The sequence below is a fragment of the Mobula hypostoma genome, chromosome 1 (genome assembly GCF_963921235.1).
Source record: "Mobula hypostoma chromosome 1, sMobHyp1.1, whole genome shotgun sequence".
In the NCBI taxonomy this organism is placed as follows: Eukaryota; Metazoa; Chordata; class Chondrichthyes; order Myliobatiformes; family Myliobatidae; genus Mobula; species Mobula hypostoma.
Genome location: NC_086097.1, coordinates 89882310 through 90026488, shown reverse-complemented (window position 1 = coordinate 90026488; position 144179 = coordinate 89882310). Strand labels below are relative to the sequence as shown.

The 144179-nt window shown below is 43.9% G+C and overlaps 1 protein-coding gene across 3 annotated transcripts; it reads left to right on the top strand.

The window, feature by feature from the left end:
- The first annotated feature begins 34549 nt into the window (after positions 1 to 34549).
- Positions 34550 to 142166, top strand: LOC134348692 (bcl-2-modifying factor-like). Of its 3 annotated transcripts, none has more exons than XM_063052493.1 (4): positions 34550 to 34648; positions 67785 to 68151; positions 92589 to 92773; positions 129875 to 142166. In XM_063052493.1, the coding sequence occupies exons 2-4, from the start codon at positions 67857 to 67859 to the stop codon at positions 129992 to 129994; spliced, it is 600 nt and encodes a 199-aa protein (XP_062908563.1). In that variant the 5' UTR covers positions 34550 to 34648; positions 67785 to 67856; the 3' UTR covers positions 129995 to 142166. The 3 variants fall into 3 exon arrangements, with proteins under 3 accessions (XP_062908563.1, XP_062908572.1, XP_062908552.1); XM_063052502.1 differs by lacking the exon at positions 34550 to 34648 and adding an exon at positions 34812 to 34845; XM_063052482.1 differs by lacking the exon at positions 34550 to 34648 and adding an exon at positions 66076 to 67439.
- The last annotated feature ends 2013 nt before the right edge of the window (positions 142167 to 144179 follow it).

Here is a 144179-nt window from a genome sequence, read left to right as displayed (position 1 = left end):
AGTCTAGTTTTATTCCAGAATGAGGGTTGTTATCACCCACATTTGTCATGAAATTTGTTGTTTTTGTGGTAGCAGTACTATGCAATACATAACACTAAAAACTGTGAATTACAGTAAGTATATGTAATGGTTAAATAAGTAGTGCAAAAAAAGTGGTGAGGTAGTGTTCATGGGCTCAATGTCCATTCAGAAATCGGATGGCAGAGAGGAAGCAGCTAGTCCTGAATCGTTGACTGTGTGCCTTCTGTCTGATGGAAGGAGAACTAAAAGATGGTAGAACACTTACGCTTTCCCTCATACCCTCTCTCTTCAATGAAGTACCTCATGTTGATTCATTCCAACCCTGCTGTACTTTAACTATCTTACTCTGTGTACGTTATAAATTTTCCTACGATGATGAATGGAAAGGTTAATTAAGGTGATGAGTGCATCGCTGATAAAGCTGACTGGGTTGGCTTGTATTACGTTAAACTATTTGGGAGTTACGAGGGGTTAACTCACCCAGCCTAATGGACAATATTTCATCACATATTTAACCTGTACCTCATGGATGTTGGAAAGCTTTTGAGAAGCCTAGAGGTGAGGTATCTACATGTAATCTGATCTTGCAGTTGTAGTGCTTCTGTGGCATTCACTGAAGTTTCTCAACATTGTGGCTAATGTAAGTGTAAATTGTTAACCTTTCCTTCGAAGGCTGTTGTTGCTTTGCACTTGTGTTACTTGCCTCTTATCAATCTAAGCCTGGATATTGTCCACATCCAGCCAAATCTGGTGTGATACCCGAGGACTTGTGAATGGAAGCAACCAGTGTGCATTTGTCAGAACGCACCCCACCTCAGATCCTAAGATGGAGGACGAACAGCTGCACATAATTATATCTGTGGCATTGCCCTGAGGGACCGAAATAGAGATGTCCTGGGATCGAGGGGACTGACCTCCAATAGTCGGAACAATCCTCTTTTGTACGAGGTTTGGTTCAAGTCATTAGAGTTTTCTCTCTGGTCCCAATCAATTTCATTTTTGCTAGGGTTCCTTGAATCATTCTTGATGTCACGGCAAGGATGTACTGGTGAGGCCTCACTTGGAGTATTGTGAGCAGATTTGGGCCTCTTATTTAAGAAAGGATAGGCTGACATTGAAGAGGATTCAGAGAAGGTTGACAAGAATGATTCAAGGAATGAAAGGCTTATCGTAGGAGGAGTGATTGGTGACACAGGGCCTTTACTTGTTGGAATTTAGAAGAATGAGGGGGAAACTCATAAAAACCTATCGAATGTTGAAAGCCTTGGATAGAGTGGATGTGGAAAGGATGTTTCCTATGGCGAGGAGTCTAGGACCAGAGGGCACAGCCTCAGAATAGAGGGATGTCTATTTAAGACGGAGATGAAGAGGAATATCTTTAGCCAGAGGGTGGTAGAATTCATTGCCACAGGCAGCTGTAGAAGCCAGGAGACTGGGTGTATTTAAAGCAGAGGTTGATAGATTCTTGATTAGTCAGGGCATGAAAGGCTACGAGGAGAAGGCAGAAGTATGGGGCTGAGAGGGAAATTGATTAGCCATGAAGAAATGGAGGAGCAGACTTGATGGGCTGAAAGACCTAATTCTGCTCCTATTTCTTATGGTCTTTTGGCCCCTGTCACCTCACCTATGGAATTCAGCCATTTTGTCAGTCTTTGGACCAAGACCCTTTCACCTGTTAAAAAATAGCCTGTTTACTGATAATCATTTTATTGGTGAGTAGGTCCTATTTGTTAGCAGTCTTAAGCACTTTATAAATCTTTAAGACTAAATTATTCATGCATTTAATAGCTGGATAGAATTTGTCTTGCATTTCTGTGGATAGATCTGAACAGGTTGTCAGTGTTTGAGCTCAAAGTGTAGCTAGTGTTAGAACATAGAACATAAAACAGGAACAGGCCTTTCAGCCCTCAATATTTGTACCAAGCATGATGCTGAATTAAACAAATTCTTTTCTGCCTGTAATGTGATCCATATCTCTTCATTGCCTGCATATTCATGCATTAGTCTTAGTTGTTAATGTTGGATTACAGACCTTCAACACAGCAGTTAGAAAGCTGGCTTAGTTCATGATGTATTCAACACACCCAAGTATCTCATGAGATCCTCCAGAATGGATGATAAGAATTCCAGATCAACGTTGAAAGGAATCAACTGCTGGCTGCAAGTGAACGTGCGCTGGGGCCCGTTGCTTACACTCACTGTCTCAAGCACTGTTGCTCAACTCTTTGCGCGCTGTGTTCTTGAAGGGGCTGCAGAGAAAGATGCAAGGTCCTTGTCACGCTGCAAGCTGAGCAGCTCTGTATCTCTCTTCTTTAATCTAAAATAAATTTTATTCGCAATAAAAAGTACTATGCAAAACTCTTTGGCATGTGTATATAGCTCGGGTGCCTGAGACCTTTGCATGCTACTGTAATAATTTTATGCATTGTACTGTAATGTGCTGTAAAATAAAAACAAATTTCATGACATATGTGAGTGATGATAAACCTGATTCTGATATGGGTCTCTACTGTGAGCTGAGAGTGGGAAGGAAACAGGGAGAGGGGAATCATGGTTGGGGAAAGGGGAGGGAGTGGGAAGCACTAGAGAGACATTCTGTAACAATCCATAAGCCAATTGTTTGGAATCAAATGACCTTGCCTGGTGCCTGAAGGCTGGGTGTGTCTGCACCCGCGCCACGCCTCTTTGATATACATTTCCATAGCCGGCATTTCTGGATGAGAGAGGGAGAAGAGCCAGCCCTGTGGAAGACCCTGGGGAGGTAAGAGGCAAATGGCACAGTTGTATGGGCTGGCGTGGCAGCAGGGAGGTAGCCTCCTTCTTACTGAAGGCTTCAGGAAGGTCAGCATACTCAACCAGAACACGAGACAGGTCAACACTAGCAGTTGGCGCAGGAGGAGGTTTGCCAACAGGGGCTTGAGCTGGACCCAGACAGGCAGGCAGACATGACAGTCCCCACTCTTGGAGTGCCTTTAGGGACTGATTGATCTGTGGGTTATGGCAAGATAGCCATGGAAAGCCAAGAATCAGTGGCAGTTCAGGGAAATCAAGCCTATAGAGGGTGAACCATTCCCTATGGTTTCCCTCTAGCACAAGTCGGAGGGGCTGTCTGGAAAGGTGGAAATTGTTGGTGCCCAGAGGCCGACCACCTAAAGCCTCAGCGTTGATATCCTCTCTTAATTGCTAACTCAGAGCTCCCCAACTTTGAGCCAGAAAGATATCCATGAGGTCCCTGAGTCAGTAAGTACCTGAAACTCGTGGGTCTGGGACTCGCACAATAAGGACTTTGGCGTTGTTAGGTGATTAAGGGAAGATGCATGCAGGGAGAATGGACCCGTCAGAATGTTCCTTCCTGCTGATGGGTATCCACTTTTACTGGGAGCTTGGGACATGATTCCTGGAAACGGCCTGGACTGCCACAGTAAAGGCAGGAGCTGGTTTTCCTGGGCTCATCTTCTTTCTCCAGAGACAGGGGCATGCACACCACCTTCACAGGATTCTCTGTGCACTGGGCACTGAGTGTTGTGGGAGAGGGTGAGGGCAGATGGTGGTCTAAAGATTTGGAAGCTGGGGGCATTCGTTCTCTGTGCCATTCAAATGCCCGGCTGTTGAATGGCAAGATTTATCGGATCATCAGCACTGTGATCTCATGCCAAACCCCTGCACTCAGCCCACAATGGAAAGCAGTGATGAGAGATCTCTCATTCCACACCGTCTCAACTGCAAGCATACGGAACTTTACAGAATAATCCCCCTCTGTCCCTTTCTCCTGGCACAGATCCAGGAGTCGCTGGGCTGTCTCCTTACCCTCTACTGGAAGATCAAACACTCTCTTGATTTCAGCCGCGAATTATGAGAACGGCTGGGCTACAGGGGATCCTTACTCTTGTAGAAAGTTGAACCGGCTGTGTGGAGGTCCACCTAAGAAATTCACCATGTAAACCATGTGCATCATCACCAAACTGACCAGGCTGGGCTTGGAAAGTCAGCTAACTTTGGGTAATAAAGTTCCTGCAGCCATCGGGGGTCACTGGAGCGTCTGCCTGCTCAGCTCTGATCTGGAAACCACGAAGGGAATCAATCGGGACACTAATGGAAGACTGCTACATATGAAGATGGGGAGATGCTGGGAGTAAGACTATCCTGGCCAAAGGCAGCTGCTGCTGGATTGCAGCAGTGAGAGTGGTAAAGGCTGCCACCTGATTCTGGCTGTCAGTAGTTAGATGCTGAAGTGTCGCTGCGGATGCTGCCACCTGCTCTTCCCGTTTGGACTGGGCTTGGTGCTCTAAAAGCAACGGCTGCACTGTGCCAGCCACTTCAGCCAACCCAGACTCCACTGACATTAATTTCTCCTCCATCTGACCAATGAACTTCGGAGTGGACAGGGGTTGCCACTGCGCGAGAGCTGTCCCACCGCACAAGCCACAGCTGCCACCCCAGCCGTCCAGCCGTTACCACCTTCAGCCCTTCTCCTACTTACCCCATTAAACTCTGGGCCCAGATCAGCTGTCCCTCTCTACAGGGTCGATTTTAATGGTTGAGACTTGCTGACACAAGCGTGTGGTTACGACCCAAGTGCAGAGAGAGAGACACTAAAACGGATGAACAGTTCACTGACTTTTAGAAAGAGCTGTGCAGAATTAAAGGAGAAACAATGAACACTGGGGCAACAGGCCATTAACTAAAACTCTCAGACTGAAAGATAATGCTGACACTGCAGCTAGGAAGCAGTAACTTAATACTAAATGAATACCGCTGCTTTACAGTGTCAATCTAAACAGTAATCTTCTCTCCCAGAGCAAGGACCGAAGTAAACAGGGAGCATAGATGTTTCTGCGCTTTTGGTCAAGTCTCAACAAGACTGGTATGAGAGGAAGGAAGTTAAGCACCACCTCAGTAAAACACAGATTGGCCGGAGCATGCATACTCACGAGTGTGATTGCTGAATCTGTTCCGCAGCCCGCCTGAGAGGACGTGCAGACACTGCAGCCGCGTCTGTGGCTGCGAGAATTGGAGGTTGGTCAAAAAGTTCAGTCACTTTGCATTCAAAATGAGATAGCAAATTGGATTAGACATTGGCTTCATGGGAGAAGCCAGATAGTAAGAGTAGATGGTTGCCTCTTTGACTGGAGGCCTGTGACTAGTGGTGTGCTGCAGTGATCAGTATTGCATCCCTTATGGCTTGGCATCTATATCAACAATCTGGATGATAACGTGATAAATCAAATTATGTTTTCAAAGGTCCAAGTGACTCCTGACTATCACCCTCTTCAAAATAAAATGATTTAAAAAGTCATGTTGTGTTGGTGTTAATATTCCTTGCAAATCTTACTTCCTGTTTGCAACACTATCTCTTTTGTTACTTTCTTTCTTTACACTTTTAGCTTTATATTGTCTCTTCTTTCTCCAGCATTACAATGCAGGCATAACAATAAGTTACAATGAAAACAAATAAATAGCGCAAAAGAGGAATAGGGAGGTTTTGTTTGTGGGTTCATGTACTATTCAGAAAGCTGATTTACGGAGGTGAAGAAGTTCCTAAGATGCTGAGTGTGCATCTTCAGTCTCCTGTACCTCCTCCTAAGGTGGTAATAAGAAGACGGCAGGTCTCAGATGGTGATGGTCCTCAATGAAGTGCCACATTCTTGAGGCACAGCCTTTGGAAGATGTCCTCGATGTTGGGGAAGCTTCTGCCCATGAGGGAGCTTCCTGAGTCTACAACATTTGAAACCTCTTACAAATCTGTGCATTGACGCTTCCATACCAGACAGTTTTGCAACCAGTTAGAACGATCTCCAGAGTGCATCTGTGCTCCCCCAACTTCCCCCTCCAAGAGTCCTCATTCAATTTCTAGGTTGCCTCAATTCCCTGTTACTCCACTCTTTAAGAAGGGAGGGAGGCCACTTAGCCTGACTTCAGTGTATGGGAAGATGTTGGGCCCCATTATCATGGATGGGCTTTCGGGGTACTTGGAGGTACATGATAAAATAGGCTAAAGTCAGCATGGTTTCCTTTCGGGGAAATCTTGCCTGACAAATCTGTTGGAATTTTTCAAGGAACTAATGGGCAGGATAGACAAAGGAAAGTCACGAATGCTGTTTACTTGGATTTTCAGAAAGCCTTTGACAAAAACTTAATTAAGAAGGTAAGACTCCGTGGTATTACAGGGAAGATATTAGCATGGATAAAAAATTGGCTGACTGGCAAGAGGCAAAGAGTGTGACTAAGGCAGGTCTTTTCTGGTTGGTTCCCATTGACTAGTAGTATTCCATAGGGATTGGTGTTGAGATTGCTTCTTTTCCCATTATTTGTCAAAATTCGGATGATGGAATTGATGGATTTTTGGCCAAGTCTGAGGACAATCTGAAGATAGGTGCAAGGGCAGGTAGAGTTAAGAAAGCAAGGAAACTGCAGAAGTACATAGTCAGATTAGGAGAATCGGCAAAGAAGTGGCAGATGGAATAAAGTGGTAGACATTGTCAAAACAAGGAGAAAATTTAAAAATCAGAGATACAAAGGAACTTGCGGGTCATTTTGCAAGATTCCCTGAAGGCTAACTTGCAGATTGAGTAGGTAGTGAGGAAGGTAAATGAAATATAGGCATTCATTTTGAGAGGACTAGTATATAAAAGCAGTGATGTAATGCTGAGACTTTATAAGGCATTTGTAAAACCATACTTGGAATATGGTGAGCAGTTTTGGGTTCCGTATCTAAGAAAAAATGTAATAGCATTGGGAGGTTCACAAGAATGATTCTGGGAATGAAAGGGTTAATGTATGAGGAGGATTTGATGGCTCCGGGCCCATACTTGCAGGAGTTTAGAAGAATGAGAAGCATCTCACTGAAACCTATCGAATATTGAAAAGCCTAGATAGAGTGGCTGTGGACAGGATGTTTCCTAAAGTGGATGAGTCTAGGATCAGAGGGCACAGTGTCAAAATAGAGGGGCATCCATTTAGAACAGAGATGAGGAGGAATTTCTTGACCTGTGGAGGCCAAGTCATTGAGTATATTTAAAACAGAGGTTGATAGGCTTTTGGATTAGTCAGGAGGTCAAAGATTATGGGGAGCGGGCAAGAGAATGGGGTTGAGGGATAATAAACCATGATGGAATAGTAGAGCAGACTCAGTGGACCAAATGGCCTAATTCTGCTCCTGTGTCTGACTGTCTTATGGTCTTCAGTTGCTCATAGACTTTTTTTGTTAATGTAAGCAAGAGCTCTTCAACTTGCCAGATGTAAAATATTCTGTTCCACACTAAAATGACTTGATGAACAACTCATATTGATCATTTTGTACATGCTCAGATTGGTCAATTTGAAATGACCATTGGCCTGGAAGCAGGATTATATGAGATCCATTTTTTGCCCATTTTTAGAGAACAATTATGCATAGAATGTCACCTGTAACACACCCACATCTCCAGGTGAATTCCCTTCCATCAGGAGATTAGACCAATCACTCCCAGGTGTGATTCACCTTCATCCATGTGGTATTTTCCCATTGTATCTTACATATGTAATGATTTCATAAATGTGTGCAACAGCTTTTTATTGATACAAGGGCAGAATTCAGATGAAAAAGTTGGATTTACCACTTGCTTTATTAGAAAAGAGCTTAAATACTACTGAATTACTCAGATATAATCTTTATTTTGAAAGTCAGTCACTGATTTTAACCTTAATAAAAGCATCAACTGCCCGTGGAATAGCATAAGTCAAAGCTCTCAGCTCATCTCTGGAGAATGATTCTGACGATGGCTTGTCCTAGGGTTAGAGGACTAAGTCTGTGCTTGGGTGGGTTGGAATGAGTAGAGTAGTGGGGCTTGTTTCACTGTTAGCTTTATTGCTTGGTATATTCTGCTTTGCTGTGTTCTGTGTTGTTCTGCTGAGCGTTGCGGAATGCTATGTTGGCGCCGGAGTTCGATAGAATAAATAAACCTGAATCTGAAAGATTGTAACCACACCTCTCCAGCTCATTTACTAGCCCAAATGTCCTGATTATGGTCAACACACAGCTTCCTCTATCTTCAATCATGGCTCTCGACCTCCCTGCCTGATTTTAATGACTTCATAGCATAGGTGATGTTTCCTTGAAAACCTCTCCCTCCCTGTTTCCCTCCCGTTCATTCTGCCTCATTTTCTCCCTCCCTACTTCAGATGTATTCTGTTTCCTATCCTCCACCCTAATTGCCCTTGACAGTCTTTGACTGCCATGATAAATTCTCATTCATCTCATTGGCCTGCTTCCCATCAATCTCTGGAAAATACACCGGTTGGGCTCTAATGTGTCTACAAGTTAGTAAGTCACAGTAATGCTTTTCTAAATCGAGTATATTTCAATTTCATGATTTTTTTGTCAGCTTCAGATATGCCATTGATTCTAATTTTAACCCATGTTTAGAAATTTGTGCAATCCAGTTTCTAGGGAAATAAAACTTATCTAATTCTAAATTCTACTATTCCATTTCAAATGCAAGAATGAAAAGATCAAATTGCTGTTAAATAAATGTTCATGGAGCACTGATGTCAACTAAATATAGCCCATCGTATTAATAATTCTACTTATTGATAATCTGCTTCATTGTTCTACAATATTTTGATGCAAAAACTATTCAGAATCGCTTTGATATTGATAATATCGTTGAACTTACAATATTGTTAGACGAGAGGTCAGTGTGGTGCAGTGAACAAAAAATAGAACATAGACCATAACCTAAATCAGATTTAGCATCAAAGTTCAAAATAAATGCTATTATCAGAGTACAGATATGTCATCACATGCAACTCTGAGATTCTTTTTCCTGTGGGCATACTCAGCAAATCTATAGAACAGTAACTGTAAACAGGATCGATGAAAGAGCAAGGACATAGGAGACAACAAACTGTGCAAGTGCAAATATAAGTAAATAAGGAGAGCATGAAATAACAAGATAAAGAGTAAGTAAAGTGAGATCGCTGGCGAATGTCATGAAATTTGTCGTTATGTGGCAGCAGTACTTTGCAAGACATAATAATAAAAGCTGTAAATTACAGTAAGAAATATATATATAAAACACAAAGATAAATTAAGTAAGTATGCAAAAGAGAAAAGAAGTACTGAGGTAGTGTTCATGGGTTCAATGTTCATTCAGGAATCTGAAGACAGGGAAAGAAGCTGTTCCTGATTCATTGTGTGTGTGCCTTTCGGCTCCTCTACCTTCTCCTTGATGGTGGCAATGAGAAGAGTGTACGTCCTGGGTGGTGGGGGTCCTTAGTGACAGACGCTGCCTTTTTGAGCCATCATTCCTGGAAGATGTCCTGGATGTAGTGGAGTCTGGGGGCCATGGCGGAGCTGACCGAGCTTACAACATTCTGGGATCTCTCTCATACTACCAAGTACCCTTTTGCAAAGGCCATCCTTGAGACCTCCTGACCCGCTGTTCCCCACCCAGTGTAGGACCCCATAATGCCTACAGGTACATCAGCTGCCACTTGCTGATTCTGTGTTAGTAGCCTGACTAGCATTTGAGTGAGTGGGAATAGTTTTTATTTACTATTATTCTGTGCCATATTGGGTGGCTTTCAAAAGTGCCCGCGTTGCTATAAACTCACTGTGACTTCGGTTAAAAACTCTCCATTTGATGAGGTATTTAACTGTCATTAGACTAAAGCGTTTGGTTTTGGCTCCATAGCATCTGAGATAGAAATGGAACACACAGAGAAAAGGCTGGAAACATATTCCGTTGGTCAGGCGGCATCTGTGGAACGAGAAACAATTAACATTTCATCTCAAAGACCCTTCATCAGAAAAGTTAGTTTTAAGTTCTGAGTTGGAAAGGCATAGCTTTGCAACTCATGCGTTGGAACTTCTTCTTGCAAAGGGTGGCAAATTTCTGGAATTCCCTGCTGTGAAGACTTATGTATTTAAAGTAGTCAATTTTTTTTGGAAAGATCATGGAATTAAAGGTGATGGGAAACTGGCGAAGAAGAGGAGCTGAGGTCTGAGTAGAATCATCTATGGCCCATTAAGAGCTAGTGCAGGGTCTCGACCCAAAACATTGACAATTCCTTTCCCCAAATAGATGCTGCTTGACTCAATGAGTTCCTCCAGCAATTTGTTTCTTTTGCTCCAGTTTCCAGCATCTTGCAGGCTCTCGTGCCTCTACATAACTGCCTAGGTTGTCCTAAGGTCATAATGGCATTCTTTTCTTCATTGCTTTTATTGTAAATTAACTGATGCTTTGATGTGCTGCCACTATGAATTATACATGTCAAATGCCCTGCAGCATTCAGTTAAATTTTGCAAATTTGCTGGCACTGTATCTCCTCCTTCAGGTGGTGCATGGTAAGATGGATGACATCACCATGACCAGATTGTCCTCTCAACTGTGCTGTTAAACTCTGGTCATAAACAAATAACAAGAAGTTCTACACTTCATCCTGTTCTCTAGAAGGCTGATATATTTTTAGGAGTAACAGCTGCACATTGATGTCATTCTACTCAAAATGCTCCAGGGTATAACATTTAAAACCCTCTTCATTTATGAATAATTAAAAAAACACACAATATTAGAACCTGTTCTCTGTACAGTTTTGTTTTCTCTTTTTATTCCAAGATGTGGGCTTCACCAGCAAGGAAAGAATTTATAACTTATATCATTAGGAAAGAGGTAGTGCATCATTTCCTTAAACTGTTGCCATCCATGTGGTGAAAATAATTCCTGACAAGAGAGATATTCCAGAATTTTGGCCAAGCAGTGACTAAGGCATGTGCCCTGGTAATTTAGAATCATGGAGTCAAACAGCATGGAAACAATCTCTTTGCCCTACTGACTATGCACCAGTTATCAAGCACCCATTTATTCTAAAACTGCACTAATCCCATTTTATTTCCTCCACATTCCCATCAGATTCTACCACTGATCTACACTCCGGGGGCAATTTTCAGCAGACAATTAACTAATCAATTCATGATATGGGAGGAATCTGAAGCACCTGGTGGAAGCCTATGTGCATCCCTGCAGATAAGGACATCCAAGAGGTGGTCATGGGAGGCAGAGAAGTAACTATGGGACTAGTTCAAACCAGAGACTGGATCATTTTCAAGGACTCATACAATGGTTGTCGTGGTCGAGTGTATCCCCACCAAATCAATCCGAGTCTCCCCAACCAGAAGCCTGGCTGAGGGATAGATTGGTGGTGTTGAGTATTTCTATCTGTCAAAGTACAAGAGGTCCAAGCATTACCCCCAGAAGGCCATCTCACATGCAAAGTGCCACTTCTGGAGAAAGGTAAACTTGAGTCACAGAGGGATGTGTGACAACTGTGGTCCACGAGCCAGTTCTCATTTGGGGATTGGAGGTGGAGAATATCAGTATCTTTAAAATCCTTGGCTTTAACATATTAAAGTATCTGTCCTGTGACCAGAATGTAAGTGCCGTCACAATAAAGGCACGACAGCGCCTCTACTTTCTTAGAAGTTTGCGTGCATTGGGCATGTCACCAAAAACTTTGACAAGCTTCTATAGATGCATAGTGGAAAGTCTTCTGGCCGGTTGTGTCATGGACTGGTATGTAAACACCAATGCCCATGAATGAAAAAGGTCTCAGAAAGTGGTGGATACAACCCAATCCATCATAGGCAAAGCTCTCCCCACTATTGACTATATTTACATGGAGCACTAGCACAAGAAAGCAGCGTCCATCATTAAAAACACCCACCATCCAGGCCATGCTATGCTACTACCAACGGGCAGGAGGTACAGAAGTCTTAGGTTACATAACACCAAGTTCAGGAACGGTTATTATCCTAGAACCATTAGACTCTTGAACCAGTGTGGATAACTTCAATCACTACTACTCTGAACTGATTCTATGACCTACAGATTCACTTTCAAGGACTCTTTACAACTCTTGTTCACAGCATTAGGTTTTTATTTGCATAGTTTTTCTTCTTTTGCATGTTGGTTGTCAGCCTTTATTTATTTAAACAATCAATTGGCTTTATTGGTCACATGTACGTCAAAACATACAGTAAAAAGCTACGGTTCTGTCAACGACCAACACAGTCCGTGGATGTGCTGGGGGCAGCCTGTAAGTACCACCATGCTTCTGGCACCAACATAGCATGCCACACAAGTGACTAGCCCTAATCTGTACATCTTGGGAATGTGGGAGGAAACCGGAGCACCAGGAGGAAACTCACATGGTGACGGGAAGAATGTACAAACTGTTTACAGACAGCAGTGGGAATTGAACCCCGATCGCCGATTGCTGGTCCTGTAGTGTTACACTAACTGCTATGCCACTGTGCTGACCTTACATTACCATGTTGCCCATACACTCCTTGCCACCCATAAAGTTTAGGTATAGATTTTCGGGAAATTCAAATCTATGTCTTTTTATCCCTGTAGATGCCTCCAAGAAATGGATCGCAAGGAAGTATATGGCAACAAGCACGTACTTTGATAATAAATTTACCTTGAGTTTTGTATATATTCTATTTTATTAACTCTTGCTACAAAGTGGGCTACTGATAGAGTTGCCCTTCAGAAGAGAATATATTCTAAGTATCTCCCTCGTTAACTATGTTTATTGATTTTGCTTGGAAAATATTCAGTAAAACCTGGCTCATTGCATTACAAAGCCCAACTCAGTCACTAGTGTTCTTTAGGGAACCCACTGTCCCGACTCAGACTCCAGTTCCACCTCACAATGATTAAATCTCAACTATCTCACGAAGTGCCCTACTTTATTATCTTAAGCCTCTATCAATAGTACTGCATTGAATCATAGTTCAATTAAAAGGCACACCTTTCTCAGAACTAATCTGAGATGTGCACCAAATGTTGATGGCATCAACATTTCAGGAATTAGTGTCGAAGAAAAGTCTTCTTACTAGTGAATAGCTCTTGGTAAGTGACTGCTGTGTGTACCTACAGCCCTGAAAGAAAACCACAATAAGACTACTGAAGGGAAAATGACTAAGCATTTAACTGTCCGGTCCCTCAGAAGTAACCACAGGGACACCATTCTTCATTTGATAATCATAATAGAGTGAAAGTCATCTGTAAGCCTTATTGGTCCAGTTATATTGGTGTGCACTATTACGCCCATCAAACTCAGATCATGGAAAACATTCAAAAATAAATATTTTCTATTAATCTACCTCAGGAAGAATTTTTGTAGCATCCCAGAATTCCTCAAATGTGCTCTGCATTGTTGCTTATTTTATTTAGAGATACAACGTGGAATAGGCCCTTCCGGCCTTTCAAGCCGCCCGACAGCAACCCACCAATTTAACCCTAACCTAATCACAGGACAACTTTACAATGACCAATTAGTGTACTAACCAGCACGTTTTTAGACTGTGGGAGGAAACCGGAGCAGTCGAAGGAAACCCACACATTCCATGGGGAGGATGTACAAACTCCTTACAGAGGGTGCCGGGATTAAACTCAGAACTTCCCACACCTCGTGCTGTAATCGCATTGAGCTAACCGCTATGCTACCATGCTAGGGGGCTGAAGGTGAAAACCTAGCCTACCACACATGTGAGACGTCTATGCTCAAAGTCCAACAATGTGGACCTGAAAATCTGAAGTCTGCTCTGCCTTCTGCATTCAAAGGCCAGCAATGTGGATAGGTGACAAAGGGTATCAGATTATAGGCCTCCGCTCTACTTGAAGGCCTGCAACATGGACAGATGATGAAGAACATTTGTGGATGTCAGGCTGTTCCAGATCAGTGCATCCCAGGGTCGGATGTCTGTGTGAACAGGAGGCACGACCACGGTGAGTCAGCGCGTCTGGAGTTTGAGGTCCCGTCATTGGCTAGTCCCAGGAAAGTTTGGAAGTCAGAGCCCAATGGCCAGAGCCTGGAGACTTGGCCAAGAGGCCTGGCCTAGATTTGGAGCAGTGTTTGTGTGTGGATGGGACAGAGGAAAGGGGCTTGTACTTCTGTGTTGTTTTGTTGCTTGTAGAGTTATGTGTTGTTCTGCTGAACGTTGGGGGAGTGCTATGTTGGTGCTTGGATGTGGGGCAACTCTTGCAGGTTGTCCCAGGAGATCCTTGGATGTGTTGGTTTTTAAAGCAAACAATGCATTTCACTGTATGTTTTGATGTACAGTACTGTGCAAAATTCTCAGGCACATATATATATATATATATATAGCTAGGGCGCTGAAGGCTTTTACACAGTTCCATAATTGTCAACCTGGAGCAGAGAACAGAGTTTGTAAAGTCATAGGACATTGGGAATGGCATGGGTGAAGTGCTGTGGGAGGGGTGGGGACAGGTGGCAGAGTAGGAGTGCCAGTGGCGGGTGCAGACACATCCAGTCGTGAGACACCAGGTAAAGTCATTTCATTCCTAACACTTGGTTTATTGATCATTACAGGATGTCTCTCTGGTGCTTCCCACTCCCTCCCCTCTCCCTGCCCCCTTCCCACTCTCAGTCCACAATAGAGACCCATATCAGAATCAGGTTTATCATCACTCACATATGTAATGAAATTTGTTTATTTTTTGACAGCGGGGGTGGGGGCAGCAGTCCCGGGCTATGCATAAAACTTCTACAGTACTGTACTGATAAAGATCTGAATCTGAAATTTGTCATCTGAAAGCTCTTTCAAACAGTCGTGAGCTAATGAATTGTTTTATTTAGAAAGCAAAATAATCTAAGATATCGCACCTTTCTTTCAGTAGTACCTTGCATAGAATATTGAGTGTATCTTTGACCACTTTGTGCACCAGGTGGTTTGACTTTGGATGGACTGCTGTTGGCTGGATGTTAGCAGCAGCACTAGAAGCTCTGTTCTGGTACTTGTCTTACTAAAACGCAATACAGAGAAGAATCTACTGCCATGACATTGAGGAGAAGTTTGGGATTTTGCAGCTGAGAAAGGACCAAGGCAGTAGCCAAGCATAAGGGCAAAGAGAGCACAGTTCTCAAGGTAAAATATCATCAATGGATGATAGGTGGCAGACATATTGATTCAGTTGTACAGTTTAAGTGGTCACAGTTAGACCATAAGACATAGGAGCAGAATTAGGCCATTCAGCCCATTGAGTCTGCTCTGCTACTCCGTCATGGCTGATCCCCAGATTCCACTCAACCCCATACACTTGCCTTCTCGCCACATTCTTTGATGCCCTGGCAGATCAGGAAACTATCAACTTCCACCTTAAATTTACCCACAGACTTGGTCTCCTCTGCAGTCTGTGGTAGAGCATTCCACAGAAGCACTACTCTCTGGCTAAAAAAAATACTTTTCGCCTCTATTCTAAAAGGTCGCCCCTCAGTTTTAAGGCTGTGCCCTCTACTTCTGGAGACCCCCACCATAGGAAGCATTCTCTCCATATCCACCCTATCTAGTCCTTTCAATATTCAGTAGGTTTCAATGAGATCCCCCCACATTCTTCTATATTCCAGTGAGTACAGGCCCAAAGCTACCAAACACTCCTCATATATTAACACCTTCATTCCCAGAAACATCCTTGTGGACCTCCTCTGGATTCTCTCCAATGGCATCCTTTCTGAGATATGGGGCCCAAAACTGTTGCCAATACTCTAAATGTGGGCTGACTAGTGTCCTATAAAGCCTCAGCATTATCTCCTTGCTTTTATATTCCACACTATACATTGGAAAAAGTGGAAAGTTTCCCCAAGTGTTGTTGAAATCCAAAAGAAGACAGAGAGCAGAACCATGCAGCCAAATGCCGGCACTCTTTTGAAAATCAGGACAGGAGGACTATGAAGTGCAAGTATATTTATTGGTGTCTTCAAGCATGGGCAAGAACTTCCATGAGGAAATGATAAGAATTTTAGTGGAACATTTAATCCAGAGGTTTGTGCAAGATCTGCACTCAGGAGCCAGAAAGGCTAACAACTCCGGCTAAGTGATGCAACTTAGACCTTTTGTGTTAGGCCCCTCATGGAGATAAGATCATCACCAACTAGAACTATAAGTTCTCTGTGATGAAGCAGCAAACAAAATCACAGGCTCACCCTGATAGCAAACTAGTGCACCATGCGTGAGGTCCTATTGAAGGCCTGACATGAGAAGGGGGAGAAGGCTGTTTGTTAGGTTCACTATTGCAGCTACATTTGCTGAATGCATTCACTGTATCAGACGACCTTTCCAATAACTCACTTCCAACTTGCAGGCAAACCACTGACTTTATTTACTTTCAGTAAAACAAAATGCTTTGACCTAGGATTGCCAGGGTTGGAACCATCCCTATAGGTTTGATCACACAATCTGACTCCAAAAGCTGGCTCCTGCACACCACACCCCACCCACAACCATCAAAGTTTTGCCAACAAGCATGCGATGCACTCATCTGAGACAAATGACTGTCATCATTAAAAGACTTGTTCCCCATCTCCATTTTTTTTTAAATCACAGGCAACGGTGCTAAAAAGAACCCTGTAGGATAAAACGTTATACATTTGCAATGTTCTTGTGCTTCATTCAAATAGCATTAATGTCTTGGAAAACACACTTCAATTCTTGAAGTTATCGAGGACAATCCTGGAAGTTTAGCAAATGACAGCCTCTCCTTGACTTGTTCAAACTTTGCAGTTTCTTTAAATAAGTAGAAAATTTTTGTTTACTCGAAGCAGGTTTTGTTTTAAAAGAGAAATCTTTTAAATATATTTCCTTCTCCTGACTATTCGCATGGAACAGTCAGAGTAGTTTGCATTGTCTACCTGATTACTGCAGATAATGAGGGTCAGAGGCTTTGTTACAATGAAAGGACAGCATGACATGACCCCTGACCTGTAACTTGCTTGGTACCGTTGCTTGCAATAAGCCTTTGTTCACCCTGAAGCCATAATAACTGTTATTACTTGGACAGAAGGAAAAGCTTTAACAATCACTGGAATGAGTAAAAGTTAGTCAGTCCATCAAATCCTTTCTATCTTATGTTGAAATGCACAATCACATTGTGCTGGCTTCCCTGAGCTCTGAAAGACTGTTAAATAGCTTGTCTGAAGTCCGGAGTATCTCTGCATCGCAGCAGTGTCACACTCCCATCAACAGACACACAATCTAACCCTAACATTAGTTGCAAAACAATCACTAATTGCCCCTTTCAAAATTGTTTGCGCTTTCATTCTCTTTCCAGCTGTTCTTGTCCTGCCCACTGGGTTCTGAAAACACCCCAGTGACAGAGCTTCACTTTCAGCTACAAGAAGGGATTTAGGAATACTGTAGAAACTAGGAATCTGAAATAAAACATAGCAAGCATTGTGGGAAATAAATTGTTACCTTGGTTTATTATGGTCACATGTACCAAGGTACAGTGAGAAAGGTTTTTTTGCCTGCCATCCATACAGATCATTTCATCAGATCCATGCATTGAGGTAGTACAAGGGGAAATGCAAAATAAAGTGTTACAGTTACGGGGAAATGCAGTGCAGGCAGACAATAAGATAGGGTTTAAAATGGTAGAACGGCTAAAACAGAAGTAATGAGTAGAGAGCAGCTTGCAATGAGTCACCAAACTCTGGCGTCATTGGGTTATTCTAATGAAATCTCATTGACCTTAAATGTTAACTCTCTTTTCCTCAACAGCATTCAAAATTGCATTACTTTTCTTCATTTAATTTCCACTAAAATTAAATTATATAATCGCAAGTGTCACTTTCCCATTAATCTACAAAATTGGGCTGTAGTTTAGAACAGTTTATTCTATTAAGTATTAAAACAAATTTACTTATATCTTTAAGGGTACAAACTTGATACAGGTTTATTAATGCTGGTGAAACTTTATCACAATCAGTAATTTTAAGTGCACGGACTTCAACTATCTTGATTTTTAAACACTAAGAATAAACAGGTAAAATCATTTATTGTGCTGGAGAATATATTTAAAATGAGCACACAAGTGCCTTTGGACCTAATGAATCATTTTAGTTATAAAGATATAGGTGTTGCTTAAAGGAGAAGAATACATGATCAGGCAGAGTTGATGATATTTGCAGCAATTGAATCAACCAGATTTAGCAAACTTTCAGATTAACTTTCCTCAGAAGTGGGATTAGGTGGGTGTATCCACCAAATTAGTGAAACCCACTGGAAATTGGTAAACATAGAAAACGAAGAGGAGATAAAGAAAGGGAAACTGGATTCTCAAGTGTGTTAAATGACCAGCAGGACTACAAGGAGCTCTTTTCCCCCTATGATTATCTGTCTACGACCTCTACTTTGAGCGGGATGATGTTGCCCTTTGTCACTTCGTCAAGTTCTTCAGTAAGTGGAGTCATGAGGAATAGGGGCAGACTGAGAAACTGGTGGAATTCTAGAATTCTCCATGAACCAGAGCCTATGCAGACTCGCCATTCAGCACGCTGACCCCTATTTGTGTGACTTCCAGGACAGCCACCATCTCCAACCTAAAGGAACTAGGAACCCCTTCGAATGGCCTGGCAAAAGACTTGTTTGACATTTGATTTTTTTTTACTGGACTGACTGCCCAGAATTGGCAGTTTTAAATATGCAGAATGTAGCCCGGATTGTAACAGAGGATGATCTAATTGTTCCTGTGCTTTGTGCTTTGAAATATTAGAATCTGCAATTAAACTCTTCTGAACTTTTTTTTAAAAAAGGAAGGACATTTGAGCTCTTATGCTTACTCTACCCTTCAATAAGACAGCCTAATAAAGTGGACATTCCAATAAAAGAATCATGTACATTTTGCCCTGATGTTTCCTTTTGAACTTTAAACTTTACTTGCTTTTTAAAAATAGTTTTGAGGTTATTTCCCTAGCCTCTAATCCATCTTGCTTCAGTGCCAAACATGACTTGAGGAAATTTTGTCTCACTGTCCTCTTAGCTTAAACAAAAAAAAATACTGCCAGCATGGTACATCATGTGTCTGATGGTCTTGAGCAATCCAAAACTGCATGACTGCCATTGAGTGGCTGTTGAGGTGAAGCCAATAATGTAAGGTTGTGTCTCTTACGCCAAATGTCTGCGATGCTGCAGCAAGTGTATTTCTCATTGCACATATGACAATATACTCAACTTGATTTGATGATTTGAAAATCTGGGAGTCAATATTAATATAGCAAGCTCTCACAAACAGCAATATGAAAATCCCCAAGTCAGTTTTATTTATGATTACTTCAGCATGTTAGGCAACATCTGAGGAGAGAGAAGCAGGTTTAATCTTCATTAGAACTTTGCAACCTTTAACCCTCTGGAGCATTGACAGAATCTGCTAATTTTTCTGGGGTGTTGACCTGAGTCTGGTCCACTCTTTGGTTAACGCAAAGGCTTTCACAAAGCTGCTTTGAAGGAAACTATCAGTCATCTCTCCAGATTAGCATTTATCTCTCAGTCATCATCATAACGTGGTCATTATTACTTTGCTATTTGTGAGATTTTCTTCACTCTAAATTAGGTTTTGCAGTTTACTGTACCATAACATTGTCTATTATTTTAAATTATGTCATAGGTTGTAAAGAGTTTTGGTACATCTTGAGAACAGGAGACATCAATGCAGTTTCTTTCCTTCACATTCCAGGAAAGCGACTCATTGTCTATACTTTCATATCCCTTGAAACACATAATGTATTACAACATGAGGGAAGAATCTGATTTTGTTGTGTACTTTTGAGTTACTAACTAACCACGCTAAATGCTTTCTTTCTGAAATGTTTTCCCCCCTGTTCATTTATGTTGTGCTCTTTTGATTGTTTTTCTAACAAGTCAAAAAGTTGTCTGCAGTGAAAGAATGACCTTAATAACCCTTGACCTGGAGTTCACTCTGGCAAGGCTGCTTCGCTGACCCTGTAAATTACAAAAAGTGCTCTTACTTGACTGGAAAAGAAGAACTTACAAATCATGATAACAGGTCGGAGTACGTCAACAGTGTTTGAGCACAGAGGGAGGCTACTGGTTATCTAAGTGAGCTGGGCCAGCAGGAAATGGTGGCACTGAGAAAATTTTAGGTTCATTTTTCATTCCCCATTCCTCTGTGCACCAGATGTCACTGGAGAAATTATTCTTAATACTGAGAGCTATGGATAAGGAGGAAAATGACTGTGCTTCCTGTTGCCAATTATATCCCACCCCAAATAAGACAGACTTTACATGTAATATATATATATATATATATATATATATATATATAAAATGCTGTAATGTACAATGTTTATCATGGGATATGGTTGCCTAGAGAATGAGTTGAGCCATCCTAGACCATAGCAGCAAAGATTGAGTGTTGATTTGGCTCTTTTTCCTATCGTTGGGATGTACTGTTGCTGAAAGAGTGGTTGCTTTAAATGTTCCTGATTACAAAATCAACGTTGGGGGGCTAGGGCGAGGCGGCACATGGAATGGTGAAACAACCCATTGTTATTCACTGCTAATCAATTTTACATTTTGTTTTCATAGCTCCATCATACGTGGAGCAGCTCCACATTAGCACAGTGCAGACTTTGATCTATTCATAAAATAGGGCTTGTGGAATAACTTAGGTCTTTATTGTTTGTGGGAACTTGTTATGCATGAATGACTACACCTCTAAAGTATTTTATTAGCTGTAAATTTCTGGGAGATCTCAAGACCACTTAAGAAAACCTTATCTCTCAGTCTACATCATTGCATCTTATTTGTCTAACTGCACAGCACTTTCTCTGTAACTGTAACACTATATTCTGCATTCTGTTAATGTTTTCTTCCCCTTTTTACTACCTTGGTGTATTTACATTTGGAATGAAACACATTAATGGCATACAGAACAAAGCTTTTCCCTGCATCTTGAATCATATGACAATAACAAACAAATGGCCAAGTACTGCATAAGTTTAGAGTAACAGACACAAAATGCTGGAGGAACTCAGCAGGCCAGGCAGCTTCTATGGAAAGGGATAAAGAGTCACGTTTCAAGCCGAGTCCTGATGAAGGGTCTCCGCCTGAAACGTTGCCTCTGTATTCTTTTCCATAGATGCTGCCCGACCTGCTGAGATGCTGGATTCTCAGCAGCTGCAGAACATCTTGTGTCTATGATTTATTGCATTAGTTCAAGTCCTTTTATCATTGCAGAGATCACAAAGGCTTTTGAGTTGAAAGTCCTGCCCTGTGCCATTAATAGAATTTCATCGCTGTGCCTGGGTTTCAGTGGTTAACGTAACGATGCTTCAAACCAGTAGCTTTCTGGTAGCAGTGACTTGGATCAAGAGAGTGGTTGCTTCAGCATTGACCCCCACATTAAAAACAAAAGTGTTTTTTCAAGAGTGTCCATAATACATGTCAGCATTGACGTCACAAGTGCCCTATTTTTCAAGCTTTGTTACAATTAAGTCCTGTATATACTACAATTTGTACTGCTTTATGATTCACTCTTGCAAACCCTTATGATGAAGCCATAAGTGGTGCACTGTGCTGGAGGTGAATGCAAGTGGGAATATTTTATTCAGTGTACATATGCTGGGGAGAACTACACACAGAATGTATGCCTGCTTGCCAGGAACTCTCAGTAAGCAGAACAACACAAAACAACAGCAGTCTTCAGAGGTTGGGATTAGGCTGAAACAAAAGGAATTGACTCCCTCTCATGGAAGTCTAATTGAACAACTGCCAAACTGAGCTCTATTTAACTTGACCACAAGGTGCTTAAATGATGGTAAATAAGTTGTGTGGATACTAATATTAAATGATTAATAATGCTTTACTAAATGTTACCATTTCACTTTCTCCCCACTCGGTACGATCCTCCTTGTCTCAGAACAAATGCGGATCACAAGGAGGATGAAACCAGCTGGCTTGATATGACTGGAGCAACGCTACAGGGCAATTCCTATACCTTTTGCTCTTTTATAGCAGATAATCTTCCAGGAACATAGGGAGGGAGAGTGGCGATAAATTTAAAATATATCTCTCTCTCTAGAAAAGTAAGGTCACTGGTAGCAAAGTGAAGTGATGAAAATTAAGGACGTTCAAAGGGCCAGGGAAGCATGTATGTTAGAGAGTAGAGGAAGTTACAGGGATAGAGAGTGACAAGGCAGAGGAAAGATTTGACTGTGGGAATGGACAGTTAAAAGATCAAGTGCAGTATCTAGTAAAGCGGCTACCTTGGAAAGAAAGAGAAATGCAGGTTCGACCCTGACCTGGGGTGCTGTCTGTGTCCTCCCTGTGACCGTGTGGGTTTCCTCAAGGTGCTCCGGTTTCTTCCTACATCCAAAAGACATGTGGATTGGTAGGTTAATTGACCACTGCAATTTTCCCCGAGTGTGTGAGTGAGTGGGGAAATCTGAGGGAAGATGATGGCAGTGAGGGGAGAACTGAAACACAATTTATAATCATAACCTTGAGAAATCTGCAGATGCTAGTAATCCAAAGCAACACATATAAAATGCTGGAGGAATTCAGCAGGTCAGGCAGCATCTATGGAATTGAATAAGCAGCTGACCTTTTGGTCCTGAAGAACCGAAACATAGAATGTTTTGTCATTTCCATAGATGATGCCTAACCTGCTGAGTTCCTCCAGTATTTTGTGTGTGTTACAATTTATAATCAAATGTCCAAGGTTTATCTAGTTCATCACCTTGACTACAATAGTGTTTGCTAACTCAACAAACAAATCCTGATTGGTCAGCCATTGCCAAAGGCAAGGAAAACTCCAAGGATGGGGCAAGGCCTTCTTCCCCTTCACTTCCAGTCCTGATGGGTCTTGGCCTGAAGCGTTGACTGTTTATTCCTATCTGTAGATGCCACCTGACCTGCTGAGTTCCGTCAGCACTTGTGTGTGTTGCTGAGGAAAGCTCTAGAAGTCCAGAGTTTTAGTAGTCATAGGTACAAATTCACCAAATCTCCTGTTCCTTATTGCCAGTTCTGCCTCAGATTACTCACAGACACATTTTCTGAGAACTTTTCCTTTCTGAAAGAAATCTGCTAAATCTGCATTTGAATGAATCAATACGAATTGCATTCATCAACTCCTTAAAGAGCCTCCCATAGGTTTCTTGTTAAATTAGGCTGCAAAATTCAGAAAGGAAAAGGTATCCTTTGTTTGGTCAACAATTCCTTCATTGTGTTGGAGAAAGAGTTCAGAATGGCAAAGGGGGGAGGGTGGTTTAAAATTATGAGAGGGTTTAACAGAGTTGAATCTGTTTCCACGAGTGAGTGGGCGGGAAACCAGGATATACACATTTTAGGCTGTATTTTTATTGTTTATCATATCACTAGCAAGGGAAGAATTTATTGACCATCCTTTACTATGTTCCTGAAGGTGGTAATGTGCATTTTCTTGATCTGCTGTGGTTCATGTAGTGAAGGAACTACTTATTGTGTGATCAATTTGCTGTAACCACATTCATGTTTCTTTGCACCTTGAGACATACGTCTGGGCATTAGGAAAACAGATCTTCTAACAGTATATAGGAAGGTTTCACAAGAACACAAGAAACTTGGAGCCAGATTAGATCCCTCAAATTTGTCCTGCCATTCAATATGGTTAATCTCTGATTTATGCTGGTGTCAACTCCTCGTCTGCACCAATTTCCATAACGCCCAAAGTAAATTTATTACCAAAATACACATATGTTACAATATACTACCTTGAGATTCATTTTCTTGCAGGCATTCAAGTAGAACAGAGAAATTCAACAGAATCAATGAAAAACTGCAAAGACTGACAAACAATCAATGTGCAAAAGAAGATAAACTGCAAATGCAAAAACACCAATAATGATGATAATAATAATAAATACAGTAAATAATTAGATAGATAAATAAAACTGAGAATATGAGTCGCAGAGTCCTTGAAAGTGAGTCAATAGGCTGTGGAATCAGTTCAGTGTTGAGGTGAGTGAAGTTATCCACTCTGATTCAGGAGCCTAGTGGCTGAAGGGTAATAACTGTTCCTGAACCTGGTGATATTGGACCTAGTGACCTAGTAGTGCACCCGTGGCTGACAAGGGAAATTAGGGATAGTATCAATTCCAAAGAAGAAGCATACAAATTAGCCAGAAAAAGTGGCTCACCTGAGGACTGGGAGAAATTCAGAGTTCAGCAGAGGAGGACAAAGGGCTTAATTAGGAAGGGGAAAAAAGATTATGAGAGAAAATTGGCAGGGAACATAAAAACTGACTGTAAAAGCTTTTATAGATATGTGAAAAGAAAAAGATTGGTTAAGACAAATGTAGGTCCCCTACAGACAGAAACAGGTGAATTGATTATGGGGAGCAAGGTCATGGCAGACCAATTGAATAACTACTTTGGTTCTGTCTTCACTAAGGAGGACATAAATAATCTTCCAGAAATAGTAGGGGACAGAAGGTCCAGTGAGATGGAGGAACTGAGGGAAATACATGTTCATAGGGAAATGGTGTTAGGTAAATTGAAGAGATTAAAGGCAGATAAATCCCCAGGGCCAGATGGTCTGCATCCCAGAGTGCTTAAGGAAGTAGCCCAAGAAATAGTGGATGCATTAGCGATAATCTTTAAAAACTCTTTAGATTCTGGACTAGTTCCTGAGGATTGGAGGGTGGCTAATATAACCCCACTTTTTAAAAAAGGAAGGAGAGAGAAACCAGGGAATTACAGGCCGGTTAGCCTAACATCGGTGGTGGGGAAACTGCTAGAGTCAGTTATCAAAGATGTGATAACAGCACATTTGGAAAGCAGTGAAATCATCGGACAAAGTCAGCATGGATTTGTGAAAGGAAAATCATGTCTGACATGTGGGCAAATTCATGGCAGATGCAATTTAATGTGGATAAATATGAAGTTATCCACTTTGGTGGCAAAAACAGGAAAACAGATTATTATCTGAATGGTGGCCGATTAGGAAAAGGGGAGGTGCAACAAGACCTGGGTGTCATTATACACCAGTCATTGAAAGTGGGCATGCAGCTACAGCAGGTGGTGAAAAAGGCGAATGGTATGCTGGCATTTATAGCAAGAGGATTCGAGTACAGGAGCAGGGAGGTACTACTGCAGTTGTACAAGGCCTTGGTGAGACCACACCTGGAGTATTGTGTGCAGTTTTGGTCCCCTAATCTGAGGAAAGACATCCTTGCCATAGAGGGAGTACAACGAAGGTTCACCAGATTGATTCCTGGGATGGCAGGACTTTCATATGATGAAAGACTGGATGAACTAGGCTTATACTCGTTGGAATTTAGAAGATTGAGGGGGTATCTGATTGAAACGTATAAAATCCTAAAGGGATTGGACAGGCTAGATGCAGGAAGATTGTTCCCGATGTTGGGGAAGTCCAGAACGAGGGGTCACAGTTTGAGGATAAAGGGGAAGCCTTTTAGGACCAAGATTAGGAAAAACTTCTTCACACAGAGAGTGGTGAATCTGTGGAATTCTCTGCCACAGGAAACAGTTGAGGCCAGTTCATTGGCTATATTTAAGAGGGAGTTAGATATGGCCCTTGTGGCTAAAGGGATCGGGGGTATGGAGGGAAGGCTGGTGCAGGGTTCTGAGTTGGATGATCAGCCATGATCATATTGAATGGCGGTGCAGGCTCGAAGGGCTGAATGGCCTACTCCTGCACCTATTTTCTATGTTTTATGTTTTCTAAGGCTCCTGTACTTCCAGTCCGATGTTAGCAGTGAGAAAAGAGCATGGTCTGGCTGGTGGGAGTCCGCGAAGATGAATGCTGTTTTCTTGTGGCAGTGCTCCATGTAAATATGCTTAGTGGTGGGGAGGGCTGACACTATTGGAGTGAAGAATGGTTGCTTTTGATAACTTTCTGCTTTTGTATAAATAATGCTGGTGTGTTTACCCAAAAGGATAATAAGATTGCTTGCCATATTTCGTATATGGATTTTCATGAAGCACTTATTAGTTATAAGTTGCTTTACCGATCACAAGCAACTTTTTACCCAGCTTCAGGAGTTCTGTTCAGACAGAAGTCTGTATTAGCTCGCATATAAAATCTGGAAGAGTGGTGCTACAAGTCAAAAAGCTTGGTTGTGGAGCATCAACAATGTGACATACATGAGGGCAAGATGAAGAATGACATTAGCAAGTTAGCACAAATGCAGAAAAAAAGAGTAAAACCATGGGAACTGGTCCAACAATAATCAGTAATATCAGATACGCTAATTCTTTTGTTGGTAATACAAAATAATTTTAAGGTTCTATGGGTTTGTTTGCCCCACTTCCTCCCAGCCCGACCTTGCGACCTGCCCGTCACCTCTGATATCTCTCCTATCAGATTCCTTCTTCAGCCCTTTACCTTGTCTACCTATCACCGCGCAGCTTCTCACATTATCGCCCTCCCTTACCCATCCACCGCTTCCCCCTCACCTAGTCTCATCTATCATCCGCAGCTTGTACTCTTCACTTTCCTCCCACCTTCTTATTCTGTCTTGTCCCCTTTTCCAATCTTGATGAAATACCAACTGTTTATTTCCCTCCATCGATGTTGCCTGGCTTGTTGAGTTCCTTCTGCATTTTGAAGGAAGGTAATTGAGATTGTTTAGATGGGAATCTTGCTCAGCATGAACCAGTTTCCATGTTGTACAACTCCATAGAGCACATGATGTCCTGCACGTTCCATTTTCCTGGAAGAAGTGAGTGTGAGTCATTGCTTTCTTCTTCAACTGACTCTGAAAGAAATCAACTCACACAATTTAAAAATGGAAAGCGCAGGAGATCCTGTGTTGTACAACTCGAGTTCTGACCTCTGATTCCAGTCATACAGCACAAAATCAAGCTCTAAGAAATATGGAACAAAACCTGGAGTCGTACAGCAGAGAAGCAGGCCCCTTAGCCCAACTGTTCCAGGCTATCAATTGTCTCTAGTTACTGGCATTTGGCCCATAGCCCTCTGTGGCAATTCAAATACAGTACTAATTTCAGTAACCACCAGACTTTTAGCAAAGGAAACAACAGGAATTCTGCAGATGCTGGAAATTCAAGCAACACACATCAAAGTTGCTGGTGAACGCAGCAGGCCAGGCAGCATCTCTAGGAAGAGGTGCAGTCGACGTTTCAGGTCGAGACCCTTCGTCAGGACTAACTGAAGGAAGAGTGAGTAAGGGATTTGAAAGCTGGAGGGGGAGGGGGAGATGCAAAATGATAGGAGAAGACAGGAGGGGGAGGGATAGAGCCGAGAGCTGGACAGGTGATAGGCAAAAGGGGATACGAGAGGATCATGGGACAGGAGGTCCGGGAAGAAAGACGGGGGGGGGGGTGACCCAGAGGATGGGCAAGAGGTATATTCAGAGGGACAGAGGGAGAAAAAGGAGAGTGAGAGAAAGAATATGTGAATAAAAATGAGTAACAGATGAGGTACGAGGGGGAGGTGGGGCCTAGCGGAAGTTAGAGAAGTCAATGTTCATGCCATCAGGTTGGAGGCTACCCAGACGGAATATAAGGTGTTGTTCCTCCAACCTGAGTGTGGCTTCATCTTTACAGTAGAGGAGGCCGTGGATAGACATGTCAGAATGGGAATGGGATGTGGAATTAAAATGTGTGGCCACTGGGAGATCCTGCTTTCTCTGGCGGACAGAGCGTAGATGTTCAGCAAAGCGGTCTCCCAGTCTGCGTCGGGTCCCTTCCTCCACTATCAACTCTGCTCTTAAACGCATCTCCCCCATTTCACGTACATCTGCTCTCACTCCATCCTCCCACCACCCCACTAGGAATAGGGTTCCCCTGGTCCTCACCTACCACCCCACCAGCCTCCGGGTCCAACATATTATTCTCCGTAACTTCCGCCACCTCCAACGGGATCCCACCACTAAGAACATCTTTCCCTCCCCCCCTCTCTCTGCATTCCGCAGGGATCGCTCCCTACACAACTCCCTTGTCCATTCGTCCCCCCCATCCCTCCCCACTGATCTCCCTCCTGGCACTTATCCGTGTAAGCGGAACAAGTGCTACACATGCCCTTACACTTCCTCCCTTACCACCATTCAGGGCCCCAAACAGTCCTTCCAGGTGAGGCATCACTTCACCTGTGAGTCGACTGGGGTGATATACTGCGTCCGGTGCTCCCGATGTGGCCTTTTATATATTGGTGAGACCCGACGCAGACTGGGAGACCGCTTTGCTGAACATCTACGCTCTGTCCGCCAGAGAAAGCAGGATCTCCCAGTGGCCACACATTTTAATTCCACATCCCATTCCCATTCTGACATGTCTATCCACGGCCTCCTCTACTGTAAAGATGAAGCCACACTCAGGTTGGAGGAACAACACCTTATATTCCGTCTGGGTAGCCTCCAACCTGATGGCATGAACATTGACTTCTCTAACTTCCGCTAGGCCCCACCTGCCCCTCATACCCCATCTGTTACTCATTTTTATGCACACATTCTTTCTCTCACTCTCCTTTTTCTCCCTCTGTCCCTCTGAATATACCTCTTGCCCATCCTCTCGGTCACCCCCCCCGTCTTTCTTCCCGGACCTCCTGTCCCATGATCCTCTCGTATCCCCTTTTGCCTATCACCTGTCCAGCTCTTGGCTCTATCCCTCCCCCTCCTGTCTTCTCCTATCATTTTGCATCTCCCCCTCCCCCTCCAGCTTTCAAATCCCTTACTCACTCTTCCTTCAGTTAGTCCTGACGAAGGGTCTCGGCCTGAAATGTCGACTGCACCTCTTCCTAGAGATGCTGCCTGGCCTGCTGCGTTCACCAGCAACTTTGATGTGTGTTGTTAGCAAAGGAATATGTTTATCTAACAAGCTTCAAGGTAGGAAACCTACCATCCCACCTAGGTTTGAATAACAAAGGTGCCTCTGTCCACCAAGTCCACAGCATTGGCCTCCCCAGCATCCAGGACATTTTCAAGGAGCGCCTCAAAAAGGCGGCATCCATCATTAAAGAACACCCCCCCCCATCACCCAGGATATCGCCTCTTCTGATTACTACCATCAGAGAGGAGGTACAGGGGCCTGAAGGCACACAGTCAATGATTCAAGAACAGTTTCTTCCCCTTTGCCATCGGATTTCTGAAGGGGCATTGAACCCATGAACACCACATCACTAATTCTTTTTTCTCTCTTTGCACTAATTTAACTTATATATAGTGGCCCAAGAAATAGTGGATGCATTAGTGATAATTTTTCAAAACTCGTTAGATTCTGGACTAGTTCCTGAGGATTGGAGGGTGGCTAATGTAACCCCACTTTTTAAAAAAGGAGGGAGAGAGAAACCGGGGAATTATAGGCCGGTTAGCCTAACGTCGGTGGTGGGGAAACTGCTGGAGTCAGTTATCAAGGATGTGATAACAGCACATTTGGAAAGCGGTGAAATGATCGGACAAAGTCAGCATGGATTTGTGAAAGGAAAATCATGTCTGACGAATCTCATAGAATTTTTTGTGGATGTAACTAGTAGAGTGGATAGGGGAGAACCAGTGGATGTGGTATATTTGGATTTTCAAAAGGCTTTTGACAAGGTCCCACATAGGAGATTAGTGTGCAAACTTAAAGCACACGGTATTGGGGGTAAGGTATTGGTGTGGGTGGAGAATTGGTTAGCAGACAGGAAGCAAAGAGTGGGAATAAACGGGACCTTTTCAGAATGGCAGGCGGTGACTAGTGGGGTACCGCAAGGCTCAGTGCTGGGACCCCAGTTGTTTACAATATATATTAATGACTTGGATGAGGGAATTAAATGCAGCATCTCCAAGTTTGCGGATGACACGAAGCTGGGTGGCAGTGTTAGCAGTGAGGAGGATGCTAAGAGGATGCAGGGTGACTTGGATAGGTTGGGTGAGTGGGCAAACTCATGGCAGATGCAATTTAATGTGGATAAATGTGAAGTTATCCACTTTGGTGGCAAAAATAGGAAAACAGATTATTATCTGAATGGTGGCCGATTAGGAAAAGGGGAGGTGCAACGAGACCTGGGTGTCATTATACACCAGTCATTGAAAGTGGGCATGCAGGTACAGCAGGCGGTGAAAAAGGCGAACGGTATGCTGGCATTTATAGCGAGAGGATTCGAGTACAGGAGCAGGGAGGTACTACTGCAGTTGTACAAGGCCTTGGTGAGACCACACCTGGAGTATTGTGTGCAGTTTTGGTCCCCTAATCTGAGGAAAGACATCTTTGCCATAGAGGGAGTACAAAGAAGGTTCACCAGATTGATTCCTGGGATGGCAGGTCTTTCATATGAAGAAAGACTGGATGAACTGGGCTTGTACTCGTTGGAATTTAGAAGATTGAGGGGGGATCTGATTGAAACGTATAAGATCCTAAAGGGATTGGACAGGCTAGATGCAGGAAGATTGTTCCCGATGTTGGGGAGGTCTAGAACGAGGGGTCACAGTTTGAGGATAGAGGGGAAGCCTTTTAGGACCGAGGTTAGGAAAAACTTCTTCACACAGAGAGTGGTGAATCTGTGGAATTCTCTGCCACAGCAAACTGTTGAGGCCAGTTCATTAGCTATGTTTAAAAGGAAGTTAGATATGGCCCTTGTGGCTACAGGGGTCAGGGGGTATGGAGGGAAGGCTGGGTTCTGAGTTGGATGATCAGCCATGATCATAATAAATGGCGGTGCAGGCTCGAAGGGCCGAATGGCCTACTCCTGCACCTATTTTCTATGTTTCTATGTTTCTATACTTCTTACTGTAATTTACAGTTTTAATTATTATTTTATTATTATGTATTGCAAAGCACTGCTGCTGCATACCAACAAATTTCACAACATATGTGGGTGATATTAAACCTGACTCAGAACCATCCATTTGCACCCATTTACACTTGTCCCATTTTATTCTCCCCACATTCCCAATCAACAACGCCCAGAGTCCACCACTCAACAACACAACTGGGGGTAATTTACAGCTGCCAATTAACCTATCAACCCATACTTCTTTGCGATACCTGAAGCACCTGTGGAAAACCAAAAGGGAGAAGGTACAGATGTCACGCCACAGCCAAGGTCAGGACTGAAGCTGGGTCACAGAAGACAAGTGGTTCTACCAGCTGTACCACTGTGCCACATGAAAAACCACACACGCACACACGTATACATGGACTTTACAGGAATAGTGTTTAAAATGTCACAATGAGACAGGGCATCAACCAACAAGTGAGACACAAGGGACAGCAGATGCTGGAATTTGGTCCACGTCTTTTGAATAACTCAGCAAGGCGTCGGGGCGGAGAAGAATTTTGTGTGTTTCAGGACATCGACCAAGAGCTGGGAAATGGGATTACTTCAGCTAGCATTGACACAAAGGGCTGAATACCTTCCTGTCATGAATTTCAGTTAAATGACCGAAAATCAGGGTGGGGGATTTCTGAACTGTTCTACCCCAGAGGCACCCCTCTGATTGCAGCGGGAATCTTCACCATTCCCACCAGCCTTCCCTCTCTGAGGCAGAACGTTCTGCCCTCAGTAAGGGCCTTACCTTTGCCCACCTCTCAGTGAGTTTTGTGCCCACTACGACACCAAGCCCTTCTTCCATCGCCTCCATCTCTGAGCCCACTTCTTTGGCAAAATTTCTCCACCCTGCATTCCCATATTGATGACCTCTTCTCCCATATCCAACCCGTCTCTTCTTCTTGGTTCTGGTTCTCTGCCTGTTCTGGATCTTTTCATTTCCAATGCCAATGAGACATCAACATCTGGACTCCTTTCTCCCCGCTGAACGCACTGCCCTCCACTCTCTCTGCACCAATCCTATCCTCACCATCAAACTTGCAAACAAAGGGGGAGCTGTTTGTGGCAGACTACCCTCTACCTTGCTGAGGCCAGGTGGCAACTCTCAGACATCTCCTCTTACCTACCCCTTGGAGAAGATCCTACTTTGAACCATCAGAAAGCTGTCTCTGATACTTTCACTGACCTCATCATCTCTGTAGAGCGCCCATTCCTTGTCACCAAACTCATAGTTCCCCTTTCCTGCACTGTTCATTTCTACCTCCTTCCCAAGATGCAGAAACCTGACTGTCTGGGTAGATCTATTTTCTTCCTGCTCCTGCCCCATTGAACTTGTGTCCGCATACCTCAACCATTCTAAAACCCCTTGGTTCAGTCCCTTCCCACCTACTTCCGTGACATTTCATATGCTCAAGATCTCCTCAGTAACTTTCAATTCCCTGGCCCTGACCATTTTCACCAAGGATGTTCAGTCCTATACACTTCTATTCCCTATCAAGGTTCCAAAGCTCTCTTTCTTTCTCAATAAAAGAACAAATCAGTTCCCCTCCACCACCACCCTCCTAGTAGATCATGCCCCCACACCCTCAACAATTTCTCCTTCAGCTCCACACACTTTCTCCAGACTCCAGGGGTAGCCATGGGCACCCACATGGACTCTAGCTATGCCTGTCCTTTCCTTGGCCATGTGGAACAGTCCACGTTCGAAGCCTTCCCTGGTAACGCTCCCCACTCAGTGCACCAATGCTGAGCTTGTCAATTTCATCAACTTTACCTCCAACTTCCATCCTGCCCTTAATTTCACTTGGTCCATCTCTGACACCTCCCTCTCCTTTCTCAATCTGTCTATCTCTGGAGACAAACTGTCTACCGGCATCTTTTATACACCTACCAATTCCCACGGCTATTGTGACCATACCTCTTCTCACCCTGTCACATGTAGAAATGCCATTCCCTTTTCTTGGTTTCTTTGTCTCTGCTGCATGTGTTCCCAGGATGATGCTTTCCTTTCCAGGACATCAGAGATGTCCTCCTTCTTCAAAGAACAGTTTCCCTTCTTCCACCATTGGTGCCTCCCTCACCCACATCTCCTCCATTTCCTGGACATTTGCACTCACCCTATCTTCTCGCCTCCTTAACAGGGTTCCTCTTGTCCCCACCTACCATCCCATACCTCTCCATATCCAAATACATCATTCTCTGTAACTTCCATCATTTTCAACAGGATCCTACTACCAAGTGCATTTTATCCCCCCCCCCCCCATACTCTGCTTTCCACAGGGATTGCTAGCTCTGTGATTTCCTTGTACATTTGTCCCTCCCCACTAATCTCCCTCCTGGCACATATCCCTGCAAGCAACAGAAACGTTGTACCTGCCCATTTACTTCTCCCCTCACCTCCATTCAGGGGCCCAAACAGTCCTTCCAGGTGCTGCAACACTTCCCCTATGAATCTTTTGGGGTTGTCTATTGTGTCCAGTGTTCCTGATGTGGCCTCCTCTATATTGGTGAGATGCAACATAAATTAGGGGACCATTTTGTCCAACACCTCCACTCCATCTTCCAAAAGTGGAATTTCCTGGGAGCCAATTATGTTAATTCCTATCCCCATTCCGATATGTCGGTCCATGGCCTCCTCTTTTGCCAGGATGAGGCCACTCTCAGGGTGAAGGAGCAACACCTCTATTCCCTCTAGGTAGCTTCCAACCTGATGGCACTAACACCAATTTCTCCTTCCAGTGTTCCCCCCCCCTTACCACTTCTTCTATTCCCCAAACAAGAGAAAATCTGCAGATGCTGGAAATCCACGAAACACACACAAAAGCTGGGGGACCTCAGCAGGTTAGGCAGCATCTATGAGAAAAGTAGTCAATGTTTTGGGCCTAGAGTCCTGTCGAAGGGTCTCGGCGCGAAATGTCGACTGTACTGTTTTCCCCATAGATGCTGCCTGGTCTGCTGAGTTCCTCCAGCATTTTGTGTGCGTTTCTTCTAGTCCCCACTCTCTGGCCTCTTCTCACCTGCCTAACACCTCCCCCAGCACTCCTCCTTCTTCCCCTTCCTCCACCGTCTACACTACTCTCTTCTCAGATTCCTTCTTCTACAGCCCTTTACCTCTCCCACCCACCTGGCTTGACTTACCTCCTTCTAGCTCTCCTCCATTCCCCTTTCCCCCCACGCCTACATGTTTAATCTGGCCTCTTCCCCCTTCCATTCCAGTCCTGAAGAAGGGTCTCGGCCCGAAATGTCGACTGTTTACTCATTTCCAGTGATGCTGCCTGACACGCTGGGGGCTCAATCATTGTGTTTTCCTTTCCCACAGATCAATAAATATCTGATCAGTTCAGCCATGATTTTGTTTTGACACAGAGCCGAAAAAGTTTACCACCGCTCTTTTGGCCCGGTCCCACCTGAACAATGAGCAATAAACCAATAAATAGCCAGCAAACACATTTGTTTTCATTAGACATTCTTCTTCACGATGCGTGGTCGGATTCCGCGGCGCCGCACCGGTTCCCAAACACGCTGACAGCCCGCCGGAGCAGGCTGCAGCGCCGAAAGGGGCGGGGAGACAAATGGCCGCTTTTGGTTGGCTGACACGACCGTTTTTCGCTTGGAAACCACAGGCTTCCATTTTCTGATTGGTGCGAGGGTTCAGCTGATATGACGTAGGTCGGCCTTGAGACGTTGACGCGTTGCAAAGGATACTAACGCGCAGCCGCAGAGACCTGGTGCTCCGAATGTGGTCAAAGGCGGACTCCTCCGTCTGCCTGCGGGCCTCGCTGCGGTTGGCGACAGCCGCGTAATCAGCGCCGCCTGCGGAGGAAGTCCGACACTACAGGCAGGAGGGGAGAGAGCCGCCCGTGATTGGCCACTAGAGGCGCAGGGGAGCTCGCTGCTGATTGGCCATGTCATTGTTATTAGCTTATGACGAGACCTGATTGACAGTAGAGACAGGAGGTAAACAGCAGGTCGGCGCGCAAATCGCGGTGATTAATCAGATTACTGTAAGGAGTGTGCACCGTTCGATATAACTCCACTCAGTTACCTACGGATAAGTAAGTACACCTTCAAACCACCAAGCTTCTGTCAGGGGCGCTTCTCCTTTATTTCTGCATGAATCAACTGGACTTGCCCTCCTTTTTGTCCAATGAATACTGTAAAACATACTTGATTGTTTCTTTGTAAATATTGCTTCTACATCACTAGCGGATCAGTATTGCATGCGCGTTGTCAAGCCAGCACAGATGATCTGGTATGCTTTTCTTATCGAAAGGGTGCTGTGTCCTTATAACAGTGAAAGGGTCAATATAAACTTTGCGTGTGTGTGTGTGTATTTTCGCTGTCTTGGATGTTAATGTTTGGGCTTTTTCGTTGTACTTCAAGCATTTATTTCACTTGTTCACATTTCCGGAACATGCCTGGGCAACAAACGGATGGCAGAAATACACGAAGTGTTTGGTTGCCAAAGGCTATTTTTGTACGTTCGGGATTTATTTGTTTTACAAGTTAATTGATGCTGTTGTGTTGACTTTGCACTTGCATTTTTTGTTTATCTTGTGCATTTATTATTTATCTCTGATCGAAATCATTGTCCTCTATTGGGCACGGAAATATAAACTTCAGTCCGGTGTTGGCAAACAGGCATAACAGTTTGGAGACTCAGGAGATCGAAGGTGCTGAAAACTGGAGTGAAAGCCTGTTTGTGCTGTTGGAGTTGTTTTGCCCAAGCTGGTTCCAAATCGGGTGTGAAACCGCTTGGGGCTTGAAATTAAGATGCAGGATCCAGGGATTAGAGATTCACTCGAGTGCGAGGTTGTCCCTCGGTAAATGGGAAGAGCGTCTACGTTGTTGTGCTCCGGGAAAGATGTGCCGATAGTATGGAGACATGAGTTCTGGATTGTCTTGGTTTCAGGGAAGGGGGGGGGGTTTAAAAGTTCAAAAAGTACATTATTATCAAAATCATTGTTCTGCCTTATGGGAACATCTTTGTGCGACTTTATCCAAATGTTAGTAATATTTCATTCCATCTCTAAATCAGTACCAACATTCGTAGTAAAACTGGTTTTGATTACGATACGTTCTATACTTGATGAGTATATTCCATGAAGGGTCTCGGCCTGAAACGTCGACTGTACTCTTTTCCATGGATGCTGCCTGGCCTGCTGAGTTCCTTCAGCATTTTGTGTGTGTTGCTCGGATTTCCAGCATCTGCAGATTTTCTCTTGTTTATTAGTCTATCCTTCTTTCCGGCTCGTTCCAATCACGCACTCGCTATAGCTGCAATGTCTAGCGTCAAATTGTAACCCATGCCTCTGGGAAGCCCTATTTACCTGTAATGTAACTCATTTTCAGTGAGTGTCGCGATCTGATGTACTGCGCCTCCCTCGCTGCCCAAGTAACTCGCTGTCACAGTCTCACCTTGTTGTCCTTTGTAACTCCCGATTATCTGTGCCCCCGTTGTAGTCGTGCATTGATATCGACTCCGTCTCACATGGTTCACTCAATGTAGCTAACATAACGCATTACCGTGTGTGCGTGTCAAATGTATCTCGGCAGTCATCTATTTACTTCTGCCTCCGCTCCTGCGCCGAGCGCTTTCCGTTCAATATAACTGTCTGATGCAACTGTCTGTTTATCCTACACAGTTCCTATCCACTGTAACCGAGACCACGGTCCTTTCAAGACATTTACTTCCGTTCTTAACTCATTAACAAACACTTCCTCCATCGTCAGTCTTGTGTGTGTGTGTACCTAACAAGATCAGAACAACAACGTTCTTCTCCGGTGAATCATCTGTTAAAACTTTTCATATAACTCGAATTCCACCTCCCCCCATAACTTCCTGATTGACTCACACCATTCCTGGATTGTCTCATTTAACAAAGACAGCCATGGAGGGGAACTGTATTACAAGCCAGCCCTTTGCAGTGTATGCTCTGTCACACCTTAGCCCCAAACTCCCCCTAATTTGGCCCTGTATTAGCCGATCTGGGCGGGCGTGTATTTGCTGTCGGCTCACATGTGCTGGAAGGCAGAGAGATTGCTTCTGACTGACTGACGGGTCGTCCCCTGGGTCCCGGCTCCTGTCTCGTGTTTACAGCTCCAGTCTACAGCGAAGCAGTTTCGAAGCCAGCGCTCCTGATTCGCTGGCGTAAACAATGAAGTTACTGGGAGGCGATTTCGGAAGTGAAATGCGGCGTGTGGCCGCTAACATTACCCAAGAAGGAGGAGGTTTTCAGCAGTTTCATTAATTATTATTCAGCTTTGCTATCAGTTCTTTTGGAAATCAGCCCCTATTCGGCATCTTATTCAACCTGAACTCAACTTCTGACGTCATGAAGTAAAGCGAAAACTAAATGCTGCATACGTTCAGCGGGCGAGGCGGCATCTGGGGGAGGGAAAGAGTTAAGGGTTCAGGTACAGGGCCCTTAATCGGAGTCTCTACAACCAAACAAAGGCTGTCTGCTTTCAGCTCCACAAACTGTCCCCAGACCAGCCCCATCTGAAGTGAAAACACAGCTTTTGGTACTTTGAGACTCAAGTTTCCAGTGTTCTTTTTGTACAAACTCAAGCATATCTAAGTCCTTTTTAACGATCACCCCTCCCCACCCCGCCCCACCATGACAAGCTTCTTAACCCTCGTGTTTGAGGCACTTTTTAACAATTAACTCCACAATCCAGGGGCTCCCAAGCGTTTTTTTTAATGCCATGGACCCCTACTATTAACTGAAGGTTCTGGACCCCAGATTGGAAACCCCTACCATAATCATAACCTCCTCTGCCCCAACATGGTTTCATTGCTCATCTCTCCCTCTCTACTCCATGCCTGATCAACTATGCCTAATGATCGGATATGGTAGCTCTATCTACTTCAGCATCATTGCAGCCCTCTGGGTAGCAAGTTCCAAATGCTCACAGCCTTTGGAGTAAAGAAATTTCTCCTCAGTTTTTTTTTTCTGAGACTGTGACCTCCTCCCAGGCAAAACATCCTCCCTGCACTCATCCTTTTAAATGGGAAAGTACAATCCCAATCTACTCAATCTCTCCCCACACAGCAAACTCGCTCTCCCAGGGTGAATCCTTGTTGTATACCCTCTATGGCAGGTGCATCCATTTTAGATAAGGAGACCATAACTGTGCACAGCACTTTGAGTGCCACACACTAGGAGACATCTTTAATCATGTACTCAAATCCTTGCATAAAATAGGCTAACAGACCATTTGGCGTTTGATCTTCTGGTTGTACTGGCATTTTGGCTTTCAATGTAACATGTGTACAAGAACATCTATGCCCTTTTCAACACAAATGTTTACTAGAATGTCCCTATTTAAAAAAAACACTGTTATTTGCAAATAATTAGATGACATCATATTCAATCACCTGACATTCAGCCTGCCTGGTTCTCACCCATTCTCTCTATTTGCTTGTATCCCCTGGAAGCCCCTTTACATCTTCTGCCATACCCACGATCCCACCTAGTGCCAGGTCATCGGCAAATTGGAAAACACGACATTTGACAAAGGGTCAAAGGTTCATTTTAATATCGGAGAATGTATACCATATACAACCTGAAATTTGTACTCTTCATGGACACCCACAAAACAAGAAACCCCATAAAGTGAATGATAGAAACATCAAAGACCCAAGCAGCAGCAGAAGCATTGAACCCTCACTCCCCCCCGCACCATGCAAATGACCGCAGAAGCCCCCAAAGAGGCCTTGATTCAGAGTCCATTGATACTATAGTCCGTAACCCTTCAGTATCTCAGACAAGCTCTCCCTCTCTCCATTGAGGGAGAGAGAGAGAGATCGCTCCTGCCACAACGAGAGCAGAGACCAGCAACTCACTGTTCTGATGTTGCAGTCTCTTGTATCTCTTCTCCAAGCACCCCCCCCCCATCTCAAGGACTGACAGGCTCTCATTCTCCATCAAAAGAGAGAGAGGTGGGGGGGGGAGGGATTGCTCGAGCACATGGGCCTTCCTCCAACTACAGCCGGCACACTGATTGCTGCTTTGGTGTTTTATCTCCCACCATCTGAATATGGATCACGAAGAGATCAAGCCTAAATGCCAATCCCTCCTGTACCCCATGAGTTACAATTGTCACCCTGAGAAGAATCCAGTTATTCCCACTCTTGATCTACAGTTTCAGAATTCTACCCCTTTCACTTTTCTCTGTTACAGGAAACATTTATTAGTCTTCAACTATTTCCCAGTTCTTATGAAGGGGAATGAACTTAAAACATTAAACTCTATTTCTCTCTCCACGGATTCCTGCCAAATATTTGCAGCCTTTTCTGTTTTACTTCAGATGTCCAGCATCTGTGGTATTTTTCTTTTGAGTTTTGTGATCTCTTCCTCTCACAGAAAACCCTTTATGTTGGCCCAATTAGTACTTTTCAATCTGAGATGAAATGACGTGTATTTAAATCTCATTCTAGAGACTCTGGCACATAGACTCAGCTGCCAGTCAGTGATTGGTTTATTACAGTCACATGTTCCAAGATCACAACCACATGGAGGCAGTACAAAGGGAAGAGCAGTAACAATGTGGAACATAGTGTCACAGTTTCAGAGAGAGTGCAGCACAGGTGGACAAATAAGATGAAGCAGATTGAAAAGAATATTATTAGTAATTCTTCAAGTCATAGAATTTGGTAGGGTGATTATAATAGATGTTACAAAAAAGACCTGTTGACAGAAGCCTGCAAGGAGACATCAAACTCTAGCATTGTAGGAAGAGTTCCTTCATTGTTGACTGCTGAGTATCTCCAGAATTTTGTGTGTGTTGCTTTCTACATTGTATTTCACGTGTCTTTTTTTGCCAGATGACCATTTCTGCAAGTGATCAACTTTCAACTGTATTCCCTTCCTCATGTAATGGATCATTCTGCAAGATGATCCCAGACAGCCAGTCTCCATAGGTACATCTACACATTATCCAGGCCTCACAATATCAAGGAAGCACTGCCTTGTTAAAGATGCTACCCTTTGACCGGGCTTTCAGATCATTCTCCCATCTTCCCTCTTTAAGTGGTAAGGGTGGAGGTGAAATTTCCCTTTGTGTCTTCACTAACCCACATGCTGACAAACATATTGGCAGGTTGTTCATCTCATTGGCTGTTCATGGAACAGGGCAGCACTAGCAGAGCAGTAAGCGTAATGCCTTACAGCACCAGCAACTAGAAAATTAGGGTTCAATTCCCACCACCATCTGTAAGGAGTTTCTATATTCTCTCCATAATCATGTGGACTTCCTCCAGCGTCCTACCACATTCCGAAGATAGATGGGTTAGTAAGGGTTAATAAGTTGTGTTGGCACTGGAGGCATGGTGATACTTTGGGCTGCCCCAAGCACAGCTTCAGAATGTACTGCTCATTGACACAAACAATGCAACTCACTATGTTTCAATGCTTCAATGTGTATATGGCAAATAAAGCTAATCTTTATCTTTTTCTTTATACTTGCTGAGGTCAAAGTGTTTTCTACATTTTCCTGGAATATAGCAGTATGGTCATATCCATAAACACTTTATTGTAGCCCGTTTCCATATTCTTTTAATCTCCACACAGACTATTCTATTCACCGTTTTTTCTAATCTATGCATGCTCAACATTGCTTGGAAATCCAATCAGAAGTTCCACAGACTCCTCACCCTGTCATCTGTATATGCTACTTACCCAATACATAATTGCTGATTTATAATCTAGAATGACAACCCCTGTCTTGAAATTTCTGTCCTGGAAAATTGGTGAGGCTAAATCATTAGGGGTATTTAAAGAGGATCTGCATACATTTTTGAAGTATTGGATAGTTGAGGGCTATGTGGAGCTGGCACGGAAGAACCGTGGGGCAGATCAGCTATCTACATATTGAATGACAAGGCAGGTTTGAAGAGAGAGGCCTCTTTTCTTGTACTCTCTCTCCAGTCCCTAGGGGTCGCTGTTGTCAGTTGTAAAGGTCCCTGTAAATACTTGCGAATGTGTGGCATCTGGGGACCAAGTGAGGAGCAATCTGCTTGTGTTCACATTGTAAACTCACCTGTGAATACAGGTTGCTTGTTTGAGATAATGTTGTGTTCAAAAGGAGAAGTGAAACCAAGACTTTTATGATTTTAACAGCTCGGTATCAGGCCAGACTTGGCGCTGACGTACCAAAACACAAGATAACTACTTAAATCATAAAGTTGGCAAAAGACAGAACTTGCAGTGGTTGGAAAGAATTCAGTTGTGCTTGCTTCTGTAAGTCTTTGGTCTTTTAGGAGTATAACTGGAGCATGAGGTTTAGCAGAGTAATGAAGGATTTTGATGAGGAGATAGGAGAAAATTGTTTCCACTGACTTCTCAAACTTCCGCTAATGCTCCACCTCCCCCTCGTACCCCATCCGTTATTTACTTATATACACACTTTCTTTTTCTTTTCCTCTCTCTCCTTTTTCTCCCTCTGTCCCTCTCACTATACTCCTTGCCCATCCTCTGGGTTTTTCCCCCCTACCACTTTTCTTTCTCCCTAGGCCTCCTGTCCCCTGATCCTCTCATATCCCCTTTGCCAATCAACTGTCCAGCTCTTGGCTCCATCCCTCCCCTTCCTGTCTTCTCCTATCATTCCGGATCTCCCCCTCCCCCTCCCACTTTCAAATCTCTTACTAGCTCTTCTTTCAGTTAGTCCTGACGAAGGGTCTGGGCCCGAAACGTAGACTGTACCTCTCCTTAGAGTTGCTGCCTGGCCTGCTGTGTTCACCAGCAACTTTGATGTGTGTTGTCAGAGGTAACAGGAGTAGGGATTGAAGGTGTTTGGCAGGCTACCCAGGGGTATCATGAAAATAATTTTGTTTTACTGCAACAAGTTTTGGTAGGACTAGAAGACATCGGAGCAGAGTTAGGACATTTGGCACATCGAGGCTGATTTATTATCCCTCTCAATCCTATTCTCCTGCTTCTCCCTGTAACTTTTGACACCCTTACTAATCAACCTCCATTGGAAATATACCCAGTGACATGGCCTCCACATCCACCCCTGGCAATGAGCTCCACAGATTCACCACGCACCAAGAGGTTCTTCCACGTTTCTGTTCTATAGGAACATAATATTCTGAAGCTGTGCCCTCTGGTCTTAGGTTCCCTTTCTGTAGGAAACATCCTCTTCACGTCCACTCTACCTGGGCCTTTCAATATTCAATAGGCTTTAATAGATCTCCCCTCATTCTTCTAAACTTCAGTGAGTACAGGCCCAGAGCCATCAAACACGTCTCATACATTAATCGTTTTAATACCAGCATGTCCTTTCTCAGATAACGGGCTCAAAACTGTTCACAACACTCCAAGTGTGCTCTGACCAATGCCTTAGCATTACATCCTTACTTCCATATTCTCGTCATCTCGAAATGAATGCTAACATTGCAGTTGCCTTCCTTACCACTGATTCAACCTCCAAGTTAACTTTCTCCCCATTTAGAAAATAGTCTATGCCTTTATTCCTTCTACCAAAGTGCGTAATAACTATACACTTCCCCATACTATATTCCATCTGCTGCTTCTTTGCCCAATGTGTGCAAAACTCTTGTGCTATGCAGTCTTTTGTCCAGTGAGAGCAACATGTGCATACTGAATAATTTCTTCAATGCAAACAGTATAAATAAGCCAGTTTTAAAATCTGCAGATAAGTCATTGCAAACTCCACATTGCAGCATCGTTCGCATCAGAAACTGGAAATGTGATTGATTACGATCGTGAATTATCCTTAACATGCCAACAATTGAGAAACTTCTGTGCGCAATTCAAATTGCTTTGTGAGCTAGTAGCAAAAGATGTGTACATGCACAAACACACACAGCTTAGAGGGAACATTGTCATTGTCCTAATCTATCTAATTCCTTCTGCAGACGCCCATCTTCCTGAATACTCTCTTCCCTCCACCTCTCTCAATATCATCCTCAAACTGGGCCTCAAAGCCATCAATTCCATCATTCGAATCATTGACATATAACGTGAAATGAAGTGGTCTCAACACCAACCCCTGTCAATAACCACTAATCACCGACAGCCAATCAGAAAAGGTCCCCTTTATTCCCAACCTTTGCCTCCTGCCAGTCAGTCAAACTTATATGTATGCTAGTATCTTCCCTGTAGTACCATGATGGGCTCGTATCTTCTACAGCAGCCTCAAGTGTGGCATCTTGTCAAAGGTCTTCTAAAACTGGGAGCCACAGTAGCTCAGCAGTTAACGTGATGCTGTTACAGCTTGGGGTATCAAAGTTCTGAGTTCAATTCTGGCATCCTCTGTAAGAAGGTTTCTAGGTTCTTCCCACCTGCGCATGGATTTCATCCGGGTGCTCTGGTTTCCTCTCACAGTCCAAAGACGTATCAGTTAGCCGTTTAGTTGGTCATTGAACGTTATGTTGTGATTAGGCCAGGGTTAAATCAGTGGGTTGCGTGGCAGTGCGGCTCTGCAGTCTGGAAAAGCCTGTTCAGCACAGTATCTCTAAATAAAAGATAAGTAAAGGCATATAGGCATCCGTTAGTCTCCTGAGACCATGGATTTGTGCCTTGGAAGGTTTCCAGGGCGCAGGCCTGGGAAAGGTTGTATGGAAGGCCGGCAGTTGCCCATGCTGCAAGTCTCCCCTCTCCACGTCACCAAAGTTGTCCAAGGGAAGGGCATTAGGACCCATGCAGCTTGGCATTGGTGTTGTCGCAGAGCAATGTGTGGTTAAGTGCCTTGCTCAAGGACACGACACGCTGCCTCAGCCAAGGCTCGAACTAGCGATCTTCAGATCACTAGACGAACGCCTTAAGCACTTGGCCACGCGCCAACACAAAATAAGAACAGAAGTAATTACCAGCCACTGAATCTCCTTTGTCTATCCTGACTCTTATTTCCTCAAGGAGCTCCAACAGATTTGTCAAGCAAGATTTCCCCCTGTGAAACCATGCTGACTTTGGCCTATTTTATCATGTGCTTCCAACGTACCCCCGAGACCTCATCCTCAATAATAGACTCCAAAATCTTCCCAACCACTGAAGTCCCTTACTTCTTAAAGAGTGAAGTGACATTTGCGATTTTTCCAGCCCTGAGGAACCATTCCAGAATCTAGTGATGTGGATCAGGATCTGGAATGTTCTGCCTGAAGCATGAGCATGTTTCAAAAAGAGAACAGATTTATACTTGGATCGAACAGAGCAGGGGAATGGTAATAATTAGTTCATTCAAAGTCTGGCATTGATATAATGGGTGAAATGTCCTCTTGCTCACTATCTAATTCTGTACCAGTCAGTCTGAAATACTGCAGTGGTGGAGCAATTGAACGACCAGCCAAGAAATCCTTCGACAAACAACCAGGAGCCCAAAGTTCAAATTCCACAGTGGCAGCGGTGCAATTTAAATTCAGTCCAGGTTAAGATCCAATAAGATGGTGACACATCCAATCACAGCGGCTTCTACCGGGTCAACCAAAGGTGTTATTGTCTTTCTTAAACATAGTTTTTAACGATCAAAGGACTCTGCTGGACATTAAGAACTTAAACAAGTACAGGTCTACCCCATTGGTGATTTGCTTGTTGGCAGAGACACTGAAGGAGCTGGACTTGACATGGATCGTGCTGCTGTCCGCGTCAAAGGAGTTGGCGTGCGAAGGCGATGTGCGGTCTAACAGCAAGTGATTTCCTTAAGTTGCTTTTCTTGTGATCGCAAGACCCTGTTGAACACCGTTAATGTGGAATGCTGCCAGTCTGATTCACTGATTTATTGGTGGACGGCGGGGAAACTGCGTGGCCTTGGTCGTAGCAAGGACTAGGCCTCAAGCCTGTTTACAGCCACCCAGGAGAGCTGGAGGGGTCAGAGTTCATGTCTTCCACCAGAGGTGATGTGGCGCAGCATTCAAGCTGGAATCAGTGGTGCCCCTAGTGCTCGCTCGGCAGAAGACACCAGAACTGTGCTCAATTGCACAATGTTCACGGGCTCAGGGTCTTGGACTAAAATTTTTTGTGTGACTGTATTTTCCTGATATATGTGCTGTGTGTGTGACTGTTGGTACTGTATTTTGCTCCTTGGCGCTGGAGGAATGCTGTTTCACTTGGCTTTATTCATGGTTATTCATATATGGTTGAATAACAATTAAATGTAAACTTCAAGTTCAGTCATTGATGTTGGACTGAGGACAATAACCAGTTGGCAGTATATATGACTGGATTGTTGGTTAAAAAAAGGAGGACCCATCTGGTTCATCAGAGCCCTCTGAGACAGGGAATTCATACTTGCTCTGTGCCTCCGGGCATGTAGTTGGCTCGGAAGTGGTCTAGTATGATACTCAGTCAAGAGCAGTGAAAGACAGGCAGCAAGGGATAACTGGCTGCTTTGCTAGTGATAGCTAGATAATCCTATATTTTGTGTCCTTGTGCCCTGTTCATGAGCTGAACAAACAGCAACCACTTACTTTGTTTGTTCCTTATACAGTATGTTGTGTCGTATGATGTGGGCAGTCACGCTCTATCCATGACCATGACTGCTCATGGTAAATTTTTCTACAGAAGTGGTTTGCCATTGCCTTCTTCTGGGCAGTGTCTTCACAAAGTGGATGGCCCCAGCCATTATCAATACTCTTCAACCCAGCCAGGACTTGTGATGCTCATACAGCCATCCACCACCTGTTCCTGTGGCTTCACATAACCTTGATCTGGGGTGGGGTGGGGGGGGGGGCGCTAAGCAGGTGCTATACCTTGCCCAAGGGTGACCTGCAGGCTAGCGCAGGGAAGGGGAGCTTTACACCTCCTTTGATCGAGATGTATCTCCACCCTGCCACCATTTTACTTAGCCACTTACTTAGGCATTTTTTAAATGTTTGTTTTTAAAGGATTGCCATAAACCTTAATCAATAAAGCATTATTTCTTCTTGCTGGAAGACCGTCTATTGATGATGCCTGTCAGTTAGCAGCCAAATTAAAAAAAAAACCCTTTCTTCCTGTTATTTCCATTTTCATGCACCAAGTCAGATTGCAAAGGCTGGTGATGCTAGCAGGAAACCCCACTATACCTCTAGTAAAAGGGAATACAGTCTGCAATAGTTATTTAGAGCTCTGGACAAAGTCAATCAGAGTATTGTCAACCGTACAGGGCACTTGGCTGGGAGAGTATTTGGCGAGCTTCACCAGAATAATAGGCTAATGGAGTTAAATTATGAGGATAGATTGCATAGATTGGACATCTTTTTTTCAGTAGATTAAGGAGTGGCATAATTGAGGTGTTTAAGATGATGAAGGGAATCAAACTTGGCAATTCTATTAGCCCGAGGTATTTGAAACAATTACAGTTATCCAACCTCACTGTTCTCCTTTAATTGCCCTCGAGAATTGAACTTGGATTGAATCGGGGCATGACCAATCTTGGCCATCAGGGGGAGCTCTTGCAGGAATTCTGGGATTATTCCCTCTTGGCCAAAGACCAGTGTCTAACATTGCAGTACATTTAAAAAAGGGAAAAAGGAGAAAGGATAGAGTAGAACACAATGATATAGTGCAGTACATTTTTTTTGGTTGATTTGTCTAAATAACTCACTTTTTAGAAAGAAGGACCAATTGTGACATCCCGTAGACCTAAAGGTAATTCAACATTTAGTAAGCTTGTCAATTAAGCTTCCCAACATCATTCTGCCTGGCTCCTCTGATGCAGCCAGATCACATTGGTCAAAGTTAAAAGTAAATTTATTATCAAAGTACATAAATGTCACGATATACAGCCCTGGGATTCATTTTCTTGCCGGCATTCACAGTGACTTTGAAGAAACACAATAGAATCAATGAAAAGCTGCACACAACAAGACGGACAAACAACCAGTGTGCAAAAGACAACAAAATATGCAAATACAAAAAGATGTAAAAACAAAATAATAATAATAAATAAACAAACAATAAATATGGAGAACATAAAATGAAAAATCCTTGAAAGCGAGTCCATGGGTTGTGGGAACAGTTCAGTGTTGGGGTGAGTGAATATATCCCCTCTGGTTCAAGAGCCTGATGGTTGGGGGATAATAACTGTTCCTGAACCTGGTGGTGCGAGTCCTGAGGCTCCTGTACTTCCTACCTGATAGCAGCAGCAAGAAGAGAGTATGGCCTGGATGGTGGGGTCCCTTGTTGATGGCTGCTGCTTTCCTGTGACAGCACTCCTTGCAGATGTGCTCACCGGTGGGGAGGGCTTTACCTGTGATGGACTAGGCTGTTTCCACTATTTCTTGTGGGCTTTTCCATTCACAGCATTGGTGTTTCCACACCAGGCCATGATGCAACCAGTCAGTATACTCTCCACCACACATCTATAGAAGTTTTTCAAAGTTTTACATAACATGCTGAACCTTCGCAAACTTATAAGAAAATAGTGGTGCTGCCCTGCTTTCTTTGTAATTGCACCCATGCACTGGAACCAGGGCAGGTCCTCTGAGGTGATAACACCAAGGAATTTAAAGTTTCTGTCCCTCGCCACCTCCCATCCCCAGTGAGGACCTCCGTTTTCCCCCTCCAGTCGTCGATAATCAGCTACTTCATCTCAGATTGTTGTTGTGGAACCACTCAGGGAGATTTTCAGTCTCCCTCCTGTATGTTGATTTGTCACCACCTTTGAAATGGCCAACGACGGTATAGGTATCTGACTGGAAACCTCCCCGGGGCGGGGAACTCTGGAGCATCTTTATCCTTCTATAATGTAATAGCGATTAGATAGAGGGAAGTTTTTTTCCATCGTATTGTGTGTGCACATGTGTGTATGTATGCCTGTGCATATGTTAGTGGGGAAGATATTATACAAACATTAAAAAATACACTTTCCTTATCTCCATTCATCACTGTTCTGTGAAGTAATCTCTATATCATTACCACCTTTGGTAAAGACATAAATGCTAATTTATTTACACCTTTTGGTCTTCCTCCTTAAAAGTACCTTTTTACAGCATTTTTATAACCTTGGGATGTTCTAAATTTTTGACAGCCGATGAGGTACCAGTGAAAGGTGGGAAGTGCTAAAGGCAAGTTGCAGACACCGAGGTTCCACTGGAGAGTGGAGTGATCACAATTAGATAACCTGTGAGGGTGACAAACAGCTAAATATGGACAGGAAGGCCTGGGAGAAGTCTCCTGTGCTTCATGAAAGTTTTGCAACATCTTTTATGCCAATGTGAATGGGCAGAGTAATGTAAAAGTGTTACTTATGGCAGTCACATTGGAGCATGGGCGGGCGTGGGTTTTGTAATCCGGTGTAGGATTTGATGCAAAAACTTTTTGATTCACGGTGAGATTGCCATCCGATGAGTCTTGGCAGATGCCTACAGTGTGTGTGGTTTCAAAACATCCTTTATACTCTCGGAACGTGCTAAATAATGAAGCACTTCGTTTCTGTCACTGTTGATGAATCTTCAAGGACATTCTCCTCCTCCAGAGTTGGGAGATCTAATGCTCACTCATGAGGCACCCTCAAGAGGAATATCTACTGTTCTTATGCACCTGGATTCCAAAAGGAAACCTGAACCCACCGACTCCTGGCTCTGAATTGGAGTCAGCTTGCTACTGTCATGCATACCCAGAGCAGAAGCAGAGACAAGCTGGCCAAAGTAAAGTAAAGCTAGCACTGGGCCAGAGAGCATAAATGTACTGTGGATGGTTGGATCATGTGCGCGTGCGCGCGCGCGCACACACACACACACACACACACACACACACACACACCATCCACACACACACGCACACACACACCATCCACACACACCATCCACACTCACACACACATACACACACACACACACACACACACACACACACACACACCATCCACACTCACACACACACACACACACACCATCCACACACACACGCACACACACACCATCCACACTCACACACACACACACACACACACACACACCATCCACACACACACGCACACACATACCATCCACACACACCATCCACACTCACACACACACACACACCATCCACACACACATGCACACACGCATACACACGCACACACACACACATACACACACACACACACTCACACACGAACACGCACACATGCACACACACCCCTTAGTATCACTCCACAGTTCTAAATATCTTAGGATATTCTTCACCCTTTCCCTTCTATTTTTCATAATCGCTTAGGAAATGTGATTCTCTGAATTCAAGAGCATAAAGAAAATCTTTCCCCAGAGTCGAGAAACTGATCAATGTTTGTGCCTGACATGAGACTCCTTTAACCCAGCCTGCTATTGCACCAATCTGATACTTTCTTCTTCATATAGTTATCTAATATTATCCTTATCTAATATCACTTCCTTGATTTAGATCCCCTCCCCCCACCACCTTTAAGTTTGCATCTATACATCCCCAAGCTATAAGGACAAGAGATTCTGCAGATGCTAGAAATCCAGAGCAACACACACAAAATGCCGTAGGAGCTCAGCAGTTCAGGCAGCGTTTACAGAGAGGAGTGAACAGTCGACATCTTGGGCTTGTTACAAACTCAGGTTGTCCAGGAGGTGTTATAATGTACTCTTGAAACTCAGTAATCTATTGACACTGGCTGGCTCCCACAAAGACCGATGTGAAAATAATTGGTGACGAGGTGTAAAGGTTGGGCAGAACTCCGGGGCCACGCAAGGCCAGTTCTCAAGAGGTTAGACTGACCTGAGTTTAACCCACAAAAGATGCACAGAGTAATGTTTCCTCAATACCAGACAGGAGTGCCCGTGGCCAGGGCCCTCGAACCTACTAAGTTTTCAAGATCGTAAATCATAACTATCGAAAAAAACATAACACTAACAGAGGAAGCAGTGCAGTAGGCAGAGAGTTAATCCGTGCCTGTGTCTGCTGAGTTGGAATGTGCCCTTCCTGCTGTGTGCGCCCCTATACTGCATAACATCACGCCTGGTGCTGTCAGTGATTGACTGGTGTGCTGTTGGCCATAAGCTAATTAGCTAGTGGGTGAGGCTGGCCTTTGCGAACCCGGGCTACTTTTCCTTTGGCTCACAAACAGTGGCATCGCCCTGGCAGCACAATGAATGGCAGACCCTCTCTGCTCGGGGTTGGAGGGCAGCTGAGAGGCACAGCTGGTGTCGGTGCTCCGTCACTGCTCTGGCAACTTGGCTTCAGTCCAGATCTTAGGTGCTGCGTGTGTTGAGTCTGAATATTCTCCGATTACATGGGTGGTTTCCTCCGGGCGTTTTGCTTTCCTCCCACATCACAAAGACATGCGTGTCGGTCGGTTAGTTGCCCACTGCAAGTACAGATTAAAGATTTAAAGATTAGCTTTATTTGTCATGTGTATTGAAACAAATGGTTCAATTTAATACCAGAGAATGTATACAGCATGCAGCCTAAAATTCTTACTCTTTGCAGACGTCCACGAAACAGGGAAAAAAAGCCCCGGAGAATGAATGAGAGAAAACGTTAGCAAAACACACAGCAATATGTATTGTTTGTATTAAATCAAATCAGTGAGGATTGCACTGGCAGGCGCGCAAGTGTTGCCATGCTTCCAGTGCCAACGCAGAATGCTCACAACTCACTGACGCTAACGGTACGTCTTTGAAATGTGGGAGGGAAACTGAGGAGGCCCACGTGCTCACTGGGAGAACGTACAAAACATCCTTACAGACAGCAGCGGGAACTGAACGTTGTTCTTGCTGCTGGCACTGTAACAGCATACTGCTAACCGTGACGCTACTGTGCAACACTTCGGTTTGTAGGTAAGTGGTAGAATGTTAGGGGAATTGCTGAGGATGGTGGGGGGGGGGTAGGAGAAAAGAGCGGGAATAGTTCAGGGTGAGTGTAAAAGTGTGGTTGGTGGTCAGCATGGAATCAGTGGGCCAAAGGGTCTGTCTCCAAGGTGATTGACTCCGTGATTGATGCAGCTTCTGGCAAACTGATGCGGATTGTCTTGAATACCTCAAGAATGGAGGCACCTTTGACAACGCACCATGTCTTATCAACCTGGACCTGAACTTTTCAACACTTTTTTTGCAAGTACTAACGTACTGCTAGAAGTTCTGTCCCTATAAGTACTGAAACATTTCTGGCAACTTTCTCTCTCTGCAGGCATTAGTACACATTTAGAAAACAGTGGCTCTGCAAATATTTACAAGGGAGGTTGCCATCAGTATTGACAGATTTATTAATGTGAAGTGGACGAATGGGTTTATTGATATAGTGGATAGGTTAATTGTATAGTTGAATGCAGAATCTAAGGGGCACATTTCCCCCAGGCCATTGTTAGAAAGCTATAAAGTGTCTGTGACGAGCTGACTGAGGTGTGAGAGATGATGTAAATTTGGCTGAAGCCCGGGATTAGCCTGGAGGGTATTCAATGCTGGAAGTAGTCCCTTTTAGAAAGGCGAATCATACAGAGCTGGAGGTGTAGTATGTGTATAACTTGCGTTCTGTCTGAGTCTATGTGCCTGTGATGTTGCTACAAGCAAGCTTTTCATCATACCTGTACCTCACCAAACTCCTGCAGGTGACAGTAAGTTCTAACTGACCAATGGGGGATGTGACTACAGATCTTGATTCCGCAAAGTGACATGGGTAAACCAGGGGCAATTACTTGGCCGGTTAATTTACAGTACGCCTTTAGGGCGCGAGAGGAAATCGGAATACCCGAGGGAGACATGCCTGGCCACAGGAAGAATGTGCAAGCTCCAGGCCAGCAGCACCCAAGGTTAGGATGAATCCTGGATCGCTCAGATGTAAACAAAAAGCCTGCCGTCCAAACTTCAAACTATGCTTATTATCAAAGTATGTATACTATATGCAATGTAGAGATTTGTCTCCTTACAAGCAGCCACAAAACAATGAAACCCAATCGAGCCCATAAAAAAGACTGTCAAACACCCAGTGTACAGAAAAAAAAAACAAATTGTGCAGACAGTAAGCAAATGACATTCCGAACTGAAGTTCACGAAAGTGAGTCCACAGCCACGAAGCCAGTCATCACTGCAGCAGATTTAGGAGTTCATTAGTTGCAGGCCACAGCCTCAGTTCAACACAGAGCTGATTCAACCTCACAGAGTAGTAGGGTTGCCTTCTGTCCCATATTAGCCGGGACATCCCATATATTGGCCTAAATTGGTTTGTCCCATCGGGACCACCCTTGTCCCGTATTTCCCCCGCTAAGGTAGAGCATTCCTATGAAACCTTTTGTGCCGAAATGGCGTAAAGCACAGAAGCAATTACCATTCATTTATATGGGAAAAATTTTTGAGCTTTCCCAGACCCTAAAAATAATCTACCAAATCACGCCAAATAACTCATAAAACCTAAAATAACACTAACATATAGTAAAAGCAGGAATGATATGATAAATACACAGCCTATATAAAGCAGAAATAATGTATGTACAGTGTAGTTTCACGACAGAATCGGGAAGATTAAACCAAAACCGAATTGTAGAAAAAAAATTGGCACATCACGCATGCGCACACAGGTGCCCGCGCAAGGCTTCATGGTTGTGGTAGTCTTTCTCGGGGTAAACACAAGTGTCCCGTATTTGACTGCTACTTTTGTCCCTTATTTGGGAGTGAGAAAGTTGGCAACCCTACCCAGAGCTGCCAGCTGAACCGGCCTGTCCCTCACCTCCAGCCCTGACACCCTGACCTTTGATACATTGATAATACATGTACTTTGAACTTTAAACTTTGAACATTTCACAGGTTGCTGCTCACTGCTTCATTAGTAGTTGCTGCCACCCACTATTCAAGGAGAAAAATAATCCTCTTACTTTTCTTTACATTCTCAAAAATATGCAGAGACAATTTCAGGCGCCCTCGTTGCACTCATGACCTTAATTGAACTATCCATTGCAGCCTCCGGGGTTACTTCCTGTGCAATTTGAGGAGAACCGGTGTACCTCTGTGGTCCCCATGCACAAAGAATGTCATTGGAGCATCTTGGGATGCTTTGCATCTAACTCAATGGGGCAGTTGTGACCTCAGTTTAATACTTTGGCGGAAATTCAGTATCAAAATATTCTTGGTGTTTCAAGGATAATGGGACAAGTTTTAAGAGTAGGTTACATCATAGGCTGATGGTAGGTCTACACAGCTGCAAGTGTAGAATTTATTACCTTGGCAATATTGTGTGGAATTGCAGTCATGGATCCTGTAATGTCAGTGTCACAAAATCTCCAATTTACGGTTATCTGAAACTAGGATTCATGCCCAGCGTAGCCTCTATGGACAGTGAGAAGCTCAGAGAGAGTTTACGCTTGGTGCTGCCCTGTGGTAATGTGGGGAGCTGCAGCCTGCTGACGACACTGTGGGTGGAAACCATGGCATACTGCAGGCAGCATGGAAGGTCACACAGGCACAGTTACTTTGGTTAGAAGTTAAACCAAGCATGAGGGAGTTTTCCTTATTTACCTCCATTAAAACGCACACACAAAGAGTTTCACCAGCTTCATTAAATTTCCCCTGAACCTTCCCTGCTCTGTGGCAGGCAATACCACTAAAATGTCCTCCAGTGAGAACATGGGTTCTCTTTACGCATGCAGATCATTAACAAGAAAGGTCTATGAGCTGGGAGAGTAGGATAAGAAGCAACGTTCTTTAAAGAGCTCAGTGATTCCTTTAGTACTGTTGATCCTGGGCTTCCGTCTTCGATTGTGACACCACCTGGAGATGTAGGCAGCTGTTATAGGAGGCGGTAGCTGGTTCACTCACAATTTAAAAATTATAGTACCAATACATTTTCAAAACTAGCAGTACCTCGTTGAATTCCCAACTTCCTTTCACCATAGATTAAATCTGGCCAGTTTGTGAGAAGATTAGTGTGCTGCTGCTAGTAAGAAAGCTTAAAAGGAGGTCGAATCTTGGCAAAACAGAAGGCAGTCAATTTGGCCCATTGAACCTATGGTAGCTCATGTTAACCACTCATTTTCGCTATTCTCCCCACATTCCCATCAATGTCCGCCATGTTATCACCCACTTTGGAGGAATTTGCATTGGCTATAATCTACTAACCTTGATAGTAAGACATATTGATAAAGGAGGCATGTGGCATACTTTCCTTTATTGGTTGAGGAATTAAGTTTAAATGTCGAGAAGTCATGTAGTAGCTTCAGTTAGGCCACATCTGGGCTACTGCATAAAGTTCTAACTGTCCCATTATAGGAAGGATGCCAAGGCTTTGGACAAAGTGCAGAAGAGGTTTACCAGGATGCTGTCTGGATTAGAGGTTGGACAAACTTGGTTTGTTATCCCCTGGAGCAGCAGAGTCTGAGGGAGATCTGATCGAAGCTTGTAAGATAGAATGGACAGCCAATATCTCTTTCCCAGGGTTGTAATGGCTAATGCCAGAGGGCATGCAGTTAAGGTGAGGGATAAGTTTGAAGGATGATGTTTGGGTTTTTGTTTACACTGAGAGTATTGGGTACCTGGAATGCAGTGGAGATGGAGACCTTTTATGTTTCAGAGCCTTTTGGATAGCAACGGGAATATTCAGGGAGTGGAAGGAAATGGATATTGTGTTGGCAGGAGGGAATAGCTTAGGAGGGAAAGGCGGGAGGAGAAGATGGCGGCGTGCCTGCATGTGCGCAGCCCTCCGGTGAAAAATGATATCGTATCTGTTAAATAGGGGCCGTGGACAATTCTGATTTGATAGAGAATGGACGTGAAAGCACTGAGGAACATCTGGAGAAATTTCTGATATGCCCATTCGCTGCTGTCGTTACTGTGTGGTCGGGAATCTTTCGAAGGGTAGGCCTCAAGATCCCCGGCCTTGCCTGCTTTTGGCGACCAAGAAGGAGGTCGAATCGTTCGAACAGAGATGGCGCTCAGTACTCGGTGTCGGAGAGCTGATCAGAGCTCAAAGTTTTCGGATGACTCCGAGTCGGATTGTGGTCGGCATGGCAGGGAGAGTTTTTCTTCCCTCTCCCGTCTGCGTGAGATGTGGGACATTTGAGAAACTTGGAACTTTACTGTGCTCATGGACTTCTTCATCAAGTTATGGTATTGTGCACTGTTGTAACTATATGTTATAATTATGTAGTTTTGTCAGTTTTTTCAGTCTTGGTCTGTCCTGTGTTTTGTGATATCACACTGGAGGAAATAATGTATCATTTCTTAATGCATGCATTACTAAATGACAATAAAAGAGGACTACGTGTCTTCATAGTCTAGTTAGGCATTTGATTACTAATTTAACACAGAGCCTGTCCCTGTACTATACTGTTCCGTGTTGTGTGTTGATCTCAGAATGGGAAATACTGACCAGATCATATTCATTGTCCCTCGCCTGCTGCCTTGAGAAGTCTGAAAGAATGGGGGCTGGTGATGGACTGTGGTGGAAAGCAATGAGTGAGTGTGCTTGGCAGCTTCATAGTCACTTCTAATACATTTCCTCAAATGCTTCTTTAATCATCTGTGTAACTAAAATAATGTCATAGCCAACAGTAATAACTAGGATCGAATGTCACTGGCCTGTGGACTTGGTGAGATGATATAGACCATCCAGGATCTCGAATATGTTTCATTTTATTGTAGGGACACTTGTCTTCCCTCCCCACCCTGGGACACCCCTGGAACTGGAACTCTTCCTGGCTTAAAGACTCATAGCTGCAGCTTGGCCTTTGATAAATGGTGACGTAGTGGTTAGCACATCAGTTTACAGTGCAGACAGCCCAGGTTCGATTCCCACCACTGTCTGAAAGGAGTTAGTACGTTATCTCCGTGACCGCGTGGATTTGCTCTCATGGTCCAAAGCTGTACCGGTTGGTAGGTTCATTGTCCGTTGTAAGTTGTCCTGTGATTAGGTTCGGATTAACTTGGGGGATCGCTAGGCAGTGTGGCTCGAATGGCTGAAAGGGCCTATTCTGCACTGTATCTCAATAAATAAATAAAAACAAATATCTTTATAATAATGTCCTGATTATCCAGTAATTCAGTGTAATTAAGTTGCCTTAAAGGCTGAAAGTTTAGATCATCAAACAAAAAATACAGTTTTGAATTAAGAATGATTCCATCATTGTACATTCCTGAGGAGAAGCAGACCCTACAAATATTGGTTCTTTGCTCTCTCTGTCCAACCTTTGGAATTGTGACAGTGAATCACAGGGAAAGCCAAACAGTACCTAGACAAGATTTTAAGTATTCTCAGGTGTGACAGCTTATTTATGACTGAGCAAATTATGCTTTAGTCTTACAGGACATTGGTGAGATCACCTCTGGAGTATTGTGTGCAGTAATAGCCTTACATAGTGCCTGTATACAACGATCCTTTGGCTGACATCTTCTGGATGGATCATTAAACCTTTTTTTTTCCACTTCTTTTGTGGCTCTTACGTTTGTTTCCCATCTTGAATGTGACTCGAACTGTTGGATCCTGTGTTTTGCTGTTTGGAGATGGTTTGGGTGCTTCAGAGCTCTGCAGTCTTCGAGAGGATTCCGGGAGGCAGAGGCACCGTGAGCGAACCTCGTGGCGAAAAGGCTGCTGGATGGCGCACGAGTCAATGTATGACCCCATTTCACTGATTAAAGCTTCCATCATCTGCCGATTAAAGCGACAAGGGAGATTGAAACATTGAGGCAAGTGTGGAAGTTTGGAGATCGTATGGGTGCTCCAGCACTCTGCAGTCTCTCAGAGGTTTCTGGGAGTGTGTGGATCTAGTAGTGGGCAGGCTGCAAGCTGATGTTTGACCCCATTTCACCGATTGAAGCATCAAAGTGAGTTCAGTGGGTGAGTGCCGTCTGCTTGCCTTTTGATCGGTTGCTCGGTACTGGAGAGGGGAGAACCTGCCGCCGCACCCAGAGACTGGTGCCCAAGCTTTTTCAGCATTTTGGATGTGGACTTGGACTATAGACTCTTTTTTCAGTCTTATAGTTTTTATATTTTGCGTTTTTCACCTAATCTCTTTTTTTTTGTATGGGGATGGAGATTTGGGGGTCAATGTGTCTGATCTGTTTTGTTTCTTTTTGTGTGGGCGGATGAATTGGGGGACGATGTGCCTGATCCGTTTTGTTTGTTTTTTTTTGCGGGAGGAGGGATTTGTGGGCTGATTTGCCTGTTCCTATTTTGTTCGTCTTATTGGAGAGGGGAGGTGAGATTTGGGGGTTGATGATCGGCTGCCTTTCTTTTCTTTCTTGGTTTCATGGCTACCCGGAGAACTGAAGAATTTCGGAGTAGTATACTTTGATAATAAATGAACCTTTGAACCTACTTATGAAGAATGCTGATATAGTGGAAACAGTTCAGATATACCTGTAATAAGCAGGTAACCTCATGAAGAAAGGTTAGACAGAATAAGCTTATATCCACTGGCATTTAGGAGACTTGATTGAAGGAGAATCTAATTCCGAAGTCACTGTTTAAAGATGAGTATATCACCCACAGTTCCATGGGCTCCAACCTTGTTTACCAGCCTGCTATGAATTATGGGACTCAACAAATCCAAAAACATTACATCCACCAGTTTCCCCTTCATTTACTCTAGTACATATATCCAATAAATCTCCAGGTGATTAGACAAACTATTTCCTTTCATAAATCCACGCTGCTCATTCATATAATTATTTTCCAAAAGACTTGATGCTGCATGCTTTGTTGAACATTGCCGCACGTTTCTTCTACCATACAGTAGGAGGGCAGGAGGTCCCTGTTTCCATCCCTCGTTTTTTAGTGTAGCATTCACTGTTCAACAATTGCAGGAAACATTCTAGGATTTGGGAAGAAAACAGCCAGAGTGCCTGTTACAATGGTCTATAGAAAGGTGGATCGCTAAGCCCTTCAAGCCTACCCTACTATTCCATATGACTGTGGCTGATCTGGCCTAGTTCCCTATAGTCCTCAATTCCCAGATGTTGCACAACCATATTACATGCTTCTCTCTCGAAATACCCCCCCCCCCCAGTGCTCCCGCCTCCACAATGCTGAAGGGTTGAGAATTCCCGAGATTTGACAAACTGTTTAAGAAGAAGTCACTACACCCTCCCTCCCCCAGCTGTAATTGACCATCCCCTAATCTTATAACCTCTGCTATAGTTCCCATTTTAAATTGGTGGGATTTGGAGCTGACGTGTAAGACGAGAGAGAAAAACGCAAAACTGGGACTGGTTCAAAGTTCAAAGTAAACTTATTATCAAAAAACATATATATCACAAACATATATAACCCTCAGATTCATTTTCTTGTGGGCATACTCAATAAGTCTATAGAATAATAACCATAACTAAAACAGTGAAAGATTGCACAACTTGGGCGTTCAGCCAATGTGCAAAAGAAACAAACTGCACAAGTACATATTAGGAAAATAATGATAATAATTAATAAGCAATTAATATCAAGAACATGAGATGAAGAGTCCTTGAAAGTGAATCTGCCATGTACAGAACTTTGGCATTGTTCACCAGTGCCACCGTGATGTGTTTCTGCCACCCCTCCCCCACCCCCATCAGTGGACTGGTTGATATAGAACACAGCACTTGCTGAAAAAGTGAAATAAAAAAGCAGTTGGAAATAGCAAGTCAGATCACATCTGTGGACAGAGAAGAGTTGATGACTGAGGCTACGTCCACACTACGCTGGATAATTTTGAAAACGAAGCTTTTTCTCTTCGTTTTGACCCTCCGTCCACATTGAAACGGCGTTTTCATCCCCCGAAAACAGAGCTTTTCTAAAACACTCACCAGAGTGTGTAAATTTGAAAACGATTGTTGCGTGTTCTAGTGTGGACGGGGTAAACGGAGATATTTAAAAGCTCTGTCATGAGAACACCATAACAACAATGCTTTTTCTGCTTCTGCTTGGTACTGCGCAAGCACTGCCGGACGGCTGTTATAACGCGCAGTCGGTGTGAACGGTGTGAGAGTTAAATTGTAAAGTGAGCTTTTTTGACTATTTAAAAATATTGTCATGACGTGCTGGAACAGATGGCCGCAGCGCGGCATTTCGTTGTTTTCTTGAACGCAACCCCCCACACAACCTAACAATTTCAGAACAGATGGCAACGAGACTGAAGCCAGAAGAGTTAGAAATGTACTCACCAAATACTTTGACCCATAGCTTACTGAATAAATAAGTATACTCACTTTGCCCTGTTTTCTGTCCTTGCTTGTATGAAGGTGCTTTACCTACTTATGCAAGTACTTCTCTGACAATAGATCTGTAACAGCCTAATGTAACATTGTATGGAAATACAAGATAACGCTGATGCAGACATGTTTTATACATTTACCAAGGTGCTTTATTAATGCAACAGAGTTCGTCAGTTTTTCAATGTTCGTCGTCAGCCGGGTCATACTATCCGTGAACTCCATACGCTGCAGTATTTGTTGCTTTTTAGTTTTAAGTCCTCCTGTGCGAGAGCCAACACGATTCCTTTAAAGTTTTTCTCGTCTGTAACTGGACAAACGCGCACCAAGTATACCGTTTTCTCTTCGCTTGTTTTCTGTGTCCTGCGCATGCCCAGTAGGAGGAGATTTGCCCAAATATCCGTTCTAATGCGGACGGAGATATTTTGAAAAACACTTGGTGTGGACGTCTGTCGTTTTTACTTGAAACCGGCGTTTTCAAAATTGTCTGGTCTAGTGTGGACGTAGCCTCAGTGTCAGAACAGATCAGTCCTGACATAAAGTCATAAAGGCTAGTTACAATGCCTATAAAAAGTATACACCCCCTTCGGAATTTTCATGTTTTATTGAATCACAATGGATTTAATTAGGCTTTTTTGACACTGATCAACAGAAAAAGACTTTTTCATATCAAAGTGAAAACCAGATCTCTACAAAGTGATCCAAATTAATTGCAATTATAAAACACAAAATAATTGATTGCATAAGTAACACACATAAAAGTTGCTGGTGAACGCAGCAGGCCAGGCAGCATCTATAGGAAGAGGTGCAGTCGACGTTTCAGGCCGAGACCCTTCGTCAGGACTAACTGAAGGAAGAGTTGATTGCATAAGTATTCACCTCCTTCAAGTCAGTATTTAATAGGTGCAATTATAGCCTTGGTCTGTGAGGATAGGTCTCTATCAGCTTTGCACATCTGGACACTGCAGATTTTCTCCATTCTTTTTTATAAAACTGCTCAAACTCTGTCAGGCTGCATGGGGATCGTGAGTGAGCAACCCTTTTTAAGTCCGGGCCCAAATTCTCAATTGGATTGAGGTCTGGACTCTGACTTGGCCACTCGATGACATTATCTTTGCTGTTTTTTAGTCATTCACTGTACACAGGTCTCCAAAAACGTATCTCCATTTAACTCATTATGTGACTTCTGAAACCAATTGGCTGCACCAGTGATGATTTGGTGTGCAACCAATTATTTTGTGTTTTATACTCAGAATTAATTTGGATCACTTTGTAGAGATCTGTTTTCACTTTGGCATGACAGAGTCTCTTTCTGTTGATCAGTGTCAAAAAAGCCAAATTAAATACTCTATACTTTATTGTCGCCAAACAATTGATACTAGAACGTACAATCATCACAGCGATATTTGATTCTGCGCTTCCTGCTCCCTGGATTACAAATCGATAGTAAATATTAAAAATTTAAATTATAAATCATAAATAGAAAATAAAAAAGGGAAAGTAAGGTAGTGCAAAAAAAACCGAGAGGCAGGTCCGGATATTTGGAGGGTACGACCCAGATCCGGGTCAGGATCCTTTCAGTAGTCTTATCACAGTTGGAAAGAAGCTGTTCCCAAGTCTGGCCGTATGAGTCTTCAAGCTCCCAAGCCTTCTCCCGGAGGGAAGAGGGACGAAAAGTGTGTTGGCTGGGTGGGTCGTGTCCTTGATTATCCTGGCAGCACTGCTCTGACAGCATGCGGTGTAAGGTGAGTCCAAGGACGGAAGATTGGTTTGTGTGATGTGCTGCGCCATGTTCACGATCTTCTGCAGCTTCTTCCGGTCTTGGACAGGACAACTTCCATACCAGGTTGTGATGCACCCTAGAAGAATGCTTTCTACGGTGCATCTATAAAAATTAGTGAGTGAGGGCCAAATTTCTTTAGCTTTCTCAGGAAGTAAAGGCTCTGGTGGGTGTTCTTGGCAGTGGACTCTGCTTGGTTGGACCAAGTCAGGTCATTTGTGATATTGACCCCGAGGAACTTAAAGCTTAAAACTTAAATCCACTGTGATTCAATGTTGTAAAACAAATAAAATATGAATACTTCCAAGGGGGCTGAATACTTTTTATAGGCATTGTATGTGAAGTTGTTGAATTAAGGACTGATCCCCAGAGATTGCTATGTGGCTAAACTTAGATAAGTACACGGATCAGTGTCATACCTCAAGTTTATTCTGCTTCCAGCCATAGAAATGTGCAACACTAATCAATGATCTGAGAAGTCAGCTGCATTCCGCTCTCCAGAGATACTGCCTGGCCAGTTGAATATTTATGGCATTCACTGTTTCTGTTTCAGATTTCTAGCATGTATGATATTTTTTGGCAGTGGTAGAATGAGAGGCAAGGAAAGATGAAGAGAAATGGAGTCACAGGTAAGTATTAGTAGAGAGAGAGAAAAACAAACATGATGAAAGAGCCACATAAGCAGAAACCCAGAAAAAAGTGTAGATACAGGAAGAGTAATATAAGAACAATAAAGAATAAAGAAGAGACAGGCAGGAACAGTTAGAAGAACACGCTGTACAGCATACAGAAACAGATGCAGAGGGATAGAATTAGTAACACAGAGACAGGTGCGTGGAGAAACAGAGACAGTGGCACACACAAACAGAAAGAGTCAGAAACAGGTACAAAGAAAAAAAGATAATGGGTTAGCAGAAACAGAAAATAACTCATCTCCACAGTTTCGGGCAGGTTAAAACACAGTAGGGGGCGAAGAGAATGATCGTCGGACAAGAGATAGATAGTTGCCCATTGGCCTTGAAGTTTTGGAAATATCCACACTGGATTGAGTTGCCCCTAGTGTGATTTGTCACCTTCAGAGATAATCAGTGACCTTCCCTCATCCACTGTATTAAGGACAACCTTCTCACATCCTCCAGCAGGGTGAGTGTGGTAATTACCAGCAGGCCTCCGCTGTAATAAGAGCCAGAAAAATGCTGGAAACATTCAGCCAGTCAGGCAGCATTTGTGGTAAACAGAATGGAACAGAGACTGAGAAAAGCTCTCCAACTTCCAACCTAAAACATTGACCCTGTTTCTCCCTCGATGCTCCCTGATTTGCTGACTGTCTCCGGCATTTTATGCTTTGATTTCAGTCTTCCAACATCTGCAGTATTTTTCAGTTTCATACACTGCAAAGACAGTCATTCACTGCATTTACCCTGGCCCAACCTTCCCTGCAGCTGGCAGCATCTTCCATTTTATTGTTTCCCACTGTTACTTCGTAGAAGAGGATGCCCTGGGCTGCTCCTTTGCTTTTTACTCGAGATTCACCAGACAATGTGAGAGTGAGCAACATTACAGATCCATGTTTAACTAATCACCCCTGCGAAAATAGTGTCGATTTCACAAATTGGAATGGATTGCCGGAAAAAAAAAGATCATTGATAAATGACGCCACTCCTGGGGCAGCAAGAAAGTGATCCATAAATCTGTGGCCAGTGGTGTTCCTTCCTATGCCTTGCTGGTTTAAAAACCACTCTCCAAATTCCCGCATGAGAATAAACTTGTGGACCGGGACACTGGACAGCACCTCACACTGGGGAACAGAAGAAAGATTGGATGGACGAAAGACAGACTTGCATTTATAAACTTCAGCTGTGTTGTACTACATAAGAGTAAAGTGCAAAAGCCAATTATGCTTGGATTAACTGCACAAAAACACTTCCATCACCTGCAAGAGGGTTTTTAATTCTATTTTAGGTAATTAAAACAGATTCGGCAACATTAGAAGCTTGTGTATTGCAATTACATTTGTGGTTATTTGATATTTCTCCAAAAATACGTTGCTGAAATCTGTCTAAGTGAGATTGTCAGTGCAAAAGTAAGAGATGGGATAAGGGAAATGGATTAACCAGTGTGCAACGACAGACAGCTGAACAGGGTGTCCGAGTTGGGGTCGGGAGAAGTTACAGAAGTGAAGAGGGTGATGTTGAGGAAGAAGTTTAGGTTCTCGGATTCTGTCACGAACAGGAAGGTAGAGGGTGGAAGGAGTGACCTGTGGAATTGTTACCTCAGCTCAACTTTCCCCTTCCTCCTGTACACACAGCTCAAGTTCAGCCCTCATAAGAATTTGCAGGCCTAGGGGTGTGTGCAACTTCAGGTCCCCATAGGTTTCAGGCCTGTTTACAGCCAAATAAATGAAAGCTAAACTGCTTAGTCATCTGAGTCCAAACTCACAGCACTGCCGCCATGCAGTAGGTCTCACTTCCGCTGTTTCGCCACTGGCTGATATATTTAGTGAACAAGCACCGGGTTCAGCCACTTTGTGGTTTTTGTTCAGATCTATGAAATAAAGTTATGTTTACCTTCACATTTAAGCCTCATTTTGAGGTTGGAAAGAGGAGGGGGTGGTGATGCAGGCCAGCCAATGTGAACCCAGACATTTTGGGGACCCTCTGATTATTTGCCAAGCTTCATAACGAGAAGGAACTTAGCTTTGAGGAGGCCCCATTGATGTGAAATGAATTATATATATTTTTGAGGACAAAATATCCTACAGACCTAAACCCAAGTCACACCATAGAAAGAAACATGATTTTTTAGGAAATCAGAAAGCTTGTGGAACTTTATTTTATTACAAGTGTTCTGGTTCAGTAAAGGCAACCGATCTATCTCATCTTGACATCAGCTGAAGTCTTCTGATGGGCAGACAAGAACGAATCTCTGCTTAATGTCAAGTTCCCTCATCTGGGGATGGTGATATAATCAACAGGGCCCACTCAGAGACATGCAGTGCAAATCTTTCTTGTGTCTTCCTCAAAGACAGTGCCTTTCGGTTTTTTGAATCACAGGAGTGTCATCAGCCTCTGGGAGAAGACAGTTAAGACCAAAAGTCCGTAAGATACAGGAGCAGAATTAGGCTATTTGGCCCATCAAGTCTGCTCCTCCATTTCATCACAGCCGATCCATTTTTCTCTCAACCCCATCTCCTGCCTCCCCCCCACCCCATCCCAGATCCTTTCATGCCTTGACCAGTCAAAACAATATCAACCTCTGCCTTAAATATACATAAAGACTTGGCCTCCACAAATTCCACGGATTTACTACTCTCTGGCTGAGCAAATTCCTCCTCATCTCTGTTCTAAAAGAACAGCCCTCTATTCTGAGGTTGTGTCCTCTGGTCTAAGACACTTTCACCATAGGAAACATCCTCTCCACATCCACTCTATCAAGGCCTTTTACCATTCAATAGGTTTCAATTAGGTCACCCCTCATTCTTCTGAATTCTAGTGAAAACAGGCCCAAAGCCATCAAATACATTTCATATAACAAGCCGTTTAATCCTGGAATCATTTTTGTAAGCCTCCTTTGAACCTTCTCCAGCTTCACCACATCCTTTCTAAGATAAGGGGCCCAAACCGATTCACAATACTCTAAGTGAGGCCTCACCAGTGCTTTAAAAAGTCTCAACATTACACTCTTGCTTTCATATTCCAGTGAAGGAGGAACTTGGTGATGATCCCCTGTGGCAGGAACCAGGAGACTCCTTTGTGGTTCCCTCTGTGGGATGTTTCTCTTTTCTTAAATGATCACCATTATGGTGTCTCTGAAATCGTTTAGCATGTTTTCTCTTCCCAGGTGTGGGAGGTGATGCTGTAAGTTTGGCTTTGAGTGAGCCCTACTAATATGAAGGAATTATATACATTTTTACAAGATAAAATAAACTACACGTGTAAACTCAATTCATTCACGTCCTGAACTATACCAAGCATCGTTTTCAACAGGCTGTAACAATATCTGCAGAACTTCATATAAGAAGAATATGCTTGTGCATTAAAGGTGGTAAGCCGGTCTCATTTCAAGTCAGCTGTACGATCAAGAGATAGAAGAAAAGCTGCACAAAGACTCCAACTATTCATAATCTACATTCAGTAACCAGTTTATTAGATACCTTGTTAATATGGCCACTGAGTGTATGGCCATGGTCTGCTGCTGCTGTAGCCTATCCACTTCGTTTCGATACATTGTGCGTTCTGAAATACTCTTCTGCACATCTCTGTTGTAATGTGTACTTTTATAGTTACCTTCCTGTCAGCTTTCTTCTTTCTCCTCTGACCTCTCTCATGAACAAGATGGAACTGCTGCTCTCTGACCATTTTTTTTTGCTTGTTGCACCATTCTCTGTAAATTGTGGAGGCTGTTGTGCGTGAAAGTCACAAGAGATCAGTAGTTTCTGAGGTTCTCAAACTACCCTGTTTGGGACCAACAATTATTTCACGGTCACAGTCACTTAGATTACATATCTTCCCCATTCTGATGTTTGGTTTGGACAGCAACTGAACCTCTTGACTATGTCTGCATGCTTTTATGCATTGAGTCCCTGATTAGATACTTGCATTAACGAGCATGTGCAGCTAATGAAGTGGCCACTGAATGTGTATATCAATGCTTTGGCTAAATGGACCAAATGTAATATTTTTAAGTTTGCTTATAGCACGGAATTTAAGAATATGAGGAGTGATGAGACTTAAAAATGATGTGGAATGGCTGAGTGACCAAGCAACAATATGGCAGATGTAGAACCATGTGGAAACTGTGAGACTATCCACTTTGGTAGAATAAACAGAAATGCTAAATTGTTTTGTGAGATTGGGAAATACTGATGTTCAATAGGACATTGGTGTCCTTGTATGGAAATCATTGGAAGTTAACAAATAGGTACAGCAGGTAATTAGAAAGACAACTACATGGGAAGCTGTATGTTAGAGGATTTGAGCACAAAGTTAATATCCTTGCTACAGTTATGTTTAGCAAGTGAGAGTGATGGTATTGCATCTGGACTATTATGTACTGTGTTCGATTTTGTTCTTACCTAAAATAGGATTACTTACTAGAAAAGGAATGCAGCAAAGATTTACTAGACTGGTCCTGATGGTGGTAGATTTGTCAAATGAGCATAAACCGATCTCTGGTGATAAAGAAAATGCAAGATGATCTAGCCAAAAATGTATAAAACTATCAGACTGACAGAGCAGATCCAGGGTGAAGGATTCTTTGGCTAAGGAGTCTTGAATGAAAGGGAATGATTTCAAGTTAAGGAGTGGGCTATTTAGGCCTAAAAGTGAAGGGCAAGAGGGTGGTGGAGTTCTGGCATGCCTAGTCTTGGCTTATGTTCAAAACAAAGCTGATTTCTGGACAGGAGGGTCATCGGAGGTGAAGTAAAATGGATTTGAGGTAAGAGATCAGCCGTGCTCTTGTTAATTGATGGAGTGAGCTTGGTGGGGGGAGGGGAGTCTGGGTGGCATGTTCCCTGTTCCTTTTTACTGCATTATTATGTAAGCAATAAAACTGTAGAAGCTCCTAGCAACTTTGTTCTGAGATAATACTCTGCAAGTCAGGCGGCATCTGTGGGGACAGGCAGAGTTAAAATTTCTGGCTGGTGACCTTTCATCAGGCCTAGGAAATGTTAAATTCAGCTACATCTTATATTGCATGGCAGAGGGAAAGAGTGGAGAAAAGCAAATGGCTGTCTCTGCTAAACTGGAGACCTAAGGTGATGGAACAATGCAAGAGCTGGCAGACGGTATTGAGAGCGTGGTAATTTCAGCCGATCTGTCTGGAGGAGTGAGCAGAATGAGATGAATGAATTCAGTTCAGAGAGAGAGAGAGAAAAGAAATGCTAGAATGGTGTGAAGTAGAATATTGCATTTACTGGTAACGTGAAATAAAAGAGAATTCTGGAAATACTCAGCTGATCAAGTCACATCGGTTGAGAAAGAAACTGAGTTAATTTTATAGGTCAATGGTCTTTCATCGGAACTGTGCAAATAAGATAAGCAAGGCTGGTGGAGAGAACTTCACATTTCCAGCTTTCTCTACTTCAGTAAACTTCTTTTGTTTCAACCCCTTCCAAACTGATGAAATGTCACCAAACTGTAGTTAACTCCACAGACGCTGCCTGACCTGTTGAGTATTTCCAACATCCTCTGCTTTGGTTTGTATAAAGCTTTTTGAGTATATTTTTCCAGCTGAAAGTTAACTGTGTAGATTGGAGTTGTGTCTGTTTTAAGTCCATTTTAGCTGTTTGCATTTTATTGTCTCTTCCCTGGAATTTGTTTTTTTTCAGAGTGGGTCTACCTCTGTGCTGGTGATTTGCATGGCACTTTATGTTTGCCTGTCCTTCCAACTCTGTCTCCATCTGTACCACCTGTGGTTCTGTAAACAGAACGACATTTTCTCAATAAAACACAAGGATGTTTTTGTAAATTGCCTGACGTCATTTACAGTAGACTGTCAGTATCTCACTGAAGTCTTGCCTCTTCCGTGGTTGTTTTTAGGTTATGTTTTTAGTACACTGCTGATCTGGAGCAAGATGAAGGCACTTTTGATGTCTGCTCTGCAAATTGTTGGTGGCCGTGCATTCGGTGTGGATGTCGTTATCTAAGATGGCATTTTCTTATGTAGAACTGCGGGACTGCTGCATATTGCAGTACCATCACTTTGTTAAGCGGAGAACCTCTTTGCCCTCCCCAGTATCTGTAAAAGATCACACTGTTCTGCTGGAAGGAAAACGCAGCGTTTCTACCTTGCATCCTGAGTGGTAATCGTTTCTCTGCAGCAACACTCAAGCAGATGATCTAATTTCTGTTTTGTGGGAACTGTGCACAAATTGACCGCCACAGTTCCTAGTTTATGTCAGGAAGTTTTAAGTTTTGTGCAAATGGAAATAAGTGTGAGGCACTGATAGGGTAGATAGTGATAAACTTTTTTTTTCCCCAGAGCAGAAGACCAGAGATTTAAGGTGAGGAATAAAAGAATGGGTTGTGATCTCATTAATTCTCAGTGAAGCAGCCAAAGGTACAAGAGGTCTGTCTAAACACATGATATTCTACAGATGCTGGAAATCGTGGGCAGCACACACAAAACGCTGGAGGAGCTCTGCATTCTGCTGACTTCAGTCCTTAATCAGCTGCCTGATGTTGCTGGATGTGCTGCCTTCCTCAAGCACTTTGCGTAAGGACTGACTAACCTTGGCAACTCACTCAGCAGACCTTCCGCAATGGGAAACCCCAAGTCAGCAAAATGCGGGCTCGGACGGGATGCTTTTACCCTGTTGCTTTAACCAGTCTTTTCGTTCTGATCTTAGGTACCATTCTCTGCTTCCACTTCCGAGAGAGCTTCTCCCAGAGGGTAAACTGTAAGGCTAGGGTTGAATGACATGGATCTGTGCGAGGCGGAGGACCTTGACACCGACGATGAGGTGTTCGACCATGACCTGATGGCTCCCGACAGCGGGTACAGCGAGGCCAGAGGGAACTGTCCGCCCAGCTGGAATCCAGCCCGCCCCCGGCTGTTTTCACAGGCACAATCCTACGGATCGCCATATAGCCACAGGGAACAGTGTGACAGGGGCACCCAAACATCCAGTTCAACTCCTTCAGCCCTGCACCCGGAGTTACCCAATCCCATGTTACCCAGTGGAGTTGGAAGTGAGCCACAGAGACTGTTCTATGGTAATCTTTTTTTTTTGCTTTCCATTGATAATTTCACTTGTTACTTGGACACACAATGTTCTATTTTTTAATAGTGCGTTCGCGTACTTTTGCTTCAAGATTATTATCTCTGCACTGAGCAGCCCTGTCAAGCAGCCTTTTCTCATTCAGGACTTGTATTTAAATCAAATGCAAGGAAGGCATTCAAGTGATCTGTTTTTCTCTCTTGTTTGTGCTAACTGGCTTGCTCCTTCTCTGCTCATCTCGTCTCTCTATTCAACCACTTTCTTCTCCCCTTGGCTTTCTTTTCCAAATCTCCCTCCCCATCTCTGCACCCTTCGCTCAGCCTCTCGTTTCTCTTTAATTGCCTGTGTAGCGACTACCTGAAAATGAACTCCAGGTCACCGAGGGGCTCAGTGAAGGGAGTATGACACTCTTCCAACTAACTGAGTTCCAACTCAGAAAAGTACATTTAACCTTTTACTAGAAACCACCTGTAAAATCATCCGACTCTTCGGTTATTCACGTAAAACAAAGACGAGCGAGACGAATGTAATTGGATCAAATTCAAACAAAGATGAGCGGCCAACAGAAAATATTCACTCCCTACTCCCACCCCTTTGTATGACTCCAAGGCGGTGAACAGGTGACTGTATGCACTCATTTCTAATAAAGCCATGTGACAGATGACCTTAATCCAGAGTGAGGACGTGCAACACAGGTACAATACAGACAGGCAATAGACAGATACTTGGTTTCTACAGCCTCCATGTCTCATTCCCCCCTTCTCTGTTCTCAGCCTTCCCTTTCCATTTCTCCCTACCTTTCCTTCATGCCTCACACTTACTTCTCTCCTAACTTTATTTCCTTCTCTCTGCTGTTCCTTTTTTCGTCTTCCCCTGATTTCTCTTCAAGCTTTTTAAGTGTTGTTGGAGCTACACTTATCGAGGCAAGTGGAGGGTGCTCCATCATGCTCCTGAATCGTGCCTCATGGATGGTGAAAAGGCTTCAGGATATCAGCAGGTGAGTCATTCACCATAAGGTATCTCAGTAAACACAGTGCCTATAAAAAGTATTCGACCCCTTTCGGAAGTTTTCATGTTTTATTGTTTTACAACAATATTGAAGACAAGTGTGTATCTTCAGGCTCCTGTACCTCCTCCCTGATGGTAGCAATGAGAAGAGGGCATGTCCTGGGTGATGAAGGTACTAAATGATAAATGCCACATTTTGAGGCACTGCCTTTTGAAGATGTCCTCAATGCTGGGGAGGCTATTGTCTGTGATAGAGCTGGCTGAGTATGCAACCTTCTGCAGGTTTCACCGATCCTCTACAGTGGCCCCTCCATACCAGGTGGTGATACAGCCAGTGCGAATGCTCTCCACGGTGTATCTGTAGAATCAGATAACTTTGGTGTCATACCGAATTTCTTCAAACTCCTAATGAAACATAGCTGCTTTAGTCCCTCCTTTGTGATTGCATCAGTATGTTGTGCCCAGGATTGATCTTCAGGGATGTTGACCCCCAGGAAATTGAAACTGCTCACCCTTTCCTCTGCTGATCCCTCGATGAGGACTTGTGTGTGTGTCCCCTCGACTGAAGTCTACAATGGGGTGATATACTGCGTCCGGTGCTCCCGATGTGGCCTTTTATATATTGGTGAGACCCGACGCAGACTGGGAGACCGCTTTGCTGAACATCTACGCTCTGTCCGCCAGAGAAAGCAGGATCTCCCAGTGGCCACACATTTTAATTCCACATCCCATTCCCATTCTGACATGTCTATCCACAGCCTCCTCTACTGTAAAGATGAGGCCACACTCAGGTTGGAGGAACAACACCTTATATTCCGTCTGGGTGGCCTCCAACCTGATGGCATGAACATTGACTTCTCTAACTTCCGCTAAGGCCCCACCTCTCCCTCGTACCCCATCTGTTACTCATTTTTATGCACACATTCTTTCTCTCACTCTCCTTTTTCTCCCTCTGTCCCTCTGAATATACCTCTTGCCCATCCTCTGGGTCACCCCCCCTCCTTGTCTTTCTTCCCGGACCTCCTGTCCCATGATCCTCTCGTATCCCCTTTTGCCTATCACCTGTCCAGCTCTCGGCTCTATCCCTCCCCCTCCTGTCTTCTCCTATCATTTTGCATCCCCCCCTCCCCCTCCAGCTTTCAAATCCCTTACTCACTCTTCCTTCAGTTAGTCCTGATGAAGGGTCTCGGCCTGAAACGTCGACTGCGCCTCTTCCTACAGATGCTGCTTGGCCTGCTGCGTTCACCAGCAACTTTGATGTATGTTGCTTGAATTTCCAGCATCTGCAGAATTCCTGTTGTCTACAATCAATTCCTTGGTTTCCCTGACTTTGAGTGCAAAGTGGCTGTTGCGACCTCACTCAACCAGATGATCTATCGCACTCCTGTATGCCTCCATGTCATCATTTGAGATTCTGCCAACAACAGTTGTGTTATTGGCAAATTTATAGATGATGTTTGAGCTGTGCCTAGCCACACAGTCATGGATAAAGAGAGAGCAGAGCAGTGGGAAAAGCACACATCCTATAGAGGTGCGATGGTGTTGATTGTCAGCGAGGAGGAGATGTTATTTCCAGTCTGCACTAACTGGTCTTCTGATGATGAAAGCAAGGATCCAGTTGCAAATGGAGGTACAGAGGCCCAGATTTTGAAGCTTGTTGATTAGCTTTGAGGATATGATGGTATTGAACACTGAAGTGTAATCGATGCACAGCAGCGTGATATCCAAGTAGTCCAAGGCCGAGTAGAGCAGTGGGATTGTATCCTCTTTAGACATATTGTGGTGATAGGCAAATTACAGCAGGTCCAGTTCTCTGCTTAGGGAGGAGTTGATTCTGGGCATGACCAACCTCGCAAAGTACTTAATCACAGTTGATGTGAGAGCAACTTGGCAAAAGTCATTGAGGCAGCTCACCCTGCTCTTTTTGGGCACTGGGATGATTAATGCCCTTTTTGAAGCAGGTGGAAACCTCCGACTACAGCAGTGAGGGATTGAAGATGTCGGTGAACACTTCAAAACATACCTCTAGAGGGTGAGCCCTCACAGGGAGTCAGGCCCAGATGGTGCAGCTGTTTGGGTTCTGAAAACCTGTGCCTCAGTTGGTTGGCACGGGTTTTCAGAGCCCGAACAGATACTTCTGCATCTGACTGCCTGTGAGGGTTCAGCCTCTTGGATTATGTTTTGACGTCAGCCTCTGAGACAGAGGGTTAGCAGGGATTCACCCAAGTGTAGTGTTTTTCTCCCTTTACAAGTGTGCATGAAATGGGAAGGGTAAGAGATGGAAAACAAAGGACAAGGGGTGGGGCAGTTAGTTAAGCCTTCAGAAGAGTGCATCATCATCATTTTCATTTCCAGCATTTGTTGTTTAATGACTTAGGTCTTGTGACTATCTAAACTCAGCTTTCTTTCCCAGCATGGTAAATAGACAGAGCCAGATGGATCACTTAAGACTGACTAGGATGGATCGTGTCAAGCAAGGGATCAGGGACTGGTTGAGAAGAAGATGTGAGATAATTCAATTGACCGTTTGGGTGGTCTCCCCAGGCCTGTTTGTTTCTGTGTCTTTAATTTCATTAAGAGCTTGTCATTAGAGTTCAGCAGGCATGGTTAGTTTATTTCCAGGGATATTTCAGTTCAGCCCCCACCTGGTGAAGAAGGTAGAAGCTTTTATTTTACTTAAAAAGAAATAAGTGATAAGCTATCTAGAAATACAGTGCCCATAAAAAGTATTCACCACCACCCCCCCGGAAGTTTTCATGTTTTATAGTTTTACAACATTGAATCACAGTGGATTTAATTTGGCTTTTTTTGACACTAATCAACAGAAAAGACCCTTTCATGTCAAAGTGAAAGCAACTTTCTACAAATTGGTCTAAATTTATAACAATGATGATGCATCTTTGGCAGCAATTACAGCCTTGAGTCTGTGTGGATATGTCTCTACCAGCTTTGACATCTGGGCACTGCAATTTTTCCCCATTCTTCTTTACAAAACTGCTGAAACTCTGTCAGATTATATGGGGATCATGAGTGAACAGCCCTTTTTACAAGTCCAGCCACAAATTCTCAATTGGATTGAGGTCTAGACTGTGACTGGGCCACTTCAGGACATTAGCTTTGTTGTTTTTAAGCTATTCCTGTGTAGATTTGGCTTTATGCTCGGGAGCATTGTCTTGCTGGAAAACAAATCTTCTCCCAAGTCGCAGTTCTCTTGCAGACTAAATCGGGTTTTCCTCCAGGATTTCCCTGTATTTTGCTGCATTCATTTTACCCTCTACCTTCATAAACCTTCCAGGGCCTGCTGCAGTGAAGCATCCCCACAGCGTGATGCAGCCACCACCAAGCTTCACGGTAGGGATGGTGTGTTTTTGATGATGTGCGGTGTTTGGTTTACTCCAAACACAGCATTTAGTCTGATGGCCAAAAAGCTCAATTTTGGTTTCATCAGACCACAGAACCTTCTTCCAGCTGATTTCAGAGTCTCCCACATGACTTCTGGCAAACCCTGGCCAAGATTTCAACTGAGTTTTTTTTCAGCAATGGCTTTCTTCTTCCCACTCTCCCATAAAGCTGTGACTGGTGTAGCACCAGGCAACAGTAGTGAAGCATCTCAGTCACTGAATCTTGTAACTCCTCCAGAGTTCTTATAGGTCTCTTGGTGGCCTCCCTCACTCGTCTCCTTCTTGCACGGTCACTCCGTTTTTGAGGGTGGCCTGCTCTAGGCAGATTTACAGCTGTGCCATATTCTTTCCATTTCTTGATGATTGACTTAACTGTGCTCCAAGAGATATTTTGTATTTTTCTTGTATCCATCTCCTGACATGTGCTTTTCAATAACCTTTTCACTGCGTTACTTGGAGTGTCTTGTCTTCATGGTGTAGTTCTGCCAGGATACTGACTCGCCAGCAGTTGGACCTTCCAGATACAGGTGTATTTTTACTACAATCAATTGAACCACCTTGACTGCACACAGGTCTCCAAAAACAGATCTCTATTTAAATAATCGTGTGACTTCAAAAAAACAATTTTGGCTGTATCAGTGATGATTTGGTGTGTCATGTTAAAAGGTGGGGGGTTAATACTTATGCAATCAATTATTTTGTGTTTTATATTTTTAATTAATTTGGATCATTTTGCAGAGATCTGTTTTCACTTTTACACGAAAGAGTCTTTTTCTGTTGATCAGTGTCAAAAAAAAACAAATTAAATCCACTGTGATTCAATGTTGTAAAACAATAAAACGTGATAACTTCCAAGGGAACTGAATACCTTTTATATACATTGTATTTTGAACATGAGTTTGTAAAAAAAAATTGGCACAAGTATTGCTGCATGCGTGAAGTCCTTACTCAAGTGTGTGTGTGTGTGTGTGTGTGTGGCACTTCAGTGTGTGTGTGCATTTATGTGCATAGGAATAAGTGCAATTGTGTACATGTACTATGCACGTGTGCACCCCAGTATATGAAGTGTATTAACTTGGTGAGGCGAATGGTGCCTTTGTCCTCCAGCTTCACTCCCCATGGCTAGTAGCAGAGGTTAGATGTTTGGAAACAGACCTTTGATCTTCAGGAGCTCAGGAGCTGAGGTTAATCTTTGAACTAAATTTAAAGGCTATTGCCTGAGATTCTACGCAGAAAGCGGTCACGTTCATCTGTTGTATTATCTGCCAAGAACTTCGGGGGAGATTCATCTGTCACCTTGTTCCTAACTCTTATACTCACGACTGAGTTTTGAGCTTTTTTCCCCCAGTTCACTTTTGACTCTTTGTATTGATTGGAGTTTGCTGAACCTCCCATATAACATCACTGGACAGCAGAGATCAATTCCCTTTGGGTACTAGGGGTTCCAATAGTGCCTCGCATAAAATTGAAAAGGGGCTCTATCCCTAGGAAAGGCAGCAGGCAAAACTGTGCACAGTGAGATCTCACAATGTAATGATGATCTGTTCCAATGAGGTTGGTTGAATGACATTTACTAGAATACCACAGATAGCAGGGGAATAATCTGTGGTGTTCTAGTAAATGTCACCTTCGCCCAAAAGAGGTAGAAAGGCTTCATTTTGGTGCCTTAACCAAAAGATGGCATCAATGATGATTTTAGTTTTACCATCACAATCCCTTATCCTACCGTTTCTCATGCTCTGGCTTCTCCTGTGATGATCTCTCTGCCCCTAATTAAATCTACTGTCTTTCTCACATCTTTTCCTATCTGGAAACAGCCCTCAGAAATCCCTTTTCCTAAGAATGGTTCCAGCTTCTTAATTCCCCCACAATTGTGACATAATTTTACAAAATCTGCAAGCTTCTCCTCCTTCCTTTGAATGGCCTGCTGATGCCCCAGGCGCTCTTTAGAGCCTGTGTCTGTGCTAGAAGAGTCATCCTACTTTAATGTAGTGCATCCCTTTCTTTACCTTAACCTCATTCCTTCCTTTTAACCCCCACAACTAATTGCTCGGCCTCTCATAATAACCTACGCACTATTTTCCTTAACCCTTCCTTGCCTATCTCCAACACTAATATATCACTAAGTGTTTAACTCAACACTACGTTCCAATGTAACCCAAGCGACAGTTGTATTTTCCTAACTCTGAATTATGTACCTTGTGACAGACTGCAGCTTTCTGTGTGTCGTTTTTGATCCCCTTTGGACTTTTAGCTAACTTTTCACAATAAATCATAGATTCCCCCACTTCATCTGTTTGTCATTAGTTGACACTCCACTCGCTATGTTGACACTATTTGGCACCACCTATTTGTTTTTGTAACTTATAGTAATTTTATGTCTTTGCACAGTACTGCGGCTGCGAAACAACACATTTCACATAGTGATCGTGTTTCAGTAGGATACCTGCGAATCTGCTGGGGTTGCCTGTTCTGTCCAGTGCTCCCGAAGGGGCCTTCTCTACATTGGCGAGACTCGTCATAAAATGGGGAACCACTTCGTCAGGCACCTCCACTCCATCGGCCACAAATGGGTCTTCCCGGTGGCCAAACGTTTTAATTCCTATTTCCATTCACTTTCCAACGTGTCGATCCATGGCCTTCTCTTGTGCCAAAGTGAGGAGCCCACCACTTTATAGGGTGCAGGAGCGACACCCTATATTCCTTCTGGGTACCTCCAACATGATGGTATGAATATTGATTTCTCCTTCTGGTGAACAAATCCCTCCAACTTGTCTATGTTATATTGTATTATATATAACATACACTCAGTGGCCACTTGATTAGGTACACCTGCTCATTGATGCAAATATCCATTCAGCCAATCAAGTGCCAGCAACTCAATACATGGTCAAGAGATTCAGTTGTTGTTCAGGCCAAAGTTCAGAATGGGGAAGAGATGTGATCTAAGTGACTCTGACCATGGAATGATTGTTGGTGCCGGACAGGGTGGTTCAGGTATCTCAGAAACTGCAGGTCTCCTGGGATTTTCACACACAAGTCTCTATAGAGTTCACAGAGAATGGTGCAAAAAAGACAAAATAACATCCAGTGAGCTGCAGAGTGAAAATGACTTGTTAATGAGAAAGGTCAGAGAATGGCCAAACTGGTTCAGGAGACAGGAAGGCTGACAGGAAACCACACGTTGCAACAGCGGTGCACAGAAAAGCATCTCTGAATGCACAGCATGTCGAACCTGAAGTGGATTTGCTATAACAGCAGAAGGTCATGAACATACACTTGGTGGCCACTTTATTAGGTCCCGGAGGCACCCAATAAAGTGACCACGGAGCGTGGATCAGTTGCAGATATAAGTGGAGAAATGGCAGATGGAGCTTAATCTGGGCAAGCATGAGGCTTTGTGCTCTGGGAGATTGAACGTAAAGGGAGAGTTGTAAATTAATGGCAGGATCTTTAACAGTGTAGTTGATCTTGGGGTCCAAGTTAGTAGCACCCTGAAAGTGGCGACATAAGCTGATGCGGTGGTAAAGAAGGCATATGGGCATGGTTGTCTTTATTAGTGAGCATACTAGCTCATGAGGCAGATTTATAGAATATTGCATTCAGTTGTGGTTGACCCATGGTCGGAAGGACGTGAAGGTTCTGAAGAGGATACAGAAGAGATTTACCATGATACTTCCTGGATTAAAGAGTGATTTATTGAACTGTGTAGAATGATTGAAGTTGTTGATAGGATAAACAGAGGAAATCATTCCCTTGTGAACATAATGTTATTGCCTGAACTAACCCCTGCAGTTGGGATGTGGGAAGCAGAACTTTGCAGAAAGTATCATGAAAGGTGTGTCTTCATGCCAAATTTGATGCTGGCAGTCAACAGAAAATCTCAGAACTGAAGGAGGTAGGTTTTTGCTGCATTGGGTTATCAAAGGACATGGAACTCATGTTGAAGCAGATCAGCTAGGACTAGGTAGAGGTAGATTTTTGTCATGGAAAATTTGAACCTAAGTCATGGAGCAGTCATGGTGTGTATCACGAAAGCATGGAAAAATAACATAGCACTGAGTGGTGCATTAACACACACACAAGAAATATAAATACAAACACTGAACTAAATTTAGGAACTGCCTTGAAAAAAGAGATTTAAAAATGTTGAATATTTCCTTGTCTTTGAAAATAAAGCATGCAAAGTAAAATAAAATTGCTATGCTCTTCTGTAGAAGTCCACTTTTTGTTGCTTCATGCTTTATTCTGGTGCAAGATGTTGTATGTTGGGAACTCTGGTGGCCTAATGGAACTGAAAGCCTTGTCATAGGGAATGAGTGGTCTTTTAGTATTAACATATTTCCAAATGGTAGCTGCAGCAAGTGTTGAAAACTTTGATTCCACATTCTTCCAAATCTAGTGAGCACGGCTGCATCTTTGTGCAACTCTCCATTCTGCAACAACCACAGTGTTCACTTTATGGGCCGCTTTTCAAACAAAGGAACACACAGCCTCGGCCAGTGGTATGAATGATGCTCCCAAGTATCATAGATCTATGGTTGCTAATGATGCAAAGCTGCAAATGGTTTGTGAAGAGGCTGCAGAAGGGGTATGGACAGGATAGAGGGACAGGCAAGGTGTAGAAGGTAGAAAAGAAAATATGGACATTTGTGAGCTTATTCATATTGCAGCAGAAAGTAGTAAGATCGATTGATTTTAAGTAACGAGAGACTAAAATGAGTTGTTGTTCAGAAGAACTGATTATTCAGATTATTAAAAGTTAATGTGCAGGTACTGCATGAAATTAAAATAGTAAATGGAATATACGTTAGTATTTAATATAAGAAGGTTTGAATGCAGGAGTAAAGACATCTTACTGCAGTTATATCGGGACTGCATCTGGAATATTATGTAAAGGTGTAGTCCCCTACCAAAGGAAGGATTCATTTGTGGCGGGAGTGCAGTGAAGATACTACAGATTGAATTTGGATTTGGGGTTTTATACTATGAGGGTGGGTTAAGCAACTGGACCTTGAGTTTAGAACGTGTAGCAATCTCATTGAAACATGCTGGGCTTGACAAGATAAATGCAGAGATGATGTTTCCCCAGTTGGAGTATCTAATCACAAAACAAGCTTCTCTGCTAGTCAAGACTCAGGTGAAGAAACTTCTGAAACCACCAGAGTCTGATATACCTTTGCGATTCGCTAACCAAGATTCTTGTGGAGACTGAGTCACTGAGTCTGTACGTTCAAGATAATTTTTGAGATATTAGGGGATGAAGGGATGGATATGGGGTTAGTGCAGTGAAATAGGGTAGAGGTAAATGATCAGCTACAGTACGAGCTCATTCAATGACAGAGCAGGTGTGAAGGGCCTTATGACATCCTCCGCGTTCAATTTCTTAAGTTCTTATTTTGCCTGATTTGGTCACAGACTGGTCAGGCATTGAAAAGTCCTGGGGCAGGTTGCCAAAACCAAGGATGGCTCCGTAAACAGGTCTCCATCAGCTGACCTTCGCAGCCAGGGACCGCTTTTCCCCTGTGTGCTGTGCTCGTTCAGTAGCATTTCTCTCACTCCACAGTGCATGTTATTTGCCTCTGTATGCCTTCTATGCCTGTGGCTCATGCGTCCAACCAGCTTGGACGGATGACCTGCAGGCATAAACGGTACTGCATTTGGAAGCCGAGCTTTCATTCGCCTTTCCTAAATCTTCATCATGGGTGTTGCTTTATCCCAGGCGAGAGCAAATTTTGTCTCCATAGAACTACCCTTGCAATCTTAAAGTTAACAGTGTGCAAAAACAGCAGCCAGTCAGATGCACATCCATCTTAAGTTTATGCTCCAGTTTATTTAGAGCCCAAGCATGGGAGGATGAACCCTGGGCACCCTCCTAAGACTATGGTCAACACGCTCCCAGAAGACAGCGGCGCGGCTAATGTAGATGAACTGAACACACTGATGAGGGAGAGGGAGAAGTGGAGAGTCCGTCATCGTGCCTGACGCTGGCCCCCTAGGCCTGAGTCAACGTAGTAGTAGTAGTAGTTGTTTAGAGCAGCCAGATGTTGAGAACATCTGTGTCACATCAGCAACAACACGTACCAGGCATTCAGTTTTTCCTTTATCTCTGTGACATACTTTTCAAGCATATTCAGCAAGTATAATTTTCACAGTAATATTGATGTGTTGTTAGATTACATTCCAAATGCTGTTTAAGATACAGGCTGCCAAAAATATGCGGGGGCAATATTTACTGAAGTGAAATGTTCCCAGGGCTGTTCGTTTGCTTTGGTTTGAAATGTCTCTTACAGTTTTCAGCAGTTCCTCTCCTGTTTTACTAGCTTAGCATTTATAGGACCCGGCCTCTACAAGCATTTAAACAGGAGCGGTGTAGTCAACTGGTGCCATACATTTAGTGCAGAGCAATAAACGTCTGTTTTCATGGAACATATTTGTGGGACATTGTAAAGATCATGGTCTCTATTGCTTCAAGCTGTTCTCCTCATTTTGTCCGTGAATACATCACTGCCACACAGGTAGTTGCATTAGTCCAAAAAGCGCAAAGGCCGGATTTTAAAATAACTCCTTAAAAGTCCAAGAGAACAATAAAAATCACAGACATTAGCAAAAGTCACAACATCCTTCATACCCATGATTTCTATTTAAGTTAAATTGATCGAATCGAACTACCTTAAGCAGCTGAATGGCCTCCCTCTCGACTCTTTATAAATTGTTATATTGTTACATTTGCCCACTTGATTAGGTCCACCTGCTCATTAATGCAAATATCCATTCAGCCAATCACGTGGCAGCAACTCAATAAATGGTCGAGGTTCAGTTGTTGTTCAGGCCAAACTTCAGAATGGAGAAGAAATGTGATCTAAGTGACTTTGATGAATGATATTTGGTGCCAGACGGGGTGGTTTGAGTATCTCAGAAACTGCTGATCTCCTGGGGATTTTCACACACAGCAGACTCTAGAGCAGCAGTTTTGTGGGCAAAAACGTCTTGTTAATCGGGGGGAGGGGGGGCGTCAGAGGAGAATGGCCAGATGCGTTCAAGCTGAGAGGAAGGCAACAGTAATTCAGCTAACCACAAGTTATAACAGGGGTGTGCAGAGGAGCATCTCTGAACTCACAACCTGTTGAACTTTGAAGAGGATGGGATACAACAGCAGGAGAGTGCGTACATATAGTCAGTGTCACTTTATTAGATACAGGAGGTACTTTAGTAAAATGGCCACTGAGTGTGTATTCCATTATAAGTAGTAAATTACTATAAATAAAATTGTTAATGAATACTTTTTATGATCATTATAACTATTTTAAACTATGGAACATTTTTAGACAGTAAGGTGAATGGGGTTAACACAGCAATGCACTCCTAAGATAAAATATCAGCTCTGATTCTACTGAATGGTGGAGCAGGTTCATTCAGAATCAGAATGCGGTTTATTACCACTGATATGAATATGTCTTGAAATGTGTTGTTTTGCAGCAGCAATACAGTGCGATTGCATAAATCATTATAAGTTAGTAAGTAAATAAATAGTGCAAAATAAAAGGCTTGATAAGGTATTATTCATGGCTTTATGGACTGCTCAGAAATCTGAAGGCAGTGTGAAGAAACTGTTCTTGGATTCTTGAGTATGTATCTTCACGCTCCTCTATCTCCTCCCCGATAATGGTAACAAGAGGGCATGTCCGGGTGGTTCATGACTATTAAAGGCATCAAAAGTTGTGTTGGCGCGTGGCCAAGTGGTCAAGGCGTCGGTCTAGTGATCTGAAGGTCGCTAGTTCGAGCCTCAGCTGAGGCACCGTGTTGTGTCCTTGAGCAAGGCATTTAACCGCACAGTGCTCTGCGACGACAGCGTTTCCAAGCTGTATCGGCCCTTCCCTTGGTGGCGTGGAGAGGGGAGACTTGCAGCATGGGCAACTGCCGGTCTCGGTCTTCCATACAACCTTGCCTGGAAATCTTCCAAGGCACAAATCCATGGTCTCACAAGACTTTTATTTATATATGTAAAATATAGCAGCTGGCTGAGCTTACAATCCTCTTGTGATCCTGGGCGTTGAAGTCTCCATACCAGACTGTGATGAAACCAGTCAGAATGTTCTCCGCTGTGCATCTGTAGAAATTTGCAGGAGTCTTTGGTGACGTACCAAATCTCTTCAAACTAATAATGAAGTAGAGCCGCTGGTGTGACTTCTTCACGATTGCATCAATATTTTGGGCGCAGGAGAGTTCCTCCAAGGTATTAATGCCCAGAGACTTGAAACTGCTCACCTTTCCACAGTGTGGACTGGTGCATGATCTCCTGATTTCCCCTTTACTGAAGTCCACAATCAATTCCTTGCTTCTGCTGACACTGAGTGTGAGTTTTGTTGTTGTGACATCAGTCAACCCGCTAGTATATCTCACTCCTGTACGCCTTCAGATTCTACCAACAACAGTGTTGTTACCGGGCAGGCCAAAGTCAGGTTTTGAAGCTTTGTGATTAATACTCAGGGCATAATGGTGTTGTTGCTGAACTGTTATCGACAAACAGTAGCTTGACATATTGCTTTACTGTTGTCTGGATGTTCCAAAGCACAGTGGAGAGCCAGTCAGATTGCATCAGCTGTAGACCTGTTGTGACAGTGGGCAAATTACAGTGGTCCATGTCTTTGCTCAGGAAGGAGTAATCAGCTTCTGGATCACCCTAGATCACAGTGGATATGAATGTTACAGGTGGCAGTAATTGAGGCTGCTCACGCTGCTCCTCTGATGCACCGTGTGATTGCTGCCCTTTTGAAGCGGGTGCAACCTCACACCTCAGCAGTGAGAGGCGGAAGATGTCACTGAACACACAAGCCAGTTGGTCGGCACAGGTTTTCAGAACCCTGACAGGTGCACCATTGGAGACAGAGGCCTTGTGAAGGTTCACCCTCTTAAGGATGTTTCGACATCAACCTCTGAGACAGGTATCACAGGATCGCCAGATGCAGTGGGGATTTGCATGAGTGTGGCATAATTGTCCCTTTGAAAGGTGTTGAGCTCACTGGGGAGAGAAACATGACCACCCTTTATGCTGTGAAGTTTCACCTTACAGCAAGTAATGGTGTACAGACCCTGTGTCACAACTGTTGTGCATACATTTCTCTCTATTTCCACAGGGAATAGCCTTCTCACACTTACAATGGCCTAATGTAGGTTGAACCTGGACTTCTTCTAGGAATGTGCATTGCTGGTCTTGAGTGCCACAGATCTAGCCCTCAGCAGGTTGTAAATCTCTAGTACATCCAGGGCTTCTGGATTGGGAAAACACATACTCATCCACGCCAGTACCAATGAAGTTGGTGACGGCTATGGCATATTCATTCAGATCAGAAGATGAATCCCTGAATATGGTCCAGTCCATTGATTCAAAGCAGTCCTGCAAACTCTCCTCCACCTGTCTTGACCATACCTTTGTGGTCCTCACCATTGGCGATGTGGTCCTCAGTCTCCGTGAGTAGAAGTACAGCCAGATGATCAGACTTGCCCAAGTTCGGGCACGGGATGGCACAGTAAGCGTTCTTGATGGTTGTGTAGTGGTGGTTGAGTGTGATGGCTCCCCTGGTTCTGCAGGTGATATGTTGGTAGTAGTCTGGCAGAGACTTCTTCAAGCTGGCCTTTTTGAAGACCCCCCTCCCCCACTGATGATCAGGATGGCATCATGGTGCACTCTCTCATGACTGTTGATCACAATGCTCTGCTCCCCCACACATTTGTCAGTGGTAAAATGACAAATTCCATTAAGATAGCGATGTGTTTGGATGCAGCAGCCTCTCAGGGGCCAACCAAGGGTGTTCTTGTCTTTTTTAGGATTTCAAAACAATGCTGGACATTCAGAACTTCCAAGTACTGCAGGTCTACACCATCAGCGAGTCCCTCATTGGTGGAGGAGCTGGGCTTGGTGCGCATTGTTATTTTGCCTGCTGCAGGAAGGCATTGCAGTTGATCTGAGAAGGCGGCGTACAATCCAACAGAGAGTGATTGTCTTGCATGTTTCTCTTGCAATCACAAGACCCTGTTGGACATTGGTAATTTAAAATGCTGCAAGTACTTGTTTATTGGTGAGACCCACGGCAGGAGGGCTGCGTGGCCTCGGTTGTAGCGAGGACTAGGCCGCAAGACACGGCTTGCCTGTTGCAGCAGTCCAGGAGAGGAGTTGCCAGAAGTAGTGTAGCGTGGTGTGCATGCTGAGTTAGGGGCTGGCCACTCCCATCAGTGCTGCCATCCAGTGCTTGATCGTAGAATAGCAAGTTGTATTGCGTTCATGTGTGCGCACATTCGTCTGTAGACTGCTGAGAGCTGCTTGATCTTGCCGATCACACCCATGCCCCATCAAATTTTATTTATCTTTACAGCGCGGAGTGGGCCTTTCTGGCCCAGCGATCCCCCAATTTAATCCTAGCCTAATCTCGGGATAATTTACAATAACCAATTAACCTATGAACCGGTATGTGTTTGGACTGCAAGAGGAAACTAGAGCACCCGGAGGAAACCTACACGGTCATGGGAAGAATGTACAAACTCCTTACAGGCAGCAGTGGGAATTGAACCCAGGTCGCTGGTTCTGTAAAGCATTGTGCTAACCACTATGCTAATGTGCCACCCATTACAGGACATGTCACTCAAGGACTTGGACTATACATATTCTATATAGCTATGTGACTGTTTGTTTACTTGCTATCTTATACGTGCCTTATGCTGTGTATGACTTGGGACTGTGTTTTGCACTTTGGTCCCAGAGGAACACTGTTTCGGTTGGCTGTATTCATGAGTGTTCAGGTATAGTTGCATGACAAATAAACTTGAACTTGAACTTAAATACACACCACTGCCAGAATAACAGCAGAGAACTCTCTCGGCAGATAGAATGCACGACACTTGACTGCCATTTGTTCCAGGTCAGGGGAGCAGGACTGAAATAGAGCAATATGTTTGTGATGAGTTAATCATAAAGCAAATGCCTTTACATGATGCTGCCAACTCCTTAGTTCTATTTCTTATGTCCATTGATTCTTATGTTTTTAAAGAGTGCAAGACAAGCACCTCAATAATGGCACTCCCCAGCCACTTTTTAATCAGCTGAGAATATGAAGGGAAGCATCTAGAGTCTAGACTCTAGACCGAGGTTAAGCTATGAGAGGAAGTCACCTACGCATTAGTTTCAAGATAATTATGGAGAAGGATTGATCTGATCCTCAGGATTGGGTTCTAAGGGTTCTAGAGATACATTAAGAGCAAAAGGTTAGCAAGGATAAAATTGGTCCTCTTGAAGATCAGTGTGATCATCTGTGCCGAAGGAGATCTTGAAAGGAGACTCAAGGGGCAGACTAGTCCATAGACATGAGGCAAAGCAGCGGCAAGGTCATGGACCCTTTACAGGTTACAGAGGAGGAGGTGGATGCTGTCTTGAGGCAAGTTAGTGTGGACAATTCCTCAGGTGTTCCCGTAGATTTGTGGAAAGCTAGTGCAGAAATTGGAGGGGCCCTAGCAGTGGTATTTAAAATGTCCCTAGCCACGGGTGAAGTGCCGGACAATTGGAGTATAGCTAATGTTGTACCATTATTTAAGAAAGGCTCTAAGAATAAGCCAGGAAATTATAGGTCGGTGAGACTGACATCAGTAGTGGGTAAGTTATTGGAAGGCGGGGGTGTCTAAGGAACTGTACATGTAAGTATTTGTATAAACATGGACTGGTTAGGGATAGTCAACATGGCCTTGTGCATGGTAGGTCGTAGCAAACCAATCTTATAAAAGTTTTTCAAGGAGTTTACCAGGAAGGCTAATGAAGGCAAAGCAGTGGATGTTGTCCACTGGATATGAGGAAGTGCTTTGACAATATCCTATGTGGGAGATTAGTCAAGAATATTCAGTCATTTGGCATTCAGGAAGTCAGTTGGATTCAACATTTTGCTTCGCAGAAGAAGCCAGAGAGTAGTAGTAGATGGTTGCCTTTGTGACTGGTGGTGTGCTGCAGGGATCAGTATTGAGTGCATTGTGGCTTGTCATCTATTTCAATGATCTTGATGATAACGTGATAAATTGGATCAGCAAATTTGTGGATGACAGCAAGACCGGGGGTGTAGTGAACAGCGAGGAAGCCTACCAAAGCCTGCAGTGGGACCTGGACCACCTGGAGAAATGCGCTGAATTTTAATGCAGATGACTGTAAGGCATTGTACAGGTGTCCCCTGCTTTTTGAACGTTCACTTTACGAAACCTCACTGTTACGAAAGACCTACATTACTTCCCTGTTTTCGCTAACAGAAGGTGTTTTCACTGTTACGAAGAAAGGCAGCGCGCGAAAAAATCAGCCCCCAATAAAAGGCAGCGCGCGCCCCGAGCAGCCGCTCTCCCCCGAATTCGGAACTGCATTCTAGCCGGCATTGCTTAAACACGTGCCTGTGAGCAGCCGTTTGCAAGATGAGTTCTAAGGTATCGGAAAAGCCTAAAAGAGCTCGTAAGGGTGTTACACTTAGCATAAAACTAGACATAATTAAGCATTTCGGTCGTGGTGAATGAAATAAGGACAAAGTGAATTTGGCTTGTGGAAGCTGACGAAGATGATGTTGAAGAGGTTTTGGCATCCCACGATCAAGAACTGATAGATGAAGAGCTGATGCAATTGGAAGAGGAAAGGATAACAATCGACACCGAATGCAGTAGCGAAAGTGAAGTCGTCCAGGAACGGAATGTGAGGCAACTGCATGAGATTTTCGCTGCAATGATAAAGTACGACTTTAATTTTGAAAGGGTACATCGGTTTAGGGCATATTTGCAGGATGGTTTGAGTGCTTACAAAGAACTGTATGATAGAAAAATGCGCGAGGCTAAGCAGTCAAGCATACTGTCATTTTTCAAGCCTTCCACATCAGCCACAACAGACGACGAACCTCAACCTTCGACATCGAGGCAGGCAGACATAGGAGAAGATGAGCTGCCTGCCCTGATGGAAATAGACGACACCTCAGTGTCCCACCACCCCAACCCCCGGGCCGCAGACAGATACCAATTCGCGGAGAATGTGGCGGTAGCCGAGACGCACCCAGCACATCTTTGAGAAAAAAAAGCCGAAATAAACAAGCTAATTAATTAGGTGCCACCCGGCACGTAAATGTCGGCCCAGATCAGAGGCGATTGCCGATTGCGTCGCCTCTGATCTGGGCCAACATTTACGTGCCGGGCGGCACCTAATTAATTAGCATATTTATTGTGGCTTTTTTCGTAAAGATGTGCTGTGTGCCTCCCGGCTACCACTGTACCCCTGCATGCTTCGCGGATCGGTATCAGGTCGCTGCCGGGAGGGTGGGGGCCATTGCACCACCCAAACTTCGACGACTCAGTCTTAACACACCATCATCAATGTGCTTGGCAAGCTGTCTTCCCGATTCTGGTAAGTGATACTACACTGTAGATACATTATTTCTACTTTATATAGGCTGCGTATTTTTACGTGTTATTTGCTATGGTTTGGCAGCTTCATAGCTTAAAGGTTACTGGAGAGAGTGTTTCTGCCGAGAGCACTTGCATGAGATTTTCGTTACGGAGAACAGTGCAGGCAATGATTGTGGAAAAGTATTTCTACTTTATATAGGCTGTGTATTTATCATATCATTCCTACTTTTATTATATGTTACTGTTATTTTAGGTTTTATGTGTTATTTGGCATGATTTGGTAGGTTATTTTTGGGTCTGCGAACGCTCACAAAATTGTCCCGTATAAGTAAATGGTAATGGCTTCTTCGCTTTATGACATTCCGGCTTACGAACCATTTCATAGGAACGCTCTACCTTCGGATGGCGAGAGAAACCTGTACTTTAGGAGGACAATCCAGGGTAGGGCTTACTGCTTTCCTCCGTGTAGGGCACAGAGGAAAGCAGTAGAACAAAGAGATCTGGGAATACGGGGAATACAAATTCTTTGAATGGGATGTCACAGGCAGTTAGGGGCATAAAAAGAACTTTTGGCATATTGGCCTTCATAAATCAAAGTATTGTATACAGGAGTTGGGATGTAATTTTGAAGCTGTATTGGATGTTGGTATTGAGTGCAGTACCTACAGGAAAGTTATTAATAAGATTGAAAGAGTATAAAGAAAATTTACAACGATGTTGCCGGGACTTGAACACTTGAGTTATAGGGAAAGGTTGAAGAGATTAGAGCTTTATTCCTTGGAGTTTAGAAGATTGAGGGGATATTTGATAGACGTATACAAAATTAAGAGGGTACGTGCAAGCTGGCTTTTTCCACTGAGGTTGTGTGGGACTAGAACTAGAGATCATGGGTTAAGGGTGAAAGATGAAATGTTTAAAAGGAACATGAGGGGGGACTTCTTCACTCTGAGGCTGGTGAGAGTGTGGAACGAGTTGGCAGCGGAAGTGGTGGATGCCGGTTTCATTTCAACATTTAAGAGATATTTGGATCGGTACTTGGATGGGAAAAGTACAGAGGGCTAAGTTCCATGTGCAGGTGGATGGAACAAGGCAGGTCAGCATGGACTAGATGGGCCAAAAGGCCTGTTTCTGTGCTGTAGTGCTCTATGACTCTATGACTCAGTTCAGGTTGGCATTCTGAGTGCATTTCTCATCCTCATTCCTGGCTGCTTTTGCCATCTGGACAAACTTGTATTACTTGTAAAACAGACTTAGTAAGGGAAGTGAACATGTAAAAAAATATAAGATCTGAATTTCCTTTCAGAGCCAAGAGCTTCTTTTCTCAAAAACAAACTGACTCTCCATCAGCCATGACTCAGTGGTGGGAATTCTCCCTTCCTGAGTCAAAATACATTGCTGTGCAAAAGTCTTAGGCACATATAAAAATTATTTCCCCTACCCCCACCTCGGCCCAGCTCTGAAAGTTTTCATGTTTTATTGTTTTACAACATTGAATCACAGTGGGTTTAATTTGACTCTTTTGACACTGATCACTTGAAAAAACTTCCAAATAGGGTGAATATTTTTTATAAGCACTATACATGCTGTAGCTAGGGTGCCTAGACTTTTGCACAATACTGTAGTAATTTTATATTTTGCACTGTCCTGCTGCCACAAAAAAAAACAAATTTCATGACATATGTGAGTGATGATAAACCTGATTCTGATCTGGGTCTCTATTGTGGACTGAGAGTGGGAAGGGGGCAGGGAGAGGGGAATCATGGTTGAGGAAAAGGGGGAGGGTGGGAAAGCACCTGAGAAACATTCTGTAATGATCAGTAAATCTTTGGAATTAAATGACCTTGTCTGGTGTCTCAGGCCTGGGTGTGTCTGCGTCCATGCCACCCCCTGCCCCAGCACTGTTTCTCTACCATCTTTCCCACACCCCTTCCATGGTGCCCCACCCTCACCATTCCCAACATCCTTTGCTCCCACCAGACTTACAAACTTGCTCTCCGCTCCACGTTGACAAAAACGGCACTATGCAAAAATCTTAGGCATCCTCGTTACAGTGCCTATAAAAAAGCATTCACCACCTTCTCCCCCACCCCCACCACCCTTGGAAGTTTTCACGTTTTGTTGTTTTACAACATTGAATCAGAGTGGACTTAATTTGGCTATTTTTTTACACTGATCAACAGAAAAAGACTCAAAGTGAAAACAGAGCTCTACAAAGTATTTTTATTTTGACACAAAAGAGTCTTTTTCTGTTGATCAATGGCAAAAAAGGCCAAATTAAATCCACTCTGATTCAATGTTGTAAAACATTAAAACATGGAAACTTCTGGGGGGCGGTTGAATACTTCTTATGGGCACTGAATGTAACAATATCCCTGCGGAAACTCTGTCAGCAGCCTGGTCTAGACAACAGTGCAGTCTATAAGATTGGAGGCACTCTCTCTCAAATGGGAAGTTAAACCACTGGCTCCTTGGTTGAATGTAGGAACAACACCTCAGAGGTGATTCCCTATTATTCTGCCTTCTCCTTGATTTGACATCTCAACATGAATTATCTGTCCATTTGTATGTTTGCTGGTTGTGTGGGAGCTTGCTATCTGTGGAATGGCTGCTGTATGTTTTTCTTACACCAGCCTCTCATCAGTCAGTCAGTGGGTGCCGTCCCGAATCCGGGGCTGGCAGCTATGCACCTCCATCTTCTTCGATCTTGCGACAGCACCGAGTACAGCCTCTCCTCCAGTTTGTTCTCGCTGGCCGCCATGGCACCGCCCATCGCCGCCCCCACCAAACTCGAGCCCGAGGCCGTGTTGGCCTCCAGCCGCGGCTGCTTCTTCGAGCTCGGCCCTTCCTTAGCCAGAGGCCTCTCATCACCAGAGTATAATTCCCTGTAAAGCTCCCAAAGTCAGGGATGACATTGTAATCAGACTGTGTGTGTGTGTGTGTGTGTGTGTGTGTGTGTGTGTGTGTGTGCGCGCGCGCGTGCGTGCGTGTAAGAGATCTGTTTTATAATCATTTACATGTAACAGAAGTATACATCTGGTATCAGAATTGCTGGATTCCCCACTTGTGAGGACAAAGATTTTAAATATGGTTCCACGCTGTCTGTAAACTTTTCAAAATTCAAGGAGAGGTGAAGAAAAGCCAAGGCAACATACACAAAATGCTGGAGGAACTCTGTAGGCCAGGCAGGATCTATGGAAAAGAGTAAACAGTCGATGTTTCGAGCCGAGGCCCTTCATCATGATTGAAAAGGAAGGGGGAGGATGCCTGAATAAAAAGATTGAGGGGAAGGGAAGGAGGCTAGCTGGAAGGTGATAGGTGAAGCCACCGTGGGTGGAGAAGAAAGAATCCGATAGGAGAGGAGAGTGGACAGTAGGAGGGGGAGGGGACCCAGGTGGAAGTAATAGGCAGGTGAGAAGAAGTGAAAGGTCAGAGTGGGGAATAAAGTGGGGGGGGTGGAAATTTGTCATTCGGAAGGAGAATTTGATATTCATGACATCAGGTTGGAGGGTACCCAGATGGAGTATAACCCATCAAGTCATCCTAGAATAGAGGGACGAGCATCTTAACCAAATGTTTCCACCACTGCCTAGTACTGTTCACTCCATCCTCCATCCTCACCTCGCACTGGAAGTCAGCAATGTTTTGGAACAGGCAAAGAGAGTAAAAAGAAAATAAGCCTGGATCATCACTCAAAGCTTTATTTCTTTGTAATAAAATTGTGATAACACAGCACTCTCCAGAGTTTTGTTTTGCTGGACCAGTGGACATCTGGAACATAGTATGTAACCCTTGCCAACGCAAAAACACATTCTTTATTTCATTTTTTACATCTTAACAGCAGTATAATATTTCTTTCCAGTTAACCTGATGAGCTTAAAGGGAGAGAGAAATATACAGTCATTCCATATATATTGAGATACAACACTGAGTCATGTCATCTGCAGAAATTCTCTGATGACTCAGCAATAGTTGGGTGCATAAAGGGAGGACGGGAGGGTGAATAAACCTGGATGACAGACTTGAATGGAGCACCAACATTGAGGCTGTATACAGGAAAGACCAGAGTCACTGAGGTCCTTTGGAGTGTGCAGGCCTCTCCTTCACAAGTTCTACCAGTCTGTTGTTGCCAGTACAATCTTCTATGCAGTGGTGTGCTGGGTCAATGGCATCAATACGGGTGATGCCAACGGGCTCAATAAGCAGATTAGAAAGGCTGTTATAGGAGACAAACTGGACACACTGAAGGCTGTGATAGAACAAAGGACCCTCTGGAAAATCTTGGCAATTCTGGAGAATGTATCTCAACTTCTGCATGCCACCTTGGCTGAACAGAGGAGCACTTTCAGTAATAGACTAAGACAACTGTGCTGCTCCAAAGAGTGCTATATGAGGTCATTCTCACCCTCAGCCATTAGGCTCTATAATGAGCCAACCTATAGCCAGGGAAGTGATGACCCCCCCCCCCCCCCCGTTAGACTGTTTCAGGTAACTTATTTTTTCATTCTTTCTTTCTTCTCTTCTAATATTTGTATATCTGTGCACTTGTAATGCTATTGTGACACTGTAATCTCCTTCGGGGATCACTAAGGTACCTATTTATCTTATGGTCTTATTCCAGACCGTGGCTTCAATCTCAAACCTTCCCATGATCTGTACCCATGGTGTTCCCAACCTTCATTGAGTTGTGCCTTGCTGTTAGTTTATAAGCCTGCACATGGATCTCCCAGCCAACCGTGTGCCACAAGTACATTGTGTGTTTGAGTGTGAGGATACAGTCCCTATTTGCATATCAGAGGGGGCTACACCTCGGCCTTCTGGTTGCATTTTAGCCCCACCCTATTGCTATTTGGTCATCCAGTATGGAGGGCAGGGGTGGGAGGAGGATGTTGTATTAAATTTGCTCCTGGGGTTCATCATCACCATCATTGTGTCCCGCGAAGTATTATGTGGGTGATCATGATCTTTCATCTGTCTTTAATCTCTCTTTCCATCTGTTGTTCTTAATCTTTTTGCTCTCCGTGACCATGATTGTTCTTGGCAATATTTTCTGCAGAAGTGGTCTGCCATTGCCTTTTTCTGGGCAGTGCCTTTACAAGATGAGTGACCCCAGACATTATCAATACTCTTCGGAGATTGTCTGCCTGGTCTCATAACCGGGATGTGATATGCACCAGTTGCTTATAAGGCCATCCATCACCTGCTCCCACGCTGTCATGTGACCCTGATCGTGGGGGGCAGGGGCCAAGTAGATCATCCACCTTGCCCAAAGGAGACTTGCAGGCTAGCGGAGGGGAGGAGCGCCTTACACCTCCTTTGCAGGCAGTTGAGGGTTCTGCTTGGGCTAACTGTTCAGCAATTTTCCGGGGGTATGTTTGTGCCCAGGCGTCGCTGGTGAAAGAACACAGCGAGCATCGTGGAGGTGCTCCAGGACCCTTGGGCAGTGCAGGGGATAAATTGCACCCTAAGCGAGGATGAGAAGGTTGTAGTTACTGCTGTTTCCAGCGTTTTTGTTGTACTTTTGTCGTGTGGCAGAGCTTGAAATAAATGTATTTTTGTAGTTAAAAAAAAAGTGTTCCCAACCCCAGCCCTGGCTCCTGCTGTGCTCCGACCCACAGTCAGGACCCCAGATCTGGCTGCACCCGCGATCGCCAAACCCGTCCACACATCCTTCCTGTACCCTGGATGTCTGGCTCACATTTCAGTCCAATGAGTGAACCAGCTTCTGAACCATCAGCATTTCCAGATAGTCAAATGCCGGATTAATGGAGTTGTATTAATTAAAGCTCCAAACAAGAACTGTGAAAACGTGCAGGAGGTCAGCACCACTTTCACAGCTGGCAATTGTGTTCCAGACTCCTGTGAGTCTGTATGGAATGTGGGGAGCTGGTTTGGGGGAAGAAATATCTAACATCCACGCTTTACTTCTTCACTGATTGTCAGAAGCACAATGAGCTTGGAATAAATTTTCTGTCCATTAGCTACACTATCCCTAACAGGAGCCAGCTATGGTCAGACTGAATTTCGGGGCAGGCTCGAGGAGGCGAGTGGCCTATTCCAGCTCTGGTTTTCTTAGGGTCTTGTGTCCGTTGGCAGAGTGAAATATTTACCCAAACACCTGTGTTCAAAATCTCTATAAAGTGTATAATAATCATCAAATTCATGTTTGCTTTTCCTCCATTTCAACGGTTTTGAAATTTTATTTTGAACTATTTGCGGATAGTCATATGTCAATGCATGCATATTTTTACTTGTATCTGTGGGTATTTCTGTGTTTGTGTGAAGACAGAATAATAAGAGGAATGAGAGAATAATATTTTTAATGGAGGGGGAAATTCCAATTTGATATACGTAGCCTTTTCTCATCACAAATGCAGTCACAAGTGTTGAACTAGTTGCAGGTCCATCCTTTAAGTTATGTCCACGAACAGAATTGACCAGTTTTATCATGTAGTGATCACAGTTTTATACTGTGTCTGTGCTTCTAATGAACCCTCAGAAAAAGCAGCAAGTTTATTTTCCCTGCACAGTTTATTGAGAAGGGAGCTGGTGGAGGTGAGTGGGCAGAGGAACTGTATCTGCGCTGGGCTGATGGTTTGCTTGACTTCCCTCCTAGGTAATGCAGGGCACCGGTTGCAATTTTCGGAAGTTTTTGAAGTGCCGCGGGCCAGCAGAGCATCCCTCGGCGATCAGGCGGATGACATCCCGCTGGATTTGCTACCGGTGGACAGAGTGGAAGTCCGGATCGGGCAGAAACTACGGCAGATCGGGGATCAGTTCCACAGCTCGTACGTGGAAAGGGTAGGTTGCAAAGTAAACTAAAACGTGTGTGGGTCAGGGTGTGGAGTTGGAATAAAACCCATCCATGATTGACAAACGATGGTTGCAATTGTGCAGAGGCTAACTCTGCCTCCCAGGTATCTTCGTCACTGAGACATTTGTTCAAATGTGCCCTTGAGGTGCATTGCTTTTGCATTGGTGTCAACGTACTGGGACCCAACTGAGGAGATCATTTACCTCAGGTTCCTACAGCAACAAGATACCATGTGACTGAAGAAAACTGCAGCACAAATCTGAATCGGTATCAGTGGAGATGCAGTCGTCAATACAGGATGCTGGAGAAGAGAGTTTTACTGAGTGACAGTGTGAAGAAGCTGGATTAACATCAGTGGAGATAGAGCTAGTGACACGGTGCTGGGGAAAAGTGGTGTTACCGAGTGACAATGTGAGAGAGTTGATGGACACAAAAGAGAGATGGTCAGTAACACATGCTGCTGTGGGAGGGGGGGGGTTACTGAGGGACCTTGTGAGGGAACTGGACTACTGCCATTGGTAATACACTGGGGGACACAGGGTACTGGGGTAGTGGGGTCTGCTGAGTGATAGTGTGGGAAGTTTCAAGAAGGCAGAAAGCAGCTCGCCACCATCTTCAGGGCAGGTAAGGATGGATAACTTATCCAAGCCTTGTCGGTGACGTCCAGATCCTGAAAATGATTTTTAAAAGGTAGCCAGCAGCCCAGGTTGCTGCCATTAGTTTTACAGAGTGACTGTGTGAGGGAGCCACAGTCATTTCGACGGAGGTTCAGTGAATAACACTGGGACCTGGGAGAGGGGTTATTGACTCAATGTGAGAGAACTTTATTAAATCACTACAGATAGACAAACCCAGCAGGCAGGAAGCTGCTGAGTGATGGAATTAGGGATCTGTATTTAGATCAGTCGGCTATCAACAAGCAAAAGCTGATGAAACTGGATCAACATCCTCCCTTCCTCCATCCCTCCCTTCTTACTTTCTTTCCTTCTGTCCTTCTTCCTTTCTCTTGACCCTGACATACAAGTGTTTGTTGCCTGAAACCAATACATTCTTAACACCTATGCAGAGCCGTGTCATGGGCATTTGTACCAGCTTCTCGCCTGCGTTTTACAACAGCTTTGCACACAGGGAGCATTCAGTGCTTATATGGAAAGGGGTTATCCTTGGCAAAAGGTGGGATATGATGCTTCTCAACTACTGGCACTGGGACCGCTGCTGTTCACCATACAAGATAACATTTAGGATTCAGAAATACAATTTCAAAGTTGGTGAGTGAACCCAAATTGAGTTAATACTCAGTAAAATCTAGAGTGAAAAACAAAACAACATTAATACTTTGCAGACCGGCAGTTAAGTGAATTCCAGTATGTATCAGTGGGAGAGAGTGCATTTTGAAATGGGGAATAAGGAGCCCCATGCTGTTTGGAAAATGAAATGGGTGGAAAGCAAAGGGATCAAGGGATATACATTTACAAATCATTAAAATTAGCAAGGCCAGAACAAATATCAGCAGAACACTGAGTTCATCTCCATGGAATTAGAATTGAACACAGGGAAGTTATATTAAATCTACTAGACCTTGGTTGGGCTACAGTCAGGAGTACTGTGTGTGTTTATGATCATTACAAAATTAAAAGATTCTAAAAGAAAAATACATTTTGAAAAAAATTTCTTAGCGTTATGTAGAAAGCCCATCTAGGTTTTTTTTTCTGGGATAAGGAGCCATGAATTAGCTCTTTAAAAATGGTCTTAATAAAGAAGAGATGGAGAAAATGTTTCCATGCTGGTAATGGGACAGCAGGGTTCACAAATTTAAGATAATTACAAAAAACCCAAAAAAATCCAACATAGCTTCTGGAAAAACACCTTTAGATTGTGGAAATGACTATTATTTGCAATGATTGGATAGTTGTATTTATGCATAGAAGCTAAATATGCAAGAGGGGAAAGGAATAGAAAGACTTATTTACAGGTCAGATGAGGTAGAGCAAGGGAGGCTCATGTGGACTAGTTGGGGTTGGGGGGGTGGGAATTGTCTGTTTCTGTTTAATCTATTTAACTCCATTAGGGGACTATTTACTTGAATTAAAATGGAAGGCTTTGATGCTTTCTTCAAACAGCTACATACCGCATAATCTTAACTGTTCTGAATTAAAAGATGGTTCCAAATATGCACTCTCTGCGACTCTTTGCCGGAATGAGTATGGTCTCTGGTCAAGACTCAGACATTTCAAGCTGTTTCCGATCTCGCTGGGGTGCAGTTAAGTCCTGGAGGCTGGCCTGCCGAAGAGTGATCTTGTTGGCGGTGCACACGTGTAATCTCCCTGTGCTGTCGGGATCACAGGGACCATCCATGCACTCTGTTCCAGCATTAGCAGATAGTATAAATAGACCCAGCCTCATGCCAGGACAGCGGGCTGTGTGCCAGTCAAGCACAGCTTGCGTGCAAAGAAAAAGGCTGCAGTTCTCTCTGCTCTTAGCATGTAAATAGAGGCTCCAGAGAGACCTTTTTTTTAAAAAATTCTGACCTTTATTACCTATTACAGGAATGATAAAACCCATGGTTTGTGGTTTCTTCATGATTTTTACAACATAAATGTCAAAATAAAACTTCTTGTGATAGCAAATTCTTGCTTCTAATTAAAAAAAGGTTGTGGTTTTAAATTACTCTTCAGAAACATGAGCCCATAATCATTCAGTATTGGAGGCTGTGTCCTAATTATGTGATGTTATACTGTGGACCCATTTCCCCTTTCAAGTGGATGTAAAAGATCCCATGTCACGATTTTGAAAGTGGGCTGGAGGAAATGTTCCCAGTATGCTGGCCAATATTTATCTAGTGGCCAACATTAATTAAAACAGGCCACAATTACGCAGCTGGTTGTAGGAACTTGTTCTGGAATGCTTTTCAGCTGTCTTTTGGGTACAGTAGGCTAGCTGTTATTATCAGAAAACTAGCCCATGTAATGTCCCCAATGAAGAAAAAGCAGTGACTCGCATTTACAAGTGTGACTTAACAGGTGGATCTTCACAGACTCATAGAATGGTTTTAGCACAGAAAGAAGCCATTCAGTCTATCCTGTGTATGCCAGCTCTCTACAAGAGCAGATCAATAGTTCCACCCACTAATTCCTTCTCTGCACCCTTGTAAATTTTTCTCTGTCATATATTTATGCAACTTTTCTTGAAGGCCAAAATGGACCTGCCTGTGCAATATCTGCACAGTGCAATCCAGATCTCTAGTAAGATTTTTCAACCTTAATTCTCTTCACTTCATCTCTGTCTAGTATTTGCCCTCTTCATCGATGGAACAAGCCTCCTACTTTCTGCTCTGTCCAGACCTTTCTACTGGATCTCCCCTCAGCCATCTCCTCTCCAAAAATAAATGGTCTGAACCTTTGTGACTTTAGCACCTCGTGCCAGGAACCGTTCCTGCAAATCTCCTCTGGTAGACATCTAAAACCTTCACATCCTCCCTAGAAGGAAGTGACCAGAATTGAACACAGTGTTCCACTTATGGCCAAACTAGTGTTTTGTGAAGATTTGTCATGATTCCCCCTCATTTACACTCTGTGCCTCTAAAGATTGAGTTTTTCCTGTCTTATTAACTGCTTTCTCAACCTGCCTTGCCACTTACAGTGACGTGCACCTCTGCTTCTGAATTCCTTGTTGAATAATGCTCCTTTATTCAGTACTGTTCTTTCACTTTCTCCCAGCCTACATTTCTACACATTAAACTTCATCTGCCACCCTTTTGCCCATCCCACCAGCCTGTTTACCAGCTGCAGTCTATCACCACCCTCTTTGTGATTCACACTGTTAGTATTGACAATGTTTCACACTCTGCCACATGAAGAGATAGTGGGGCATAAATAAGAAGAGGAGAGAAAATTAGTGAGATGGGGCACTTAATTGAGGGAATTCCGGAACTAAAACTGTCATTGTGTGGAAATAAAGAAATCAAAAGTGAACAAAAGGCCAGAGTTGGAGTGGAGAAGTGCACGTGGAAAAGAATTGTAGAATCATCTGTTGTGTTCAGAGCAGGAATGCAAGGGACCCAGTGACTGATGGAAGAATAAAACCACGAGTGAGTCAAGGACATAAATTGGCAGTTTAGTTTTAGTTTTGGCAAACCATCAAGACCCTTTGCAGATTCTCAAAGTGAGTCTTAAGTGTTAATGCCAGGAACTGATTGCAAATTTTCGCTTGCTCTCCCAGTGTTGCAATCAATGTCCGTTTTACTGACCACAAGGAACTATCATAGTATAATGGGAATTGAAAAAGGATTTAAAAATATCTACCTCATTTGACCTGTACCATCTCGATTACTACAGGATATAACGATAAAATACCAGTGGTGGAGAGTGCAGGGAGCTATCCACCTTTTCTAGGGATAATATTTGCCTGATATATTCCTGTTTATACAACCTTGTGGGAGCTTTTTCCCTCTTTCTTTATAAATTGCTTGTCAAATCCCCCAGTTCACTCTTCCTGATCCAGAGCGCATAGACAGAGCCCTAGAATGACCCAAGAACAGTCATAGCCATGTTGTAATACAGCATGAAAACTGGCCCTATGTTGTCCAATATGTTTATTCAGCTAGGCACACTTGCCTGCATTTGGCCCATATTTCTCTAATCCTTCTCTGTCCCTGTATCTGTCCAAACGTCTTTTAAATATTACTACTAGCTTTGTCTGAGTAACAGATTCATAGAGAAATACAGCACAGGCCCTTTGGCCCAGCTCATCCATGCCGACCACCTAAACTAATCCCATTTGCCTGCATTTGGACGAGATCTCTCTAAACCAGGGGTTCCCAACCTGGGGTCCACAGATTCCTCAGTAATAGTAGGGGTCCATGGCATTGAAAAAAGGTTGGGAACCTCTGCTCTAAATCCTACCTATCTATTTCCTTATCTAGGTGTCTCTAAAATGTTACCATGCCTGACTACTTTCTCAAAGCACATCCAGCTTTGGCTGTGTGATCACCATCTTGGTTCTTACACAGAGTAACAAGAGATGTAGTTGACATTTCGGGCCAAGATGGCGACTGTTTACTCTTTTCCATTTATGCAGCCTGGCCTGTTGAGTTCCTCCAGCATTTTGTGGGTATAGCTCGGATTTCCAGCATTTGCAGATTTTCTCTTGTTTGTAAGAAGAGCACTACCTGCTGGGAAACAAAATGCTCGCCTCATTCCTGCCCCCAAGGACTTAATTGGAAGCCAAGTGGGACTCTTGCACAACCATTGCTCGGACTATGAAATGAGCCGGGAATTACTAGTCCCACTATATGCAGCAGACACACCATCCTGCCCACAATGAGGCAGGGTGAGTTATGGAGGAACAGGCAGTGAGCTAACTCCACCATCAGGGCATTGCTGGTGTGAACTTAGATGAATCTGAATGGATTTTTGAAAGAAAGCAAAAACCCAATTCTTTGAACACCCATGATTCATGGGATGGCTGAGCAAAGGGTTCCTGAAGTGCTCCAACCTCCATTGCTTAATCAACAAATTCTTATCAGCACGGGCCAAGATGAGCACTCTTACACAATGGTGCCTTTGTCAGTGGTGCATACAACAGATTAGCCCTGTGGTGACTGCTCCTGGCTGCATGTAATGTCTGTGTTGATGTTTTGCGCTATATTTGGTTAGTGAGTCATCGCCTGCACTGTCGGCATGAGTTGCCACAAAGTCTCAGGGTCAGCCTGCTTTCCTTTCAGTCTGTAAGTGAGGCCACTGAACGCAGGAGAGATAAACGCTGGAGGGCTCGGGATATGTGGCCCCTCCTTCCTCACATCTCGGAGCTGGTAAATAGCTCTGCCAGTGTTTACCTCAGCGTATTCCCGCCTCAGGCACGCTCAAAAGGAGCCGCCTCTCCAGAGACCACACAAAGGCAACAGCGTCCTTTAACCCTTTGGCTCCTTAACCCACCCCTCACCACTCACCTGGGGGTGAGGGGGGCCGGGGTCTGCAATCCAGATGTTCCTAATGCAGGTCATTGCAAAAACAGAAGGAGACAGGAGAGCGAGGAGGGTTTCAGAGTTAAAGCTGTGTGCGGGAAGGTTGGAGAGAAGGGGCTTGGGAGGAAGAGTGAGGGGAGAACAGAGAGGAGCTTCACCTTGGTTACCATGAATGATGATAGAGCTAACGTTGTGCTTCTGGTTGCCGTCACCTGTGCTTCTGGCTAAAGTGAAACAAGTGTTGACTCTGGCCGGTGTGACAAATGGGTGATGAACACTTAGACAGCTGACAGTGTGACTCATGAGAGGGCCACAGCATAACCTAATCTGCGGCCGTCACTGTGATTGGGGCTTGTGAAGTCCTTGTGGGGACCATCACGGTATCTGTGGCTCGTACAACCTACGCGCTGGCCAGTACTGTGACTGTAGCTGGTGTGAGCAAAATAGTGAGCTGAATATCGGCTGAGATTTTGTGTAACTTATGAGGTGACCGATACTGATAGTGTGACAGGTGTACAGCCTTGTCGCTGTGGGTAAGGTGACCCAGGTGTGTGTTGACCCAAATGGTGGACAGCACTCCTGCTGGCCAGTGTGAGCAACTCTGATTGGCTAGTGTAACGCTGGTGATGAGCAGCACTGATTGCCTAATGTGTGTTATGTGCTGAGCTGATGTGACCTGTGGAGTCACAAGTGCGGTGACCATAGCTGGGTGGTTGGGTGTGACCCATGTTATGACCAATACAATGACAATGTCCAATGTGATCCATACATCAATCAGCACTATCAAGTGCCTGGTTTGTCCCACACGGCCACCAGCGCTTTCAGTGCTGTCGGTTCACCCATGAGTTGTGGGTTTGGGGTTTTTGATGTTTTAGCTGCCGTTTTCCAGATGGGCGATAAGTTGGTTTTTGTGCGAGGGAGGGGTTGGGGGTTTTGAGTTTGCCAGTTTTCTGTACCATATTTTGGGGGGGGGAAGTTGATGTCTTTTCTTTCAACTACACCCATGGTTTTTCTATATTTCGTGGCTATCTGGAGAAGACGAATACCAGGGTTGCATTGTACATGCATACTTTTACAATAAAATTAACCTTTGAACCTTTGTTCTTAGGTTCATTTGTTATTATTGAAGCATGAATCTGTATACAACTCTGAAATTTGTGTTTCCCAAGATAGCTATGAAACAAAGAAAGAACATGAAAGTTATTTGGAGAGAAACATCAAACCCACAACCCCCTTGTACAAAACAGAATGGCATCCTGATGATCAACCCTCCAAAAGCACTGCAATCACAGCACTAGTTGCTGCATGAGTCATACATGCGCCCCACCAGGCCAAATTACAATGCTGGTCTACGGGTCATGTTTCTACAGCTGTCACTCTTAGTTTCTCTGTGGAAATCAGGTCTTTGGTCCTTGCTGCGAACAGCCCTGTGACTGGTCCATATGGCACCCAGCACTGTAACTGTGGGGAAGATAACCCATTGGTAATTGGAAATCCCCCTCCAAGTCACTCACCATCCTGACTTGGAAACATATCACCGTTCTTTCATTGTCGCTGGGTCAAGATCATGGAATTCCCTCCCTGACAGCACTGTGGGTGTACCTACACCTCAGGGGCTGCAGCAGTTCAGGAAGGCCGCTCATCAACACCTTCTCAAGGGCAACTAGGGATGGGCAATAAATGCTGGCTTACATCCATGTCCACATCCCATAAAGGAATAAATTTCTAAAAAATTAGCAGCCTGTGGTCACCAGCATTGACTGACTCACTGCCTGACACTCGAACTGTGTGTGGCAGTAAACTTAACCTTGACTCTGACATTGTCTTGGGCTACCCTGACCAACACCATAAATGTGTTAGTATGCCACATGTGGTGACCAGGGCTTTGTCTCTGACACATTGAACTACAGTTATGACTGTAATCAAAGTGACACAAGTGGCACAAGTAGTAATTGCAAATGACTCACGTTGTGATTTGATCTTGGCCAAGGCTACTGGATCTATGTCATTACTAATGCTGCTAGACTGATCTAGCAGTACAACTATGGGTAGTGTGACCAAGCAGTTTGTGAAGTTTGTTTAGTTCTTTGACTAATGCAACGTGTAGGACAGAGTACCCTGTACTCACTGTTGCCATGTGAAACTAAAGAACCCCACAGTATTGAAACTGGCTATTGAGGCCCCAGCATCTACCAGTCCTGTGATTGGGCTGCATCAGATCAGTAATTATGATTGTGTCTGAGTACTGTGACAGCACCTATTATGAAACTAGCTTTGGGGAGGTTGGCAGTAAAAACAATAAGCCATTTGTCCATCTCTTAAATCTGTGCAAGTGATTTCTACAAGTGAAGTGCCCCAATCCCACTTGAAAGGAAGTATTTGTTGTTACTTAGTCTGTGCTCTGCTGGAAATAACGTCATTTCTCTGTTGTGTTTAGGTTGCCAGGAGAGAAATGATTGACAGTCTTGCCAGACACCTGTGATAATGTTGCCAGCCTGAAAGCTTAGCGATTGTGTTTACAAAGCTTTGCTGTGAGCCTCGCTCTGCAATGTTTTACCCTCAGGGCTCTGTTGAAGGACAACCAGCGATTATCACCTCTCACCTAGTAGGCTGTTTTTGAAACAGCAACACACACAAAATGCTGGAAGAACTCAGCAGGTCAGGCAGCGTCTATGGAGAGAGAAAAACAGTCAATGTTTTGGACTGAGACTCTTCATCAGACTCTGTTTGTTTCTCTCCATAGATGCCAAGCTCCTCCAGCATTTTGTATGTATTACTTCTGGATTTCCAGCATCTGCAGAATTTTCTGTGTTTAGTCCTGTTAAAGCATTAGAGTCATAGAAAGAAACAGGCCCTTTGGATCAACAACTCTGTGCGGACTACCAACTATTTACAGTGTGGTACATGAGGTGTCTGTGACAATGGATAGTCTGATACATGTGGAGAGGATGTGGAGCCTAGGACAAGAGGACACAGCCTCAGAATAGGGGGGTGTCCATTTAGGACAGAGATGAGGAGGAATCTCTTTAGACAGTGAGTGGTGAATCTGTGGAATTCTTTGCCACAGGCAGCTGTGGAGGCCAAGTCATTGGGTATATTTAAGGCAGAGGTTGATAGATTCTTGATTAGTCAGGGCATGAAAGGTTACGGGGAGAAGGCATGAGAATGGGGCTAAGAGATAAATAGATCCGCCATGAAGAAATGGCAAAGCAGACTTGATGGACCAAATGGCCTAATTCTGCTTCTATATCTGATGGTCTTATGGGAGCTGGCAGTACAATGGCAACGTCTATCATCAGTAGGCCAAAGGGCCTACTTTGTTGCACTCTGACTCTGTCTTCTTCAGCTTTCCCGATTAGGCAAACAATGCATGGGAATTTGTTGCCCTTGAAGGCTGTGTCAAGCACAAGGTCTATGGGTATTGCTAATGTGATTCGTACAGCTGCCATTCACAACACAAAAGCCTTTCGTGAGAGGAAGGGAATGCATTCTCTCTACCTACACCAGGGGTAGGCAACCTATGGCCCCGCGGGCCGGATCTGGCCCTCAAAGGTATTTTGACCAGCCCGCTAGGAAATATTGGGATACTATGCTTATCTGACCTGTAAGCGCTTTTTCCTTATTCTGAGTGTTTCACATGGATATGCATGGCGTCTTGTTACTCTGGCTGTAGGTTCCATTTTGTTCCAAACCAAACACTGGTATATATGAATGACGGGAAGGCAGGCTACCTTATTAATATATATTAGATACTCTCCGTGCACGCGCAGGTTTTCAGATGGGGTCATTCAAATTTGTAAACAGAAACAGCGTCACTTTGTTTTAGCAAGAAGTGTTAAAGAAATCCACGCTAAATATCGAGATATTAACATGTGCTACAATACTTGTTGAATAACTCATGTTTCAAAATAAAATCGAAGAAAAAAATTCCAATGGCAATGAATGCAAAATGCAGGAAGGTAGACACAGAGTGCCGTAATTTCCAAGACACTTGGACACTAAATTACAACAAACAGCATCAAGTTTCACATTGAGTTATTGACTGCATTAAAATTTTCTTTTTTATTATACTTAATTTACCACCATTCAATGCATCATATTCGTAAGTTTTATGTTTAAACATTCTTTGCGTCCTTTTAATAGATTCAAAAGAGCCTAAACTGCAACTAAACTGAGTTCTTTGATTACTAATTGGCATCCTTGGTTAAGCGCAAATGATTTTCTAGCATGCATTATTCATTAATTTGAGGCAAAACATAACTAGATGTATTTACATGAATAATTCCCATATTTCAAGTTTTTTTATGGCATTTATCTGGCCTACCGTCCGCTCATTAATAATTGATCTGGCCCACAGAGGCCAAAAGGTTGCCGACCCCTGACCTACACCTTACTGTTGATGGGTATGTGGGGAGGAAAAGCTGTGAGCTGTGCAGGGTGAGTGTGTGGATATTTGATGGTCATTATGGATTCAGTATGCTGAAGGATCCTTTACCCCACTGGATAACTCTGACTCAATGGCAGACCACCAAAGAACCTTCCCAATCATCAACTCCATCCATGCCGGCAGCTCACAAAACTCACCCACTCATCGATATCTATAGCTACTTTTTGCCTTCTGGAGTCCACACTGTCTTGGAGGAGAGATTCTGGGGGAGCAGGGCTTTTCCTTAACTGAAGTGGCTGTGCAGTCCACTGGCAGGTCTGGAGAACATTGGCACAAGGCAGCCACACCACTACCAGTGGCATGATAAAGGCCACAATGTTCAATAGTTGTTGTCCGTGCCCACGGTGGTGGCACTCTGCATTATCTCCCAGCAAAGGGAGACCTTACATTGTTATCTGCCACGCTTTTATTTACTTGGGTGTCAAAGAAGCTGACGCACAGCCTGACGAAGTAGAGAATGAGGAGGACCAGCTGACAGGACATCAGGAATGCCAGGGTGTAACCCAACTCTGGGATAACCTGCCGGAGCAAGAGGAAGAGGAAGATGGTGAAGACTAGGAGGAACTCAGTCCAGATCCTCAGCAACAGGAACTCACATCATCAAACTGGGGCTATCGTGAGGCAGCGTTTGTTCCTGGATAGTGATTGGTTTACTGTTGCCATATGTAATGTGATACAGTGGAGAGCTTCAGTTTGCAGGCCATGCAGACAGACTGATTTATTTATCTTGAGGTACAACACAGTATGTGGCCAAGTGGTTAAGGCATTCGACTAGCGACCTGAAGGTCGTGAGTTTGAGCCCCAGCCGAGGCAGCGTGTTGTGTCCTTGAGCAAGGCACTTAACCACACAGTGCTCTGCGACAACGCCGGTGCCAAGCTGTATCGGCCTCTCCCTTGGACAACATCGGTGTCGTGGAGAGGGGAGACTTGCAGCATGGGCGACTGCCAGTCTTCCATACAACCTTGCCCAGGCCTGCACCCTGGAGAGTGAAGACTTTCTAGGCGCAGATCACAAGACTAACAGATGCCTTTAACAACACGGTAAGAGGCCACTCTGCCCAACAAGCTGGTGCTGCCCAAATACACCCATGTGACCAATTAACCCACGGACCCCTATGTCTTTGGAATGTGGGAGGAAACCGGAGTACCCACGTGGCCACAGGGAGAACGTACAGTCTCCTTACAGAGAGTGGCAGATTTGAACCCGGCTTGCTAGCACTGGCTAACTGCTATGCTACTGTGCTGCCCCATCATTCCAGACATAATTACATCAAAGTAGCACCAAAGGAAAAGAAGCAATTCAGAATAAAAGTATCACAGTTTAAAAGGAAGTGCAATGCATGTACACAGATGAAGTGCCATGATAAGGTGGAACGAGAGATCAAGATTCTTCCAGCTCCCCCTAACTCTGCCCTACTGCATACACTTTCTTAAATGCTCACTCACCTGCAAGATCATATCTTGCAAATAGCCTTCAATCAACGTAATACAATCAATTACTATAAACTTCCATTGCTGGATATACTGCAAGTATAAGTGGTTTCCAGAAAACTACTTTGCTTTGAGTGGACACAAACTTTCCACAATCAGCAAACTAAAGCCCCCAATTCAGATCTTAGTTTCAGCTAGACAGATCAATAAAACCACAGGCATCATTGAGTAAATTCACCTGTCATCATTACCAGCAAGTTTTACAGAAAATATGAATCTTAGTCTTCGTTGTCCAAACAGCCTTCAAGCTCAACACCTGCTGCATCTGGGGATGAATCTTTAGAGTCCTAATACCTTCAAGGCAAACAGCTCTTCCCATTCTTAAAGCTTACAGATCTCATCGGATTGTTCACTTATGAACACTTGAAGTCAAGCACACTAATAGGTGTTTGAGATCAGAATAATAGAGCTGCTCAGGGGATAATGAAGGGTATTTAATAGATGCAACACCTGTCTCTTCACTTCTCTTTCCAGCGTTGGTATCCCTTGTGAAACATCAATTTGTTTGTATTTCTTCCTGTCTGGTGTATTATGCTTGGAGGTCACAATGTGGTCTCTTCTGCATTGGACAAATGAAACACAGACTATGTGATCGCTTTGTGGAATATATGAATACAGATTAGGTGGTCCTGCAGCTTCCTTAAGCCACAGATATTTTATCTGATTGACGTGTGTGCCTTGTAATTGCAAACAGAACTCTTGTGCTGTAATGCAGGCTGCTATTTCGTTTTTGCAAATATTGACTTCTGGAGCTGCCTGAAACCAGCCTCAGGGTGATGAGCTTACACTGAAACTAATGAGTCAGAACTGACTGACACAAGAAAGGATTGCAAAGCTGAAATAAAATCGGAAATTGCTGGAAACACTCAGCAGGTCAGAGAACATCTGTGGAGATTGAAAGCAAGTGAATGTTTCAGGTCAAAGACCCTTCATCAGAAAGGTCACAACTAAGAGAAATGTTAGTTCTATTTCTCTTCTCACAGACGCTCTATTTCTCTTATAATAGCACCTGTGACAGGAGAAATGAAGATAGCATATCAAGGCTGAAGTTGTGGGTATGTGCCTGATTATATGCTTGGACCCCATATCTGTGATGCAGTCATGATCTTGATGGAGAACAGAGTCAGAGGCAGAAATGGCCAACTGCTATGCTCACAGTACAGCACATACGTATAGCCAAGGAGCCTAAGACTTTTGCACAGTACTGTATTTGTCAACATAGAGCGGAGAGCCGGTTTGTAAATCTGGCGGGAGCAAAGTATGATGGGAATGGTGAGGGTGGAGCGGAAGGGGTATGGGACAGGTGGCAGGGAAGGAATGCCAGGGGTGGGGGATGGCGCGGGTGCAGACGCATTTGATTCCAAACAATAGGTTTATTGATCATTACAGAATGTCTCTGTTGCTTCCCGCTCCCTCCCCTGTCCCTTCGCCTTTTCCCAACCATGACACCTCTCTCCCTGCTCTCAGTCCACAACAGAGACCCATATCAGAATCAGGTTTATCATCACTCAACGTATGTCATGAATTGTATTTTTTTGCGGCAGCAGTATGGTACAATACATAAAATTTCTACAGTACTGCGCAAAAGTCTTAGGCACCCTAGCTATATATATCTGACTAAGAAAAAAAATAGAAAACCTACAGCACAATACAGACCCACAATGCTGTGCCGAACATGTACTTACTTTGGAAATTACCTAAGGTTACCCATAGCCCTCTATTTTTCTAAGCTCCATGTACCTATTCAGGACTCTCTTAAAAGACCCTATCGTATCCGCCTCCACCACTGTTGCGGGTAGCCCATTCCACGCACTCACCACTCTCTGCGTAAAAGACTTAGCCCTGACATCTCCTCTGTACCTACTTCCAAGCACCTTAAAACTGTGCCCTCTTGTGTTAGCCATTTCAGTCCTAGGAAAAAGCCTCTGACTATCCACATGATCAATGCCTCTCATCATCTTGTACACCTCTATCAGGTCACCTCTCATCCTCCGCCACTCCAAGGAGAAAAGGCCAAGTTCACTCAACCTATTCTCATAAGGCATGCTCCCCAATCCAGGCAACATCTTTGTAAATCTCCTCTGCACCCTTTCTATAGCTTCCACATCCTTCCTGCAGTGAGGTGACCAGAACTGAGCACAGTACTCCAAGTGGGGTCTGACCAGGGTCCTATATAGCTGTAACATTACCTCTTGACTCGTGAACTCAACGTCACAGTTGATGAAGGCCAATGTACCATATGCCTTTTTACCAACAGAGTCAAACTGCGCAGCAGCTTTGAGTGTCTTATGGACTCGGACCCCAAGATCCCTCTGATCCTCCACACTGCCAAGAGTTTTACCATTAATACTATATTGTGCCATAATATTTGACCTACCAAAATGAATCACCTCACACTTATCTGGGTTGAACTCCATCTGCCACTTCTCAGCCCAGTTTTGCATCCTATCGATGTCCCACTGTAACCTCTGACAGTCCTCCACACTATCCACAACACTCCCAACCTTTGTGTCATCAGCAAATTTAATAAACCATCCCTCCACTTCCTCATCCAGGTCATTTGTAAAAATCACGAAGAGAAGGATTCCCAGAACAGATCCCTGAGGCACACCACTGGTGACCAACCTCCATGCAGAATATGACCCATCTACAACTACTCTTTGCCTTCTGTGGGCAAGCCAATTCTGGATCCACAAAGCAAGGTCCCTTTGGATCCCATGCCTCCTTATTTTCTTAATAAGCCTTGCATGGAGTACCTTATCAAATGCTTTGCTGAAATCCATACACACTACATCTACTGCTCTCCCTTCATCAACATGTTTCGTCACATCCTCAAAAAGTTCAATCAGTCTCGCAAGGCACGACCTGCCTTTGACAAAGCCATGCTGACTTTTCCTAATCATATTATACCTCTCCAAATGTTCATAAATCCTGCCTCTCAGGATCTTCTCCATCAACTTACCAACAACTGAAGCAAGACTCACTGGTCAGATTGGATTTAGAGTATTCTGAAGGGAGAGGATGAACAGCCAGAAGTCTTGGTACACGTTGGTACCAATGACATAGGTAGAAAAAGGTAGGAGGTCCTGTAGGAGAATTCAGGGAGTTGGGTAGGAAGCTCCAGGGTAGTAATCTCAGGATTGCTGCCTGTGCCACGTGCTAACGAGCGCAAGAAGAGCATGATCAGGCATATTAATGCGCGGCTGAGAGACTAGTGTAGGGGGCAGGGCTTCGGGTTCCTGGATCACTGGGGGGGCATCTTCTGGGGGAGGTATGACCTGTACAAAAAGGACAGGTTGCACCTGAACCCAAAGGGGTCCAATATCCTAGCGAGCAGGTTTAATAGAGCTGTTAGGGAGGGTTTAAATTAATTTGGCAGGGGGATGGGAACCGGAGTGATAGGGCTAAGGAAGGGGAAAACAGAAATAAATCAAAGATAGCGTGCAACAGAGATGATAGAAAGGACAGGCAGGAGATAAGGGATAATCACAGCCAGTGGGATGAGTTACAGGGCAATAGAGGTGTGGTGCAGTTAAAACAGAAAGCAACAAATACTGGACTGAAAGTGTTGTGTTTGAATGCGCACAGCATCAGAAATAAAATGGACGACCTTGAAATTCAGCTACAGATTGGCAAGTATGAGGTTGTGGCCATCTCTGAAACTCGGCTAAAGGATGGCTGCCATTGGGTGTTGAATGTCCAAGGATATTCGGTGTATTGGAAAGATAGGTTAGTAGGCAGAGAGGGTAGTGTGGCCTTGTGTATGAGAAATAATATTAAATCATTGGAAAGGGATGGCGTAGGATCAGAAGGTGTAGAGTCTCTATGGGTTGAGTTAAGAATTGGCAAGGGTAAAAGGAGCCTAATGGCAGTTGTATGCAGGCCTCCCAACAGCAGCCGGATAACAATTTACAGCAGGAGATAGAAAAGGCGTGTCAGAAGGAAATGTTATGATAATCATTGGGGATTTTAACATGAAAGTGGATTGGGAAAACCAGGCCAGTACTGGACCTCAAGAGAGAGAATTTATAGAATGTCTAAAGGATTGCTTTTTAGAACAGCTTGTTGTTGAGCCCACTAGGGGATCGGCTGTGCTGGAATGGGTGTTGTGCAATGATCTGGAGGTGATAATAGAGCTTAAGGTTAAGGAGCACTTAGGGAGCAGTGATCACAATATGATAAAGTTCACTTTGAAATTTGAGAAGGAGAAACTAAATTCCAATGTGTCAGTATTTCAGTGGAATAAAGGAAATTACAATGGCATGAGAGGGGAACTGGCCAAGGTTGACTGAAAAGGGACACTAGCAGGAAGGACAGCAGTGGCTGGAGTTTCTGTGAAAAATGAGGGAAGTGCAAGGCAGATATATTCCAAATAAGAAGAAATTTTCAAATGAAAGAAGGACACTACTATGGCTAACAAGTAAAGTCAGTGCCAAAGTAAAAGCAAAAGAGAGGGCATACAAGGGAGCCAAAGCTAATGGGAAGACAGAGGATTGGGAAGCTTTTAAAAACTTGCAGAGGGAAACTAAGAAGGTCATTAGGAAGGAAAAGATGAATTATGAAAGGAAGCTGGTGACTAATATCAAAAAAGATACTGAAAGCTTTTTTAAGTATATACAGGGTAAAAGAGAGTTGAGGGTAGATATAGGACCAATAGAAAATGACACTGCAGATACTGTAATGAGAGATGCAGAGATGGCAGAGAAACTGAATGCGTATTTTGCATTAGTTTTCACAGTGGAAGACATCTGCAGTATACCGGACATTCAAAAGTGTCAGGGAAATGAAGTATGTGCAGTGAAAATTACAACTGAGAAGGTGCTCAGGAAGCTTAATGGTCTGAGGGTGGATAAATCTCCTGGACCTGATGGTATGCACCCTTGGGTTCTGAAGGAAGTAGCTGGAGAAATTGCAGAGGCATTAATGATGACCTTTCAAGAATCGATAGATTCTGGCAATGTACCAGATTACTGGAAAATTGCAAATGTTACTCCGTTATTTAAGAAGGGTGGGAGGCAGCAGAAAGGAAACTATAGACCTGTTAGCCTGACATCAGTGGTTAGAAAGTTTTTGGAATCGATTGTTAGGGATGAGATTACGGAATACAGGTTTCCCCCGCCATCCGAAGGTAGAGCGTTCCTATGAAACGGTTCATAAGCTGGAATGTCATAAAGTGAAGAAGCAATTACCATTTATTTATTTGGGAAAAATTTGTGAGCGTTCGCAGACCCAAAAAATAACCTACCAAATCAAACCAAACAACACATAAAACCTAAAATAACAGTAACATATAGTAAAAGCAGGAATGATATGATAGATACACAGCCTATATAAAGTAGAAATACTTTTCTACAATCATTGCCACACTGTTCTCTGTAGCAAAAATCTCACGCAAGCGCTCTCGGCAGAAACACTCTCTCCAGTAACCTTTAAGCTATGAAGCTGCCAAATTATACCAAATAACACATAAAAATACACAGCCTATATAAAGTAAAAATAATGTATGCACAGTGTAGTATCACTTAGCGGAATTGGGAAGACAGCGCCAAGCAAACTGAAGATGGTGTGTTAGGCTGAGTCGTCAGAGGTTGGGGTGGTGCAGTGGCCCCCAACCTCTGGGCAGCAAACCGATACCGATTCGCGGAGAATGCAGGGGTCCAGTGGTGGCCGAGACACACCCAGCATATCTTTAAGAAAAAAGCCGAAATAAACAAGCTAATTAATTAGGTGCTGCCCGGCACATAAACGTCGGCCCAGACCAGAGGCGGCGCAATCGGCAATTGCCTCTGATCTGGGCCAACATTTACGCGCCGGGCGGCACCTAATTAATTACCTTGTTTATTTCAGCCTTTTTCTTGAAGATGTGTTGGGTGCACCCCGGCTACCGCTGCATTCTCCACGGCAATGTATCGGTCCGTGGCCCAGGGGTTGGGGTGGTGGGACACTGGGGTGTCATCTCATCGTCGTCTGTTTCCATCAGGGCAGGCAGGTCATCTTCTTCTATGTCTGCCTGCCTCGATGTCGAAGGTCAAGGTTCGACGTCTGCTGTGGCTGAAGTGGAAGGCTTGAAAAATGACAGTATGCTTGACTGCTTATCCTCGCGCATTTTTCTATCATCTCATGCAGTTGCTTCACGTTCAGTTCCTGGACGACTTCACTTTCGGTCCATTCGCTACTGCATTTGGTTTTGATTGTTATCCTTTCCTCTTCCAATTGCATCAGCTCTTCATCTATCAGTTCTTGGTCTTGGGATGCCAAAACCTCTTCAACATCATCTTCGTCAACTTCCACAAGCCAAACTCACTGTGTCCTTACTTCGTTTACCACAATCGAAAAGCTTAATTATGTCTAGTTTTACGCTAAGTGTAACACCCTTACAAGCTCTTTTAGGCTTTTCTGATACCTTAGAACAGGGGTCCCCAACCTTTATTGCACTGTGGACCGGTTTAATATTGACAATATTCTTACAGGCCGGCTGATCCGGCGGGGTGGGGGGGGGGGTGCGGTAGGATTGCCAACGGACAAGAGTAGCAGTCAAATACGTTGTGTTTACCCATATAAAACTACAATGACCATGAAGCCTTGCGCGGGCACCAGTGTGCATGCGCGTCATGACCGGAGTGTTAATCACGACCGGAATATAAGTGCTAAGTGGCTAACACACTCAATTCGTTTCTAAAAGGGTTTATCTAACGAATTTAATATTAAACACACAGTGCATATTTTCCTGGCATGAATATAGTGATACGTCAATTATCTTGAAGTAAGTGTTGAACGAACTTCCAGTAGAAGTGGCAGAAGCAGGTTTGATATTATCATTTAAAGAAAAATTGGATAGCTATATGAACAGGAAAGGAATGGAGGGTTATGGGCTGAGTGCAGGTCGGTAGGACTAGGTGAGAGTAGCGTTCGGCACAGACTAGAAGGGCAGAGATAGCCTGTTTCCGTACTGTAATTGTTATATGGTTATATAAGTAAGTCAATAGCATCATAACATTTTAAGTAACGTTTAGATATGAAACACACAGCACATATTTTCCCCATATGAACATATAAAATCATTGCAACACACCAATATCGCTGAACCAGGGCTTGTTTTCCTGCAACAAGACGGTCCCATTGAGGGGTGATGGGAGACAGCGATACTTGAAGAGGGTTCTTTATGTTCAGTCTATTCTGCAATTTAGTTTTCGTTGCATTCATTGCAGAGATATGTTGGAAATGGAAGCAACTTTTTCAGTGCTTTCATGGCTATCTCAGAATTTTTAGCCTTGACTTTGATCCGGAATGCCGGCAGAGATGTTATGTCAAACATGCTTTTCAGCCCACCGTCATTTGCAAACTCGAGGAGTTGATCTCCTTCCCGCGCTGACACGCATGATGCGCGGATAATGACCTGGCATGCATAATGGCTCAACAGTGCGTGACAGGGAATGAGGAAAGGTGCAGCTGACTCATATCACCAAATCATATCGTTTCCTCACAGCCCAGTAGCATATGCTTTGCGGCCCGGTGGTTGGGGACCGCTGCCTTAGAACTCATCTTGCTAATGGATGCTCACAGGCATGTGTTTAAGCAATGCCGGCTAGAATTGCAGTTCCGGGGGAGGAGCTTGGCTGCTCAGGACGCGGGCTGTGTTTTATCGCGCAATGCCTTTTTTCGTAACAGTGAAAACACCTTCTGTTAGCGAAAACAGGTAAACTAATGTAGGTCTTCCATAACAGCAAGGTTTCGAAAAGCAAAGGACCACATAACCATATAACAATTACAGCACGGAAACAGGCCATCTCGGCCCTTCTAGTCCATGCTGAACTCTTACCCTATCCTATTCCCATCGACCTGCACTCAGCCTATAACCCTCCATTCCTTTCCTGTCCATATATCTCAAACAAGAGGACCCTATCTCATACCCCATCCAAGATGAAGCCACACTCAGGTTGGAGGAACAACACCTTATATTCCGACTGAGTAGCCTCCAACCTGATGGCATGAACATCGACTTCTCTAACTTCCACTAATGCCCCACCTCCCCCTCGTACCCCATCCGCTATTTATTTTTATACACACATTCTTTCTCTCACTCTCCTTTTTCTCCCTCTGTCCCTCTGACTATACCCCTTGCCCATCCTCTGGGTTCCCCCCCCCACCACCTTTTCCTTCTCCCTGGGCCTCCTGTCCCATGATCCTCTCATATCCCCTTTGCCAATCACCTGTCCAGCTCTTGGCTCCATCCCTCCCCCTCCTGTCTCCTCCTATCATTTTCGATCTCCCCATCCCACTTTCAAATCTCTTACTAACTCTTCCTTCAGTTAGTCCTGACGAAGGGTCTCGGCCTAAAACGTCAACTGTACCTCTTCCTAGAGATGCTGCCTGGCCTGCTGCGTTCACCGACAACTTTGATGTGTATTGCTGTCCGTATATCTAACCAATTTAACTTTAAACGACAACATAGAACCTGCCTCAACCACTTCTGCTGGAAGCTCATTCCACACAGCTACCACTCTCTGAGTAAAGAAGTTCCCCCTCATGTTACCTCTAAACTTTTGTCCTCTAATTCTCAACCCATGCCCTCTTGTTTGAATCTTCCCCACTCTCAATGGAAAAAGTCTAACCACGTCAACTCTATCTATCCCCCTCATAATTTTAAACACCTCTATCAAGTCCCCCGTCAACCTTCTACACTCCAAAGATTAAAGACCTAACTTGTTCAACCTTTCTCTGTAACTTAGGAGATGAAACCCAGGTAACATTCTAGTAAACCTCATCTGTACTCTCTCAATTTTATTGACATCTTTCCTATAATTCGGTGACCAGAACTGTACACAATACTCCAGATTTGGCCTTACCAATGCCTTATACAAATTCAACATTACATCCCAACTCCTATACTCAATGCTCTGATTAATAAAGGCCAGCAAACCAAAAGCTTTGTTCACCACCCTATCCACATGAGATTCTATCTTCAGGGAACTATGCACCATTATTCCTAGATCCCTCTGTTCTAAAGCATTCTTTAATGCCCTACCATTTACCATCTATGTCCTATTTTGATTAGTTCTACCAAAATGTAGCACCTCACATTTTTCAGCATTAAACTCCATCTGCCATCTTTCAGCCCACTCTTCTAACTGTCGTAAATCTCTCTGCAAGTTTTGAAAACCTACCTCATCATCCACAACACCACCTATCTTAGTATCATCTTCATACTTACTAATCCAATTTACCACCCCATCATCTTAGATCATTAATATATATTACAAACAACATTGGACCCAGTACAGATCCTTGAGGCACACCGCTACACCCCGTCCTCCAATCTGACACACAGTTATCCACCACTACTCTCTGGCGTCTCCCATCTAGCCACTGCTGAATCCCTTTTACCACTTCCATATTAATGCCTAATGATTGAACCTTCCTAACTAACCTTCCGTGTGGAACCTTGTCAAAGGCCTTACTGAAGTCCATATAGACACCTGTACCTGGAGGCTCATGAGAAGATAGGCCAAAGCCAGCATGGTTTCCTGAAAGGAAAATCCTGCCTGACTAACCTACTGCAATTTTTTGAGGAAAATACAAGCAGGGTAGACAAAGGAGATGTAGTAGATGTGGTGTACTTGGATTTTCAGAAGGCCTTTGACAAGGTGCCACAGATGAGGCTGCTTAGCAAGATAAGAGCCCATGGAATTACAAGGGAGTTACTAGCATGGGTGGAGCATTGGGAATAGAGAGTGGGAATAAAGGGATCCTATTCTGGCTGGCTGCCGGTTACCAGTGGAGTTCCACAGGGGTCGGTGTTGGGACCGCTGCTTTTTATGATGTATGTCAATGATTTGGACTATGAGATGAATGGATCTGTGGCTAAATTTGCTGATGATACAAAGATAGGTGGAAGAACGGGTAGTGTTAAGGAAACAGAAAGCCTGCAGAGAGACTTAGATAGTTTAGGGGAATGGGCAAAGAAGTGGCAAATGAAATACAATGTTGTAAAGTGTATGGTCATGCACTTTGGTGGAAGAAATAAACAGGCAGACTATTATTTAGATGGGGAGATAATTCAAAATGCAGAGATGCAAAGGGACTTGGGAGTCCTTGTGAAGGATACCCTAAAGGTTAACCTCCAGGTTGAGTCGGTGGTGAAGAAGGCGAATGCAATGTTGGCATTCATTTCTAACAGTATAGAATATAAGAGCAGGCATGTGATGTTGAGACTGTATAAGGCACTTGTGAGACCACACTTGGAATATTGTGTGCAGTTTTGGGTTCCTTATTTTAGAAAGGATATACTGACATTGGAGAGGGTTCAGAGAAGATTCACGAGAATGATTCCAGGAATGAAAGTGTTACCGTATGAGGAATGTCTGGCAGCTCTTGGGCTGTAATCCCTGGAGTTCAGGAGAATGAGGGGGGATCTCATAGAAACATTTCAAACGTTAAAAGGCCTGAACAAATTAGATATGGCAAAGTTATCTGCCATGGTAGGGGAGTCTAGGACAAGAAGGCACGACTTCAGGATTGAAGGACGTCCATTTAGAGCAGAGATGCAGAGAAATTACTTTAGTCAGAAGGTGGTAAATCTGTAGAATTTGTTCCCACAAGTGGCTGTAGAGGCCAAGTCATTGGGTGCATTTAAGAGAGAGATAGATAGGTTCTTGATTAGCCAGGGCATCAAAGGGTATGGGGAGAAGGCAGGGGAGTGAGGATGACTGGAAGAATTGGATCAGCCCATGATTTAATGGCAGAGCAGACTCGATGGGTCGAATGGCCTACTTCTGCTCCTACATCTTATGGTCTTATGGTCTATAATTTCCTGGGCTATCTCTACTCAAGTTCTTGAATAAGGGAACAACATCTGCAACTCTCCAATCCTCTGGAACCTCTCCCATCCCCATTCATGATGCAAAGATCATTACCAGAGGCTCAGTAATCTCCTCCCTTGCCTCCCACAGTAGCCTTGGGTATATTTTGTCTGGTCCCGGTACCTTATCCAACTTGATGCTTTCCAAAACCTCCAGCACAACCTCTTTCTTAATGTCTATATGCTCAAGCTTTTCAGTCCGCTATTAATCATCCCTACAATCGCCAAGATCCTTTTCCGTAGTAAATACTGAAGCAAAGTATTCACTAAGTACCTCTACTATCTCCTCTGGTTCCATACACACTTTTCCATTGTCACACTTGATTGGTCCTTTTCTCTCCTATCTTATCATCTTGCTCTTCACATACTTGTAGAATGTCTTGGGGTTTTCCTTAATACTGCTTGCCGAGACCTTGTCATGTCCCCTTTGGTTCTCCTAATTTCATTCCTAAGCTCCTCCCTGCTGGCTTTATAATTTTCTAGATCTCTAACATTACCTAGTTTTTTGAACCTTTTCTAAGCTCTTCTTCTTGACTAGATTTTCAACAGCCTTTGTGCACTACGGTTCCTGTACCCTACCATCCTTTCCCTGTCTCATTGGGATGTACCTATGCAGAAGGCCACTCAAATATCTCCTGAACATTTGCCAGATTTCTGCTGTACATTTCCCTGAGAACATCAATTTATGCTTCCAAGTTCCTGTCTGATAGCTTCATATTTCTCCTTACTCCAATTAAACGCTTTCCTAACTTGTCTGTTCCTATCCCTCTCCAATGCTGTGGTGAAGGAGATAGAATTGTGATCACTATCTCCAAAATGCTCTCCCACTGAGAGACCTGACACCCGACTAGGTTCATTTCCTAATACCAGATCAAGTACAGCCTCTCCTCTTGTAGGCTTATCTACATATTGTGTCAAGAAACCTTCCTGAACACACCCAACAAACTGCACCCCATCTAAACCCCTTGCTCTAGGGAGATGCCCATCAATATTCGGGAAGTTAATATCTCCCATCACGACAACCCTGTTATTATTGCACCACACTTTTGCACAGTACTGTATTTCCAATGCTGTTGAGAGTTCTGATATCATACCATTTTAACACTTCCCCAGTTGTGCAAAGTATGCTACAAGCTTGTACCTTCTGCTCCAGGGTAAAAGTTACTGTACTTGGAATTGACAACTAAGTACATGTGAGGTTGTGTTGTCTTATACATGTTCATGTTGCTTTACATGCATGCAAGGACATGTAATGACGTAAGGGCCAAGGGTGAGTCAATTCCCTGCAAGGTTTTTAATGCTGAACCGGGAAGGTGTTCCCTCATGAATTTACTCTGATGTTACAATGCATTAAACCTTTTACCTGTTGGGGTGTACACTCAGTGCACCTCGACGACTCTATGGGCTGTTACTAGCACCTTGCTAATGTGCTGGGTTAACACCCTACCAAAGCCTGCATTAATAGGGATGAAATGGAAGTGAGCTGTCTTGGCGACTGGGGAATTCTCTACAGGTAAAGGCACCTACACCTTTGATTGAGGTTGTGCTAAAGTGCAGTAAGGCGATCTGGGGCCAGCTGTTCTTCTGCTGTTGTCTGCCTGCCCCAGTGATTGTTGAGCGTCCGCTGGTCAGCCTGGACAGGATGGGCCGAATATCCTGTTTCCATTCTGTACAATCTTCTGACTGATTCTCCTCCAAAGCCATCATTGTGCTGTTGCGCTGTAGAGGACCAAGTGTCTCAGTCCTATTCCTGGACACCACAGCACTGAAGGATATTTGAGTAGACATGAGAGAGGGGTGGGAGAGGGAAATGGTCGTGTAGAACTGCTGCCTGACGACACCAGAGACCCAGGTTCAATCGTGACCTTCGGTGCCCTTTGTGAGGAGTTTACGTGGTCTCCTTCCAGATGTTCTGATTTTCTCCCAGAACCAAAACGTTTGTGAATTGGAACATGGTAAAGTGCTGCCAGCCAGTGTTCTACTCCAGAGGCAGGTAGGGAGAAACAGATGGGAGTCATGTAAATGGGCTGCTGAAGGTGGGTGCAGAGTTGGTGGGTCAAAGGACCTGTTACCACGCTGTACGACTCCTGGAAGGGACAGATGGAGAGAAAAGTGCAATGGTAGGACAGGAGGGCGTGGGGACGAAGGCAGGAGAAGGCACTACCTGGAAAGCAGCAGGGAGGGTGAGAGGCAGGGCAGCAAGGTATGGGGGGAGCAGCGGAGCAGAGGGATGAGAGGGTATAGAGGAGGAAAAAACAGTATGTGTATGTGAGTGAGGGAATGAAGGGATATGCTAACGAAAGACATCGGTAGAGTGTGTGATCGGAGGTGTAAGCACAAGCTGTAGATGCAATGATTTGTTTATTTACTGAGATACAGGGCGGTGTCGGCCCTTCAGATCATGACGCCCAATGACCCCCAATTAAACCCTAGCCTAGTCACGGGACAATTTACAGTGACCAATCCACCTACCAACCGGTACGTCTTTGGACTGTGGGAGGAAACCGGGGCACCCGGAGGAGACCCGCTCCTTGCAGACAGCGGTGGGACTTGAACCCTGGTCGCTGGTACTGTAAAGCATTGCGATGATACAGCCTGTCAGGATCCATCCCGACCAACGTACAGTATGTAGCCATATGTTTTTCTGCACGGGGCAGTGGTGTTAGGGCTGTTGCTTCTAGATGGCATCTCTCTGGCACCCTCCAGAGGCAGTCCTGGAGGAGGCTGTGGGGCCGCCTTGCACACGTCACTTCCATCCTGCACGTGACATCATCCACCAGCCTCTTCAGGTCCCTGTCAGTAAACCTTGGAACACACTCTCCACCATTGTAATCACAGCCGTGGCTGCAGTGAACCAGACAGCACTCTAGTGTTTAAAACGTTGCTGTGGCATATCACAGCACTTTTCAAAGCAGCATTGAGAAATACAACAACGTTTTAACATTGCATGCAAATAGTTAAGCTACAATCTGGAACTCATCACAAACTGTGGTTCCGTAAACCTCCCCTTCGTTATCACTCCTCCCCCACCCCGCACTCCCTGCCCTGGGTCCCGCATCGCATCAGATTTAAAGCTTTCATGGTGATATTTAAATTCCCCCATGGCCAAGTTCACTGCGCGCCCCCCCCCCGACCCCACAACGTTTATTGAAGTGTGGCATGGTAATGGAATCGAGCAGTTGGCACATCACTTCACAGTGCCGGCTGTAAGATCACTGTTTGACTCCTGCTACTGGCGTTTGTATGTTCCCTCCATAACCTTTTGGGTTTCCTCCGAGGGCTCTGGTTATCTCCCACCTTCCAAAGATGAACAGTTTGGGTTAGTAAGTTGGCACGGGGAGTGAGATGCCACTGGCTGCCTGGCACAATCCTCGCCAGCACAGACAATGCATTTCACTGTCTGTTTCGACGTACCTAAGACGAATAAAGCTAATCTTTCTTTCCTTTCTCTCCCAACCCTGTGAAACACCTTGGAGCTTTTTCCCAAGTTGAAGGCATTATAACAAGTTGTTGTGAGGGCCAGTCATTCTCTCTACTGGTGAATTGATGCTGCTGCCAGAGAAGATAGTGTTCCACTGGGTCACTAATGGATAGCACGGGCCTTAATTGTACACCTGTTTTGTATATTCTGATCTGGTAGCCCAATTGTGCAGCTTGATTGAATAATTATTTCTATAAAAATCTTCTTAAAAATTCTATTAATTTGTTTAAGAATTGTAATTTATTAATGTAGCTGGAAATGGCCTCTCCAAAAATAATCATTTTTGTGTCTTATCAGTTATAAAACGGTCACTAAGTAAGGCGTAAAACTAAATATGCCATTAAGCTGGAAAGAGTGCAGGGGAGATTTACACGGGTGTTGCTGGGATTTGAGGGAATGAGCTATGGAGTGAAGTTGAGCAGGTTGGGGGCCTTTTTTTTATTGGAGAAGGAGAATGAGTTAGTAAGTTTATAGAAGAAATCAGGATGCCCCTCCACCAACATGTGGCGAAACTTGTTCTCACACTCAACATTTTCTCTTTTAGTTCCTCTCACTTTCTCTAAATCAATGGGTGCTTACCTGGGCCCCAGCCATGCCTGGCTTTTTGTTGGCTCTGTGCAACAATCCCTGTTCCAAGCCAACACTGGTAACACTCCCCACCTCTATCAATGCCACACTGATGACTGTAATAGTGCTGTTTCCTGCACCCAAACTGAGAGCATCAACTTTGTCTCCAACTTCCACCCTGCCCTTTGTATCTACTTGGTCCACCTCTGATATCTCTCCCCTTTCTTGATCTCACTGTCTCCATCTTGGGAGGTAGACTATCTACTGATATCTTTTATAAACCTACTGGTTCTCACAACTATCTTCCTACCCTGTCGCTTGTTAAAATCCTATTCCCTTTTCTCAGTTCCTCCATCTCCACTGCTACTGTTCTCAAGATGAGGCTTTCCATTCCACAACATCAGAGATGTCCTCCTACTGCAAAGAATGGGCTTTCCCTTCCATCATTATTGATGCTGCCCTCCTCCATTGCCACACATCGAACCTCACCCATCCTCCTGCCAACATAACAGGGTTAAGGTTCCCCTTGTTCTTACATACCACCCCACAGCCTGTTTCCAGCACATCATTCTCCATAACTTCCACCATCTACAATGGGATCTTACTGCTAAGCACATTAATCCCTCCCCTACACTCTCCATTGGGATCTCTCTCTACATAACCCTCTTGTCCACTCATCCCTTCCCTCTGATCTCCATCCTGGCACTTACCCCCACAAGCAGGACAAGTGCTACAGCTGCCCCTGCACCTCCTCCCTCACCACCATTCATGGCCCCAACAGTCCTTTCAGGTGAGGTGACACTTCACCTGTGAGTCTGTGAGGGTCATCTACTGTATCCCGTACTCCCGGTGAAACTTCCTTCACATTGGTGAGACCTGATGTAGATTGGGGGACTGCTTTGTTGAGCACCTTAGCTCTGTCTGTCACAAAAGGCATGATTTTCTCGTGGCCATGTATTTCAGTTTGTCGCTCCACTTTAGCTACGATGATAAGACACTCAGGTCAAAGGAGAAACACTTCACATTCAACCTAGGTAGCCTCCAAACTGATGGAATGAACATCTATTTCTCTATCTTCCGGTAATTTCCAGTTTTTTTCTGGGTCTTCCTGTGAACAACTGGTTTCTGTGATTCATACGCTAACAAAAGCTTATAATTCAAACTCATTTAATTGGTTAGAAAGCCAATTCTGTGTTTATGAAGACTGTAGGAATCCAAGCCTCACACACAAAATGCTGGATGAACTCAGCAGGCCAGGCATCACCTAAGGAAAAGAGCAAAAGGTTTTTGGTCAAGACCCTTCATGAGGACTGGAGAGAAATGAGGAGAAAGAAGGTAGGGGAAGGGGAGAAAGAAATTCACGTTAGTAGGTGATAGGTGACACACACACAAAATGCTGTTGAATGCAGCAGGCCAGGCAACATCGCTAGGAAGAGGTACAGTTGACGTTTCGGGCCGAGACTCTTCGTCAGGACTAACTGAAAGAAGAGATAGTAAGGGATTTGAAAGTGGGAGGGGGAGGGGGAGATCCAAAATGATAGGAGAAGACAGGAGGGGGAGGAATGGAGCTAGGAGCTGGAAAGTTGATTGGCAAAAGGGATACGAGGCTGGAGAAGGGGGAGTATCATGGGACGAGAGGCCTGGGAGAAAGAAAGGGGAGTCCAGAGGATGGGCAAGGAGTATAGTGAGAGGGACAGAGGGAGGAAAAAAAGAGAAACAAAGGGAAAAATAATAATAAATAAATAAATAGGGATGAGATACGAAGGGGAGGTGGGAAATTAACAGAAGCCCCCTCCCCCTCCCACTTTCAAATCTCTTACTATCTCTTCTTTCAGTTAGCCCTGACGAAGGGACTCAGCCCGAAACGTCGACTGTACCTCTTCCTAGAGATGCTGCCTGGCCTGCTGCGTTCACCAGAATTTTTTGTGTGTGTTGCTTGAATTTCCAGTTCTGCAGATTTCCTCGTGTTTGAAGTGATAGGTGAAACTGGGAGGGGGGTGCGTGGTGAAGTAAACAGCAAGGAAGTTGATTGGTGAAAGAGATATAGGGCTGGAGAAAGGGGAGTCTAATAGGAAGGCCATGGAAGAAAGGGAAGGGCTAGGAGCACCAGAGGGAGGCGATGGGCAGGTCTGGAGATAAGGTGAGAGAGGGAAATGGAAATGGGGAATGCTGAAGGGGAGAGGAGGGGCCATTACCGGAAGTTTGAGATATTGTTGTTCATGCTATCAGGTTGGAGTCTACTCAGATGGAATAAAAGGTGTGGATCCGCCAAACTGAGTGTGGCCTCATTGCGGCAGTAAAGGAATCGGTAGACTGACATGTGAGAATGGGAATGGGAAGTGGAATTAAAATGGGTGGCCACTGGGAGTCCCTGCTTTTTCTGGCGGAGAGAGTATAGATGCTTGGCAAATCGGTCTCCCAATCTACGTTGGGTCTCATCGTTATACAGGAGGCTACACCAGGAACACCGGATACAGTGGAACACCCAAACAGACTCACAGGTGAAGTGTCGCCTCATCTGGAAGGACTCTTTGGGGCCCTGAATGGTAGTGAGGGAGGAGGTGTAGCACTTGTTCCACTTGTAAGGGTAAGTGCCAGGAGGGAGATCAGTGGGGAGGGACGAATGGACAAGTGAGTCGCGTAGGGAGCGATCCCTGTGGAAAGCAGAAAGTTGGGGGGAGGGTAAGGGTTGCTTGGTGGTGGGATCATGTTGGAGATGATGGAAGTCACGGAGAGTTATTTACTGGAGGTGGAGGCTAGTGGGGTAGTAGGTGAGGACAAGAGGAACTTTACCCCTGGTGGGGTGGTGGGAGGATGAGGTGAGGGTAGTTGTGCGCGAAATGCAAGAGTTGCGGGTGAGGGTAGCGTTAATGGTGGAGGAAGGGAAGCCCCTCTCTTGGAAGAAGGATGACATCTCCTTAGTTCTGGAATGAAAAGCCTCATCCTGAGAGTAAATGCACCGAAGATGGAGGAATTGGGAGAAGGGAGTGGCATTTTTACGAGTAACAGGGTGGGAAGATTTATAGTCCAGATAAAGCGGGATCTCCCAGTGACCACCCATTTTAATTCTACTTCCCATTCCCATTCCAACATGTCAGTCCGTGGCCTCCTCTACTGCTGCAATGAGGCCACACTCAGGTCAAAGGGGCAACACCTTATATTCCATTTGGGTAGCCTCCAACCTGATGGCATGAACATCAATTTCTCGAACTTCCGGTAATGCTGCTCTCTCCCTCCCCTCCATTCCCATTTCCCTCTCATCTTATCTTCTTCCCTCTGGTGCTCCTGCCCCTTCCCTTGCTTCCATAGCCTTCTGTTCCTTCCTTATCAGATTGCCCCATTCTCCAGCCCTTTATCTCTTTCATAAATCAATTTCTTAGCTCTTTACAAACCCCTCCCCCTCTCCCAGTTCCACCTATTACTCCGGCCTCATCTTCTTCCTGCAGTCCCAATGAAGTATCTTAGTCCGAAACATTGGCTGTTTACTCTTTTCCTTAGATGCTGCCTGGCCTGCTGAATTCCTCCAACATTTTGTGTGTGCTGCTGGGATTTCCAGTAGCTGCAGATTTCTCTTGTTTGTGATAGGAATCCAAGCTTCTCTTTCTGCACAGTAAATAGCGATTCATTAAATGAATTACCTCTGAACTGAGCTGGTGATATAAGACCGCCTAAAGCAATCAGAATTCTGACTTTTTGATCAGTTGCATTGGTTCTTTCAACTTCAGAAAAACGGAAATTCGAGCAGAACTTGGAATTCAGCAGGACTACGTACTTAATCATCCTGGAGCCTTCACTAATTGAGTCCTTTGGGAAATTGTAAAGATTATTTGAGTTCTTTTTGGCAAGAGGATAAATAGTAATTAGCATAACATTTTTAAAAGTTATTTATTTTTGTTTGCTAGATATAATCTTAGACTTTTGAGATTGAGGATGACTCATTTCCACTACTGTTTCATGTGATCTGAGGAGATTAATTGGGCCAATGTATGAATCACAGCCCTTTCCCCAGATGTAATTGTTATTTGTGGAAGATTTGATTTATTATGGTCACGTGTGCTAAGACAGCGAGAAACCTTGATTTGTCCAGGCAGATCATCATCATACATAGGTACATTGTTGAAGGCAAAAGAAATGAGAATGCCTAGTTTTGTGAAGCAGCTACAGAGAAGGTGTAGTGCAGGCAAACAAATAAAGTGAAGGGATAGATCCAGATGGGGCATTCATTTGCTGCTTATCCAGGCCCTCTCCTTGCTCTGATGTTCTCATTCTCAATACCATCCCTAATAATCGTGTTTCACTTTGAGCAACTTTGGGTTGGTCATACCTACTAGGGAGGCTGCATTTTTTCAAGGGCATTTTGACCACGTCCTTGAATCTTTTCCCCTGTCCAGCTGTGGAAGAGCTTGTGATGTTACAGCCGTTTTGGAAGGCTCGTGTTGGACCTGGGAATGGTATGGCCTCCCATTGTAACTGACCTAGTATAACTAAGGGCCTCATTGCTGGGTATGTTGGCTCGGGAGGGGGCACTGACAATGGTAAAGAGATGCCAGTGATTCTTTGGAAGTTCCTGCTCCAGAGGATTATGGATGCTAGTTCATCTGAGGTATTTAAAGAGGAAGTGGACACGTTTCTGAAAGTTCAGGGAATTGAGGTTCAAAGTAAATTTATTATAAAAGTACATATATGTCACCATATACAACACTGAGGTTCACTTTCTTGTGTGCATACTTAGTAAATCCGAGAAACATAATGGAATCAATGAAAGACCGTACCCAACAGGGCAAACAACGACAGTACAAGAGACAACAAAATTTGTGCAAATACAAATAAAAAAAAAGGAAATAATAATAAATAAATAAATAAACAATAAATATTGAGAACATGAGATGAAGAATACTTGAAAGTGAGACCATAGGTTGTGGGAGCAGGTCAGTGATGGGGTGTCATTGACAGTGGTGATATCAGCAAATATCAGGCTTATTAGGGAGAGTCAACATGGCTTTGTGCGTGGTAGGTCATGTTTGACCAATCTGTTGGAGTTTTTCGAGGAGGTTACCAGGAAAGTGGATGAAGGGAAGGCAGTGGATATTGTCTACATGGACTTCAGTAAGGCCTTTGACAAGGTCCCGCATGGGAGGTTAGTTAGGAAAATTCAGTCGCTAGGTATACATGGAGAGGTGGTAAATTGGATTAGACATTGGCTCGATGGAAGAAGCCAGAGAGTGGTGGTAGAGAATTGCTTCTCTGAGTGGAGGCCTGTGACTAGTGGTGTGCCACAGGGATCAGTGCTGGGTCCATTGTTATTTGTTATCTATATCAATGATCTGGATGATAATGTGGTAAATTGGATCAGCAAGTTTGTTGATGATACAAAGATTGGAGGAGTAGTAGACAGTGAGGAAGGTTTTCAGAGCCTGCAGAGGGACTTGGACCAGCTGGAAAAATGGGCTGAAAAATGACAGATGAAGTTTAATACTGACAAGTGTGAGGTATTGCACGTTGGAAGGACAAACCAACATAGAACATACAGGGTTAATGGTAAGGCACTGAGGAGTGCAGTGGAACAGAGGGATCTGGGAATACAGATACAGAATTCCCTAAAAGTGTCGTCACAGGTAGATAGGGTCGTAAAGAGAGCTTTTGGTACATTGGCCTTTATTAATCGAAGTATTGAGTATAAGAGCTGGAATGTTATGATGAGGTTGTATAAGGCATTGGTGAGGCCGAATCTGGAGTATTGTGTTCAGTTTTGGTCACCAAATTACAGGAAGGATATAAATAAGGTTGAAAGAGTGCAGAGAAGGTTTACAAGGATGTTGTTGGGACTTGAGAAACTCAGTTACAGAGAAATGTTGAATAGGTTAGGACTTTATTCCCTGGAGCGTAGAAGAATGAGGGGAGATTTGATAGAGGTATATAAAATTTTGATGGGTATAGATAGAGTGAATGCAAGCAGGCTTTTTCCACTGAGGCAAGGGGAGAAAAAAACCAGAGGACATGGGTTAAGGGTGAGGGGGGAAAAGTTTAAAGGGAACATTAGGGGGGGCTTCTTCACACAGAGAGTGGTGGGAGTATGGAATGAGCTGCCAGACGAGGTGGTAAATGCGGGTTCTTTTTTAACATTTAAGAATAAATTGGACAGATACATGGATGGGAGGTGTATGGAGGGATATGGTCCGTGTGCAGGTCAGTGGGACTAGGCAGAAAATGGTTCAGCACAGCCAAGAAGGGCCAAAGGACCTGTTTCTGTGCTGTAGTTTCTATGGTTCTATGAATATGGCATTGGAGCTGTGCTTAGCCTCACAGTCATAAGTATAAAGTGAGTAGAGCTTGGTGCTAAGCACACAGCCTTGTGGTGCACCTGTGCTGATGGAGATTGTAGAGATCTTGTTACGAATCCAAAGTGACTGAGGTCTACAAGTGAGGAAATTGAGGACCTAATTGCATTGGGAGGTATTGAGGCCACGGTCTTGGAGCTTATTGATTATCTTTGAGAGGACGAGTGTTGAATACTGAGCTGTAGTCGATAAAGAGCATTCTGAACTATTCATCTTTGCTGTCCAGATGTTCCAGGGTTGAGTGAAGAGCCAATGAAAGGGCGTTTGGTGTGGATCTGTTGCACCGGTAGGCAAATTGGAGCAGATTCAAGTCTCTTTTCAGGCAAGAGTCAATACATTTCATCACCAACCTCTCAGAGCACTTGATCACAGTGGGTGTAATTGCTACTGGATGATAGTCACTGAGGCAGGTCACCATGTTTTTCTCAAACACTGGTATAATTACAGCCTGCTTGAAGCAGGTGTATCTGTCAGACTGCTGAAGCGAGAGGTTAAAGATGTCGGTGAACACTCCAGACAGTTGATCAGGACAAGTTTTGGCCAGGTGCCCCATCTGGACTGCATGCTTTCTGTGCGTTCACCCTCCTGAAAGATGGTCTCAGAGATTGAAATCATAGGGTCATCATAGGCTGTGGGAGTTATTAAAGGTCTCTGGGTACTGACACAAAAGAGGAATTGAGACCCAGGATAGTTCATCCAATGCCACATAGAATGTGTTGAACTCTATATTCCCTCTCTGGACTCCATCTATCAGCACACGTGGCAATTTTGCAAACAAGAGCAGACACCCGAAAATCACAAACCTGTCGATACTCATGTAGGGAAAGACCAAGAGATTTGTTTCGAGCTTCCAATATTTACCCCATAATCCTGTCCATTGAAATATGTAACAGTACAGTAATGGTGGGGATGGGAATGATGTAGTGAAACCTACAGCAACTATATTCAAATCTGACCCCTGGTGCTGCCTGTGTGGAGTGTGCATGTTCTCCCTGTGATTGTGTAGGTTTCTTCTAGGTATCCTTCCACATCACAAAGCTGTGCAAGTTGGGAGACTAATTGCCAAATGTAAGTTGCCCCTACTGTGTAGGTGACTGGCGTTATCAGTGGGTGGAGGGGTGAGTTGATGGGTACGAATAACAGATAGTACTAACGATGGTGTTAATGTAAATGGGAGATTGATAGTTGCCCTGGACTCAGTGGGCTGAAAAACTTGTTTCCATACTGTATGACTCTGTGAGTGACGGAGAATCTGGTGAGAATGGACCAATGGCAGCAAAGTTTCCCAGGAAGTCATGTGATCAGATCTCAAGCGTGCACCTAACCTCAGTTGAAGCACTGAGTCTTTGTAGCCCAGTGCCAACAACACCAGCTCAGCTGCGACTTGGTCTTAACAGGGCCACGCTCTCCAGAGTGTTTTTCCTGTGGATATGAACAATGCTGAAGTTTGTTTTGACTAGTGAATGTTTTGTAACACTATCATGGTTTAACTCTGGGGAATGCTCAGCCACAGTCCAAGTGCTGTGCGAACAAGAATTAACGCAGAGTGATAAAGTGTAGAGGTGGTTGCTTAGCACTGCGTTACTGTTTGAAAAGAGTTTCCTGATCAGTTTTTCTCCACTGCTCATGCTCCACGGCCCACCTAAACTTTCCTTTTCCTTTCCAAATGCACTTTCGAAGTCATTGCTGAATATGATTGTGATGGTGGATTCCAGCTCACAACAATAGGAGGCAAAACAAGATAAAAATCTCCTCACATTCACACCGCTTCCTTTGCGATTCAACTTAAATCCAGGCCCTCTGATTATTGCCACTTGCGCATGTGGCAAGAGCTTCTCCTTTCTCTTTAATTCCTTATAATTTTGTAAACATCCAAGAGTATGCTCTTTAACATTTATGAACTTACAGGTTCTAATGTCTCTCCAGGTAGCTAAGCTGTTGGCAAATTGATGCATGATTGTAATTTTTCACGACAGTGCTTGTATGAAGGGGTGTAGGTTCAAACACTTGCATGGATGCCTGTTCATATGCCTTTTAGGGGATGGGGTGTCTATGTAAAGTGGTCTAGCAGGGAACAAGGCCCTTCAACCCATCAAGTCCGTGCTGACCATCAACCACCCATTTACACTAATCCCATTTTATTGCCCCCAAATTCCCATGCCCCGCCCAGATTCCATGAGCCACCCACACATTAGGGGCAATTTAACAGTGGTTATTTATCTTACAATCTGCATCTCTCTAGGACATGGAAGAAAACAGAGCACTTGGTGGGGAGGGTGGGGGGTGGTGGACCCCCCATGGTCTCAGGGAGAACTTGCTAACTCCACACACTGACGGCACCGGAGGTCAGAAATGGACTCGGGTCACTGAAGCTCTGCGGAAGCAGCTTTACCTACTTCTGAATGTATACCTGGGTGTAGGTAGGGTGGGTACATGTAGGCGAGGAAGTAAAGGCTTGAGTCAGAAGGATGAAGGGCAGTGAGATGCACATGGCAGTTGGGTTATGGTTGTAGATGTGTGTGGAGTAGACATTGAGGTATGGTCATTTGGTGTGAATGAGGGATGAAGGGTGGTAGCAATTCATAGGTGTAAGGTGGACTTGAAGCATTGGATAAACTTGGACTCTATCCAATTGTAGGTGGAATAAGGAGAGTACATGGAGATTGAGATGGATGGAGGAGCATGGTTATATGGATGTGAGGTGTGGAAATATAAATCTGGATATTATGGGTGTGGTGTCTGTGTGTGTGGGTGTATATGTGTGTGACTAGAGATGCGTAAGCTATAGGTGCATGCAGAAATAGGGTTTAGACATCAGTGCTCCTTGCAAGCCGAGGATCAGCTGTGCCATATGGTGAAAGATCATCAACTAATGTCCATTCCGACCTTCCTATGACCATCTCCTCCTCAATCCTACCCCTAGGTCATCAGATGCCTCTCGTAATTGGGTTTTTCTTAAACTGAAGCAGTGTCAAAAATCCAAAATGCCATGTTGCTTTCAAGCATATGTGAACACTTTAAAACCCCGGCAAATTCGCACAGAGCACAGAGAGCCTCTGAAATTTTCTACTCCAGAAGATCATGAAAGCTAATCAAGGCATTAATTAAAGGGGAAATAGATGATTTTTTAGAAGTTCAGGGAAATGGGGACTGTGGAGAATTGGCATAGGATACCTGGGGCAGATCAGCATGACCATTTGAATAGTGAGGTAGGTCTGAGGGGATGAATGGTCTACTCCTGCTCCTATTTTTGTTAATAGAGTCATACACAGGATAAGGCCCTTCAGCCCAACAAGTCTGTGATAACCAAGATCCCCAGTTAAGCTAGTCCCATTTGTTCGCATTTGACTCTAATCTAAACCTCCCATATTATCCACCTGTCCTTGTACATTTTAAATGTTATTATTGTACCTACCTCAGCCACTTCGTCTGGCAGTTCATTCCATATAGAGAGCACCTTGTGGGTGAAAACTTACTCCTCGGGCTCCTGTTAAATCTCTTCCTTCTCCCATTAACCTAGGACCTCTAGTTCCTGATTCTCAACCCTGAGAAAAAGGCAGTGTGCATTCACTCTGCCTATGATCCTCAGGATTTTATACACTTCGATAAGATTATCACCACGCTCCGATGAAAACAGTCGTAACCTGCTCCATAACTCACTCACCTGCCTCCCAGCAACATCTTCATAAATTTTCTCTGAACTTTTTCCAGCATAATGACATCTTCCTTAAAAACTGGAACACAATATTGCAAATGTGGCCTTAACACCGTCTTGTAAAACTGCAACATAACATCCCAAGTTCTATACCCAATTCCATGACTGATCAAGGCCAGCACTGCAAAAGCCTTTTTCATCAGTCTGCTTATGTTATTATACGTTGAACTATTTAGTCTTGTGAAATGTTCTAAACTTTCTCATAAAGAGGTCTCTTCTTCTTCCACAGAGGAACAGAAATGAAAATCGTGCTGACCAGCCATTCTGGTGGAGGCTCCTGGTTCTCATCTTTGCCTTAATCTTTGATCCAGACGAGAACGTGGAGGCTGCAGGTCAACGGCGAGGTTGAACGGCATTCCCCCTCCGCTGAAGAAACCAACTGTTGGAACGTACTGCGAATGGCACTAAACAAGAGAACAAAAAGCACGGGTTTGAAGATGCACACCGCTGGTCGGATGGTGTTTCTTTATATTATATATAAACATAGTGTGGAAATACTGCATTATTTACCACTGATCTCCACTAAGCACTGTTCAGCAATACGTGCTCTTCACCTGCCAGCAGTGCCTCTTCCTTCAAGAGCCGGGCTCCTGATGAGATGCCTCTGAGGGTGGCAAAGAACATTGTGCTCCGTTCTCTCAGTTCCTTCCCAGCCTCAGTTTTAACATCGACAATAGAAAGCACCAACAAGCGTGACAGTGAGGAACAAATTTTCGAGGCGCCTTACACCAATCCATCAAAGTCGTACCAAAGAGTTTTTAGTTCTTCGGTGAAGCAGCTGGATTCACTGATGTGTAATCCCTTTGAGGCTTAATCTATGTTTTGTTTCTGTTCTCCACCATCTTCCCCCCCACCCACCTCCAGTTCCAGGGCCCACACCCACCATCACCAGCACCCTCCAACTCACCATCTTGTAAGACCTAACAAAGGAAATGTCCTTGAGAACTGTTCTCACTAAAGGGGTTAAGGATGCAGTGCTTAAATGTTACTGCCCACTGGTACACAGACACCACCGTCTCCTCTGATCCTGCTGAAAACTTCACTTGTCAATGGTTAATTTAGGATTCTGTGTTATGGTCACTTTTGAAGTTAAAGCTCTCTTGACATTCAAACCTGAAGCATCCTCATTCTGGCAGGCCAGTAGTCATAGACTGTCCAGAACAGAATCTCCATTATTGAGAGCTTTCCTCTCTTTTTCCCTTGAAAACTTAATTAGCTTCTGGATGGAAATGAAAAATATTGCACAGCAATAATTGTTTTATTAAAATTTGTTTTAATCATGTTTGATGGACAGAAGAGAAAGAATGATAATCAAAGGTTCCTTCAAGGACTGAACAGTCAGGAATTGCGCATTCTTCCCTGGTTGTTCACCCTCTCCCTTGTTGGGTTTGATGGTGCTACAGAATGTATCTGGCTGCAAGTATTTGGGTTAAAGAGTGAACCTATCAACTTTCATTCATCACAGAGTTGGAATCTGATTGCCAGAACAATCAAACCCTGTCACTAATCTCAAGTGTAGCTTCCAGGGAGATTCTGGTTTGACTAACTCTCAGTTCAAAGTCTTCATTAAGAGATGTTTCCTCTTTGCATCGGGTTCTCTTCTTTGCTGAATGTTTTTTTTATTATTAGGGATAGATGTTTTGGCCAATTTTTCCAATGGGTCTTCGATATGGTTAGATATGACATCATAAACAAGCCTCATTCATCAGTCACTTCTGGAGACCATTGTGTTAGAACTGCTGGGAGCTTAAAGTTTTGAAGCTTTCCTCCCTGGCCAAGGCATTTTACAGCTAAGATCAGCAACACAAAATCATGACCCACTTGATTAATTTTTAAAGTTGTTGAGAAAAGTCTGGAGCACTTAGAGCCATAGCTCCTCTAATCACTCCACTTCTTACAAAATCTTGAATGGTGGTCATTTCTACACCCACAGTAATCCTGATTCTTGGAGATGAAACCCAACACTGCAAGGCTTTGCCCATTCCCAATAACTATTGAAAACTGATCAGAAGTTGTTTACTGAAATGAGGTTATGCTCAAGGCAGTCTTTGCATGACACTTGAAGAAGTCAATAATGCACAAGCTCTGAACTTGCCCATCACTGCAGGAATAATTGGAATCTTCAACAATGATTTGGGTTCTGCCCTGGGTTAGAGTCACACGACATGCATGACATATTTTCTGTCTTTTGGTTTGATCCGTGCATATCTTGACATCCCAGCCATCTTTGTGACCACTCCTTTAAATGGGCCCAGATTACCAACAGCATAGCAACCTTAAGCATCCCATTTCTAATAGCAGCCCACCAACGTCTGGCCAATGCCAGTGACCACGTTTAGGTGCTCTTTTGAAAGGAGAGTGTAGAGTGACACTCAATGACTCATATAAGTACTGGACCCAGTGGGCAAATATAGGTAGTGTGAGTGATCATGGACTTGTTCCCATTTGATGTAGCTGGCCCTCTTTATCACATCCAGTATAGCCATGATCCCATTCTCCATGTAAGCTTACACTCTGAGCTGAGTATGACTACACCAGGTTCATAGATCAATCTTGTTTCCAAATTCTGGGATCAGATACCTAGGTTGTAAACAGTTAGAGTACAGATGGCACAGCAAATGCTGTTGCAGCTTGGAAATTCTGGCTATCCAACCTTTCCCGATTTGGTTTGACCATTTTCAGACCGATACCACACATGATGGTAAACATATATGTTGTGCCAATCAATCTGGTGTGTTCAATTACACCCAGTCACTAATGTAGAGTTTACCCATGCGGACTCTCCCTGCATCACAGCATTAAGAATCTACAGGCTTTATGCAGTGAGTCCTTTAGTATGTTTCTACATGTTAGCAGAGCTAGACCTTAATAGTTAAGGATTTGATTGCAGCCTCCTGGGGCACTGTTAACTCCCAGGAAGGTAAAGATCAAGTGACAAGGTTGGTTTTCTCTTATGAGCTAGAACGGGGAAAAGCGCTGGCAAGAATGTTTTGCTAAAAGGTGGCTCCATGATGTACCATATTTTCAAAATATATATTTGTGTAAGAACATATAATGATATTCAAGCATTTGATGTAAGACCGCAGTTTGCTGAAACCAGCAATGGCACCCGCACTTAAAAAACAAAGCGCGCAGTGAGCAGTATTCTCTGGTAAATGGATGTACAGTTTGGAGCAATCCTTTCACCTTCTAGTCCTTGTGCAAAACTTTACATGCACAGACTGAAATGAGATCAAATATACACAGTTGGATTTGTACAAAAGTTAGTCTCAAAAGCATCAATGGAGAAGCTAAGACATAAAATCCTGAAAATACTTCCACACCAGTGACACCTGCCTGTGGACCTGCCCTCTACAATGTCCTATCAAGCCCAAGGCCAGAGCAACGTGTACAAGAAAATCAGTCTGGGGCTGCACATGCACACCATTAGCTCTGTTGTGGTGCTGGTCACGTAATAAAGGTGGGTCGCAGGGTGGGAGGGGGGTTTCGGGTAAGAGATGCCCAAGGATACGTAATTAGTAATTGGGATTGTGGGAGTTGCAGTTATGTGGGGACTGATCTTGAGGGACATGTTGAGGCATCTGCTGGGAAGAGTTGGACACTGGGAGTGGAAGTTGTGGATTTCCTAAGGGGAAGTTGTAACCTGATCATGAAGGAGAACTAGCAGTGAGGGAGTGTTGGCTGGGAATGAAGGGTAGGTACAAATCTGAAAGGTAATCTATTTTTAAGGGGATCCACACACTAAAGCCCACAGTTACAGAGTTAGCAAGCATATTCCTATTATGGTCACACTGTAATTGCAACTGCCTGCTTCTGCGTGAGAGGGCTGCGTCTTGGACAGGTTTCTGCATCACAGGAAAGGTAGAAGTTGTAACACTATTGGGCACGTTATACACATGAGGACCAAAAACCACTGACATCCTACCAGAGCCAAATATTAAGTCAACACTCCCCAGAATTTTGACCATATCCCTTCAAGATGAACCCACAAAAATGAAGCTGTGCTACACAAAAGAATTTCTAAATTGAGACAGCTTACAAGCGAATTTGGAAGAAAGACGGCTGAGTTTATGATGGACCCCATTCCACCCATATTTTCTCTCATCGTTGTTTCTCTTTTACTGTCTTTTCAGTCCTTCTGCCATTCTGCTTTTGCGACACTTTCACATGAGAAAAGCATCAATTTGCTTATTTTAGTATGAGGTTTAAGGAAAAAATGTTTCTTAATAATCATGAATACCTCACTAAATAAGGCTCCAGGATGCTCAGCACTTCTGCACAGCCAGACGATCTCGATGGCTTTATAGTCAGATTGCGGGACTGGAATTGGTTTATTATTGACATGTACCAAGACACAGTGAAAAGCTTTCCCTCCATACTGTTTGTACAGATCAGATCACTGCACAGTTCCTTAAGGTAGAGCAATGTAAAACAATAACAACGTCCAGTAAAGATGGTCAGTCTGGATCTACTTCAGAGAAACTGCACTCAGAATGCCAGTACAATACTATGGGACAGCTGGCAGAGGAACCACCTTTCAGATGAAGTCTTAAACTGGGCCCATGCTTACTCTCTGGGACTGAAGAGATCCCATGACACTTTTGGAGGAGGTATACATAAGAACATGAAATAGGAGCAGGAGTAGACTATCTGGCCCATCAGTCCTGCTCCGCCATTCAATAAGATCATGGCTGATCTGGCCATGGACTCATCTCCACCTACCTGCCTTTTCCCCATAGCCCTTAATTCCCCTACTATGCAAAAAATCTATCCAACCGCAGTAAATATATACATACACCTGATATCATGGCTACAATACACATTATCCTTCTGAAAACATCAATGAAAACCAGAGTTTCAAGCCACTGTTGCTCTCCTGTTTTGTGGAATCTATGGTTTACAAATTGGCTACATTATTTTTTAAATCACAACACCAATTGGGCCAATATATTACTTCAATAATACTGGAAGCTCGTTCCTAATAGTAATACCAGTCTCTACAAATGTGCCAAGTGATGACCAGGCCTTGGTTTGTAATCAAACAGAAAAATCATGGAGCTATACTGCTCACCACACCCATACCAGGAGTTAGACCCATCACAGCTAATCCCAGATACCTACAATAGGTCATTCCTTTCTGTCATGTTTGCATTGTTAACCTATTGCTTAGATAGATGACTGGTTCTATGATCAGCCAAGTGAAATGAAATCTGTATTTGGTATAATTTTTCTGGCCTCATTTCAGGTTCAGGTAAACTGTACAGGCTTTTTGCTCCTTGCAGTCTCTCCCTCTCTGTTATACTTAAATAATATCTGCCTATTGTTTTTTTTCCAAATAGATCACAATGTTTTCTAGAGAAGTAAAAGGAGGAAAGGGCTAATGAAAGGCTCCAGACATTTTAATTAGTGGGATGTGGGTTGGTGTGCAGGAAGCTTTAGTCCTTATCTGATCCTGTCATCATGGCCTGCCAGTTGCAATTAATGCTTCATCCAAAATGTTTAATCTCACGCTATCTTTTCAGTTAAACATTCCCCATCTTTTTATGATGGTTCCATCTTTCATCTTTTCCTTTCCCTCCTGAGGCTTTCCACCTCTTTTGCTATCTCATTCTCTCCATTTCTTAACACCTTTCTTTAAATGTGCATTTTTCTCTCCACTTCATTCCTCATGCCTTCCCCTCTGCTCTTCCTCCCTTTATTATTTCTCACTCTCTGCCTATTCAATTTCTCTCTCCTTTCCCATTCTCTCCATGATCTGTAAGAAGTAGGCATCAGTTGTGCTCTGTTGTTGAAGGATGATACATGCATTGGAGCAGGTTTTAGGAATGTGTCAAAGGCTGCCCACTTAGATTTGGGCAAAGACTATAGGAGCACTGACCACTTATCTGCTCAAGCCTTTCCTACGATTCATTGTGAGGTGGCAGATCTGTGATCTAACTACGTAAAGACCATTACATTAGCAGTAAAACCTTTACCAAGGCATTATACTATCTTTTAACATCCTAATACCTGCGTTTAACAATAATCATATCAATCTCAGATTTAAAATGACCAAATAGCCCCACAACCTCTCATGTGTGGAAATGTTCCAAACTGCTTTCACCTTTAGAATATAGAAGTGTTTCCGAATTTCACTCCTAAATGATCTTGCTCCTGCTTTTTTTACACTTTCTAGTCCTATACTCCCCTCCTTCCACTTTTCCTGTATATGGAAAACTTCCATTCAAATTAACCCTTCAGCTTTTAGATTCCACGGCGTATAACCCTAGTTTATGTCACATTTCTTCACAGATTAACTCTCTGAGAGTACATCTCTCCGATGATGTGATGCCCATTCCTGCTCACAGTTCTTCTTAGTCAAGGTAGAACGGTGGGCTTCTAGCTGGAAGTTGCTCGGGCACTGAGACTATGTCAATGCAGAATTAGTGCTTAGATCAATGATTTTAGATTAGAACCATGCCACATATATTTGTGATCTTGCTAAACTCAAGTATGCTGCTTTCATCAAAGTCAATAATAAATATTGTGAATAGTAGAGAGCCTAATACAGATTCTAGTGGTCCACTTTAGCCAAAGTGAATAGATTCCTATTGCCCTCTCATATCCTGAACTAGTGCATAACTTGCCTTCCACTCAGTGACCTGCATTCACTAACAGTCTATTGTCAAATGCTTCCTGGATCTGTATAAAAAAACATGCACAGAAATTCCCCTGTCCATTATTGTCATACCTACCATTTTTCTAGCAGTTACAGTTTCTAAGTCAAACTAATTTTGGAGAATTAACAAAGGGCACTTCACACCCATTTCTTTTAAATCTTTGCTCAGCAAGCCATCTGGTGCTGGGGGATTTTCATTCTTTTTAGTGTCATTATTTGATTACTTTTGTTTATAGTTATTTATTCCTGATTTAATTGTTGGCCCATCTGGCACGCTATCCTTTTCCTCTGCAATAAACTTAATGTTCATCAAACATCATTTCCTTGGTTCATTAATAGTATCACTATTATCAATATTCCACATAACAACCCTCTTTTCTCTGAATTTCCCCTCAGATATGCTTGCAGCAGTCTCCTGGAGAACAGTCTTTAATTCTTGCAGGCTCCCAGGATGCATTGGGTACACTGTAGATTTGGCAACAGAAGATCACGCAAGTTGCCTTGTGATTAAAGGGAGCTGAGCTTCAGCTTTGAAGGGATTGTCAACCGGAGATAAGCAATCTATACTTGGAGTCTGATGACAGATCGAGTAGCAGCGAGGCTGGAGGGAGTCACAGGCAGAGTACGTGAGGGGAGCATGTGGAAACTCCAACAGTCATCTGCCAAGACATTGGAGGTCATCCTCTTTTAGTTCTCTAACCATATTGCCCATGACACCAATGCCTTTGCAGTTTTGCAAGGTTGGCCAAACATATATTAGAAAGGGCTCTGTGGTGACGTTGCACTAAAATGGGACCAGTGCAGTTCTGGAGATGGGATGGGGCAGAGAGTTGGGTGACAGCATGTAAGTTTCTCAATTGTTGCATCACTGCTGTGTTTCATGTGAGTGAGACACCATGGAATCTTAGAAAGAGTTAGCATGGAAGCGGGCACTGACCATCAATCACCCATTTGACACTAGTCCCGATCCTACAGCTTATGACCTATACCCAGAACCTCCAACTTCTGCAGCAATGTGGTAGGCAACTGGTGACATCATTAGCAGTGTGACTGACGTCTTCAAAACAACAGGACACACTGCGCGGATCAACACCCAAAATTCTGCAGGCCATTTTCCTAATGGGTGTGACTTCATCTGGCAAAAATCTCCAGTGTGACTCAACTCGTGATTAAGGAATTGATGCAATTGGCTTCAATCTTCAGGCTTTTGTGTCTTAGCCCTCCAGAGGATAAACAATGCATGAACAAACACGTTAATGCACATGTACATAGGATCATCTTCATGGGGCCGCTCTTTTAGTGGATTGTTTCATGGTTCTTCCTTTACAAGTGACTTGTCAGGGGTAGAGAGCCACTTTTAAGCACCCTCCTCCTCCCTTGATTCTTCATTTATTGGCAATCCACCACTCGCACCACGCCGATGAAGAGTTGGAACATTTGCTCAGGAGGAATGAGATCAAATGCTTGCAGTTATACTGTTCAGGCAGGTTTTATGGATGCAGTCATTTTACAAAAGTGAACAAATGTTTCCTGCAATCATTGAACACTGAGCCAGTTAACGCAAAAGAATTGCCTAGGGAATGGACAAATGATTAAGAAACTACACAGATGTTGATCACTGACTGCTGACATCAGCCTTGTAAGAAGTGCAAGGAAAGTCCTTTTTTTTTGCTCTAATTTATTCTATATAATTTATTTTGTGTATTAGTGGTCTAGTTAATTTTTTTCTGGTGTGCAATTTCTCTGCAATTCGTTGGGGCGGCAACACCAGCTCGAATGGAGTGGCCCTGTACAATCACATCCTGAAGCGGGCACCCCAAGGTTGGTACTGAGAGAGAGAAAGACAGTGCTGGTGCAGTTGAAACCAACCACTGGTGAAGTGGACATAGCGATCTTATGTAGGAAGAGTGATGCTTTCTCCCCGACGTTGGGACAGCTCCCTGTAGCATCAGTTAAAAGGAACTGCCTTTGTTGAGTGCGGTAAAGCCCTCCCAGCCAAGTCATCACTGTCCTCCACTCAGCTCACTGTCCTCTTGGCAGCATGGCCTCGTTCAGCGAAGGCCACTCAATTGCTTGCTCAGTGTGTGTGTGCGGGGGGTGGGGGTGGGGGAGCAATAACCTCAGCGCAGGTGTTTGGTGTCTTTCCTAGCCGAGCAGCGAGACGTTTTTATTGTTGGTTTGAGAAGTTCGAGTTGGTCTGCAGGAGGGAAAAAGAGAAATGTACGATTCTTGGTAGCAAGCCCCTTCCCCATCCCACTTAGTCATCCTTTACTTGCAAAGCTTCAAGAGGAATGAAGTTAAATCTGAAGGACTGACTTGTATCAAGGGCCAGAGCCAAGTGGAAACAAGGGATAAAGAATGCATAGTTCAACAAGGTACTTGCGTATCGACTACAATCAGACAAAATATGTACTACTGCACAGTCCATTCTTTCCCCCACTGAGTGGCAGATTGTACGTGACCTTATAATCAACAGTGTGCTCAGTAGCCATCTGAGCTGCAAGGTAGTGCAAAACCATCTCCAGAACATTAATCATCATCATTACATATTTATATCCGCATGGTTTTAGAATGGCAGACAACTCACATTACATACGAGAGGACCGTTACATTCTGAGCTCCTTGGGTGCTTTTGTTTCTGACCTGTATCTTTGCCAATCCACTTCTCTTCCAATTGGGACTTCCTCGGGCTACTTACACATTGACCACTTAATGACTGCTGTTCAAAAGCCGGCCAGGATAGCCAACACAGATAAGACTTGTCGTTGAGGCCTTCTCCCAATCTCCATAGATCCTCAGCATGGAAGTGCACCTTATTCAGAACCGCTCTCAGGGGAATTATAATCAGTAATGTTAAGCAGGGAGGGGTGGGCAGTTGGGGAAAGCGTACAACTACTGCACCTACTAAACAGTATTTAGATTAGGAGTTCCCAATCTGGGGAACCCCTGGCCCCTTGGTTAATGGTAGGGGTCCATGGCATAAAAAAGTTGGGAGCCTCTGGTTTAGATGGCGACTGTTAAAAACAAACATCTATATGAAACACACAACAAATTGGATGAGTTTAAAAGTCATTTATTAAGAATATCACCCATGTTAGTAGGGGTATCATAAACAGTGGGTTGTGAATTTAACAGCAGAGAAAGATAGCCCATTTCTCAGAATCTAGTGAGGTAGTTTAAAAGGTTATGGATGAGGAGGTACTCACGTGACATGATGGGAATAAAATTCATTTGGATTGGCTACAGTAAGATTAGCTGAAGACTTTGGACTTCTACCACACCCCTCCTGGAGCTGTACATCACATCATAAACAAAAGATTATCACCAGTATTTGTTTCATGCACTGAACAACATGGCATCATCTTGTCAGTAAGAAGGCCTCCTGTGTGACATGCGTTGTGATGAACGTCCCGATTATGAATTTTTGTTCAATATTTAGTACTCAAAACATGGTCTATTGGCAAAGTCACTATTTAGCTTATCTTGAAAAATCAATTGACAGACCATCATTAACTGTTGGCCATGGTTTAACCCGGATATGTGTCCAGTTCAGATACTCCATGGAGGTACAGATAAATACAGCACGGAATCTGGCCCTTTTGCATCAGTCAATATTAATCATTTTGCACATATATAGCAATACAATTTGCCTACATTAGGGCCATATCCTCCCACGTCTAAACAGTGCCTGTCTAAATGCCTTTCAAAATAGTACCGTATTTGTATCTGAATCCACCACCTCCTCTGGCAATGATTTCAGACATCAACGTGTAAAAACTTCCCCTCAAATCTTGTTTAAAACACATTTTATCCTCTCGTTTTTGATACATGTTATCAGTTCTTACCCTTTGGTGCTCGGATGTTTCAAGACTTTTGACCCCCCTTTAAAGTTTCAGGACTTCTCCCAGCCCTGAGTACCCAATTTGTTCTTCATTAAAGTCAACATTATTCAGATATCATCCTTGAGCAGAGGTCACTGAAGAACAAGTGGCACCTGAGTCCTCAGCACTGTGATGGTTCTCAGTAAGAAGGAGCCAACTTGCCCTGATCCCACTTACTTTACCACTTGTTCCCAATTTAAAACAGCATCACAGGACATCGAGCCAACATTCCAGCCGATCTGTTAGTCTCAAGCTGTCTTTTAATTACTGTGTTGATTCACTGTTCTAGTAATCATTGTGGGGGAGAGGGGCAAATCTTACCTGACAGACAGAATAGAACTGTCAGACTAAAAAGGACAGGTCTGTTGTTCTAATATTGTGACCAACGTAGAAGAAAACAACCTCCAGGATCTATCCCCTTGCTGGCATGGTTGAGATCTTTGTACGTGATCTTTAAGTGAAATGGCTCCCTTGAGGCAGTTGGCTTAACATTGGTTTCAACTTTCTCCAACACAATTGCAAAGGTTACAGACTGTACTGGGACAGATGGAGGAACCAGGAACAAACAAACTCGCACTGGAATGTTATTTTTGTATTATTACTGTATAATATTCTCTTGTGTGCTGAAGGGCTTTGTACCCCTTTGGCCTTTCATAAGAAATGTGGCTGTACAGAGTATTTTGTGCTTTGTGGGTTTTTAGCTTGTTTGCTTTGTGTGTCCAATGAAATCTATGACTACTAAGGAGATGTTCTCTTGATTTAAATATCCTCAGATTTCTTGTATCTGCTGGTCACAATCATCTTGTCTCCCAGTCTCACACTGACCCGACACAGCTCCAGTAGAAAGCTCCACCTAATGGAAACATCCCGTAGATGGGCCCAGCTTGAGAAAATAACTCCATGGGCATTTGCTTCACAATCTACAGAAGTGGGTTTCAAGATTTTACACCTGCCCGGGTCCAGATTTAACTTGTAACAAATCTGGAGCTAGCCCGTTGGGTAGCCGGTGGGGGGGGGGGGTGGGTGGAGTCAACATTTCTCTGCTAGTGATGGCACTGGACTAATTCAGATTGTCTTTGCAACCACGTGAAGCAAGTGCCCTGTTCATTAGGTCTCCCTGTGCTAGATCTTTATAAATGGAAAAACTTTAGTGTGTGTCATGCAGGAAGTAGGGTTAGGAACATCAGGACAGCAGGAGACCATGCAGTTGAGTGAATCTTCCACTTGTTGAGATTGGTATTGAAGGTCCATCTTGGTTGCATAACCCTAATGCTGTTGCCCAATAACAACATAGGGAACTCTGTTTTGAAATTTTCAAAGGAGCCCCAGGGTTAATATTTTGAAATTAAAACTGAAGATAAAACTCAAAGTTGTTACTAGGAGTGAGAGTTTGGGAACAGAAGCACGTGTATGATACATTAAAGACTGATTTTATTCCAGGCAGTAAATGGGTGTTAATAAATAACCATCTAGTAAATAAAGCATTGCAGACTCCTGCCTCAGAGCACTGGGAGACTTAGAAGACATAATGAAACATGACCCCATGCAAGCTATTCAGCTGTAACAGGCAGTTGGACATAGGGGTACGTGTGCTTTCATTAATTTGATTCTTGTGTTTCCCAGCTAACATTCCATTCACTGCTGGAACTGCTTGAAGCTACTCCTTTTTTGATATTTGTTTTGTACATATGTTTTCCCCTTGAAAATAACATCATTGTCTTAAAAGCCGCACAATCCCAGTAAACAATGGACAGGAGACCCAGTGATCATGTAGCATAGTTCAGAACAAACACATTGGGTATTGTGTGTGTTATTAAGACAAGGGGAAATGCACTCACTTACTGTAAATAGCTGAAAATGAGAGCTGTTTTTTCCACTGTGCAATATAGTGCTGTATTGATGCTTGGGACCTCTTTCATATGCTATGGGTTTAGGTTTATGTAAGATATTTGTAAACTATCATTTCTAATAAAATCAGTTGAAGTACAATGTTGATGTCTTTGTCTTGACATAAGCCCCAATCACCATGGGGACAGTTTCTAACAATGCCTATGAATGGTGAAGATGAGCTTTAAGTTGAGCTTTCTTCAGTTTTTTTACAAGTTCCAAATTTTCATCCTTGCTATTCCTACCCCAGCATTTTCTTTTCTTTGCTGTGTTTCATAGAACATTACAGCATAGTTCAGGTCCTTTGGACCTCAACACTGTGCCAATATGTTTACCTACTCTGAGATCAATCTAATCCTTCCCTCTTACATAGCCTTCTACTTCTTCTATCATCCCTGTATCTAAGAGTTTCTAAAATGCCCTTCATGTATTTGCCTCTACCACTACCCCATGAGAATATTCCATGCACTCACCACTCTATATAAAAAAAATTCTTGACACCTCCCTATACTTCCCTACAATCACCTTAAAATTATGCCCTCTGGTATTAGCTATTTCTATCCTGGGAAAAGTTCTCGGGCTATCAACTCGATATATGCCTCCTATCATCTTGTAAAAATCTATTAAGTCACCCTGCATCCTCCTTGGCTCCAAAGAAAAAAAGCCCTACTTTGCCCAACCTATCCTGAGAAGACATGCTCTCTAATCCAGGCAGCATCCTGGTAAATCTCTGCACCCTCTCTAAAGCCCCTGAGCTGACCAATATTCCAAGTGTGGTCTAACCAGCATTTTATAGAGCTGCAACATTACCTCAACTCTTGAACTCAGTCACCCGACTAATGAAGACCATCACACCATACGCCTTCTCAACCACCCTATCAACTTGTGTGGCAACTTTGGGGGTTCTATGGACATGGATCACGAGTTCACGCTGTTCCCCCACATTGCTAAGAATCCTGCCATTTCCCTGCATTCTGCCTTCAAATTCGCCCTTCCAAGGTGAATCACTTCTCATTTCTTCGTTTGAACGCCATCTGCCCCTTCTCAGTCCAGCTCTGCATGCTGTCAGTGTCCATTGAAACCTATGATAAATTTCTACATTATCCCACTCTTCCACTTCCTCATCCAAGTTATTTATAAAAATCATAGAGAATAGGGATCCCAGAACAGATTCCTGTAGAACACCACTGGTCATTGACCTCCATCTACAACCTTCTAGGGGCAAGCCAATTCTGAATCCACATGCCAAGTTTCCCTGGATCCCATGCCTACTGATTTTCTGAATGAGCCTATCATGGGGAATCCTATAAAATGCCTTACTAAAATCCATTTATCCCACATCCATTGCCCTAACTTCATCAACGTGCTTTGTCATATCCTCAAATACTTCCGTCAGGCTCGTGAGACATGAACAGCCCATCACAAAGCCACGCTGACTACCCCTAATCAGATTATGCTTCCTCAAAGCTCATAAGTCCTGTAAGAATCTTCTCCGATAATTTAATTGTCCACCACTGAAGTCTCTAGAATTCCCAGGGTTATCCCTGCTCTCTTTCTTGAAAAATAAAAGGAGTAATATTTACCACCCTTCAATTATCTGGTGCCACTCCTTTGGCCAGTGAGTTTCACTTGTCCTTTTTGGCTTTGTGATTGAGAAGCATCAAGTTAAGCTGCTGCCTGAGAGTTTGATCCCAAACTCCAATCCTGTCTGTGTGTGGAGTTTGTACATTCTCTCTGTGAGCTTTCTCTGGAACTCAATAAACTCCAGTTCTTAGCATAGTATCCTATACAAAATGTACAGCCCATCCGAGTATTGTGCTTTCAGAGTTGCTCTTCTACACACCACTCTGGTGATACGTTGTTATTTGAGTTACTGTCACCTTCCTGTCAGCTTGAACCAGTCTGGCCATTCTCCTCTGACCTCTCTCATTAACAAAGCATTTTCACCCACAGAACCGCCACTCCCTGGTTGTTCTGTTGTTTATCACGCCATTCTCCTTAAATCTAGAAACTGTTCTGCAGGAGATCAGCAGTTTCTGAGATACCCAAACCACCCCATCTGGCACCAACAATCATTCCACAATCAAAGTCACTTAGATCACATTACC

Bases quoted from the DNA above. Each gene is read 5' to 3' on its own strand.
- LOC134348692 (XM_063052493.1), top strand. From the start codon at position 67,857: ATGGATCTGTGCGAGGCGGAGGACCTTGACACCGACGATGAGGTGTTC. The intron at 68,152-92,588 runs GTAATCTTTTTT...CTTCCCTCCTAG, and splicing joins GCCACAGAGACTGTTCTATG to GTAATGCAGGGCACCGGTTG. The intron at 92,774-129,874 runs GTAGGTTGCAAA...CTTCTTCCACAG, and splicing joins ACAGCTCGTACGTGGAAAGG to AGGAACAGAAATGAAAATCG.